This window comes from Tricharina praecox, assembly GCF_024521635.1.
Source record: "Tricharina praecox strain CBS 144465 chromosome Unknown BZA05scaffold_2, whole genome shotgun sequence".
Lineage (NCBI taxonomy): Eukaryota > Fungi > Ascomycota > Pezizomycetes > Pezizales > Pyronemataceae > Tricharina > Tricharina praecox.
Genome location: NW_026250404.1, coordinates 704,106 through 825,530, shown reverse-complemented (window position 1 = coordinate 825,530; position 121,425 = coordinate 704,106). Strand labels below are relative to the sequence as shown.

At 54.0% G+C, this 121,425-nt stretch overlaps 25 protein-coding genes across 25 annotated transcripts; 9 read left to right on the top strand and 16 right to left on the bottom strand.

Moving 5' to 3' along the window:
- Positions 1 to 7,325: 7,325 nt before the first annotated feature.
- On the bottom strand, positions 7,326 to 8,908 carry BZA05DRAFT_384572 (uncharacterized protein). Its single transcript, XM_051482325.1, has 5 exons — positions 8,788 to 8,908; positions 8,261 to 8,645; positions 7,938 to 8,203; positions 7,607 to 7,871; positions 7,326 to 7,504 (listed from the first exon to the last, which is right to left on the bottom strand). The coding sequence occupies exons 1-5, from the start codon at positions 8,888 to 8,890 to the stop codon at positions 7,411 to 7,413; spliced, it is 1,113 nt and encodes a 370-aa protein (XP_051343455.1). The 5' UTR covers positions 8,891 to 8,908; the 3' UTR covers positions 7,326 to 7,410.
- A 9,640-nt stretch (positions 8,909 to 18,548) lies between these two features.
- On the bottom strand, positions 18,549 to 20,594 carry BZA05DRAFT_104146 (uncharacterized protein). The gene is made up of 3 exons (XM_051478501.1): positions 19,744 to 20,594; positions 19,397 to 19,673; positions 18,549 to 19,335 (listed from the first exon to the last, which is right to left on the bottom strand). Exons 1-3 carry the CDS (start codon positions 20,354 to 20,356, stop codon positions 19,002 to 19,004), a joined length of 1,224 nt encoding a protein of 407 aa, XP_051343454.1. The 5' UTR covers positions 20,357 to 20,594; the 3' UTR covers positions 18,549 to 19,001.
- A 3,440-nt stretch (positions 20,595 to 24,034) lies between these two features.
- BZA05DRAFT_104094 (uncharacterized protein) lies at positions 24,035 to 25,874 on the bottom strand. The gene is made up of 3 exons (XM_051478500.1): positions 25,115 to 25,874; positions 24,348 to 24,892; positions 24,035 to 24,276 (listed from the first exon to the last, which is right to left on the bottom strand). The coding sequence occupies exons 1-2, from the start codon at positions 25,628 to 25,630 to the stop codon at positions 24,356 to 24,358; spliced, it is 1,053 nt and encodes a 350-aa protein (XP_051343453.1). The 5' UTR covers positions 25,631 to 25,874; the 3' UTR covers positions 24,035 to 24,276; positions 24,348 to 24,355.
- A 3,335-nt stretch (positions 25,875 to 29,209) lies between these two features.
- Positions 29,210 to 30,321, top strand: BZA05DRAFT_384490 (uncharacterized protein). The gene is made up of 2 exons (XM_051482324.1): positions 29,210 to 29,612; positions 29,678 to 30,321. Exons 1-2 carry the CDS (start codon positions 29,231 to 29,233, stop codon positions 29,944 to 29,946), a joined length of 651 nt encoding a protein of 216 aa, XP_051343452.1. The 5' UTR covers positions 29,210 to 29,230; the 3' UTR covers positions 29,947 to 30,321.
- A 5,149-nt stretch (positions 30,322 to 35,470) lies between these two features.
- Positions 35,471 to 36,933, bottom strand: BZA05DRAFT_103991 (uncharacterized protein). The gene has a single exon (XM_051478499.1). The coding sequence runs from the start codon at positions 36,703 to 36,705 to the stop codon at positions 35,782 to 35,784; it is 924 nt and encodes a 307-aa protein (XP_051343451.1). The 5' UTR covers positions 36,706 to 36,933; the 3' UTR covers positions 35,471 to 35,781.
- Positions 36,715 to 38,395, bottom strand: BZA05DRAFT_441010 (uncharacterized protein; the record flags this gene model as incomplete). The annotated part of the gene is made up of 2 exons (XM_051486636.1): positions 36,715 to 38,101; positions 38,298 to 38,395. 2 exons carry the CDS (start codon positions 38,393 to 38,395, stop codon positions 36,715 to 36,717), a joined length of 1,485 nt encoding a protein of 494 aa, XP_051343450.1.
- A 1,043-nt stretch (positions 38,396 to 39,438) lies between these two features.
- BZA05DRAFT_103959 (uncharacterized protein) lies at positions 39,439 to 39,927 on the bottom strand. Its single transcript, XM_051478498.1, has one exon. The coding sequence runs from the start codon at positions 39,819 to 39,821 to the stop codon at positions 39,576 to 39,578; it is 246 nt and encodes an 81-aa protein (XP_051343449.1). The 5' UTR covers positions 39,822 to 39,927; the 3' UTR covers positions 39,439 to 39,575.
- A 4,435-nt stretch (positions 39,928 to 44,362) lies between these two features.
- BZA05DRAFT_441009 (uncharacterized protein) lies at positions 44,363 to 46,291 on the top strand (the record flags this gene model as incomplete). The annotated part of the gene is made up of 2 exons (XM_051486635.1): positions 44,363 to 44,569; positions 44,639 to 46,291. The coding sequence occupies 2 exons, from the start codon at positions 44,363 to 44,365 to the stop codon at positions 46,289 to 46,291; spliced, it is 1,860 nt and encodes a 619-aa protein (XP_051343448.1).
- Positions 46,292 to 56,909: 10,618 nt separating this feature from the next.
- BZA05DRAFT_456284 (uncharacterized protein) lies at positions 56,910 to 59,305 on the bottom strand (the record flags this gene model as incomplete). Its single annotated transcript, XM_051487553.1, has 4 exons — positions 58,295 to 59,305; positions 58,185 to 58,236; positions 57,957 to 58,131; positions 56,910 to 57,733 (listed from the first exon to the last, which is right to left on the bottom strand). Exons 1-4 carry the CDS (start codon positions 59,068 to 59,070, stop codon positions 56,910 to 56,912), a joined length of 1,827 nt encoding a protein of 608 aa, XP_051343447.1. The 5' UTR covers positions 59,071 to 59,305.
- Positions 59,306 to 62,088: 2,783 nt separating this feature from the next.
- BZA05DRAFT_330968 (uncharacterized protein) lies at positions 62,089 to 62,292 on the bottom strand (the record flags this gene model as incomplete). The annotated part of the gene is made up of 1 exon (XM_051480564.1): positions 62,089 to 62,292. A coding segment is annotated over one exon (204 nt), but the record flags the coding sequence as incomplete, so codon positions are not given.
- Positions 62,293 to 63,172: 880 nt separating this feature from the next.
- Positions 63,173 to 64,310, bottom strand: BZA05DRAFT_103769 (uncharacterized protein). The gene has a single exon (XM_051478497.1). It carries the CDS (start codon positions 64,135 to 64,137, stop codon positions 63,559 to 63,561), a length of 579 nt encoding a protein of 192 aa, XP_051343445.1. The 5' UTR covers positions 64,138 to 64,310; the 3' UTR covers positions 63,173 to 63,558.
- Positions 64,311 to 66,537: 2,227 nt separating this feature from the next.
- BZA05DRAFT_103643 (uncharacterized protein) lies at positions 66,538 to 68,225 on the top strand. The gene is made up of 4 exons (XM_051478495.1): positions 66,538 to 67,215; positions 67,326 to 67,636; positions 67,710 to 67,999; positions 68,062 to 68,225. The coding sequence occupies exons 1-4, from the start codon at positions 66,758 to 66,760 to the stop codon at positions 68,113 to 68,115; spliced, it is 1,113 nt and encodes a 370-aa protein (XP_051343444.1). The 5' UTR covers positions 66,538 to 66,757; the 3' UTR covers positions 68,116 to 68,225.
- Positions 68,226 to 69,212: 987 nt separating this feature from the next.
- BZA05DRAFT_103484 (uncharacterized protein) lies at positions 69,213 to 75,647 on the bottom strand. Its single transcript, XM_051478494.1, has 4 exons — positions 72,785 to 75,647; positions 72,648 to 72,729; positions 71,087 to 72,596; positions 69,213 to 71,003 (listed from the first exon to the last, which is right to left on the bottom strand). The coding sequence occupies exons 1-4, from the start codon at positions 75,229 to 75,231 to the stop codon at positions 69,451 to 69,453; spliced, it is 5,592 nt and encodes a 1,863-aa protein (XP_051343443.1). The 5' UTR covers positions 75,232 to 75,647; the 3' UTR covers positions 69,213 to 69,450.
- A 358-nt stretch (positions 75,648 to 76,005) lies between these two features.
- BZA05DRAFT_384433 (uncharacterized protein) lies at positions 76,006 to 76,756 on the bottom strand. The gene has a single exon (XM_051482323.1). The coding sequence runs from the start codon at positions 76,379 to 76,381 to the stop codon at positions 76,148 to 76,150; it is 234 nt and encodes a 77-aa protein (XP_051343442.1). The 5' UTR covers positions 76,382 to 76,756; the 3' UTR covers positions 76,006 to 76,147.
- A 3,394-nt stretch (positions 76,757 to 80,150) lies between these two features.
- On the bottom strand, positions 80,151 to 81,177 carry BZA05DRAFT_103388 (uncharacterized protein). The gene has a single exon (XM_051478493.1). The coding sequence runs from the start codon at positions 81,046 to 81,048 to the stop codon at positions 80,266 to 80,268; it is 783 nt and encodes a 260-aa protein (XP_051343441.1). The 5' UTR covers positions 81,049 to 81,177; the 3' UTR covers positions 80,151 to 80,265.
- Positions 81,178 to 82,614: 1,437 nt separating this feature from the next.
- On the top strand, positions 82,615 to 85,033 carry BZA05DRAFT_456282 (protein phosphatase PP2A regulatory subunit B; the record flags this gene model as incomplete). Its single annotated transcript, XM_051487552.1, has 6 exons — positions 82,615 to 82,658; positions 82,896 to 82,936; positions 83,035 to 83,132; positions 83,251 to 83,896; positions 83,963 to 84,525; positions 84,581 to 85,033. The coding sequence occupies 6 exons, from the start codon at positions 82,615 to 82,617 to the stop codon at positions 84,602 to 84,604; spliced, it is 1,416 nt and encodes a 471-aa protein (XP_051343440.1). The 3' UTR covers positions 84,605 to 85,033.
- An 89-nt stretch (positions 85,034 to 85,122) lies between these two features.
- On the bottom strand, positions 85,123 to 85,991 carry BZA05DRAFT_384422 (ribosomal protein L21-like protein). The gene has a single exon (XM_051482322.1). The coding sequence runs from the start codon at positions 85,841 to 85,843 to the stop codon at positions 85,253 to 85,255; it is 591 nt and encodes a 196-aa protein (XP_051343439.1). The 5' UTR covers positions 85,844 to 85,991; the 3' UTR covers positions 85,123 to 85,252.
- BZA05DRAFT_384420 (ribosomal protein S8e/ribosomal biogenesis NSA2) lies at positions 85,992 to 87,189 on the top strand. Its single transcript, XM_051482321.1, has 4 exons — positions 85,992 to 86,081; positions 86,134 to 86,180; positions 86,237 to 86,956; positions 87,006 to 87,189. Exons 1-4 carry the CDS (start codon positions 86,079 to 86,081, stop codon positions 87,019 to 87,021), a joined length of 786 nt encoding a protein of 261 aa, XP_051343438.1. The 5' UTR covers positions 85,992 to 86,078; the 3' UTR covers positions 87,022 to 87,189.
- Positions 87,190 to 90,617, bottom strand: BZA05DRAFT_384419 (kinase-like domain-containing protein). Its single transcript, XM_051482320.1, has 2 exons — positions 88,503 to 90,617; positions 87,190 to 88,448 (listed from the first exon to the last, which is right to left on the bottom strand). Exons 1-2 carry the CDS (start codon positions 90,276 to 90,278, stop codon positions 87,633 to 87,635), a joined length of 2,592 nt encoding a protein of 863 aa, XP_051343437.1. The 5' UTR covers positions 90,279 to 90,617; the 3' UTR covers positions 87,190 to 87,632.
- Positions 90,618 to 91,889: 1,272 nt separating this feature from the next.
- Positions 91,890 to 93,060, top strand: BZA05DRAFT_103353 (uncharacterized protein). The gene is made up of 3 exons (XM_051478492.1): positions 91,890 to 92,069; positions 92,153 to 92,852; positions 92,976 to 93,060. Exons 1-2 carry the CDS (start codon positions 92,043 to 92,045, stop codon positions 92,777 to 92,779), a joined length of 654 nt encoding a protein of 217 aa, XP_051343436.1. The 5' UTR covers positions 91,890 to 92,042; the 3' UTR covers positions 92,780 to 92,852; positions 92,976 to 93,060.
- Positions 93,061 to 93,271: 211 nt separating this feature from the next.
- BZA05DRAFT_103323 (uncharacterized protein) lies at positions 93,272 to 97,152 on the top strand. The gene is made up of 2 exons (XM_051478491.1): positions 93,272 to 95,854; positions 95,912 to 97,152. The coding sequence occupies exons 1-2, from the start codon at positions 93,352 to 93,354 to the stop codon at positions 97,087 to 97,089; spliced, it is 3,681 nt and encodes a 1,226-aa protein (XP_051343435.1). The 5' UTR covers positions 93,272 to 93,351; the 3' UTR covers positions 97,090 to 97,152.
- Positions 97,153 to 104,191: 7,039 nt separating this feature from the next.
- Positions 104,192 to 105,700, bottom strand: BZA05DRAFT_415090 (uncharacterized protein; the record flags this gene model as incomplete). The annotated part of the gene is made up of 1 exon (XM_051485290.1): positions 104,192 to 105,700. One exon carries the CDS (start codon positions 105,698 to 105,700, stop codon positions 104,192 to 104,194), a length of 1,509 nt encoding a protein of 502 aa, XP_051343434.1.
- Positions 105,701 to 107,097: 1,397 nt separating this feature from the next.
- BZA05DRAFT_384407 (uncharacterized protein) lies at positions 107,098 to 107,784 on the top strand. Its single transcript, XM_051482319.1, has 2 exons — positions 107,098 to 107,588; positions 107,695 to 107,784. The coding sequence occupies exon 1, from the start codon at positions 107,195 to 107,197 to the stop codon at positions 107,423 to 107,425; it is 231 nt and encodes a 76-aa protein (XP_051343433.1). The 5' UTR covers positions 107,098 to 107,194; the 3' UTR covers positions 107,426 to 107,588; positions 107,695 to 107,784.
- A 4,340-nt stretch (positions 107,785 to 112,124) lies between these two features.
- On the bottom strand, positions 112,125 to 115,207 carry BZA05DRAFT_103119 (uncharacterized protein). Its single transcript, XM_051478490.1, has 5 exons — positions 114,692 to 115,207; positions 114,292 to 114,550; positions 113,140 to 114,213; positions 112,415 to 113,081; positions 112,125 to 112,351 (listed from the first exon to the last, which is right to left on the bottom strand). The coding sequence occupies exons 1-5, from the start codon at positions 114,759 to 114,761 to the stop codon at positions 112,214 to 112,216; spliced, it is 2,208 nt and encodes a 735-aa protein (XP_051343432.1). The 5' UTR covers positions 114,762 to 115,207; the 3' UTR covers positions 112,125 to 112,213.
- Positions 115,208 to 117,001: 1,794 nt separating this feature from the next.
- BZA05DRAFT_103082 (uncharacterized protein) lies at positions 117,002 to 117,804 on the top strand. Its single transcript, XM_051478489.1, has one exon. It carries the CDS (start codon positions 117,045 to 117,047, stop codon positions 117,618 to 117,620), a length of 576 nt encoding a protein of 191 aa, XP_051343431.1. The 5' UTR covers positions 117,002 to 117,044; the 3' UTR covers positions 117,621 to 117,804.
- The last annotated feature ends 3,621 nt before the right edge of the window (positions 117,805 to 121,425 follow it).

The following is a 121,425-nucleotide window of genomic DNA, read 5'->3' as shown; positions in this document are numbered from 1 at the left end:
CCTGGACTAGACCAGACAGATGACTGAGTGGCATTGCGGGGTTGGAAACGTGGAGTCGTGGAACAATGCGCATGGAAGGTGCGACCGAAACGACCGGCGGCTGAGCGCACCTTGGCGTCTTCGCTGCACGGTCAGCCGCCTGGCTCCCGCGCTGTCAGTCCTTAAACCGGCATAAGCTGCTTGCCTGCGCGGTGCTGAGGGGACAACCCACACGCGAGGTATCCGTTGGTGGTGGTGATCGTGTGGGCTGCGGGGATGTACCGTGACGATGAGGGCTAGTAACTAACAGTGGTCCGAATTACTGACGCATGGTGGTTGCGGGTAGTGAGCGAAGTTGCATTACTGTCTATCCAAGAGTTTAGACACACGACGCAAGGCGAAGCAGCTAATTCAAGGGGTTCTAGCTTTTCAGCCTGATGAGTGTTTTGGGTAAGCCGAGTCTATCACAGCCGTTCACTCAGTTGCAATTCTGACCGGGCGTCATTTCAACCATAGGCGAGTAAACTATTGATACGGAGGGGGTGTGTGCCACTGCAAGTCTTTTTTTCGCTGCGAGAATCCGAGTTATTTAAAATGAACGTGTTAATACCTTGATGGGACACACTTCGCGAGTAGGATACCGAGAGGAATCACATGGATGGGGTATTGGAAACATCTTGGAGGTTGCTGTGATCCGCCCTGAGCTTGGAAGAACAATAATCTTGGTTTTTATCGGATTTTGGTGATGGTTCCACCGTGAAGCAACTACCATCGAAACCGAAACTTCCGCTGACCGAGTGACGTAGTCCGGGAAGGGGACGACAAAAATGAAGGATGATAGAGAAGTTGAGGTTCTATTTTGAAGAGCCATCTTGTGGCTCTCCTCTGTTGCTACCTCCACCGTTCGGTGCCACCCGATCTAGCTAGTCCGGCTATCTTCACCATTCGGATCCACTGATCCAACTAGCCCCTCATCCTATCTTATCTGATCCCATATCTATCCTACATTGCTCCTCTCATGGTGGTGGCAGACAACGCCGAGCAGCAGGAGCGATAAGATTCCAAGTTGTCCATGGAGAACTTAATTTACTTACTATGTAGGTGCGCAAACAGGCTCTGAATAGTAGCATTCAGTCTCGATATTCCATTCAGTCTCGATGTTCCATTCAGTCTCGATATTTCCTCTAGTAGATTGCAACCGTTATTCCAGGCCCAATAGCAGCCATGATGTTTTGTCGCTCTCCATACCACTGTCGTTGAATTATTCAGTGGTGCAGTGCCCCATCGAGTGCGTAGCCTTTAACACATAAAATCACTCGTATTGAACAGCGGCCACGCTAGTCTTCATTTGTCGCTGGTCACTCGGATTTGGGGAATTAAAGACCGATACATAGCACAATCCAATAATCTTTGCACGTCTCGCTTGGTTGTTCTCCAATTTCCCCGATGTTGCGTGGCTGGTAGGAATGCGGTGGGCCTGCGCCTTGCAATTTGTCCTGCAATGCCCCGTTTCGGCGGATCTGTGGGGGCCGAGGGCTCGTGCCGAGTGCTGTGTCATACGTGAAGAAGCGAATATGTGCCAAACTCGCGATAATGGGCGCTTCCCAGCGGTTACATCTGCGCTAGAATTCCTGTCCCTTGCGCAAAGTTTTGCAGTGGCGCATCGGTTTGTCATCCTAGAGTAGAATCCTCCAACCTGCTGCTGCAAGTTAGGCTTTAGTGGTAAGGTTTGTATCGACTGCCAATGGGAGTGCAGAAGATGCTTCTGCTGACAAGGGTTTGTTTCCAGAATGGCACCGGCGGACATTCCCTGGCTCATGTGCGTGAAGCAATCGTCCGAACAATATATCGTGCATCTGATCCGACCAGAACCCCGTCGTGCCGTGGGGAGATCCCAGGAAGAGGATTCATGATCTTCGTTTGAATCGATTCTGCTTCGTTTCCCCTTTGAGCTGCGCTCCCGGATGAGCTCGAGCAGGCCAGTTGCGTCGCCTGCTGTGCCGCCTGGTGCTGTGCGCACGATTCCAGGGTTTCCACGAACTGATGCCGGCGGGTTTCTTCCCTGAAGATTTCTTGCCGGCAGCGATGACTTTCCCACGAGGACGTACTCTGGAAGGCATGGCGACCAAGACACCTAGAGTATAGTAGGTATGATCTCTCATGCATACCATAATTCTGGTACCTTACTCAATGACTAGAGGAGATGCACGCGTCGAATCATGAATGAGGGCACTGTATGGACCGTGGACACAGAGAAACGACACACTTGGTATCCCTCGCGACCGATTCCTCATTCCTCACGGCCAATTTCCTCGCGACCATATCGAAACGTCATGCTTATGCGGGGTGACCCGGATCTGGAGAGGTTTGTGGCACCCGCAGGCAACACACCGCCAATTGTGGACGTACTGCAAGTCGCGGCGGATTTCATTCGACAATCCTCCTCTCCCGTCCGGTTCAAAAGTCCTCTAGGCCTTCCACATAGACATCCACCAGCCAATCACTTCTGGGCTTCACTATTGCAAAACACTTCCGGACTGCGGGCAAGCCTCATAACCCAATTCACAGTCTCGTAGATGCCGACTCTGCTTACTCTGCACTGGTGGTCAGAAAACTTTGCAAGAGATGGATCGTCAGCCAGGCGGGGAGGGGATGGAGGGGAGCATGGGGGCGGTAGAGGGCTGATCCATCGCAGAAACCAGGTGTCCTTGTCTCGGAGACACAGCTGCTGACTGGCTGCTGCTGAGCGCCGTGCACAATCAGGAGTCATTGTTTCGGAGATACATCTGCTGCTGACCGTCGTGCACAATCAGGAGTCCCAGACCATCCATCCACCAGCTCCAGCACTTGCCGTATGCGCAGGAACCGACCTCTCCATTGCTGAGGCTGTGAGTGTTCTCCAGGCATCTTCCTTTGAGAACGTGGCTCGGCTGAATTCGGAGGACTCTAGCGGAGGTCAGGATCCCTCAGGTCTTTTGTTATATCAGTTTAATCCACAGAACTCCCCGTCCCCCAACCTCCCCACCACCGAAGCCCCCTAGAGTTCGGGTGTGACTCTGCACCATCGCAAAGCCTTGTGGCAGCATCTTTTACTGCACTTGTGGCACCTTGTGGTACTTGGCCAGAGTTGCAGGTTTACCGCCACGAAACTCGGATTCCTCACCCCTTTCTCTCCGTCCTTCTGCCTTGTTTTGAGCTTCCCAGATGTCTACAACACCCGGTCCTTTCTCGGGAATTTCGTCTTCGTTCACAGCACCCTCGAAGAAAACAGCTCCAGCTATTATCGGCGCTGTTACCGCCGTCAGTTTAGGCTATTTAGCTCACCCTCGATCAGGATCCGAATACGATGAACGACACATCTGCCAAGTGGGTTCTGTGCTCAGTGAAGTGATGACCAGCGTTTCCCGCGTGCTTCTAATTCCATCTGTCGTGGCTATCCGTATCAGAACGGCCCCCCACCCAGAGCAACTGCACACTCGAACTGTTGAGCATTCCACAGCTGCTTCCTCTTTTCCACCCCGCCCGTTCGAGACGCGAGAGCTTTCTGCAGAAACGGGCTCAACAGAAACCCCGAGTTGGCTGTGGAAGGTGATGCCAGCCTTTCCCAGTAACGCGTCTGGTGTGTTGGTCTTCGATGTCACCGGCTCTGGGTTACACCTTTCCTTGTTACTCATGCAGCCTCGGTCAAACATCGCAGCAAGTTACTAAATTCTTGTCATTTCGTCCCGAACAGTCCTAGCAGGTGAGATATCTGGGGCAATCACTGACAGGCGCCTTCAGACCAGCCAGTCCCAGCCGCTGTGTGCTCATGCTCCGACTTCAATACTGTCCGCGTACTCTAGCTCGTGGTCTCGTTAAGTTGCCAGTTTCCTATTCTCCGACATACTCACACCCGCGGCCCTCACGTCGCTAGAACCCTGCTCACCGAGTAATGCCTTCCCAACGTTTCCTGAACGCGTTCCTTCTTTCGGTCGGAGTCGGTAAAGGGCGAAGTTCGCCACAAAGTTTGAGAATCGATGTTTTGCGGTTGGCCGGTGAAGAGAAGGTGTAGAGTCAGTCAATGGGTTATCTCCATGCTGAGTATCTTTAAGGCTAGCCAATGTTGTGAGTAGTTTCAAAGGAGGATAGGCGTGCTTCCCTACAACGTTTTAAGGTTCCACTGACTCTAATTTAGAATCATGATCGGATCTACCCCTCATCCATCGCAATCCGCAGCCCTCCTAGCTGAAGACGAACATCCCACCGTCCTTGCGAGTGAGGACCGTGACGGGTTGGCCTGGAAACCCGCCCGGCGGGAGGGATCATCGAGAAGCCTACCCGTGGGGGCAAAGCCGGAGAGCAACGTCAAATCATGCGAAATCGTTCGAACGGAGCGATGGCTTGCCGACAGTATCAGCAGAGTGAAGGACGTCAACTTCACATACTTTTAGGGAAGGGCCTTAAATTTACTTTTACGGGATTTCGGTCGGAGATATGGTGCATCTACTGATCACGGTTGTTTTTCGACAGAAAATTTGTTCGTGGATAAACAATACCTCGGCATCCGAGCCCGATAAACCTACTCCTCGGAAGACTTATCGTGACCTTGTTGAAAGTACCAGGTACAGGTGTACCTTATCAGATGGCTCCACCGGCGAGCATTCGGCGCTGTCGATTACCCGCGCATCCATCTTCCACGTTGCCGTATCCGCATGACACCACCCTTACATTCGGCCTTTCCATCACCTACAGCATAAGAATCGGACAGTCGCATTCGAGGGTTGTGCACTAGCCAAGAAGTGTGAATGCGACAAACGCCCACCGTCGACCGCGATAATGCAGCTGCCAGTGTCCACGCGAGTTCGGATGCGAAAGATGGTTACCCGCCGTTATTCGTATGGACTTTACAGGCTCTACAAGCTCTTTAACGAGCTATTGTCTATAGGATATGCGTCAAATATGCAATCGCCGGGGTTATCGTCTCAACCAGGCGAAAGGAACGATTTTAGTGGTGTTACTTTATAGAACGAGATATCACCTACCAGGCGTCGGCGAACGAACAGTCCCGTGCTCTGAGTCCCCACAAGACAGCTGTCCCGGATTTGAGAAGACTGGTTGTGGCAGTACGTCCTCGGCCATGGCCGAAGACGCCGGCCTGAGCGGTCTATTTGAATGGCTGGTGAATACACACATCCTCACGTATTCCGCTTCTGATAGCACTCCTCACAAAAAGGCCAATATGGAGATGTATCTTCCGATGTCCCGGTACCTCACAGCGCGCGCACTGACCAAACAATCTTCCGCAGTCCTTGCGGTTCCGATCCGCGCATGCGTTATGGGAGCGGATGAGCAAGCAGCATGCCACATCCCGGCGCGGATTTCTGCCCAAGGCGTTCATTCACCGCTGTGATTGGACGGGAATTGCAGGCGTAGCCGTACCGGTGGAACGGTGTCCAAGCCACTTCTGGGTTCGGTCGTGGCTGGCGATAACCGCTAACGACGTTCGTTCGTTGGCGCCATGTCCTCGCTCGCTCGCCAGAGTTCCCGCGCGCGCTGGCTGGGCTGGGACGACGGAAGCGCATGCGCTGGACTACCAGTCCACTACTATACATACTATACTATACCCGTGCATGCAATTACTATACGCACAATGTGCCGACCTGTGGACTGCGGTCTGAAGCCTGCAGCCTGCGGCCTGCGGCAGGCGGGGCTATATGCGCGAATGTGACTCGTGAGTGCGGTTTTCACGGCTGTGGGGCAGCAGAACAAACACTTGTATGTAGAGTAAGACGGTACGGAGTAGAGTAGACAATTCTTTGCTATAGTACGCAGCGGTAAGTAGAATAGATGCAATACAGCTCTTTTCGCAAGCCCTCACAACGTGCGTGATCCGGAAATCGTGATGTGGCCTTTTCAACCATGGACGCGGAAAATTCTTGCATTGGTAGACATGCCATGTGTGTATGTACGGTATGTACCTAGAGTAGGTAAAGTACCAGGTCAAAAGTTTTTGTACAGGGGCCGTTTTACACCAAAAATGCCCATTTTCAAGTACCTAAAACCCACCCTTCACGTGGCGGAAAAAAATCGAGTCTTTCGTAGAAGCTTTAGAATCGCAAAATGCATCACATATAAGAATTCTGACGGCTTTTGCTCCGGTCTGGTGGCGCATGGTATGGTGTTGTGCACGAGTTGGAGAGTGATTTCAGATTTTGTATGGGGCCCTCATACAAAATTATCGCGATAAAACCAGTTTCAACACCATCTTCTCTCCCATACGGCATTACTCAACCACAACAACTCAGAGTTATGCGCCGATTTCGATTAAGGTTCTCTACCTCGCTTAGGAGACCTTCTCATGGTCCACATATTTTTATACTACCTTATGGTTGCTGTATCTATGGTGGGAAATGACCTGCCTCGGTGAAAGGGAAATATGCCAAGCCACCCTACTTTGCATACAATAATCAGCCTAGAGAGTTGGAAGTCTCGTTGAAGCTTTATTAGTATGTATTCATGATATATGCCAATTATTACTACTTTCTAATCTGTGGTTGTTGTGTTAGAGAGGTAAAGTATCAGGTCAAAAGTCTTTGTACACCTCCACAACAGCGCCACCACACCACAAACATATACCTCTCTAACGTAATAACTCGATTTTTTTCCGCCACGTGAAGGGTGGGTTTTGGTTACTTGAAAATGGGCATTTTTAGTGTAAAACGGCCCCTGTACAAAAACTTTTGACCTAGTACTTTACATAGGCCTCGTGTACCTCTCTTTTTTGCTTGGCAATCCGGCAGGACCAACGCCTAGGAGCTGGAGACGAGGCGAGCGAGTGGGGAGACGAGGCGGGGGGGAGGCGGATGGGGGGAGGGGGGTATCTAGAGTATGTAGAGTAGAGCCAGTAAGAAAGAGCTTGGGAGGGGGGGGGGGGGGGGAGCGGCACGTCAAAAAGCATTGACGCAGAGTACATAGAGTAGAGCAGAGAAGCTACCATACCTTTGCAGGAAAATTATCCGAATGCGTCTAGAGTACGGTATGTACGGTAGAGTATATCTAGTTCGGAATGATCAACCGCCTGCCTCGTCCCCCGTCGGCCCTCGTTCGTGTGTAACCTCGGGAAGAAAAAACGTGGTTGTTTGAGCTTTGCAGCAACTTCACACATCAGGTATATATTTTTTCTCCGAATATTAAACATTACGATGCATCAAGATGTCTTCCCAGTTCTTCCGTACCGACAACTACGCCCCCGCCCCCGCCCGCTCCACTCATGTGCTCGAGAAAAAGAAAACAGATAGACAGACAGACAACCGCAACGACTGCCATTCAATCCCCCCCACTCCCCCGACTCCCTGCGCCCCAAGTCCCCCCAAGTCCCGCGATCGAATCAATGCCGCCATGTAACTATCCCCGCCCCCTCCTTCCCCACGATCGCGACGCTTGCAAGACTACCTAATTGTTATCCCTGCGAGAGGACGCGGCATTGCGCGGGTTTATGGGCTGGATGTTGTAGGCGTGGACCGGTTCGTATACGGTTCCAGGATGACTAAGTTTTGCATACATGTCAGCGGGGGGCGCACTTAACCCGAAGAGACCGTGGGAAGGGAGGGGAGGGGGCAGGGGGTAGGCGGGATCGGGGGGCACCGACATCCAGGGCGAGGGTTCGGAATGGGCCGGATAGCCGGGTGCGTAAGTGACGGGTGGATTTGGATCGCCGTGACTGTGACTGTGAGAGTCGTAGTAAATGACCGGCGGAGGAGCCTCGTGCTGATGATGATGATGGCCGCCGTGCTGCGGGTCGATGGGTACCACCTCCAGCATGGGCGGCTGCGGCGCAGACGGAGAAGCGCTCGGCTGTGGGGTTGGGGAATTCTTTGTCGAGGAGGTGGACGCGGCTGGCGGACGGCCTGCACCTGCTCGTTTAGAACCATGAGTCCCACCGCTTTGAAAAAAACAGAGCGGAGCATGAGCGAACTCACTCAGCTCTTGGTTTGCACAGAGAATCGCAGCGATTGCAGTGTTGATGCCTTCGGTGGTGGTGAGAGAAGGGGTCTGTATCGCTCTCTCAACTTGGTCCAAGTGGTAGTTGATGAGCTCCATCTCGCCCCCTTCCTCCGCAGGATCCCTCCTGCACTGATCCTTGTGGCTGTTTCTTTGTTTCGGGGTTGCGTGCCGTTTCCCGCAGCGCTCACACTTGTACGGCTTCGCAACGAGCCCTTTGCCATGTTCTCTCACAAAATGGTCGCTAGTTTCCGGATATGTCAGCATACAGAATCGGAAGTAACTAGCTCGGTAGACTCACCGAATGTCCGAGGCCTTGGTCAATCGCAACCCACATGTCGTACCATCATCCGTCTTGAACGGACAGTCTATAGGCGGACAGACGGGGACAACCGGTACTTGATTGCCGCGTTTAGTTACTCGAACGTACGATTGTTGCATTTTGGGTGTTGGTGGTTGTGGTGGTGGTTGTGGTGGTTGTGGTGTTGTGTGGTGGTGGTGTTGGTGGTGGTGTTGGTGGTGTTGGTGGTGGTGGTTGTGGTGGGAGGGTCGAGTCTGTCTGTGAGTGTGGCGTTTCTTTAGTAAGTGAACGGCGGCGTATGAGTTGGAATCTTGGTGAGTGCTGGTGATGATAGGCGAAAGGGAGCTCGAAAAAGCCGTCTTATATATGTGAATCGCTAGCAGTTCTGAAGATGGGTGTTAGCTTAGTTTAAAAAAGCAAGCCACAGCACGTAGTGCGGCGATTGTTGTTCGCACGAACGAGCGGCCCTCGGCGGGGGGGAGCACGGTCGGTGGTCAATATGAGGTCCGTGCTGACCTTGCACATACGTGGAGCTTCACAGTTCGCAGGATATAGATGAGGGACAAGGCTGATTGAATTGGTATGGATGAGGCCGGAAAGCGTCCCAAGCCTAACGCGGTGCAATTGCATCCGGGAGGCCTCGAAGGGAGGGGGGTGGGGGGGGGAGGGTGGTGATGGCGTTTGTTGTTGGGCTGTGGGTAGCAAGCGGGCGTGATGGGACGCTTGGCTGTTTCTGCAGCGATTGAGACTTTCGTTCGCACTGCCGAGGGGCCTGGTGGTGCAGGCTGTGGGTGATGATGATGGTGATGGAGGACAGACAGACGTGTCGGCAGTGAAGCGCACCAGACAAGACAAGACAAGGTGACAGGTAGCGGAATGCATCTGCTGTGCGGACCCTGGTTTAGCGGTTTGACATGTACCATCACTGCTCGCCGGGGGTACCGATGGCCGCCTCGGACAGGAGAGTTTTGCGGGGCAAGGGATCGCAACTGCTGCACGCTGGGAAAGCGAGGTACCTGGGAAGTGACATAGGCGATGGGCCCCGCGAGGCGCAGTGTCCGTCACTCACTCACCCGGTCGGTCGGTTGGTCAGTCGGCCAGTCGGCCAGTCGGTCATCGGTCAGTCGGTCGGTCAGTCACTCAGTCGCTCAATCACTTAGTCAGTCCGCAAGGAAAATATGACGCCGGGCCTCGCAGAGAAAGTGCAGGGGTGCTCGCTCGCTGGTGGTGCTGGCCTGTTGACGGTGCGGTGCGGTGCCCCTTCGACGACGGGAAGGCTGGGCTGGGCTGCCTGCTCGCTCTCTTTCTTTCTTTGACTCGACTTCGTGCTGCTTACACGTGTTGAAGGTTGAGAGGCGTGCGTGCGGGTTGGGTGTTGGCCGCAAGCCAAACCCGGCAGAAAGGCTGGTTCGAGCGTGCGGTGAAAGGCCATATCGTGAGAATTCTGGACAACATTTTTTCGTGAAGGAAGGCGGAAGTCAATTGCAAACGGGCAAGGATACTTCGAGACTAGTCCCGGCCTTTAGCTGTCAATTGTGTTATTTTCAGCGAACAAGTGCTTTTTAGCTTTATCATGCGATGTGCTGCGAAGGATGGTGTCGAGTCCGCAACGTCGAGCAGAACCTGTGGCAGTGGCGAACCGAATGCGCCCCAGCGCGGGCACACACCCTTTCGTCCAAAATGCCTGCGGTGTTTCGGGAAGTAAATCATTGTCTGCAAAATGCGGCCAGCGTTTCAAAAGGTTTTAATTCGGTCGTTCGAAGCGCCAGGAGGCACCCTGATAGGATGGTGCGCGTATACTCTACTAGTAGTGGGGAGAACTTCGTCTAGAGTCTGCTCTGGCGACGCAAGGCGTAGGGCTCGCGACGGAAAGAAAGAAAAAACAAGGAAAGAAAGAAAGAAAGAAAGAAAGAACAAAAAAAAGAAAATAAGAAGAAAACCGGAAAAGAACGAAAAAAAGAAAGAAAAAATAAAACAAAAAGAACAAGAAAAGAACAAGAGTTCGCCAAAACAACACCGAAACGCACACAATTAACAGTGCTACCCACCTGGCGGAGAAGCCTGCTGCAGAGAATCAGAGTGGATCCATCGTCGAAGAGAACGGGAAAAAGGAACGACTCACTAACGCGTTGGCGTTGATTCTGGAACCCTGGTAACCACGGACGTACTCGTACATCGCATGAAGATTCATACGATGATCGGTCACACCGCAGCGAGGCTGTGATCAAGAAAGAACTTTCCGGTAACAAGTTAGACAACGCAGAAGAGCGTAGCTAAGGAAGACCTGGCACTTGCCTCTGCACTGTACACCGCAGTACCGGACACAGGGATCGGTGGAAGTATCCTAGCGAGTGATATCACATGATTGACTATCGAGCCCCCGAGTCCAGACAGACCAGACCAGAGAGACACGTCATGAACTCCGGCGGTTTTACCGTCTGCTCGAAATCAGGAAAGTCTCTGGTAAATCGTGGGCCACAGGGGCCAAAATTCCCTCGAATTATGCACTGCGAAAATGATGTGATGCGTACGACGAGTCGTGCTCGCGCTGACGGCCACTGCTGCCAGCACCACCAGGGTCCGCATGGCCACTCCGGAAACGATTGTCGGTGATGGAAGCATTCCAGCAGTTCATGGCACTCTACGCTAGCCCCCGAGAGCTCGTTTTTTTTCTTTGGTGTGGCAGCATTTGGCCTGGCTCGATGTTATGTGTTCCAAACGTGTATTTTTGGTTACCGCTGCATCCGATAGGCCATCAAAGCTGGTCAAACCTTTTGCCGAAGGATTCTCGAAGCGGGGGCCCAGGTAAAGCAGAGGTTTCACATTGCCAATTCTGTGGGAAAAAGAAGCTCGAGGCAAATAATCCCGCGAGACCGCTGGAAGCTGAGTCTCCCTTCCTTGACCACCTACGAACACCTGCTGCGACGCACACGTCAATTGTCGATGTGGTGGTGGTGGTGGAGGAGCTTGGATGCGGGCTCGACGGCGAGACTGGGCGATACTGCCTATCTGAGCCCGTTGGACCTCAAAAGATCAGCTGTTCGACGTGGGAAAGGACGGCATATGCATCCTTTATCCCTCCGTTGATTCGAGGGTTTGCAGTCAGATTTCCCAAGCCACCACCACTACAGCACCAGTTGGCTCGAACAGCTGGCCAATGTGGTAGAACTGATATCGCTGGAGAATGCCAGAAGTCTAACACTTGCAAGGGGGGAGGGGGAGGGGGGGGGAGGGAGTATTGGAAGGGCGTTGGCACCAGCATGAGCCCCAATTCCAGCAAGGTCTCCGTGAAGCCTTTCGAAAGGAAATCATTTTATCCACAATAAAACTCTGCCGGTGATGGGGGTAGCTTGCTGAGATGATTGCCGGAGTCTGTTGTCCAGAGGTCCCGCCATGTCATATTCGACCTGTCACTGTGTGTGCGAAAATCGCCACCACCACCACCTCGCTCTCCACGGTGATGTGGGCGACCGATCGGATCGATGGTCGATTATCTCCGAGTCGATTGAATCGGACTCGACGGAGAGCTCTGAAGCAAGTTCTGCCTTCAAGCTGAGTTGACGCAGCTGCCGACGGAAGAGATGTCGTATCCCCCCGACGAAGCATGAGGCTCCTTCTGGACAGCTATATGTTTGTCCTAACCCGCCACATCGATCGGTTAAGGTGCCTTCGTGGCCACTGCCGGCCTCCACTCCCCAACTATCGCCACATCGTTTTTGTGTATCCTCTGTCGGGACTGCCCTCAGCAGTTCTCACACCAGCCTGGTCGGCGACGAGGGGAGCGAGATGGAAAACTGCACGGTAAGGCTTCTATGGTTTCCTGGCACTCTCCAATTTCGCATACGGATTCTAGAGCCCCGTCGTTCAGCTCGTCGATGAGCTTCGTCGCTTGTGCCGTCTATTCTTGACTTCCTGGTGGTAGCTGACCTCCACGTTTAATGACCATTTGTGTACCACGCTGGCCTACGGTCCTTCTGCCACTCTCGATAAGACTGTCGATACTCGAGCGTCTCCCTCCGGTCGACCAACACATCCGGCTCTTCGCACGAAAGTGCAACACTCCAATTTTTCAACTAAGCGCGGAGGTGCTCCATCTTCAAAGACCCGAAACACACTCTCGAAGATCCACTTCCTTCGCTGGCGACTAAGATCTTAACGGAGACAGATACGGTTAATGTGGCAGGTGCGCGTCGCTCCCTTCCCGCGAGAACCGTCCTCCGCTTACCAGCTTTGTTGGATGTTTTACAAAGGCCCCCATCAGATGATTCAGATCTCCTACCGTTCTCTTGTCTGCACGGAATATCCACCCAGATCTCGAGCCAAGCGACATCGGCCGTCCACATGTCGCCTATCGCCCATCGCACGGTTGGTAGTCTCGTCTCGGCAACTCGGCAGCTGGTGTCTGCCAAACAGACTTACACGTTAAACTTCTCCTCTGGCACTCTTACGGCGGAAGCTCAACATCTGGTGGGTGTTTCCGTCGAAACCTTTGTCGATATGGGGTACTAACATAACATCCATCGTCAGCGAAGCCGACCGTCCCCATCGCACTACGATACCTACACTTTCGTCCGTGCTCGACCACCTCCTCGAGGACGCTCCACACAGGCCTGGCTATGATGGCGTTCTCTGTCCGCCGCCGCCGCCACCACCACCCCCACCAACGACCGTCTACACGATAGTGCTGCTTCTCGCCCCCGCTCGAGGCGAGAGGGTTACCGAACGAACGCCGACGGCCGTTGCAGAACTAGAAGACGGAATGATCCACCTTTTATTGCCAGTTTGAGGTCGGCGCTGGCGGCTACACTAGCGTGTGTTCGACGGCTTGAGTCCGTGCGTCCCCTGGCCCCAAGGCTCGGCGTGGTGCTCAGACGGATGCACCAGCACGGATGAACCACGAAAGGGCGTGCGGGCGGGCGACCAGACCAGACCAGACTTGACCAAATTTGACCAGCGGACCGGTGTTTGACATAAGTACACACTTATGTACTGTTTGTCACACAACTCCTCCTCTTCCTCCAAGTTCGGGTTTCAAGATCGAGCTCGCTCACTGCTAGAGTAGATAGACTCTAGTCCTAGGACTAGCGTGACAGCGTCAGGAAGCGCCTAACTTGTGCCAGCCAGTGGTCTCCTGACTAGTTCGTCGAGCCACCGAGCGAGGGGGAAACTCCTGTTGAAACAAGCTAAAATTTCTCGGGTGTCAGTTTGCACTCACTCGGGTAAAAGAGTGGAACGAAACGTGGCGGAAGTTGTACGGAGGTGACCTTTCAAGAAGTGGAAAAGCGAGGGAGTCGGATGTATGGTATTGTAGCACGAAAACGGTACACTGGAGACGATAGGAAGCTAAATACCGTATGGGTTCTTCAGAGTATATGTACTGTTGTTAGACGGGCTGAAATAGTGGAATAATTTGTGTCGTATTGTGCGTTGATGAGTGATGATGAGTGGTGTCGATATCTGCCTTGAGAACTCTTGGAAGGATACCATACTCTTGGAAGGGATGCGATCATATGTTTCCAACACCAATCTTCCCAGAAACAATGACGGCTGCTCATGTTGGGTGTTGAGTAATTCCAAGCTTGTATGTATATTCGTCAATCCCCACCAGCTGTAGACTGTGCTTTTCCGATAGTATTTTCTTTTTGGGTTGCCCAAGTCGAGTGAGTGTAAATGAATCCAGTCATGGAGTTTGACTCGGCTAGGTGTGTCAGCAACTGGGGTGGAATTCGCTGGGAGCCGAAAGGTTTTGCTCATGTCGGCCCGAGGCGGATGGGTTGGGAAAGTGGGGCGCCGCATCGAACTGTTCGGTACCAGGGCTTTCACCTCGACTAGCCAGGGAAGACAGGAAAAGGAGTGCGTTGGTTCGCCATAGTCTAGACAGGCTGCGTGCGACATAAATCGATGTTCTCTCTCTCTCTCTGCTCTGGGAGCCGAAGGAACTACATACACATATGTGGCGGAGCGAGAGGAAGGAGCGAGATGAGGGCATGTAGGCGGGCGAAAACGAATGTGGCTAGTAGTGGGCATCAACGTTGACGGCCATGGCGGGGTCGTCTGCTTCTTCGTCTTCTGCTTCTCTCTTGACCATCATCTACGGGATCGACGATCAACCTCCATATCTCGTCTTTCTTCTGTGTGTGCTCCCGGTGTGTGCTCCCGGTGTGCTCTCCTCACGATCCCACCTACGGGATCCAGCATGCAGGGACGTTGGCAAAAGACCGTCTGCAAAATATGCTGGAATCGATCCGTCGCCGGCAGGCAGGCAGGAGGCCATACTAGATACGCAGTTTCACGGCGAGACGGGGGAGGGGTGCTAGACTTTCTGTTAAATACCGACCGTCGACGGCTACAGCTGAGGTCTTGGGCAGCATGGATGACTTCTGTCAAAACCAACGGACTCCACCCCTCCTTCCCCGCTCCCGACCACGACGTGGGCTTACTCTACTCTACTCAACCCAGCCCAACGCGCCGATCCGGTACGGTACCTTAATAGATGACCCTGCCGAGAAAAAAATCACAGTAAACAAACGGCCAAACAAACAACCCAACAAACAACCCAATAACCAACCAAACACCACGAACCCTACTCAGATCGAAACAGTTGGATTCTCCGGTCGCTTGCTGGATTAGGGAGATACCTACAACCACTTCCTACAAACTACTGCCCCACTCGTGCGCTCCGGTTATTTGGTTGGTTGGCTCGACGGCGATGGCGATGAGAATGACGATGCTTGTTGGAACTCGAGACTCGGCGGTCAACTACTCTACCTACTCTACCTACATACCAGTACCTATACTCTATTCTAAGCATGTTACGTATGTTGTCAGTATGTAGAGTACGACTGCTGCTGCCAGGGAATGTCACCACCTAGCCAATCAGCTACCGTGAGGAGGGGCAACTTTTATGCCTCTGGGAACGAACGAACACCACGTCCAACGCAGCGTCGCAGCCACAACTCTGGTGCTCCAACTTCTCAGGTTCCAGGCTCGGTTACTTCTCGAAAGAAAGAAAGAAAGAAGACCCCCACCACCATGCCAGCACCATGCCCTCCAACCAACTACGTATACGGTAGTTATACCCAGCAAGCCTAGGTGGGTTGGCGCCTGAAACGCCAGGTCTGGCCGCTGGCCGGTGGCCGGCGGTTCGAGCGGCAAAAAATACGGATTGGTGCGCACTGCGGATGTCAATGTGGAGACTTGGAATCGGTTCCCAAGCGGGGATGGGGGCGGATTTATGGCGGGCCAGGGCCCAGGCTGGCCCCTAACTAAATTTCGGGCGGATCTATGGTGATGTATTCTACAGTACTCGGACGGACGGCTCCCTACTAGGCGATGATGGAGTCACGTAATTCAGATACTGGCATACTGGGTCTGGCATACTGCCGACCGTGTACCTATGCAGCTTTATTCCAGGGATGCTGATAATTGGTCCCCAGCCAACACCTTCCGATCTGCCAGTGGCCCAGTGTGTCGTTTGAGTATGTACTCTCGATGCCCACCCTGGCCGATGGTGCCGAAGTAATCTAGGTAGGGACTCACCTCAGGATCCTGACGCGTTCTGGGGGGGCTGGCCCTGGAAATGTGCGATAGTTAATACAGGGTGCAACGCATCGTATCGTTCACCGGTATTCCTACATACGATACGTTGGGCGCGCTACAAAGGGGAAAAAGTTCCCTTCCATGCTGTTTGTGGTACCGTACGCAGTACGGTAGGGGTGGTACTGGTGGTGGTGGTGAGGGTGGTGGTGGCCGACCGCTTGTTCTGTTTGTAAATTGTCCCCGGCCTGCGACTCTGTGAGATCGCACAATGCAGTTACAGAGTTAGTGCTCGTACTCCCCCCCCACTCCCCCGCGCTCCCACGCCCACTCGGCGAAGAAGTAAGAAGGAAGAAGGTCGACGTGACGTTCGAATGTCCTGGCTGCGATGAATCACGATACGAAAGCTCCGACGTAATCGTGCCTTGTTCCCCTCAGTCAGTCAGTCGCAACGTTGCACACTGCACACACCCTTGCGATGATCCACCGTCACCCGTCCGCCCGCCCGCACCGACGTCGAACGCCCAGTTCAGCCCAGTTTTCAGCCCCATCGCATAGCATAGCATCGCATCGCGCCGTTCGGGGCCAATACCCTTTTGGCTATGAGGTATGCAGTTAGAGTATGCTACCGTAGGGCTTAGTTTTGCGTTAAAGTCAAAGTCAAAGTCAAAGTCTTATGCTGCCCAGTGTTGGCTGTGCTGAGCTGAGCTGAGCGGTGCTGTGCTGAGCTCAGCGGAGCGGAAGGTAGCTAACTCAGTTCTACACAACCTTCGCACGGGTACAAGGGCGCAAGTGCAACACCTTGAAGCCATCCACATCATATCTACCGACGACCGTTGATCGGACTCGAACTGTCACTGCTGGGCGTCGGGAATCGTTACTGCTCTGACTGCTCCGATGCGGGTGGATACGATACTTACTTGGCCAGCCCAACGACTGGATCGGATAACTAATCAGGTAACATGTATGCACCCAACGGGCATCGCCGTCTCCCCTCCTCCACCTCCTCCACCACCTCCTCCTAACTATGTAGCAGCCCTAACAGCCGCATCTACATCTGTATCTTTATCTGTATCTGCATCTGACATAGGTAGTCACGTAAGGGCGGCTCCGCATCCTCCACATCGAAAGTCATCCACCGACTACCACAAGCAGCAGGACGGCTGGTCGATTGGATGGTGTGAGTGAGTCTTCGCCTGCCTGTCTGTCGAAAGGGAAAAAGGGAAAAAGGTGAAAAAAGGTGAAAAAGTGCAAAGGTGCTGACAAACCCCGTTAACTACCTCGATGATCTCTGGCCATACCTCATATGTACCCGTCCCCACCAGCTCCCTGAGGATATACCTGATGTATCACTGCTCCTCGGAAATACCGTCGTGGGGGAAATGGGAGGTGTGTGCTTATGTACTCTACGTGCGAGTGAGGAAAGTACATACCTACATTATATAGTAGTAGCGGGTATCGATTGAGGATCCTTCACAATCTCACAATCTCGCAATCTCACAATCTTGCAGGCACATACATACAAGCATACATTCATATGTCCTTCTCATATATCTCTCATGTAGGTAGACACAAGCCCTACAAGCCCTACAAGCCCTAGAGACTGGCAGCTCGAGCTTCGGCAGCTATCGCTCCGTGCGCCCGCTAGGTAGCTACATAGGTCCGCAAAGTACGTCCGCTACCGACTATTCCAGCCATCCCATCCCTGGACTTGGAAGGCAGCTGGGAACTTGAGATCGAGTCGATTGTGCCCACAGGGCACACAGGGAGGTCGGTCGGTTGGTCGGTCGGTCGGTCGGTTGGGATGGGGGAAAGCCAGGCAGGGAAGCGCAGAGCAGGGGAGGAATTGAGTGCGGAGAAAAGGAAGGTCTGCAGACGGACGATATTCGCCAGCGAAGCATCCGCACTTACATAACTAACGTGAGCTGCGACTCTGAGAGCCGCGAATTACAGACCCAACTACTACAACTTGACTGGAGCGGGTAGGTAGGTAGGAGGTATATAGTAAGGGTCCTCAAAGTGACTGGAGGAGCAGCTGGCTGGACTTTAGCGTCACGCCCCGTATTGGGACAGTCTAACCAAATAAAGCCCATAAACTCTGAGCGACCGGCTGGGGACTGGATGGGAGCTGGCTGGATGGAGTGACGAATCTGGAGCACGCGTTCAGACAATAGTTACCCTCCGTACACACACACATCACCAGCTTTGCCAGGCATCAGATACTTCAACCAGAAATTAGAGCACACCCCCAATACAATCCTCTTCGTACGATTTTTACTCAGAACAAGGTGGGAAAATGCGCAGATTCATCAGGTTGTTGTAATATCGCGAATGGCAGATAGATCTTCTGCGAAAGGGTCTGTATCATACCTAGTTTCTGTCGAAAATTAAGTTGATAATTTGTAATTCTCGTACAGTTGTGTTGATTGTTTGAAGCGCGTATTTTTTCCGTGACACGTGGGGCATGATGTTGGAGGTTTGATAGTATCCGGAACTCAAAAGCTTCTCATATCACCGTAGCAACGCGTGTGCGAGTACTTCATTTTTTGCTCTATCCCTATCACGGCACTCGAGGTTACGTCGGCCAATCACACTGAATTTCCACCACACCTCCGTCCCCGTTTAGGCACGCTAAAGTCCAGCCAGCTGCTTCTCCAGTCACTTTGAGGACCCTTAGTACATCCCCACCTTCCGGTGGTGTTCATCTCGGAGCCGCCGGTCACCGTCACCGGTGTGATCAAAAAAGAAGGAACGGGCACATAGCAGTGGATACCTTGGTTGCTTGTTACCCAATCACCGAACTGAACTGAACGATCAATCTCATCCGTGAAGTCAACGTATTCTTCGTTGGAATAGGAAACAAAAAAACTAGAGATAGACCCCCCAAAAACAATTGACGGTCAAAAACGTTACATACAGAACCTCCATCCCCATCAGATCTGCCCTGTCCTGCTCGAACTGTTCTGCCCTGTGCGAATCATCCAAAACCCAAGAAACTCTTTCCCGAAAAAACCAGATACCAAACCAATACCGGAGCCCAGATACACCAGGAAAACAAAAGTCGAGAAAAACAGAGGATGAACCAAATAAAACCCCAAAACCCTTTACAGATGAACTCCTTCCATATGCCCGAACCAACAAAAAAAAATAAAAAAATCGTACACATCACTCCCGCATCGTTAGTGGACTGACTACGGTGTTGCTGCTATCTTCTCTCCACCGCCATGACCTGCGCATCGCTTCCCTTGTCAAACCGCCACATGTCCGCCATCCTGCTGCGCAGGGCGCTGGCCTCATTCTCGCTCATGCCCTCAGGGACGGGGTGCATGCGGCGCAGGTGATCCTTCAGATTATCGCGGCGGCTAAACTCTTTGCCGTAGCTGCTGCAGTGGTTGTCGAGGCACTTCCAGTAGCAGCCGGGGATCTTGTGGATGGACTTTTCGTGGCGCTCGCGGTCGTTGGGCGTCGCGAAGCCTTCGGTTCGAGAGCAGGACGCGAACCGGCAGTGGTGGATCTTTAGGTGCTTTTGCTGGTGTTTACTGAACAGCGATGTCAGACACAATGTATGTACGTATGCACCAGGGTGCGTGGATTACTCACGTCAATTGCTCCGGGGAGCTCGCCGTAAACCGGCAGCGCGCACTGGCGCACCGGTAACTGCTCTCCTGCAAGTCGTCATGGTATGAGATGGGACTTCGTTCGCCCCACTGCTGCGATTGCCCGACGTACTGCCCAACTACCGCGGGTGGCGGCGGGAGATTCCTTGGAACGGTCGTGGACCAAGGCAGCGGAGGCAGATCGTTGGGCTGATAGGGCTGCGGCGACCGCGGATCCATCCCGTAGGACGAATATACGTATGGGGCGGAGGACGAATGACCTGTCCGATGTTAGTCACATGCATCACCGGCAACCTGCAGGCTTGCGTAGGTGGGGGGGTGTCAACATACCGCTTCTGGAGTGATGGATCTCCCTGGGAGCTTCACGGCCGTAGGTCGGGTCTCCGTAGGGATGGCCGTGGGCCACCGGCGTCAGGTAGTCGCCAGGCATGGGAGTAGAGTGTTGCATGTAGAGTTGGGGCTGGCGATCCAATTCCGTAGTGCTCCCGTTTATCGAGCCCGGCGGCGTCCCTAGACCGTTGGAAGCCATGAGCGCGGGGTATAGCTGGTCTTCGGAAGTAGAGAAGTCGTCCGACAATAGCGGCGATGTATATCGCTGGTACTCGGCGTGCCGCTGGTAATCGCAGGAAGACGGTTCCAGGCCGTCCAGAGAGATTGGCGAAGATGGCCGGACGGGAGTGTTGTGCGAGCAGAGCTGCCAGGCCGAGGGGGACGGGCTTCGAGATCCGAACGAGCTGTGCAGCGGCGTGAGGACGGAGGGATGGGACAGTTGAAAGCTTCGGGCCTGGTGTCTAGACTCGTGCATGTCCAAGGATTGCGGCGAGGACGGCAGGTTCAGTGTATGCAACTGGTACTCTGCGGCTGTTCGGTCAAGCGCATGTTCCAAAGCGTCGGCGGCGGAAGTCTGGTGAAGGTGGATGCTGGAACGGAAGGACGAATCCATGGTCAACAAGAGGGCAGAGAAGCAGATATAAACAGTTTTTATTTTTGCCGGTAGAGAAAGTCGAATTGGTGCCCTGAAACGAAGAGCCTCTTCTCAGCCTCCAAGGGATTCCGCGTTGCTTTTCTAGGACTTCGGCCATGGAGGGGTCTCAGTGTGGACAAATGATTATCGGCAGCGTGATGGGGCTAGTATGGCGCCCTTTCTCCCCACCCTCTCTTGCCTTCCCCTTCCCCTGCCGTGAGGCTCACCCGCAGCTCTGCGCCGCCGAGAATTTCTCATGGAGCCTGCGGCTTGCTTCACGTACAACAAGCACTTTCTTGGGGTTAGCGGTTCAATCTAGGATACCGACCTGCATTCATGCATAGCGTGGTGGGCGGCTTAAAACCATCACGGCTATGTCAGCTAACTAGCCCACAACTGGCCACTGAATGAGAGTTCCGATACGTCGTCCGCTACCTACCGTACTATACTGACTTATGTTGCGGGAGCAGCTCACAGAGTGGCCGTCATTTGTGGAAAGTAGAAGAGCGACCCGCCCAGCCACCGCTCTGATATCAGCGAAATCCCCTCCCCCTCCGGACCACAGCCATTCGGATTCGACGACAGTCAATGCGTCGAGCCACGGCGATCTAGCATCAGTCAGCTCCAGCTTCTGAGTGCATTGGGGGGATGGGGAGGGGGGGTGTCTCGTGCAGAGCAAACCACACCCGGGCGAACCAGCAAGCCGATCCCTGGAGCCGTCATCACGGACGCCTCGGGCGCTGTCTCCGGGGATGGCCAGCTCACGGGCCCATGAAGGAAGGGCTATGTCTTTATGTCTACGAGAAAGTCGCCGAGGGGAGAACATGGGGCATAGCCACAAAAAGAGAGTAAATTTATCAACATTTCCCAGGAAGTTGGGGCAAATTTGTGGAGCTCCGTGCTACACCACGCAACTCCATGGCCACGAACTGTCACCTCCACCGACACCGGCCGTTCCACAGTGCTTACTACCGTGTGTATGTATCAGTGGCATCCACTCCGACTGCTACTACCTCCCTCCATACTAGTCCCACGGCTAAATATGGGGTGGGCCGACCAGTTAAGTTGCGGCTCAGCAGCGCATTGCAGATTGGAATGTTCCTTCCTTCGCAATATGATTTGCATGGCCGGCTCGGAAGCCCCCTGCCACGATAGAGTACGAGACCTACCTAAGCAAGTACAGACTTACCTGTCCGTCCCCCCACGCAAGTATCTAGACCTCACATATGTGTAGTGTGAAGCTAACCAACACGCAGTTTCCAGGGTTTGGGGTTCTTTCTGCCTGCCTGCTGTGGCCCGCCATGCCGCGATGGGGGCCACACGTAGGTATGTGAGTTTTAACCACTCCAGTCGATTCGCGATCGAATAGCCGGTGTGTCGGAGTGGGGTGAGCGGGGCCCGAAATCGGGAAGTCCAAGTTTTTTAGCGACGGTCCGGGCAGATTGGTGGGACAGACCGGCGCTGGCCGTGGATGGGCGGGGGCGGGGGATGTCTCGGCCCTCGTTCAATGCGAATGAACGATCCTGGAATGCGAGCTGCGAGCGATGCAGTCAAACTTTTTGCGGCTCTAATTAACCATGGTGCGGCATGCGGACTGTCCCGACCTCCTTCCGCTTTGGCAACTCTTCCCCGATGCATGCGAGCACCCGCAGAGCCTCGGCGGCTCTCAATCCACTCCCTTCCCTGCAGACGCAGACGCAGACCAACTGAGGCTCTTTTAGACACTATGTGGTATATGTATGATGTATGATGTATGTACAGTCTACAGTCGACAGCCACCCAAGTACAATACATAGAGTAGTGAGGGGGGCGGAGCCCCAGATCGATCATGTTCGTGGAGTGCTCGATAATAATGGAGAGACCACCACCACCACCGCAAACGCTAACTGACTGCTATTCACTCTACTCTACTCTACATACTCTATAATCTGCGATAGTGGGCAGGACTGGCTGGTGCATGGTTAACCGGTTGGCCTGACTCATTCATCTATCTAGGGCTGGCTCCTTGTGGGATGCCCGGGATGCGGACTCGAACGAAGCACACTGCCAATTGGTCCGAGAGCTGCGGTGGAGACACACCTGCGTCGAGAGGGGACGAAGGACGGGGGTATGTAACTGGAACGACTCTGTGAACCACCACCACCACCACTGCCACCACCACCGTCACCACCACTGCCACCACCTATCGCAGGCACTCGGCCAGATGCGAGGAATAATCGGCAGATTGCAGTTATTGGCTCGACTTCGGCACATGAGAAACCTTGCGGGCGACTAGAGAGAGGGAGGGACAACCCCCGTAACTTGTAAGAGACGATGGTAGTCGGCGCATCCTGCTCCTCCTCCTCCTCCCCCTCCTCAAAATAGCTCACGACAGTGCTCACAATGCCCATAGCCGTGCCATGGAAAGTCCCTGTCGGCTGTTCGGAAACTTGGTTCAAATCACGCCTACGACCTACGGACATTATCGCTTACGCGGCCGGAAAGTTTCCGGTGAGTTTCACGGCTGCGATCTTCCATGGGTCGTGTAGGTAACTCTGTACATACCACGGTACATGCTAGTATGTACCCCGCGGACATGCTGAGGACGTAGAGGAGGAGCTTCAATGCGATCCCCGATCGTGGCTATCGATATCGTTTGTCGCGGCGGGCCCGAGTCCCCCCTCCCCTTCCCCCTCCATCCGGCGCGCGTCCACTTGCTTGTTTCCTCGTAGAAAGCTAATCGGCGCGTTAGCATGTGAGACATCGATTATCCGCTGTTCAATCAGGAACGTCCGTTAGATTTTTCGATACCCTCGAGCGACTACTACCGTGCGGCGGGTACCCAACAATGAAATTAAAATCGTCCGTTGCGTCCGCTCCGCTCGGCGAGATCGGTGGTCATTCGAGCCCCATCTGCTCTTGCGCATCAAGTTGCACAGAACTCGTCACGTTTCGTTGCGTGGGAACATGTTTTTTCTCCGTGTGCACCGGTTTCCGCGACCTACAGTACGTACATGTCGTACACACCGACCGGCATGGTTCACCGTGACGGCCGGCAAATGGATCTGCTACTAGTCTACCACTACCACAAGTCTATTATCGAGCTAGCATCGGTGTTCCAGAAGCCCCCCCTCCAAGTACTGTGAACGCCGCTTCTCTGTACTCCTAGAAACCTGCCGGGACTGGGGATTACTGGTATGCAGCGGGTTGACGTGGAGCAATGCCTACGCCGCGATGGCTCTTACGTACGTAAGTAGCCATCGCCCATTCCGCACGTCTGCAACCGCCCCACTTGATGGATGGATGGATGGATGGATGGATGGATGGCTAAATAAGATGATTCCCCATGCTCAGACTGTGTTGATGTACAGATTCGGGGTACCGATCCGCGCGCGTCCAATAACAGTCCCATGGCGATCCTTCCGGTGAAGCGGAGCCACGATCATGGGGCAAAACCCAGGTACCCATATCTAGAGCTGTTCGTCTTTGCTTGCTTTGCATCCACTCGCAGAAGAGAAGTGTTCAGCAATCGTCCGAAACCTAGGTAGCTACTACGGTACCACCTACTCCCCACCCCCTCACTTCATTGGAGTTCCGCCTGCGTTCGTCGCCGGTTGACAGGATTTACGTTGCGTGGTCTCACATACGATATGCGTTTCCGTCCCTTTCGTGGCGGACTCTCCATTCATGCGCGAAAATAATCATGTTTCGTCATGTACATAAAAATAATCAACAGCAAACAAAGCGACACGAAAGAACTTCGGCAGATCGAATCGGTACTCAAAGACACAGGGGCTCTCCACAAGCAAGCAAGAGCAAGTCCAACGCAGGATCTTAATCATCCCAACGTTCACCCCGCTCGAGCTTACGCTGCATGCTTCGGCGTCAAATCCGCTTGTCGTCGCACGCGTCTGGTGCTTCTGGGTGACCTCCGTTAGCCGGTAACGTATCGATCGGGTACGCAGTTTCTGCATCATCAAGGATCACTCACGGCGCGCTTCAGGCGCATGCATCCCCGATGCCGCTACCACACCCCGCCTTCCGAGCAGGCTTTCGGTCGTTCGGGTTGTGCTTGAACTGCACGTGCTTAGGCATCCACTCCGCCGATTCCGACTCTCTGAACCGGCCGGCAAACATCGTGGGCCGGGCCGAAGGATAGCCCGCCTCGGTCGGTTCAAAGAAATCGTCCTCCTCTTCCTGCTCCGATAGCTTTGGGTAGCCGCGTCTCCACCCCTTCGGAAGGGAATCGGTTCGGACCTGAGTGCCGAAATTACCGTCGTGCTCGGCGATACTGTCGATGCCGGTTCCGGATTGTGACGTCTTCTTGCCGCAGCGGCTGCACTGCGACAATGACGGAGGGAATTCGACGAGCCGCTCGGTGCAGGACTTGGCGAGTCCGATCCAGTGCCGGTTCAATTCGAATCGCTTGCTGAATTCCTTCCCGCAGTAGCCGCAGCCGAACCGCTTGCAGGCCGGCGACGCGCTGGCACCGCTGACGCTGGTTGCTACCGTGGCGAGCTCATACTGGCTCGTAATCTGGTGGAGGACCATGGTTAGCGTACTAGTTTCTGCCATCATGTGCCGATAGGCACATATGTAGGTACATAATGTATCATTGACGAGAAACGGTGATCCCTTTACCCGGGATCCATCCCGCCAAGTAAAGGTCCGAATCCCCTCCCCCACCAGCCAGCCGGCAGCCGGCTCACTTGGCGCCAGATGGGTATCTTTTTTCCCCCACGGTCACTCGGTACCCACCTCGCTATATACGGTCTGCGCCGACGACCCGTCGTCGTTGTCATCGTAGTCGGTATCATCCATCGCATCATTCTCACGCAGGAAAATCCCTAGATCCTTGGTGCCCTGAAAACACAGGGCTGGGGCGTTGAGCGCACTTGCCTCAGAATTACCGTGGTCCACGACGCCGCCGTAGTAGTCCAGGACGCTGCGCATGGCGTCGGTATGGGTATGGGTATGGGTCTCTTCGGCTCCGGCTCCGGCTCCGCCGCCGACGCGGTGGTACGCCGACAGGTCCAGCGCCGGCAGCTGCTTCCGGATGTACCCCTCCAGGTACTCGATCTCGTAGCCCTGCAGCTTGTTGCTGTTCCGGCTGTTGAGGTACTGCGTCGCGATCTTGGTCAGCTCCCCGGGAAGCAGCGGGCTCGACGGCTGGATGTAGCCGAGCAGGACCGCAGCCGTGCGCGTCAGCCACTCATTGTCCGGCAGGATGGTCCAGCCTGGCGGCGGCGACGGGGGTGGTCCCGTGGATGCCATGGCTCACGGCGCTAAGGGCTGGCTGGAGGGAGCGAGGGCGAGTGAGAATTGGGAGGGGCCGCCGAAAACTGTGGCTGCTTCAGGATTCAGCATTGCGTTCAACCCGCATCTGAGATGCTCCGTGGGCTTACCCGTGCGGTAATAGACCACGGTAGGCTACGACCGAGCGTGATAATGCAGCGCTGAGAACGCACGGGAGAGAGGGAGCTGCGAGGGCCCGACCCGTGGGGTTAGGGTTGATAGTCGAAGACCGAGTCCGAGAGGTAAACGTTGCACGGTGACAACCACGGACGCGGATATATTGGATAAAAATACGAGCAAACAGCAGTCTTAAGCCGGGCTGAATGCTATGAAGCCCGAGGAGTGTATGAATAGTAGCAGGACGGAAGCAGTGGTCGGTCGGCACAGGAGTGGGTAGCGGACACGGAGAATATTTTTCCAGACATCGATCTTCCCGAAGTAAATACCCCCGAACCAAAAGTTGTGCAAATGCACAACCAGGCTCCGAAAAAGCTCAGCCATGCCGAGTCCGGCTGGGTAGGGTACCAGCATCCCGATCCCCGAGACGGTTCGGTTCGGTGGACGCTGACGACGCCGCGGTGCTCAGACCATCCTTCATCCTACTGCCTGTCCCACAAGGCTCCGGCCCGATGCCGAAAACGTGCACCACTAGTCTGGCTGGAAGGAACCCGAGCAGCGGTGACTCAGCGTGCAACTGTGCAAGTGTGCACTGTGCACTGTGCTCAATCAGGTATCAGGTGCGCTATCGCTTGCATGTGCTCTAGCTACCCTTAGGGGCGAGGGGGCGAATTGAGAACAGGAGTTTGGTTGGTTCGCAATTCGGGCGAATCTTTCATTGTGTGTTGTACATCCAATTCACTACAAAGGAAGTATGCACGGTGTCATCATTGAAGTTGTCAAGAGAAATCGAGTGAGAAATTTTCGAATCGAGCACCTTGTGACGTAGCAAGATGGAGCCAGCTAACTAGCGGTCGAAGGATCCATCATCCATGCTTGCTTGTTGGTTTGCACGCCCACCCGCCCGCGAATAGTTGAACACTCCAGTCTGCGAGGCGAACTTAGTAATATCGTGGAAATCGATGGCCTTCATTAAGGCGACTATCATTCAGCACACTGCACTCCACAGTAAGCCGGCGGAACGTTGAAGCGAAACGTTAAATCCTCCATATGTACTCGCGATGCCTAGGTGCCCGGATGCTAAGTAAGGAAGCAACACAGAGTGCCGTCTGGTGGATGGATGGGAAAGCGAATCGGATTCCTCAAAACTTTTTTCTGTTCAGCCATTGATTGCATGCGACCTATCTAGATCATGGCAATGTCATCTACACGTGCCCCCCGTTTCCACGCCACTGTCCAACCCAACTTTCGTCAGGCGGCCCGATGTGGCTTTCCCTGCCCTCCGCCCTGGCCTTTCGCGAAAGTATGTCTCTTCACTATTCGCACTTGTTCCCGCGCCCTCGTACTTGCCCCCGCGCCCTCGAGTCGGGATTCCGCAAAACATACCGTCGATGTTTTGGAATGACGGTGGAGCCGAGTGCGATCCTATGATTACTCAGGCCTCGGCCTTATCCCAGTCGAGTCGTGTGTCCGAGTGTTTCCTAAGGTCGATCATGTTCTCATCAAGTTCTCCGGTGACCGCGCACACAGCGCATATCGGCTATGCGCGACTGTGCTATACTACAGGACGGTTCGCACCACGCCCATAGAACTCAGCACTGCCCCTACTATATCCACATACATGATATGCAATGCCAGTCGCGGGTTCGCAAACACGGCCGAGGCTCGCGAACAAACGTACGTATGCATTACCAACAAGGTCAAACGATACTCCGGTAGGTGCTTCTGGGGAAGAGTCGAAGGTGTACCGTGTACGGAGGATTAGGAACAGGACGAAACCCCGATTTCGATTCGTGATCCCCCTCCCCCATATATATAGCCGTTTTCTCTCTCCCTTTCTTTCGTCTCCTTTGGTATCGTCTTTTTTTCCGGCCGCTTTCGGCCACTCAGGCAGCTACATCTTACATAAGTAATTAGTCGTGAGTCGTGACCCCCACCCATCTTCTATGTATGGAGTTATGTACAGTATGTACGACGCTGTGGAGCCCGTCATCTTCTCCTCTAAACCAAAAAAGACGAACGCGTAAGAATGCAGAAAAAAAAGGAAGGAACTTGAGCTCACTCCCTTCCTCCCTCCGACAATCTCATTTTTCTTCTACAGAGCACCTCCAGACTCCAGTGACTCACTCCCCGTTCTCTTTCCACTGTACGGTAGAGTACGGAAGTGCGCACGCGGCGTAGTTAATACAGTTCCTTTTCTGTCTGTCAGCAACCGAAGTTCAAGAATTTTGAATGTTCCCAGATTTATCCGGCGTCAACGGTCAACCTGTGGGCCTACATTGTTGCGTTCAAGTTTGCCGTCCGGTAGAATAAGCACTATCAGTTTGGTTACCCAGCAAGTACGTGTAGATCAGACTGGTGAAGATAGTATGTGATGCCCTAAGATAGGACTTGCGAACTCGGACTGTCCGATGCCGGGACATGCTAAAAATTGCCAGCCACAGACTCAGCCACACACACATCGGCCACACCACATCTGCAGTGGCCAGTGATAACATACCATAACTTCCAGAGTCCAGGCTTCACCTGCCGTCCCACCCCACCCTACATGCGCTCCTACAGCGTACTCGCGTTTGTTGCTTGAATCGATTATCAGTCAGATCTCTGGTGCGATTTTTCCCATCGTCCCCCCTCCCCGGGAAAGGAAGAGTCACAGGTGCGCGCACGCGCAGGGCTGTCTTCGGTAGGTATGCGTTGTGGAAGAAGAAAAAGAAGACGAAAACGAAGAAGAAGTCCACTACTAACCACATCCGTTTCTCCCGCCGAAAACGTATGTAACAGGCCTGAACGGTTTAAATTGGATCCTTCATTTACTCCAGCTTGCCTATAATTATTCCACTGATCGATGCGACCAGCAGCCACCACCGAGGCGTATGCTTTTGCGAAGTGAACCCGCATCTGCACATAGTCCACCTAGAGCGGACTCTGGCCAGCCGATGGGCGAAACAACTTGCCTCATATAGCCGGGACAAGGACACTCACCTGTAGTCTGCTCGGTGGTATGCCGTATGTATAGTTGGATGTCATTAGATTCAGAAGCGAGACTAGATCGGACTAGACGCAAAGTGCTTTACTCTACATGCCTAGATGTATGGTAAGAGTTTCCCGTTGGTTCAGACACGTTTGTTTTTTCTTTCCGGAAACAGTTTTCTCCACCACCAGCCACCGCCACTACCGCGACCACTACTGCTACCACTACCATTACTATCACCACCACCACTCCTCCACTAGAGTAGGCTCCAACGTTTCAGATGTGCATATCCCGGAACGCTATCGAGCACTCGCCTCTGGCCAATCCAATCGCTATTCGCAGGTGTTCTGCCGAGCTGACGCAGCCTTGCACTCGCCTGTCTCTGGAAGTGGCGTTTGCGTTTTTTCTTTCCTTTTTTTTCAGATGCTCTCCATACGTAAGAAGCTACCGCGCGAGCCTCACCCGAAATCGGAAATTGGAAGATCCTACGTATGTTATGTACATATTTGGAGTACTTACAGCCAGCTAGCCAGCCAGCCAGCCAGCCAACAGTCCGACGAAATACGATGCGTGAACGGGATATTCATCTACTACATACCTACATACATAGCGTCTCGTGCAGCCATGTCTACGAGCGAGCGGCGTTTATAAAACACTGTCTGTCTGTCTGTCTTCCGTCTCGCCCCGTCCAGTTGATCCAGTCCAGTCTAGTCTCCGCGAATCCGCATACCAACGATCAGAGCCCGACCTACCTACCAAGCTGTCGCTGCCCGCCCGCCCGCTCGTCGAGTTCCATCGCACGGGAACCAGCCAACGTCGACACCACATCGTTCGAACTTCGACTTGCCGAGAAAATCTGTTCCAGGTATGTAGGTGTGTTGCTGTTTTACGTACCGTCGACCGAGTTCCGTCGCTCACGATGATACCTACATAGGTAGCCTCCTCTCGGGCACCGACGATATACACGCTTCAGTACCCTTCACCACCACCACAGCGTACATACCGCTCCGACACCCAGCATGCCAGCCGCAGCCTCCGAGCCACCAAGAAGCCCGAAAACCGCGCAGCGTCTCCGCTATCTCCAAGCATATGTTGCGGCACTGGACCGGGCGGTCTCGACGCCGCGGCCCGCTGCTATCCGAGGTCGTGCCGCCACAGGGAACCAGTCACCCATCGATCCGCTGCGGCGATACGTGGGCCAGAGTGAGAACGAAGACCCGGCGGTGGTACTTGCGAGGAGGGGCTGCTCCTCGGCTGCAAAGGAGGAGGAGGAGGATGATAGCGAGCGCTCGTGATGCTCAATCCTTTGGATCTCTACCACTTTTGTTTTCTTCTGTTTTCTTTTCGTTCTTTTACCCGACGCTTCTATCTCCGTTTTCTTTCCTTTTTTTGCGTGCATGTATGTAGGTCTGGATCGGGTGCATACGGAAAATCGCGGAAGATGGGGGTGCTATTCGGGAGCTGGGATTGCATCGTTCGGCGGGGTTTGCTTTTGCTTTTACTGCTATAGGGGTTGGGGGTTTATTTTGTTTTGTTATTTCGGGGATTTTCTCCTCTCCATACATATTCTAATTCTTCACCGTTCCTATTTTGATCTTTGGTTTTTTTTCCTCCTCCTTCGAGCCGACGACGATCGTTAGGCAACGGCGCGTGAATCCTCCGCTCAAAGCTATTTTTGATTGACGCTGCGTAAGTATGTACATACAAGTCAACCCACCTAACTGTTGACGAACATCCGCCGTCCACTGTCAGAGCGAAACAATGCGCTCGACGCGTCCGCGCCGTCTCGGGAAACAATCCACGCCGAAGGCCCAAGTCCCGAAGCGGGATCATGACCTCGTGCGCACACGCACGCCGCCGGCTCGAATTACGGGTTCTCCGGGAAACAATATCGACATCTCATCTCTCATTATCCTTCGTCATCGGGGGTCTGTCGAGGTACATACTCTAGAGTCTAGTCTCTAGGTTCCATCCATCCATAGTTGCCCTCGCGTAGGATTCGCCAAGTGGATGGGAAGCGAGTGCACGCCATTCCATGCCCTGCCATGCGCCTCTCCCCCGCTTCCGCTTTTTCCCTTTAACCAGAAAGAACTTAAACGCGGTTGGGGCCGCCACGTGGGAACTGGGCAGGGTACGGGAATAAATGCTAATAAACTAGAAGTAGGGTATGTGGCCAGTGCGCTGACCGTTGAAACCTGCGACTACGCCAAATCAGGAGGGGAATGGTTAGTGGGGGATGGGGGGATGGAATGATTTCTATGTATATCCACCTCTTTGAGACCTATACGTACCTTGGATTTTTGGTATGTACCTGATGTATGCAAGTTTGTAACATATGGGATGTAGTACATGTACGGTACTTCAGACCCAATAGTTACATTCTACATATGCAAAGCTTCCCGCAGACTGCAGAGCTGACGCGAGAAGGGGGGCAGGTTACATTCCCACGTGGCGCGATGAGTATCCCGCCGCAGACATTCAGTTGTGTTCTCCTCCCCCTCCCCCCGGGGAATCGCCTCCGCGATGCAACGAGATGGCGGTGAATCTGCTGGGCCCTGGCACAGTGGCACGGCACAGAATACCCTACCGTATGTACGCCTTCGTCGAGTCTGTCTGCAGGCTGCTGCTGACGGGGTGTGGGAAGAAAAGGAAAGGGCCCCATGGGTCCAGGCTTCTATGCTGCGCAACGCGTTCGAGCAGCCTCGCAGAACATGTTCCGTCTTGCATACCAGCCGCTCCTTAAATTTCGTGGCGAGTTCGCCGTCCCCAATTACAGACGCGGCTAGATCGAGCGGTCCGGAGACGAAAGGACACCACTGAGATGCTTGAATTAAGGGGGAAGATGCTACTAAGAGAGTGTTGAGGTGCGTCCGACCGCAATATTTGTTGTATGGAGAGTTTTTTTGTCTTCGTATGTATGATACCGGTATCGTTTTTTTTCTTCTTCGTTTCATGTTCCTTCCTTGCTAACGGCAGACCATGTAAGTCACAGTATGTATGTGCATACACGCAAGGTTCTCCCCACAGCGTCTAGAGTTAGTCCGTTCGAATCTCGCAACGGACCTCCCAATCGGCCATGCCCGTTCGAAGTTCGAACAACTGCGCTTGGCGAGGTTACCTTCCGCTGTATGATCTCCGACTGGTGTGCGCGCACAGTCCCCCTAGTCTAGCGAAAGAGATCTGACAACCCCCGCCCGCTTGCCTCCTAGGGGGTCGGGGCATGCGATTAGAGATTCGATAGCTTGATTCTCCGCGGTCTCATACCCCCTCCCCGTGCTTAGCGTTGTGATCGACGTTTCAACTCATGTAACCATCCTAGAGCCTAGAACGCATCCCTAAACCGGCTGGACTGGTTATGATTTCCGATTTCGGCCCGAAAGTGTTCCTTGTCAGTGTCCGCCGAGTCCACTACTGTGTTCCCTTTCTATAAGGTATGTACCAGTTTCGATTCCGTTGTTCTCGCTATCGGCGCAAGAGATACAGCCGCCCATTGATCCCCTAGCACGCTGTAACTATATGCCTACATGCCCTCGCAGTGAGAGGAGTGAAACTTCTGCCGGCTGGACTATCTTATTCATGTACTATCACTCATGCAAGCGAAGTATTAAACGTCACTCGACTTTGTTCGCCATAGTCGACAGGCTGCATGTGAAATAAACTGAAAACCTCACTCTCTCTCTACCATTATTAACGCATAGGGTTAACGGTTAATCCGATGTCGGCCGACTTAGGCCGACCTAAATAGGTAGCAGGGTAAGGTCTGGTCGGTCTACTTATATCCAGACCGACCAAAGCCTACATAGGTCTGGTCTGGTTAATTTTATCCAGACCGGAAAATCGCAGGTCTGATATGCGCCTTGGAAGACCGACTTGGACCGGTCTGCCGACCGATCTGGTTTATGTAGAACACTGTACCGCAGTGCAATTCCAATTTCCAAGTATCGTTCGTGTGGTGGATCGAAATCTTTGTAACCAGCTGGTTCTAAGGAGTACGGTAGTTACCCGTTTAGAACAGGAAGATCCCCGTTTTTTCGGCGAAACGGTATCATACTACCATGTCGATTGGTGAACGAAAAGCAAAGGACTAAAAGGCTGTCTATTCGCCAACCCCGTCTACATACAGAAGCCGGAAACCCAGAACGCAGCTACTATAGACGGTGCAAATTTTCCCTCCAAAAGCAGCACACAAATTACAATATTCAGTGTCCACCACCTCCATTCCAGTGTTCGACATAGTCCGGTCGGGACTACAGTCCGGACCGGACGGACTGCCAAGATCTGTTCTGGTCCGGCCCTTCGGCAGTATTCTACATAGACCAGTCTCGACCAAATTGGGGTAGGGTCTGGTCGATTCGGGATATATCTCGACCGACCAATCATAGGTCGGGATAAGTCTGGCTAAGAAACAACATTTGACGTCGGAAATGCTCTAACTACCGCCGGAAACTAAGGAAAATTTTGCGGCTGATAGAATTAACAGTTAACCCAACGTCGGCCGACCTAGGCCGACCTTGCTGACAGAGGTCGGGTCGGTCTACTTATATCCCGACCGACCAAAGCCACGGTATGGTCTGCTTAATTTTACCCCGACCGGAAAATCGAAGATCTGGTCGATGTCTTACTCAACCAAGACCGGTCTGGTCTATGTAGAACACTACCCTTCAGACGGACTGCCTAACAGTAGTCCGTCCCGTCCGTGGATTCCGAGGACTGGAGGGGACTGCAGTCGACTGCAGTCCGTCCTGACCTCAAAATCTTTTGGACTAGTCTGTCCGAACACTGCGCCCGGACGGACTGACAAGATACAGCCCAGTTCGGTCCGAGGCCCAGGACGGACGGACCGGACTATGTCGAACACTGCTCCATTCATGATTCCGTACCATTACATGTCATCATTGTACTCTACGGTAGTCGTATCATATCGTGGTCCGCAGCTGACTCCGCCAACCACAGCGGGCAATAACACAAGCTTCCCGCTCCCCACTCCGCCGCTGCGAGGACCGCGGTGTACCCGTTGCCATCCGCGTACCTACCAGGTGCTGTGATTGACCGCCTCGAGCGGGGGGTGCCGAGCACCTCTAGTTATGCCTCTCGAGCGCCGAGCGCCGAGCTTTTCACATCTCGAACGCGTAGCCATCACCATGGAGATATCTACTCTATCCCTTCTCCGGCGGCGAGCGAGCGAGGGCGGAAAGTCGACTCGTGCGAGTGCGAGTGCGAGTGCGGCGTGCCGTGATTCGGTGGCCGAGTGACCGAGTGGCGTGGAGTGGCGGCGCACCAGTGCGCAGCGCAGTAGGTACCAGGCGGGCAAGGTCTTCTCTGATAGGTGCGGCGGGAACAGGTATGTTGGTCACTGGACGGCCGACACCAGGCCTTCCAAGTTCCGTCTCCATAGGCTTGGAAGGTATAATGCGTTGAGGAAGGAAAGCCGAGGGCATGTTGTGCTAGTATGGGGAAATGCCGGTGCTCTGTAGGCTGCAGAAGGCTGTCATGTTATCATGGGTGCGTTGGTTCATGTACATACCTCTTATGTACGAAGAAGGAGGCTTGAAGCCGCTCCAATTGCATGCCGTCAGTGTCAGTCATCGTCAAAAACCTGGAAACCCTCTCCCTCCGTCCGATCAGATATGATACCTATCACGAGCTCGAGAACCACCGGGGGTCTTCTGTGATGCATAGGTGTGATATGGACAGTCCTCCCATTTTTCTTTCTTTCTTTTTCTTCTTTGGCTCCATATCTATGGTTGCCCGATTTGTTGTTTTGTTCCAGCGCTCCGCGTTCACGGTTCGACCAGTTCTGCCCGTGGGCCGTGGCGAATTAAATCCGACTCCCCCGACACCGAAGCCTCGAGAGGAGCGCCCTACCTACTTGCTCTACCCTCCTCTCCAGGACACCTAGAGTATTCCCCGAAACCCGCATTCCAAGTTTTCAACTTGACGCATTTGCTATGGTACCAAAGACGGAGTGATATCTCATGAGTCGCAGCCACGCTGACTGATCACGCCTGCCGCTCACTCTTCAGGTTTACGCCAGGAGATGAAAGGAGCAGCGGACTCCCGAGTCCCGACGTGTGTAACCGGGGCCAGACAATATAATACCTACCGTACGGTACACAGGTATCCAGGGAGCCAGACTGGTAGCCAGCCAGGTAGACCAGCCAGACCAGACAGACCAGCAGGCAGGCAAGCAAGCAGAATTCCCGCATCAAACCGCTCGATACCGAATCGAACCGGCGCGGTGTTCTGCATTCTCAGGATGCTCAGGATGTTCTGCAGGCTCAGCATGCGTGCTCAGCCACCCTCCCTGCACCGCACTGCACCCCGCAAGGCTGAAACGTCAGTCCGACGAATGCTACTACTAGTGCTACTGTAGTTGGTAGCTACTCTACGCCTGCGCCAAGATGGAGTGGGCTTTCCATGCATGCTTCGAAACTCGAATCCTCAAAACTCTAGCTTTTTCTTGTGTGTGCGACGCGCGCATGGCGCTCCGTTTTGTTCTTTCCTTCTTTTTCGTTCGTTCGCTCATGCGCACAAGACTTGGTGGATAAATGAATGAATGGAGGAGAAAGATCGCTCGCTCGATAAAGAGCGAGTACGGTATGTACTCAGGTAGGGCAGTGGTTTGCACCGACGAATCCTCATGCACTGCGACTCTTCGCACCCGTAACTACCGTACTCACATACTTCCATAGGAATGTATGTAGAGTACGTACTGCGGCTTCCATCGAAAATTCTAGAGTAAAGTTTAAACCACCTGCCCGGTCCCGTCCGTTCATTCGTCAAATCACATCCGCCATTTAATCGCCGACCAACATAACGACCAGCCTACCAGTCAGCGAACACCCACCCACCAACCCACCCATGCAACCAAACCAAGCCCAGTGACCCCGCAAACCTCATCGCCAGCCCTAGCAGCAACGTTCTCTTGCTTCAACCCCCGATCACATATATCGACAGCCAGTCCGTGTCTGCTCTAGTCCGGGCGACAGACCTGTTACACAGGCAGAAAAGGTGCATGGGCAGCTACCTACCTACCTACAGGCTACTTATGTGGATGGCTGGCGGAGACTCCTCGCGCAGTGTTTTGATGCTCACGCTCACGCGCGCGAAAAACGATTCGGCGGTTTGCGATTCGATTTGATCGCACAGAATGGCGATGCGAACCACTGATTACATACCTAAGATACATATTTGCTAGGCTTTCGCGGACGGAGATCCGAGTTCCGGTCCAACGGAAGACGATATGAGACGGTACGATACAAGTGCACAATAGGTCGGTAGGTAGGCCAAGAGGTAGGTGGTGCAGTGTGCATTGCAGACCACAAGTTTCTCGTGCCTCAAGTTTGGAATGAATGAACGGACGAACGAATGGACGCACGAGCGAGCGACGAATGGTGATGCATGCGGTGACGGTAGGTATACCGTGCACACCTCTCGCCCCAATTCTGACGGACGAGCGGGAGGGTGGGCGCCGAATCCCGCCGTGGCTGTTGTCACAACACTGGGGGATGATGGACAGATCGGGGAGGTGGAGACGAGACAAGGCTGAAAGGCTGAAAGGCTGAACTTTGACGTTTGTGATGCGATGCGATGCGGGGAAAATTTTCCAAAAGGAACAATCGTACATTGATGATTGGGTGTGCACTCCCCAAAAAAGATCGACCGATGAGTTGGCTGACGATCGAGCCAAGATCAGGCTGGCCGGACCACATGCGCAGCTCAGCCCACTCTCTCCAAGACTCCCACCCCCCAAAATACTCACAAAACATCTGGAAACAAAGCAACTTTTACGTATCCACCCACCGCCACCCACCGCCTTCCTCTTCCCAGAACTCCGAAGAAAAAAAGAAAAGAAAAATAAAGAAGAAAAAACAAACTGTTCGCCCAAAAAGTCCCATCCGAGCCCTAAACGGCACATGGTGTTCTTCCGCTCCAACCACGTTATGTAGATACCATTCATTGACATACCCACAGCCTATTGCGCGACCTTCGGCCACGTCGCACTCGTTCTTGTAGGCGGCATCGGCCGCAGTGGCGTCGCGTCTACGCCCTGCATCAGCCACTCCTTCTCCCTCTTCGCAAGCGCGATGCGCGCCTCGACCGTCTCGTAAAGGTCGTCGAGCTGGCTGCACTTCTCCCAATCCCTCAGCTGCCAGCAGAAGCACCGCGTCACCTGCACCAGCGCCAGCACGTCGCGATCCGACTTCTCCTTCTTTTTCGAATAGGCGTGGCGCACTTCGTCGACCGGCTGGATCTCGCCATTGAACGACTCGAGGCGCGAGACCATGTTGCGCAGGAGGCCCTTCGCATCCGACAGTCGCCGGAGCAGATGCGTCCACTGCGGCAGGGTGAGGTCGTTCTTGTTCGTGATCCGCTCGCGGCCCGCGGTGGCACAGCAGAGCGGCCGTCGCTTCCGGTCTGTCACGGTGTCGAGGATCTTGTGGTGCCGGATGTAGAAGTCGAACGCTGCCTCGACGATGCAGTCCTGCATCTGCAGGAAATACTCGCGTTGCTTCTCGCCTGAGAGCGACTTTTCTTGTAGCGGCTCGAAGCCCCCCGATGAGGTTCGTCGGTGAAGACGGGGACGCGGCTCCGGTGCCTCGCCGGATGTGAGGACTTGTGGCACGTGCCATGATGATTCGCGGTGCGGCCTGCGAGCCTGGTAGGCGGGTGCGTCGAAGAAGGCTGGCTTGGCATTCGGGTCAGTGAATAACGGAGTCGGCTGAACTGACGCTGACTGCACCGATGATAGCCGCGCCGATGTTGTTGGGACGCTACCGGTGTTGCCCCAAGGCTTTGCTTCGCCGGCTTGACCGAGCGGAATCTGGGTCTGCTGTTCGATATAACCGGTCAAAAATCTCCCGTTCGCATCATCCAATGGAAGTGTATCCGCCAAGAAGGCATTCAACGTCGTCATATTGGCCGCGAGGTATCGCGTTACGGCGGCCTTCATATATTCCGGAGGATTATTGCTATCGTGGAGCAGCAGCAGCCTCGTGTTACTTGGCGAGACTCCCTCTTCGAAGGGCAATTTCACCAATGGGCGTTCGAGGTCGACACACGATCCCAACTCCATCGAAAACGCATGTCCAGCCGGTCGATGCAGCATCCACAGCACTTTGATCGCCGTCTCCGCTACGACGATCATGGGGTGCTCGAGCTTGATATGCCTCAATGCATGGTTGGACTGCGAAAAGGCATATTTGCAACTGATGCACACCCAGATGGTGTGCGCCGTGTCTTCGTGAATATATGCCTCTTGGATGCTGGCGAAAGATGACGAAGAGTCATTGCACGCTGTGAAACAGCAGCGTGCTCGGTTCCGACTAGAACGGCAGACGCCCCGAGACCTCCTATGCTCCCTGCGAAGCGGTTAGCTGACCATAGTAGTATGATGTGAGATGGAGAATGGTTAGTGGCAAGTACATACCTCCAGCCTGTACTCTGAGTGAAATGGCATGTGAAGCCACAGTCCGCCCAACTACACCGCAAGGTTTTGGCATATGGGTCAAAAGGAGGTGGAGATTCGCTCAAGAGGTGTTGGCCGGGGCTTCCCACAGGTCCGCGGATATGGTGATGGTGATATTGATGTGGGTGCTGTATCTCCTCCGCCTGGCCAACATCTGCTCTGCTCCCGAAAAGGCCAGCGCGTGCATCTTCGGCAGTAAATGGCTACTCGTATGGATGGATATCGGTTAGAAGGCGAGGCTAACTAACGGAGTGGGATTGCAGAAGGGCCATGTACCACTGCATTGCCCCGTTCCGCTGCGGCAGATGTTGCTGGGACGTCTGATGTGCATATCCATTCGGTTAGCCGGAGGATTCGTTGAAAGTCGCCGGGCATGGCGTACTCTGGGGGAGCAAACCGGACATACCCATCGAAAAAAGCGGCGATTCGATCGGATGTTTCCGAATAATTCTGTATTGTATATGAAAGAAAAGCTACTCGGACAAGGAGACTCTGTCGGAAAGACGGGAGATGGCAAACTTTTAAGAAGGTTTCTCTCTCTCTCGCGGGCCCGTCGTCGTCGTGTAGCACGCGCAAATCGTCGTGCCTAGAACTGGCTGTCGCTAGGCATCTGTGAAAGACGAAGAGCCGCAAAACCCTCGTGCATGATGGAGGGGAAAGCAGCATGGGGTAGCCGAGCCTCCGTACATACATACCGGCGTACCGTACCTGGCTTTTGTGCATGCGCATGTTCTGCTGGAAATGTTGCTTACTCGTACATACACATGCCGCTTGTAGGCAGAAGTGCCGGGTGGAAGAACATGACTGATACCGTAGTGGCGCCGCGCAAACGCACTCGGAAGGCTTCACGGTAACTCAGCTGTGGCGGGAAAGCATCACATGTTGGGCTGTAGTTACGGTAGTCAGTTGGCAACTTGGCATCACCAGCTAGGTAACCGAGCGCTGCGTACCAATGTTCCTCGAGGCCGATGCGAGTTTACGCTGATATGTACAAGATGTGTACATGCCGATTTCCATAAATCCAACGGTGCGCGAGTTCGAGTTCAGCCGCTTGGTCTCACATTTCCCTTCGGATCACGGCTGGGTGGATAGGTAGATAGAGGTTGCGGTTCCCGGCTGAGGAAATCAGCAGCAGCCAGCAGGCGTGAATGTGCCTTTGGAGACTGTCGGCCTCGCACGTTTAGCCGGATCGGCGGTAGGGCAAGTATACCTAGAGGACCTATAGCCAGTAAGCACAGTGCCATCATACGCTTAACTCTACTCCACCTTCCGCTGCTTCCAGAGTAACTACTGATGTAGTTACCTCTCTCTCCACGAGAAGCCCATCGCTCAGCCTGCTCAGCTGTCGTGGCTTGATGTGTCGTGGCTCAATATGCTGTGTGTGTGTGTGTGTGTGTGTGTGTGCGTGCCTTCCACCGGCTCCAGAGTCCGCGGAGCCTTGAACAAACCTTCGCTCGTACATGCCAAAATCCCACATGTGGTTGAGGGTGAAGATATCTATCGCTCGCCGGCGGTCGGTCTGCCTTGTCTCTTCGATGTAACGTTTGTGACGCTTTGGAGGGTGTTGTTCTGCATCTTGGCTGCCACAAGAACACCATAGTGACGATATGCATTCATACCTATTAATCTCCACCAAAGCTGCGCCCTACCTGCCGAGTTACCCAAGTATGTAAGAGTAAGTTCTTATGTAAGTATTCCTTCGAACAAACTATTCCATTCCATTCCATCCCGTCCAGTCGCCGGCCCATCGGAACGAGCACTTCACTCTCACAGCATACTCACAGCATAAAACCGGTTCTCCGTATGTACGCGTTTCTAAGTATTCCGTTGCGTTGCGTTGCGTCGGCCAGTGACGGTGACGGCGACGACGGGGGGATCCGAGCTGAGCGGTGAGAAGGGATCGTTACCTACCGGTATCTACTCTACGTTACGCGAGTGCGAGGTTGTCTTTTCGATTTTCACCGCTCTGCTGGTTCCCGCCCCCCGCGCGGACTTAGGCAGCAATACCCAGGACTTGTTATGTACTCTAGATGTGGGATGATGGGGATGATGCCAGAGCAGAGACGTGCCTGCCAAGCGATCGATGAGCTGGACTGTTACATGCATGCTCTATATACCTACAGTGTTGCTTGCTTAGTTACTGAGTTACACGCCACACCATACATACGCAGGAGCTTGCAAATCATGGTGAACCTGGAAGGGAATCCTCAACCTGAAATGTGAATTCCTTTGCGAGCATGACATCTTGCTGTGTAAGATGCATGTATGTGCCTACGGAAATCCGCAGTAGTTATGTAGAGTAGAGTAGGTACTGAGGTATCCTATCATCTGTACAAGGTAGCAGTGCTTGGCTTTTGTCCCAGCTCAACCCTCAGGACGCCTGAATGCGTACTGCTGCTTCCAGTTCTTTAATCAATTTCGCTGGGCACCGCGCGCAAAGCCACAGGGTGCACGTGGTTTGTGTTTTTTTTTTTTTAATCATTGCCTCCGTGGCGGATGGCTCGGCACGAGTGAGATCATGAGTCCGAAACACTCCACTCCACTCCACTCTGCGATGCAGCCAGTGGCCACTGCCAATGTAAATGTGATGATTTCTTGAGTCTTAACCGCTCCTTGCATATGTCTCTTCCAAGTAGCTCTCCCCGCCTTTGTTGGTACCGTATTTGGCTTGTGCCGAAGTTGTTCTTGAGAGTGGATGAGTAGTGACGACTGGGCTTGCGGTCAGTCGTGATACCAAGTATATGTACATATCTGTAGACTGTTGGGCTGAGGGCTCGGACCCGGGCCGGAGGACTCCTCGAATAGGCCTGTACTCCAGAAACTCCAGAAACTCTAGTGACGCTTCGGTTCGCGGAAGTGGGAGAGCGTGGAGAGGGGGGACTCGGGGGAGTAGGCAGCGCAGGGGGGCACTGTGGAATCTGGATCCGATCCATCCTTCCTTCGTCGAGTCAAGACTGCGCCTGTTGTTGCTGAGATATGAGACAAGACAAGACGGAGGGAGATGCCGTTTTCTTCGGCGATGTTCCGCGGGCAATACCGTGCTATGCATAGGTAAGTTGCGGCCAGCTATGTACTAGTAGATAGGGGGATTTGCCACGAGGTATGTACGGGAGAGGCAACTAGAGTACCGTAGATGCTGGATCGGGCGTGCGTGCGCGCGTGCGTTCCGCCGTCCAAGCAGTCGGTACTCGCTATGGTATACATACCTACGATGTTCTCCACCGTGCCCTTCAAAATTGTCATGCGCTGGAAAAACCTGTGGTTGGAAGGGGATTGTTTACCATGGCAAGCTACCTCCTAATCCTATCAAGGGCTGAGAAGAAGGACCAAGTACTTACTCATAATACCTCGAACTCGCCTGCGTTAAGCCCGCCACTTTGGATAAACATCGCCGAATGTCAGGATCTTGTCTACCGTCTAGGCATGTACCCAAGCCTCTTTCCAGATTATAGATGTACCACATCTGGAATCTGCTCGTTCGGTAAGCTGCCATTCGCCGGAGGATCCAAGCCGGCACCGTAGGCTGTAGCTCGGGGTGACAGGTATGATGCCGTAAACCGTCTCACGATCGTACAAGCTACATACTAGTAAACACATTACCTATCCACGGCCGTGAATACCGTACGCGAGGCCCCTCGTCTCAGAGGCATAACTAAGCCCCCGCTGTATGTACTGGTATGTACTGGTATCAGATACATCTACACTCGCGCTGGCAGAGCGAAGAGGCTAGTTAGACCTAGGTACTAGCTATTATAAACATTGACGCAGATACGCGGAAAAATCCGGCAGGTTTTGGAGTTTGGACGAAGCATCATGAACCTGGCCGTGATCACTCTACTAGAGTCCTTACTCTAGCTCCATGCTTGCTCGCTCGCACATGAGATCTGGATGATCCGGATTCCAGTGGATCATTGTTGACGGGGACGGGGACGTCACGCTCCTTGTCGATGAGCTGGCGATGCTGATCCGACATACCCACTAACTAACCAACTAGACTACCCAGCACTCGAGTATCCATCTTTCTACTCGTGTATGGTAGATAATTTATTTGTTACCGCACGAGCGCTCAGTGGCGCTCACGGCGCGTGTGACAGATAATCCAGGAGGAAAGTCAGGACACTGGTTCGCAGGCGCTCCCTAGGACCTAGGTAACCGTTCGTTCAGGATTCATCCAGGAACGAGCGGTTAGTAGAGTTACATACCGACTACGTACTCCACGTACCTATCATATTGCTTTTGAAGTCGTCGGTTACGGACCTACGGTAACTAATGCGGTCCACAAGAGCGAGGAAGACCGCCGCAGCGGAGGAGACAGTTGCTGTTTTTACTTTACATCATCAGGTGGCCTAGATGAGGGAAGGTAGGTATCGTGATTCGTAACGCTGACAGCAGAGAGGTGGATTGGATACCGTTGGTGCCTACCGGAGCATTCCGGACCATATCTTCGACAACGTCACGTTTCCGTGGGCGGTGAAGGGTCGCTAATCCGGCTGCGCCCAAACACTACTAGTAGAGTACCGTAGCCTCCTGAAAAGCGAATCGGACGGAGGTGGTTGTCTGGTCGGTACTAGTCGTTCGGACATGGCGCATCTGATGAGCGTTGGTTGACAGGGTCGCAGTCCGCGGCCATGGTTTGCATTGTTTCTGCTGCCAGGGTTGTCACATTGTGTGCGTGTGTTGCTCTCGGTCCGACGGATACGCACGCGAGCCGGAAATTCCAGAACGACACTGCCGCCCAGTGCCCGTCTAGAGTAGCACACGGTCCCATCCGGATCCCTAAGTAAGGTTACCAGGTTTTGTTGTTGGTGTTGGTGGTGGAGGGTGAAGCGATCGATCCCTGCGCGAAGCCACCGTCTGCGCCAATCGGGTCGGATCAACTTCGTCATTGGCGAAGGAAGGAACGTTCACCGCACGGCAAGAACGGTGATGATATGGCCTGAGGTGTCCAGCGCACCACCACAGCCATCACCGACACACACTCCCACCGCTCCAGCAAATCCGCGGCGTTCCCCACCACACCCCTCCGCAATCGCCGCTCACCCCCTCCCCTCCCCTCCTCACCCCCCATGACACTTTCGCATCCATGCCCCGAACACTTTACTCCGCTCTCCCCTCGACTCCAGTCAGTCGCGTCGTCGAGAATCGAATGCAGGCCAATATCCTCTCGCCCTGGGGGTGGAGGGCTGTGCACGTTGCTGTATGGCTGCTGCTCAAGATGCTCTACATACGCATGTAGGTGCCATTCCTACTCGGAATAACTACTCTGTATCACCACCGCCAGCAGCAGCACCACCACCACCAGCAACACCACCACCAGCAGCACCACCACCACTGCCCGATGGAGAGACGACGACACTGGAACGAAAGGCCCCTGGAGCAGGTACAGACACCCTCACCTTGACTCACTACTCATCCCTACCGCCCCCTCCCCTCTCCCCCACTGGCAGCAGTCCTGGACTGGTTAGCCAACTAGTTAGCTGGGTACCCCGAGCCAAAGCAGATCTCCCTGCCACAACGTAGTATCTCCTTCGGAGTCTCTTATTGGCTTCCTGCAGCCGGGGTTGGGCGTCTTACAACGTCGTACTCCCCCCAGTACTGCTCTCCCCCCCCAGTCCGCCCCAAAAAGTAGGGCGGACGAAACCTCTCTCGCAGCATAACTCCGACACTATGAACACTCCCGTTCCAATAGCACACCCACTACGGCATAAGACTAGCACCTTTCATCGGAGCGCATCCGTATCCTGGTACGGATAGCCTAACAGGTGGGTGGGATTAAAGAAGGAGCTTTCTTCTTCCTCTGTTTCCTCCCAACGAAACATATCATCCACTTTCGACGGTTAGATACGTATCATAAGAACCAAACATAGTTCCGCTGTTAGTTACCGGCGATCATCTATCGATCCAAGGATGTATGTGCAATACGTGGGAGTCTCTGAGAGCTGAAAATGAATATTACGGCTGACTTCTTCCCTCTTTGCAGCCCCCAAGCTCAGCTCCCCTCCAAAGCAGCACTCGCATCGACAACGCAGCGCGACCTCCGTAAACAATCCCCACCCCCATACTCAATCGTCATCCCCCACCCCCCTCCCTCATCGCCATCTCCCATCGCTTCCTTCAATCCCTGAACCACCCGAGACAAACAGGAATATCAACAATGCATACACCTTCGGAACCGACATTGCGGGCGTTCGCCCGGTATATCAAAGAGAATCCGGACGTGTCGGCGGAACAGGCGATCAAGGTGTTCTTTGCCGATAATGATCGCTCGGAAGAAGATGAAGAAGAAGAAGAGGCACGGACTCTGTTGACTGCAGAAAGCTGCATCGCAACAAGACCGCAACAGATCCCGAAGCACTCGACGGTAAGAGATATCCGTCCGTGTACGAGGCGGGGGAGGTCTGTGTCTAGGCGCATGGCTCACATTCAGTAGATAAGCCCAACCTACGACTTCCTTCCGCCTACACCCGACTCTTTCTCCGATGCGGCACCGCCACCACATCCAGCAGCAAGGCCGTGGTCGCCGGCCCTCGAGAATTATCTTGGCCAGCCCCTGGCAAACGATCCGATATATCTCCCGGAAGAATGCCAACCCTCGGAGGCGAAGATTCGGAGTGCACCCAATATCCAGTATGACGCCTCGTATCTCTGGGAGTCGTCAACGTTCACTCTCGGCTCGACGACAACGGCCACGATGGAACAGCATTTCGATGCTCCTCCCTCTTTCGAGTTGGCCACATTCCTCAACACGGCCACAAGCAGGAACTCAAATGGATCCACCGGAATGACGGGTGCGTTCGATTCGGCATGTTTTGAGACACAACACGGTGAAAATTCCTCGTACGGCGAGCACGACGACATTGCCATCTCCGGAATCGGCCATGGATTCGAGGATTTCGAGTACAGCTCGCCACCCATCGTACTGTCCACTTCTACCAAGCGAAGTGCAGCGGTTTCGGTTCAGGAGCTTCATCAAGCGGAAGCGGAGAAGGCTCTCACCAGCAGTTTGAAGTGTCAGACCAAAGCAGCGAAACGGGTTTCTACCGGACGATCAAAAGACCAAGGTCAGGACCAACCCCCGAGCAACCAACGGACCAAGCCCCAGCAACGGGGCAACTCGCAAACCCGAACAGGCAGTTCAACCTGGGGGAGAGGCGTCTACGTCCGGCCTAGACACCCCCGAGTCCTCTGCCCACTGTGTCCCGACGGACACAACGGATTTCGAGGGGACCATGAATACCGACGCCACTTCGAACGTATTCATGCCCGGAAGAAGAGAGTGTGGGTGGTACGGGATAGATCGGGTAGCGGACTCCTCTCGAGATGCAAGGCGTGTACGACCGACCGACACTACGGCGTCGACTACAACGCCACCGCACATCTCAAAAGGCAGCACTTCAACCCGGAGAAGACACCAGGTGTAGTCGTTCCCGACAACATTCGCGATTGGATCGAGGCTATTGAGGTTGAGGTCGATGGGGAGGCACGGAAAAGAGGAGGAAAGAAGAACAAAGGCCAAGCGGAAAAGGAAAAGGAAAGGCAGTCGCTCGAGAGTTCGGAAAGAGAGGGAGAGGTGGAGCAAGACTCTGCAGAAGGCGAACAGCCGAAATGGGAAGAAGAGGAAGAGGAGGAGGAGGAAGAGGAAGAGGAAGAGGAAGGGTACGAAGTAACGTCGAGCACAGATCAAGGAGGTGTCGCGACCAAGCCTGTTGCGTCATACGTTCAGCAACTTGCCGCTAGTCGCGAGGATAAGCTCAGGAAAGCTAGTCAGCTCTCCACTGAAGCCGTGCTGTCTGGCATTTCCGACAATTGGATGCAATTCGACGAGCACTTTGCGTTTGCAGGAAAGACAGCACGGGGCACCGATGGTACAACCGTCGAGGTCTCTCAACACACAATCAGCCATGCGGCGGTATCTGCTTCTGGCTCGACGATGTTTAACAGCACATCGCCGGATTTATACCCTTTCCACCGGCATCTTCTTCAAGACCACCGACTTCCACATGACTTTTCTGTTGGGGTTGGTGGCAGCACTGTGTCGCCGTCGGATCTTTACATGACTCCACTAAGCGACAGTCCTTTCTAACGCTGAAGGCAGTTGATGTTTTAATGACTTGACGAAAGGAGAGGAAAAGATGAGAATAGTGAAATGACTTCATGACCTCAATGTTCGTTTCTTTTCTCTTCTTTATCTTTGCATTTCTTTGCTTCGATTGCTGTCATGGTTCATCTGGGGAACGGCTTTTACGAATTGGCCTTCCTACACAAAAACACTACCGCCGTCAGGTAGCACCTGCAGAACCTCCCTGAGGTGAGTAACCTGCAGCGGGATGACTGCTTCGGCAGGTTGCTGAGGGTTTCTTTCCACGCAGCTTCACCACGGCAGTCTCGACAAACCATCATCATTGCACATTCACCACTACACAGTGTTCGCAAGCGATTCCGGCCCTGCCTACCGCTTGCCGGCAGCAAAATTCTGTCTCTATTTTCTTTTTCTTGGTTTTCTCTTTTCGATTGATTGAGATCACGGTTTTGGCGGTTGAAAAAAACATTTCACCGGGGCAAACGGGCTCAGCAGAATCAAGAACATCAAGCAACAAAAAATAATCACGGGGCAGCTATCATGCTCGTTCGGCAATGCCATACTACTCTTCAAGGGGTTTTCGACGTTTCTCTCTTTTGCATGCATTTTTGTGTCGACTGTTTGATTTTGTTATCAACAGCCACAACGCATCACGACAGCCATGCCTGCTCAAAAGCGGCTTCATGCTTGGAGCATAGCCAGCGCCAAAGAGAAATATGAGCATCGCTCACAGTTCAATTCGATAACATATTTCGTCGAAGCGAGCTCAGGAAAAGAAGTGACGATGAGGGGTGGGCAGAAGAAGCGATTTAACGTTGGCATCATACGAGCAATGACAATGGGGAGATGAGATGAAGCAGCAAAAAAAAAGCAAAGACCAAGGGGCAAATATGGGAGGAAAGGAGCAAAAATCGTCCACCTTGGCGACTTTTCCCGTGTTTCCTACGAGATGGAGACGCGGAGCAGTGACCGCACTGATGGCAGAGCAAAGACATCACCAAGTTTCATCCCATCGATGGAGAAGTGATGCGAGTTAGGTTCGGAGGGTTCGGGGGGTTCGGGAGCTCGTGTTCGGAGCGTGTTCGATGTTTTTTTTTCGGGCGTGCGTTTCATTCTTTTGTTTTTTTTTTGCAACTCATTTTCACGAACCTTTTTCATTTGGGGATTTTTGACATTTGTTTGATGTTTAGCGATATGTCATGTTGATTCCTGTATGTGTCGGACGAGCCGAGCCGAGTGGCGTGATGTTTTTTTCTTTTCTTTTCTTTTCTTCTTCCCGACGTCGTCGTCGTCGTCGCATTGTGACCTCTCACTAGACTTTATTCAAGCTTACTCTACCTTTTCCCATATCCACTTCCACTTCCACTTCCAATTGCATTTCATCATTTATTGCGTGTTTATTATTGCATGCTCGTTTTCGTTTCGGGCAAATCGGGCTTGGGGGTTTTCGGGGATTGCGCTTCACCATGTACTCTACTCTACTCTACTCTACCTACCGTACTCTATGGTGGGACTTACGGACGGACGGACGATTTTTTTGCTTTTGCTTTTGCGCGGTGGTGTTTCGGGAGTCGCGGGATCACTGACTGGATTTGACATGGTGTGCTGTGCGAACTTCGGGGGAAATCCGGAGCTACTTTTATGGCTTTTTGGCTATTATTATTATAATGATGGGATTTATTTTTCCGTTATGCATATGTGTGATATGATATGATATGATGTGTATAATGCTCCGTTGGCCCAGCTAGAGAGCTTGGAGCGAGCGCTTTGCCGGTTTCAGTAATGAATGGCGACTTATGAGTCGACTCATCCCCATTCCGTCATTTAAATTGAGTGTGTGCTGTGCTGTGTTGTGTTGTGTTGTGTTGTGTGCGTTGTTGGGGGGGGGGGGGGGGGGGGAATCATTTTATTGACGTTATAGACCCAAGTAGATCTTGTGTGTGTTGTCCGCAGTTGTAAGCGAGTTGAGTTGAATTGCGTTGCGTTTCGTAGTGTGGGGATGGGATCATCGATGTTTCCTGCTCTGGGGGCAATTACGGGGTCGGGGGGAAGGTCGGGGTGGTCGGGGTCGGGACACTCGGGGCGGGCGGGGGGCACTCGGAGATTTGAACGACGTAACCCACTACGGTACTACCTTATCTGGTTCCGACGGTTTCGGGTGGATCCCTCGGTAGCGAAAGTGGAGAAACAGGGGTGCGTGCCTGTGTGAAGGACTATGGAGGCACCCGGTGTCACTCGGGATCGTCGAAGGCGAGAGAGGTGAAGTCTAGTTCTACATACATGCATACTGCTGATGCGGTGGGCCGATGGTGCTCGGTATACGACCGTAGAGTGATGTGATCTCCCTCAGAGCCCCGCTCTCGCTGTTCAATACGGTGACAAATGAGCCTCTGGAGACCAATGAACACTAGATCGGGGCGCGGGTGAGAGCAGTGAAGTCTGGTTCTGCTGCTGATGTGATGGGCCGATGGTGCTCGGTATACAACCGTAGAGTGGCGTGATCTCCCTCAGCATCCCGCTCTCGCTCTTCAATACGGTGACAAATGAACCTCTACGGACTAGTGAACAATAACATAAGCACTAACTACAGGTTAACTCATTCCTGACTCCCTCCTGAGACTTGAACATCCAAGCACCTGCTAGTAGTTACCCCCCTGCAACCATGTGCCACTCCTCCGCGATCTATCATCTCACACCGAGCCGCAGGAACAATTCCATGCATGCATCCACACCCGTCCACCTGCATAACCTCCGGAGTCCGCAACGCTCTCACCCATGAACACCTGAGAGCACCTGAGGCCTCCCTCTCATCGGGCTAGGATAGGATAGCACGAGTCCAGCCAGGTGACAGAAGTACTCCTCACCACGCGACCTCATCACATCACATCCTCCCCTGCTGCCGCAGAACCGGTTAGAGTATGCCTAGAAACGCATCAAACACGAATACTGATGCCTCTCTCCACTGCGACCCCACCCCACCTCCCCGTGTCCGGTCTCGTACGTTCTCGCTCCACATACCCGTCATCACCATTATCATCACCATTGCAACCATCACCGCCACCGCCGCCGCCGCCGCTGCTGCTGCTGCTGCTGATATGTATGCTCCCATCTTTCCCGCAGTCTGCAGCGCAACCCGTGGCGACAGGACTGTACAAGACCTGCCAGACATGCGTCGGAGACCCGGAGGGTGCTCCGGGACCGTCAGGATCGTCCCGCAGCCGCATCAAGAACTCGCGCGCCGCGTGCCGTAGCCCCGTAGCCTCGTCCGCGAATCGTAGATTCGTAGGCGAAGCGTGCAGTTCCGATGGCAGGCGGGAATGGCAGGTGGGAATGGCAGGCGGGAATGGCAGGTGGGAATGGCAGGCGGGAATGCGAAGGGAGCAGGCGGCAGCGCGTGGTTGGCTGCTGGCCGCTGGCGTGCATGGGGCTCTACTTAGAGTGTAACTACGAGGGTAGGGGAGGTGAGGGGTTTCGGGGGGGCGCGGGTTTCGGGGGAGGTGAGCTACCGGGGGATGAGTGTACTCTATGTAACCGGCGCTGAGAGGTGGGGGTGGAGGAGGTTTCCGAGCGGATATCGGCACTGGAGGGTGGAGGTGGAGGAGGTTCCCGAGCGGATGTCGGCACGGGAGGGTGCAGATGCAGGCGGAGGCGGTGTCGGTGTTGGAGACTTGGAGTTGCCGAGGGGATGGTGCGGGTTGTGGTGCGGGTTGTGGTGTTGGCGAGAGCGGCGGCAATACCGTAGTACGGTAGGCCGAGGAGAGGTGGTGCGAGGCCGAGGATGCATACCAGTACAACGTATGATACCAGTTCCATATCCAAGTATCCAGCTTGGTTGCATCTGGCTGCCGCAGCTGCTTCTAAGGCCTATTCTCGCTGTACGCTACGCTCGAGCTCGAGAATGCCGTGAAAGTGGTACCTACCACCGTTGTTATTGTTAGACGAAGGTAAATATGTCTGGTCTTGCTAAACATCCTGCAAATATATAAATTCACATCCGATTGAGGCTGGTCCTTCAAGCTTAACACACTGTGCACTCAAAGATGTGGAGTCTTGCGGATACCCATTCAGCCATTCGCAAGCGACGATGCAACTCTCACTAGCGATTAATGTTGGGTTTTCAAGCCTAACACACTGCTCACTCAAAGATGTGGACGAAGTGCTGCTCGGGATGGAATCTTGCGGGTACATACTAGTATTCAGCCATTCGCAAGCAAAGATGGAACTCCCACTGCCCATTGAGGCTGGTCTTCCAAGCCAAACACACTATCCACTCAAAGATGTGGATGAAGTCCGGCTCGGGATGCCCTGCGAGTACCCATCCAGCCATTCACAGGCGGCGATGGAGCCCTCACTACCCATTGAGGCCGGTTTCCATACCCACCACTTCGACCGTAGAAATCAGAATCTCGGGCATTGCAACAGTCGTCTGGCTACTTACCTACGTAGTTCTATGCGAGGCATCATTCCTAAGGACAGTGTCATTCACAGATGACGATGGAGCTCTCACTACCGATTGAGGCAGGTCTTCCAAGCCCAACACACTGCTCACTCAAAGGTGTGGACGAAGCCCTGCTCAAAATGTCTTGCGAGTACCCATTCGGTCATTCACAGGCGACGACAGAGCTTTCACTCGTGGTGCGGAGACTCAAGAAATACTTGGCCAGAACTGAAAACATCTTGTACTGGTTTTGAACGAGTGATCATCCGTGAGTACAAATATCGCGATGTCCTTTTCCACTATTGAATCAGCACTCACACTAGAACCCACAGCAACAAAACAGGTCCGTGGAATCAATACCGCGGCGACTCGAAATCAAAGATACTCTGGAGTATTGACCCGCCATTTCCTTGAGACAATGCACAGTGGATGTTAGAGTCAGTTTACCTCGGTTTTTGCCATAGCAAGTATGTATAAGGTGGAAAACATGCGGTAGTACTGTCGTCTCATGAGGAGATACGTAGTATGAATAGCTATTGGTTATCCATGCATTACAGCGCGCCAGAAAAGCGAGTGATTTTAAGCAAGGCTCAGGTGTGAACAAACCGTCTGGGGGTTGAGCATCCGAGGATGGAGGAGGGACTACCATGATCGCGCGGCTGCTCTCTGTGTGTTACTTTCGTAAGGTCAGATTCAATATTGGGTAACAGTACGTACGTACTAGCAGCCATGGATGGTTACTCCGAGGGCAGTGATGTGCTGGTCTTCGTACATACAGGAAATGAAATATGTAGGAAGTAACAGCCTAACAGGTTCGGATGATTGCGTAGTGAGTGACCAGGCGTTTTTTAGGCTCCCGTTTTTATCGCAAGGCCGCAGGCCCGATAGCCGACTCCACGACACGACGTGCGATAGCCAAGTGACGCAGCCACAGCCTGCAACTCGATGTGCGCAGGAGCACGTGATCAGCGCACATGCTCCGCCGAGGAAGTTTGTGGGCAAGCCAGTCCACAGGAAAATACAAGTAGGCAGCGAAAAGCGGAGGGATCTGGTGATGTAAGAGCGATTCCATTGCGATCGCATGCGATGGACTCGTGCCTCATGTCCCATCACTCGGTCTATTTCTTCGAAGTACTCGGCACTTCCTGCACTACAAGAATGTCGTAAATGTTTGCTTGCGTACAGCACGTCTTCCTCAGAGCACGTATTGTAGAAACTAGAGGGCTTCTACCGTTTGCATACCGAATTCAGTGACCGGGGCATTCTCCTCAGCACGGCATTTCTTCTGTAGGCCTCTTGTCGTTATAGTTTTACTACAGTCTACGAACTACCGGATTAGCATGACAGCGTTTTCTCTGCATTACGTTTTTGTGCGAATAAGGTAGTTCTATGGTAGTTCGTTGGTATTCTGGACAGTGCGTAATATTTTGCTTTCGGAAGAATTGCAGTAGTCCTTCTGGCCTTTTAGTAAGCGTATCTTTACAACACTGCGTATGCTTTTCGATACCGTAGAATTAAGTCTGTAAGGAAACAAATAATTCCAGAGTAAGTCTGTATTCTCTGAGACTGCTGGATTTAAATCTGAGCGGTAGTGCTACTGTAGGTATCACAACACAGATTTCCTCGGATATTGGAAAACTCCGCGAGGAAGCTAGGTGATCGGGGTGATACCCGCAGAAAAATATGACCACATGTACCAGTACGGTAAGGGTCTTTGGATAGAATTCGGTGCCAGAAGATCCCGCTGCTGTGGTGGTTCTTCCGTAGCGATGCTATCCGGTTGAACTCCTGGAAGGGATTCTGGAGGGACTACATCGTTCTCAGGAATTGATGTCTCGCAAGGGACTACATAGCCGGACGGTGGTTAGATTTTGATTTCTACGGTCGAATTTGTGGGCTTGGAAAACTAGCCTCAATCGTTAGTGAGAGCTCGATGGTCGCCTGTGAATGGCTGAATACCCGTAAGATTACACATCTGTGAATGAGCAGTGTGTTGGGCTTGGAAACCGACCCTCAATCGGCAGCGAGAGCTCCATTGTCGCCTGTGAATGGAACTACGTAGCCGGACGACGGTTGCAATGCCAGTGATTCTGATTTCTACGGCCGAATTGGTGGGCTTGGAAAAACTAGGCTCAATGGGCAGTGAGAGCTCCATCATCGCTTAGGAATTGTGGGAACGAGTGTGCTTCTGTGAGTAGTCCACTACCCGTTCGGAGGACCGGTGGTGATTACTTGGAATATCCGGTGCGGTAGCGGGCCCAAGTTTGGTTTATTTCTCTCTCTCTCCCTCTCTCTCCCTCTCTCTCTTGTACTTGTAGCCCCTAGACCCGAACATAACACTTCACTTCTCTCCATATCGATCGTTCCAGTGAATCACCTCCACGAGTCCTTCCAACAGGAATGGCTGGATACTAGTGGATACCCGCAAGTAATTCCGAGCAGGTCTTCATCTACATCCTTGAGTAAACGGTTGCAATGCCCGATATTCTAATTTCTACGGTCGAATTGGTGGGCCTGGAAAACCGGGCTCAATCGGCAGCGAGAGCTCCATCGCCGCCTATGAATGGCTGAACACCCGCAAGACTCCACCCTGAGCAACAGTGTGTTGGGCTTGAAAACCAGCCTCAATGGGCAGTGAGAATCCCATCTTTGCCTATGAATGGCTGAATGGATACCCGCAAGACTCCACATCTTTGGGCGAAGAATGTGTTGGACTTGGAACCCAGCCTCAATCGGTAGTGAGAACTCTATAGTCGCTTGTGAATGGCTGAATAAGTACCCGCAAGACTTGATCCCTAGCAGGGCTTCGTCCACCTTTGAAACTAGCCTCGATTAGCAGTGAGAGCTCCATCGCCACCTGTGAATGGCTGAATACTAGTAAGTACCCGCAAGACTCCATCCCGAGCAAGGCTCCGTCCACATCTTTGAGTGAGTGAACAGTGTATTGCCATTAGGCTCAGCGGCCATTGACTCTTAGGGGTTCGAACACAGGTATATTGGAAAGAGCTTTCTCGCTCTCTTATCGTGCTGTCGAGTACCTACCATGTAACCCACCTCGAGAAGCAGCCTTAGATCCGAGTGATACCCAGCACATCGCGCGCAGAGTCGTCCATCGCGCCTGTTTTTCTTTACTTTTTTTCTTTTTTTTTGTGTCTCAATGCTGCTCCCTGCCAGCCTCAGTGCCTCGTTCGGAATTCGCCAATAGATTATGTAGAACGTATTATATCGAGATCTGCACACACATACGCACGCACTCCTCATCTGTGCAGCAGCAGCAACCCTGAGTGAGTTACATATCAGCCCTGACGCCGATTGCGTGCCCTGAAATAACTTAGATGATGACCTGAAAGATGGAGATGGCAATTCGTACCGCACCGCACCTCAATGCACCACACACCACCGCACACCACCGCACTGCTTCGGTAGTGCTCCTAGCCTCGCGGAGATAGGGAGGGAGGGAGGGGGGGGCCGCTCCTTCGGTGCCACTTTGTCTGCAGAATAGCCCTTCCCCTTCCCCCTTTATCACCCCCTTCCCCAGCTCATAGGATACCATACCTGCAGCCTACCTACCGTAGCTGGCGTGCAGCGGCCAGTCTCGTACGGTGAGCGGAGATCCAAGGGAACAGTACTGCCGGTAGATGATTGCATGGCTATTTGGACAGGCTGGGCTGGGTGGCACTGGTATGTCGGTAGGGTGGCTGGCCGCTGTCCGAGTACCCATGAGACGATCTAGTAGAGGAACTCGGTTTGCAATGCCTACGTAGATCTAGAGTACATACCAGATGTGGCCAGCGGCTAACTGGCTCCGCTGCCTTTAGAAGCTTTGATTATGCTGAAAGCGCCGAAGCAGATGCATAGCCAGGTACCCGGAGACATCCTCCCGTTGCTTCCATTCGTTATGCTCGTGGCAGGAAGCCAACAGAACAAGCCTCCGCCTCCGCTCCCCCGTCCCCAGACCCAGCCGCAGCTTTCTGCATGGCCGCATGGCCGCCGCCGCGTCCAGGGGCAGGCTGACGGGTAGGCAAACACCCTCAAACACCCTCAAGCACCCTGACCCTCGTACCCCCCAATCAACAGCCCCCAAAGTCAAAGTAAACATGCCAGGTCCATGCCAGGTCAATGCCAGGTCAATGCCAGGTCAATGCCAGGTCCATATTCAGGTCCATATTCAGGTCGTGCTCAGGTCTGGCTCAGGGCAATATACTCTACCGTTGATCCTCCATCCTCCCGCTCATCGTCCACTATCCTCTAACCTCCAATCTCCAACCTCCATCCTCCTCCGCATCCTCCATCCCCAAGTGTGGTACAAACGTATGTGCGCTGACGGAATGGGGTGCATAAATTTTTAACTACTCTGGAGTAAACTCTAGACTCTAGAGTAGAGTTGCAGTAGGCCAGTGGCTAGATTCTTAAATCTGCGCGCGCATCGCATGCCGGATGAGGTCATACCACTGCGGTGACAGCTTACAGTTGTAACGCGCGATGTGAGTGGACGACGCCGGCGGGGACAAGGAGACAGGCCAGGGAGTCGAGAGTCGAGAGTCGAGAGTCGAGGTGTTCGAGGTGTTCAGCCTTGCGATGGGGTGCGGCCGAGAATTCGTGTGTATGTATTGTACCTGCTCCCCTGGGCGAGACCGTATGCTGCACTGGGTATCATATGTATTGTACAGCAGGCATGGCAAAGCCAGGCGCAAGCCACACTGCCATAGGTACTGCCATAGGTACTCAGCGACAAGCCACACCCCAGGCGGGTTCGAACTTGCGACCCCCGAGTCCCGACTCCCAACACAGTCCGGTCTGCTCCCTTGAACCTTCGCATATTTCGCTTACGTCTGGGTCTCAGTCTCGGTCTAGGTACTCTGTGTGGAGTAGGCATGCGGTAACGGGTCGCGGTGGTACACACGTACTGTAGGGCAGTGTTTATGATTGTCTGATTGTCTGATTGTCTGATTGTCTGATTGTCTGATTGTCTGATTGTCTGATTGTCTGATTGTATGATTGCATGATTGTATGATTGTATGATCGTTTTCCATTGTTTCCCACCGCCAGCGCAGCTGTCAGGTCAATAGAGTAGCCTAGGATGGATGGGTAGATCCGGTAGATAACCATCGTGGTGCAATCACTGATCAGGTCTTCCAACCCCTACGTACTCTACTTATTATCCGCACCATCCCTGTGCTTTAACTTTGCGCACACGCAGCCAAAGTTCGCAGAGCAGCCAAAAGTTCACAGTGTTCGCAATCGCTAGAGCAAAAGTTCGCAAATTGCATGCATGTATGGAAACCCGGCAAAGTTCGCAATCGTACGGAACAATGTTCGCAAAGTTCGCAAAAATGGCACTGCACTGCACTGCACTGCAAGCCTGCAACACAGGGCGGTGTTTGTTCCACAACCCACCACCTAGGAACGCCTACTCTACCTATCGGTACCGGTCCGTTCGGCAGGAAAGCACAGGCTGCACAGTCACAGCCACAACCATACCTTTAACTAAACCCGCAACTACACCACAACCTTAACAGCAACCACAACCACAACAACAGCCAGCGCATCGGCAGTCCAGGCATGTACTTAGTCCCGCAAACCTTCGTTCGTTCGTTCGTTCGATGATCTCCCGTACCGCACTCTAGGCCGCTAAAATCCGGCAAAATATTCGAGCGTCGTAGCCGATACATACCATATCTAGCGTACTGGTACGCCGGGCACTTGGTGATTTATGCATAGCTGCGCCACCGTGCGCACATACATGACCGACGGCACCAGTTACTGTAGTAGTATTGCACCTTTATTTCACTTCCCAATGCCCATATCGCGCACAAGTAAAGCACCCCGTCTAGAATACATGCCCAAGTACTATCATGAAAAGGAAGCATCGTCATAAAACCACACGTGAGAACATATCATATCATAAAGAAACGCTAAAAGTATCACAACATCAAGCCTAAAGGGTATCAACGCGCAAAAAGACCATCGCTAGAAAAATAAATGAGAAAATGAGAAAATGAGAAAATGAAAAAACATGAAAATAAAAGAAAAAACTCCAGCCGAATATACAAACGCCACCTGCACTTAAGAAGAATAAGAAAAAGAAAAGATAAGTAGGAGTACTTTTACACGCAGCTCTTCCGAATAGAGAGAGAGGGCCGCTGCGGAGGCTGATCCCCCCGTAAACAGAGTAGGTGGAGATCAAAACTTCATGCGGAACCGAACTGGTGGAATCGAGCCATAGCCCTGCGAGTAGACTTCTCCCTGCTGCATACTATCGAATGCGTCCGGTTCCTGGTACTGCTGCTGCTGTTTTTGCTGTTGCTGCTGATGTTGTTGTTGTTGGTGGTGTTGGTGTTGATGCTGGTGTTGCTGGTTCTGTTGCTGCTGGCGCTGATGCTGCTGCTGCTGTTGCTGGCGGGATGGGGGATGGCGAGAGCCCATAGCCAACGCCATGGACGTTCTCCGGCTCTGAGTGGGCGAGGAGCCGCTCATGTCCATTTCCAAGGGGAACATGGAAGGTCTGAAGCCTGCTGGGGTCATTGGGCTGTTCATAGTAGGGTTCATCTCCGAGATGACAATTTCGGGGATATCGAGGGCGTGGAGGGGAAAGCCATGCTGTTGCTGTTGCTGGTGTTGTGCCGAGGACGAGGGCGAAAACATGCCGTCGGTATTAAACGGGTTGTTGTCGTGCGCGGTTGTACCCGCCTCGGGAAATCCCACCATGGGCCCGGACTGGAACGGACTGTTGCACTCGCCCACCATGCCCAGCGACTGCTGGCTGATGTCGTGGTGCGGGCTGAACGGGTTTCGGTCGCCGGGCGGCGTCGGGTAGCCCGACTTCTCGGCTGGCTGGGGGATCCGGAGGATGGGCGCGGGACTCCGCTGAGGTATCTGCGGCCAGTGCTGGCTAGGGAGTGTGACGACGGGAGTGGTGACGACGGGAGTCATGCTCCCCGAGTCGTCAGATCCCGGGCTGTCCGTCTCCGGGGCATCATCTGGGTTGGGGCCGTAAGTCGTCAGGACTGCCACACCGATGTCAGCAAGTCCCAGTTCTCGGTACCCCACCCCAACCATCACCGCGTCTCTTCAATCTCGGGCGATGAAACCAACAGCCGGCGGCTGCAATTCCGGAAAATATTCGCCGAGGACTGTTGTTTTATCTTTTTTTTCTTTTTCTCAACGGTGACGTCTTTTTTTTTGAGGTAGAAATGGTAGTTGGTTACTGACATGTGGATGTGGACTGACAATTCCTGTCATACTCCTCAAAGATGCCGATTATCTCGGGTGTGTTCTTGGCCCGGTCGATCTGGCGGTCTCGGTGCTGCTCGTAGCTGTTGTCGTACTCGTCTCGCTCCGATGGCACGCACTTGACCTTGCGCTGCTGGCAGTGGATCGCCTTGGTCTTCTCCCTACCGAAGCCCTGGGAGACAGTCAGGACAGGAACTCCAACGGAGGGGAATAGGGTCGCCGTACCTCGTTGCAGGTGGGACACTTGAACGGTTTGGTGAATCTCCAGATATGCTCCCTATCGCGCGAATATCAGTCTCTGCATCCGCACGCACTATCATACGGGGGGGGCATACTTCAGCTTCCTCGGATTCGGGAACCTCTTATTGGCACACTCGGTATGGGACGACGGATCTCTAACATTATACGGGCAGCGAAAATCCTTCTCGCCACCAGCCTCTCCGCCCGTATAGAACTTCCCCGACTTATTTGACAGCGCCTGATCATCGTCGTCGGACGCGCGCTTCATGGGCACCAGCGCCGACGACGTGCTATCGCCACCGCCACCACGATACACCTGCAGATCCGGCCGGTCGATGAACGACGGCACAAGGGACGGGCTGGACGGGCTTAAGGACGGCGGCCGGAACGAGCGGACGAGGAGGTCCTTTCTCCCGCCGCCATTACCTCCAGTGCTGCCACCCACGGAGCCCATACCGCCGAGCCCCTCGACTCCCTCCATACCCGTCGAGATCATGCCGAGAAACGAGCCGCCCAGCGTCTTAGCCAGGCCCTCTTCGCACCACTTCTTGAGGATGTGCTGGAGCTCGACGGCCAGGTGCTGGCGGGCCATGCGGACCTCGAAGTCGCTGGGCGGCGGGGACGCGGGCAGCTGCTGCAGCACGGCGTCCAGCACTTGCCCAACGATCTCGCAGTGATACCGGCTCTCGCGGAGGTTGTTGATGCGGATGGTCAGGCCCTTTTCGAACACCAGGGTCTCCAGGTTGTTTGGCAGCCAGGGCGGCCGGGTGTCGGAGATGGACATGTGGTCGAACAGTGGGAGACTATCGTGGACGGAAAGGTCAGAGCTGAATAACGAGGAAGCCATGATAGGTTGGTAGTATGAGAACATACCAAAGGGTGAGTCTAAAAGGAAGTAGATGTGGTGGCGAGAGACGGGACGAGTTTTGTGGTGACCCCGGACGGGATGGGCGGTGGGGCGGGTGGGATGCGGGCTGCACTGCGGGCTACCTGCGGGATCCGGGTTGGCTGCGCGGGAGATCCCCAACGGGCAGATGGAAAGGCTGTTTTCTTTCCGGAAGCACACGAAAAAATCGCAAGCCGCAATAAAGTTCTTGAATCAACAACGGAGTGACTTGGGAATACTAGATCTGGCGTCTCTATCCGGGATGGAAGGGATTAGATCGCGGCTTAGGAGGAAGGGGTGGGGTGGGAATGATAAGGCCTGGCAGACTGAAGAAGGTCACCGTCAAGTTTATATGTCTGGCTGGGTGCCAGCACGCACGCACGGGAATGGCGCCGTATGTCACCGCTGTGCAGTGCAGTGGATGCTGCGCAAAAAGCTTAGAGGTTTTCGGCTCTCACCACCATTCCCATGGATGTATGGGGGGAAGAATGAGCGCGGGCAGCCCTTGCCATGTTGCGGGCAGTCTCGCACACTTCACCTCGTTGGTTGCCTTGGGTCGGAGTCGGAGTCGTAGGTAGTCGGAGTCGGCCCCCCTCCCCCCTCCCCTGCCCTGCCTAGTGAGTTCCGCAAGGCTGTTAACCGCTCCCTCACGCTCTTTCGGTAGGTGACAAAGTTTTTGCATGACTGGCATGATTGACTGACTCTTCTTACTCTTCGTTACAGCCACCGTGAGTATGTAGCTGGCTGGCTGGGGTGTGGGGTGGGCACTGGCCGGACAGGGATGATTTCGTTGTGCGCGCGCAACAAAAATGAGGCGCAGGCAGTGTCCGTCACGGGCGACCCGACCACCAAGCGACTTCGAAAACTCACACGCCAACAACGGCCAGCGGCCAGTCAGAGTGCTGCATCCCCGGCCCATCGCCTATACCTCCCAGGCGACTCCGCTTAGTGGGTACCCGCTGTTCTGCCTGCTTGCCCTGCTTGCTTGCTTGTTTGCCTGTGCAGCTGCTGATCACGCTGCGGTGCGCGACTACCGAGCTAGCTAGCTAGAGCACACAGCTAACCCATGAGCCGAGAGAGTCGAACATTGGTCGAGTCATAGCCATCATACCGTACTCTACATAGCGATGGCTATACGGGATGGGTATGGGAACTAACGGCGGAGCATTCGAGTCAGTCAGTCAATTTGTATGTCTGAGGTTGGGTTCCCCGGTGGGGCTGGGGAATGTATGGGGTATGTCTGTATGTAGCTGAACACGAATGAAGATCGATCGATGAGTGAGTTGGCCGGAATTAGGGAGGAAGGAAGGAAGGAAGACTGTCATGGTATGTGCCGTAGTGGAACGCCCATCTTCACTCGAGTCCATCGGTTAGCAAGCACCTACTCTAGATGGGGACTTCATGTGTTTCAACGCGCGGACTTTCAGCCAGATGCTCACATTCCCCACGTATCCTCAGCCCCGTCGCGCACAGCGAGGCCGAGCACACGACTGGGCATTCACGAGTACACGTGCACAGGCTGACAACTGATCCCTACGTGTGACTACCTCCTTCGCGAGAGTTCAATAAGGCTCAGCCGGGGGGGATGGAGGGTACCTTGGATGTGAAAGTACAGGATGTGGAGAACGAAAGAGATAGGTATGAGGTATGTATGTACATGGGGGGAGGGGGAGGGAGGCATGCAAGGCCGTGTGCATGCGTGAATCATCGCCATCACCCGCCCCAAGAGAACGGTCCAACGCCACCGTTACCCCGCGAGAGTCCCTCCTGGCCGTTCACCCCGGCCCGTGTCCCTCGTTCTCCAGTTCGTTCTAGAGACTTGCAGTATGTGATACAATTCAGGTGACGGAAAGCCAAGCTAAGAAAGAAAAAAGAAAAAAGGGGATAAAGAGAAAAGGGATCCATAATGATCCAAAATGATGACAGCCAACGTAGACACAAAAATTATTTACAACGAAAACCTGCAAGATCAGAACCCCCATGGAAGATGATTCGGTACACACTATCCCAATCGCCCTGCTTTGGATGAAAGTTGTTTTGCTGCAGAATAGAAAAAGAAACTAAAAATAAAACATGATCAGCCATGTGACTACGGATCTATGGGAACGCGTGCTTGAATGACAGACTACCGACCGGAGTACAACATCAATAGCTGGCCCCCAAGAGCGCATGGGCTTCATGATCCTGAATAGCCTTCTTCTGCAGTTTTGCCTCCGTAACAGACTCGGTGTCAGAGCCACAGTCAGATGGGGGTTTGCTGGATTCCGACGGAGATGCCCGTGAGGACGTTTCGAACCCAGGCTTGTTCCCCAGAGTCTCTACTTCCGCTCCCACTTCCGTCTCTGTCTCCGTTTCCGCTTCCGTTGGAACTGGAGTTGGAGCGGGAACGGGAACGGGAACAGGGACAGGAACAGGGGAAAGGCCTTGGATCTCGTCGATGGACGGTAAGGGCTCCTGCTGCGGTTGAGTGTTCTGAGGTGTCGGAGCCGCAAAGGACGACGACGGCGCGAGTTTCCACAGGGGCGCCAGCTTCAAGTTGTCGCGGTTCATGTCTATCCGCTCGACACGGTCGGCAAGGTGCTCGGGACTGTTACTATCGCGTGCCGCCGACTTTCCGCCTCCATCATTGTCTTCCATTCCATCCCCCCGATAGCTTGCCTCTCGGTAGCCGTGCATACGGTCGTCATCGTATGATTGATAGCTATGGGGGGTGTATGCGCTTGGCGTCTCCCGGTAGTCGGTTCCAGCGGTTGATGCCGGAGTTGATTCGTCGAACTGTCCGGGAGTGGGGTAGGGTCCCGAAAGCGGGAGAAGAAGTGTCGATCTAGGAGAAGGCCGAGGTGGCGGTGGCTGGTATGATGAACTCGAACCTGGCGTGGGTGGGAATAGGGAATGAGGCGTCGGAAGCGAGGCCGGGGTTGCGGGGTTCATTGACAGCGGTGAGTGCGAGTGGGACGAAATTGAGGGTGCTGACGACGGCTCGATTGTTTGGATGTCAATTTTGTGTACCGACTTGAGGTGTGCATTGACTTCGCGAGATCGTTTGAACCTTTTCGAGCAGAGATGACAACCGAGAACCTTTTCGGTAGAATGCGTCTTGAGGTGGTCCTTCAACTTGGACAAGAAGGGAAACTTCTTTCCGCACGCGGGGCATACGTGATCCTGAGGGCCGCCCCGCGTGCGTTTTCCGGGCTTCTCGTTCTGCATGGAGCTGGTAGATCGCTTTCGCCTCCCTCGCGAGACCGAATCGGCAGGGCTGAAAGGCGCCTGTGAATCACCCAGAGTCACGGTGTTTTCGGAGGCTGTCTCCGTCTCCGATGACGCAAGGTCGTGGTCTAGCAGGTTCCCGGGCGTCCGTGGGGTGTGGTATGGTTGTAGCGGTCGTTGTTGTTGTTGTTGGTGTTGTTGTTGGTGTTGTTGATGTTGCTGTTGTTCGGTGTATCCCGTGGTTATCCCCAGTGTGACCCAGAGTTGATAGCTATTGTCCGACGCCTGAGGGGTGTTGAAAGGTCGGATCTCGGCGGCATCGACTGCTGGCTCATAGGGTGACTGTTCTTGGTGAATCGGTACCAGGCATTCCAGTATCTTTCTTTTGTCGTGGTGCCACTCCGACGCCGTACGGTGGGGCGGGTCGCCGCGCGATCCGGGCAGGCGGAGCCTTCTGTACACCAGTTGGATGGCCGAGTCCAGCTTGGGGTCGTCGAGGAGCGTGTCGAGGGAGGAAGAGGTTAGGAGGGCGGAGTCCACGCCCAGGGTCACGACGACGTGGTATATGAACTCGAATATCTTCATTTGGATGTCGAGCATCCACCAGTCCGGAGGGCTATCGGGGGGTGCGACAATTGCGCGCGGAGACGACGCCATCATAATATGGCGCTGTGACCTGTCATCGCCATATTGCCGTACCATCAGCGTCACCGTACTCTAGACTTCCCACGACGGACGGTAGGCAGAGTCCAGCAGTCTGCGGGGACAGGAGAGGGGGGGCGGAGGGGGAGGGGGGAGGAGGGGGGAGGGGGGATGGGGGGCGCGCATCAGGAGGGGTTTACCGGCTAAGGCTGATCAGCAACAGTATGCGACGAAGTCGGATACGAGAGGGAGATACGATAGGTTGGGTTTATCGATGTTGCGCCGGACATAGAACCACAGAACACATCCTACCCCTGGAAAAAGCCGCAGAAAGCTTGGGGGATGGGGGATGGGGGGTGGGGGATGGGGGGTGGGGAGCGACAGCACAATAGGGGATCAGACACTGGGGGGAGTGCGGGAGCGTGCGCAGTGTTTTTTCTTGAGGGTACTGCGCGTGTTGGAGAGGTGGGAAGTCGTTTAAGAACGAGAGACTCTGCCGGCCTGACTGTGCGCTCGAACATGACGGATTGTTTGAGCGAGCACGGCGACACTGGGGAGTTTTGGGGCCGGATAACGACAGCCAATCAACGATGGCGGCTACAGAGTACAGCACCCCCCCAATAATCATGCGCGTACGTCACAGATCCCTGCGGAGGGCGGGAGAGGGGAGAAGGCGAGAGTGGCAGTTCTCGAGGCAACCGCCGTCCCGGTGGGCAAAGTAGGTACATGGTTCCCTCCGTACCCGCTGTTTGGCTGCGGAAGTACTGGACATGACGCTTTTTTGATGAGGGACCGGACGACGACACATGTGGGCCGGGGGCAGTGGGAGGCGTGAGGAGAGTGAGATGGCGGAGGGGGGACGGGGAGGGAAGGGAAAGTGGACGGGGTCACGTAGTAGCAACTCTGGTGTGTAAGACGCGTACAGTGAGCACGGTGAAAACAACGGGCCGTTGGTGCATAGTGGATGGAGGGTAATGGTTGTGGTGGTTGTGGTGGTGGGTGGTGGTGGAGGAGAAAGATGAGGAAGTGGTGGTGGTGATGATGATGGTGGGTGGTGGGTGGTGGTAGCGGCGGTGGTGGTGGTAGGGTGGTGGGTGGTGGTAGCGGCGGTGGTGGTGGTAGAGTGGTGGTGGTGGTGGTGGTGATGGAGGTGGTGGTGGTGATGCATGGTGGTGGGTGGTGGTGGTGGCGGCGATGTGACATTACTCCGCCGGACCGGCAGCTGATGGCGATTATTGCTCTATTCGCGCATGGCCAGTGCGAGGTGAAAAACGAAATGCGGAGAGGAGGGGAAGTGAGACTGTGAGGCGTGCGTCAAAGCTCTCGTCGTGCTACCACAGTCCACCACCACCACCCCATGCGGGGCTCTTCACGGAGAATGAGGGGCCTACATCCATACATCCATACATCCCCCACCTACATACGTGCTCATGATCTGCAATAGAGTATCCACATACATTCTCCACCATACACGAGTGCACTGCACACACCACCACCCCTTCGGCTTTTAACTTGATGCGGCTCTGCGTGGCCAATCACAAAATGGCCCCCCCGCCCTCCCCGAGGGCCGGACCAACGACACCACTTGTTTCCCCCCGTCTGTTTGAAGCTCGGAGGCTCTGCTCTGCGATTCCGTGCGATCGTGATCCCCTTTCGACCTTGCCGACATGCAGTACCTAACAGCACCAGCTGGCGAGACCTCGACAGTCGACGATGCCACCCCACGCGTAACTATCGACTTACATACGTGGGTATCCACCCCTCCCACCCCGGCTCATCGTGTTCGTACATACCGCCAGTCCTCACTTCCTTTTTCTGCCTCTTCAGAGCCGCATCCAAGCTCACGATCGCGATAAACCGGAATCCGAATCCCTGAAGAACCCTAGCGCCAGTGACTCTGCTCTGCATACCATACAGACCCACCGATATTGCCTCCGCCATAGGCTTGCGAGGAATTCGGCCCCTGTTGCGCCCTGCCACTGGCTCCCAAGCGGAGACAACCTGGCGTGCCACTTGACAAACGCACTGTTGCTTGCCCTCGAGCTGCGGCCAGCGAATCATGCTTACCGCGGAGCCGCAAAGGCCGGGTAGGCGATCAATCTTTTTTCTGGTCGACACCACCATGTACGCACTCGAGCGGTCTCGCTGCCAATCCTGACGCTGATGCGTTGTTCGATGACCGAGCCTGCCCACAGCGGCCAATAATTGCTGCAGCTGTCTCTCGCAACGGTACGGTAACAGTCGGTCCGGTGGCGAATCAAATTTTCGTCTGGTGCGTGCCGTCGACATCGATGGACATCATCCCAGCCCTCGACTCGAAACTCGGGACGTTTGTTCTGTTAGAGTACCGTCTGGGCCTCAAAAGGCTTAAGAGCCGCACGCCTACGTACCTACGGACCTACGCAGAGTACTCCCACTGTCCGGCCTCTGGACCGTGGCTGTGGCTCGGCGTTCGCCGACAGTCCCGGGCCGTAGCTATCTATGCGTTGCATCAACAGAGAACCACCCGCAGCGCTGATGGCCGTTGCCGCGCGAGACCACGGAGCTCCATTGAGCCACGCTCGCCCCCATCCACCATCGTGGTTTCTTCAGTCTTCCCCCGTTTGGACAGCGAGAGAGCCCGCAAAAATTGACGTCAAAGAATTGCAGATATGTCCGCTCGATTGGGGAAGCTCCAATTACTATAGTCCAGCTCAGCGGCGAACTCACGCCCATGGCCGCCACCCCTGTCCGCCCACCAGCGATACAGATGTGATGCTGCATGAGTGGATTCATGGGCCCGGGAGACAGACATCACGTCAATCGATATCGCACGTTGTGTTGAGGTGCGCAATGAACCCACCCAGGGTCGTGTCGTTCGGACGAGGGATTCGAATCACCGTTGGATGCAGATGGTGTATCCTTACGTATGGACTGCCGCACCCGAAGCTCGGTGCCGGGAGGTGGTGCGCTCCAATATCTGTGAGGGCATCATAGCAAATGTGACATCGATGTCCGACTGGAGTACATCGAGAAAGAGCCGCATTGAACTGCAGGGCCAAACATGGATCTGGAGAGCGCGACAAAAAAAAGAAGAAAAAAAGAAAACACCAAAATCCTCTCAAGATGGCCCCACCAGAAAAGCCAACGTATGTAGAACCTACCAGCCACGCCTCGACATCAGCTGAATGATGTACCCCTTCTGGAGGGTGTGGTGGCATACATCCAAGTGTGGCATCCCTCCGATACAAGGGTACCGACCTTGATAGGTCCGCTTCTAGAAGCACATAATGCACCGGCAAGCAAATTCATACACGAAGGGGGTGAAGCGGCTCAAAAGATACGCGAGGCTTTTGGAAGGGCGACCACTTATGTCTTTCTTCAAGATACGCTGTCGATTTAGAGGTCGGAGTGTTGGTTTTTTTTATAAACCGGCGCTCCTGGAGTCCTTTTCGTCCAGAAACACAACCTGAAGCCAGAACTACATTGATACTCCAGTATCCCACTGTTTACTACTGCCCTACACCAGGCAAACTTTCTTGTCTTTGGATTCATTTGGACTGTATGGCGCAAGGATCCGGCCCTCCTCGACCTGCTCATAATCCACCAACCGGTTCGTTCCCATTCCTCACTATCCTGTCCAAGGCGGCGCCAGCCTCCCCCCTTGATGATGAGCCGCAAGACAGACATTGACTTATAGGATTCACATCCAGCCTTTTGGGAGCATCTCTTTCCAGGAGTGTCGTCAGGGGATCAAACTCACCACAGTGATACTACCCTAAGGACTCGCGCAAGAAGCGCGGAACTCCCGGCGAGACCAACCACGTTCCCGGATACCTCAATAATGACGACACACCACGACTATACGAGCATGAACCACCCTCAATCGTTTGCAACGGAGGAGGAAGAGGACGTACACTTCTACCAGACGTATTCCGACGGCGGTGCGTCTGGCGACGACTACGGGTCCGCCTCACCACCACAGCACTCCCCTACGGAAGACATAGATTTTGGTATTCCTGAAAGCTGTCGGAGTGCTATCCTGCCGGCCACTTTTAACTACTCGCAACACGATAATATCGGCGGCCCTCAGTCGAGTCCCCAAGTGCAACCGCCACACCAGCCATCAACCCAGCTGCCTGCAAATAAACGTCTCAAACCCGGCAGGCCCTTCAATCGTGTCTCGAAGGCCGGTAAACACCACCTCGTCACGCCTGCCGGAGCATGCGCTTTGCTTCGATGTTCATTCACGAAGAACGGCCAGCCGTGTACTAGTGAGGCGTCACTGCCATCAACCATGAGGCAAGTCCACCCTGCCTCCCCCCACCTGCCTCAAGACCACCGACTCTCCCGTCGTCTCCTCCCCTCCTTTCCAACGCGCGGTCTGAATCTAACACGATGGCGTGTAATAGGGAGCATTTGATCGAAGAGCACATGGAATTCTCACCGTTCCAATGCTCCACCTGTAAGCGAATCTTCACGCGTCTCGCGTTGGAAACCCGCCATCTCCAGACAAAGAAGGGCGGCGAAAGGACCTGTCCCAACCAGCCACAGGGTGTAGACGACAACTACCAAGCGCGCTGCAAAGTCAGGGATGCGCTCTGGGGGATCCAGACGCAACAGGATGAGGTCAATGTCGCCGTGGCGTTGATCAAACAGTACAATGGTCAGCTCGAGAGCCGAAAGAGACGTGGCCAGCCACGTGGGGATTCGACCTTAACCGGTACGTCGCTGTTCCTTCCCTTCTTCTTCTTCTTCTTCCTTCCGCCGAGTAGTCTACTAACTATCCCCCGCAGCCTACCAGTCCATCCCACCCGGTTCAGGCACCATCCAGCCCACCATCAGGCACTCGCACTCCTACTCGCAACCGTTGAGCCGCCATCACTCGCACAGTCCCAATCGCAATCCGGCCCGAGGCCCCACATTCCCCGACTTCTCTTCCTTCCACCAGCAACCGCAGTCCCACCAGCCGCACCAGCACCAGCCCCACCAGCACCAAGCCACGAACGAATGGCCGCAGCCCCAGCAGCAGCAGCATCGGGACCTCCCCGTTGGACAGGTCTACCCGCACCAGTTCTTGCCTCCGGTTGGTAGCCACAGCGTGTCCCTCTGCTGGTGACGATTGGTTGCTCATTGCGAGATCACTAGAGCTCCGGCGCGGACACGAGCACGAACAATCTTTACAGAAGAGACTTTCACTGAGGTCAACTACGAGGACGAGGATGCGTTGGTTGCCAGATTGTTTTCCCCGAGTCGTGTCATTCGCTGTTCTGGAGTCATTCGCTGTTCTGGAGTATCTGTCTATCAATCACAACAAAACAACAATACAAAACAAAACAAAACAAAAATCAATGTTGGCAGTGGGAGGAGGGTGTAGGGAAGAGGGGAAGAGAGGATCGTGGCAGACGAAGGTCAAGGCTGGATGAGGGACCTGGAGGAAACTCCCCTCGCGGCGACGAAGACACGATCGATCATGAAGAAACAACGACTACGACTACTACTACGAAGCTCACTAGAGAGCTGGAATTTGACATTGGTATTTGACATTTGGAATTTGGGTCTATTTCTGTTTTTGGGGCGTTATTGGCATGTGTACGGGGCCGGATCAGGGTTGGGATTGGGGTTCATTCATTTACTGGGAGGAGCAATTGCACTGTTTTGTTTTGCGCGGGGAGGCTGAGGGGGGGAGGGGGGAGGGGGAGGGGAGGGGGACTCCCATGCGTATTTCTCCTTCTTCGAATTGTCGTTCTTTATGTCTTGCATGTCTTGTCGTTCTTTACGCCTTGTTTTGTCTCAATCTACCTAGCATTTCTACATCAAGCTTTGCTTTCTTACCTACCTTCATACCTGCTTACATGCTTACCTACATCCAACGTATCGACCACAATCATCCCACTGTGACACGAACTATGACTCGTCCGTCCAAAACCTCAAACTCACCGCGATCTCCGTGATTTCCATGATGCCGATTATAGGTGGGATATCAGCACCCCGCCCCACAGCAGCAGCATCAGCAGTAGGGCTAATCATTGGAAGTTGGTGCCTGATGACAGACCTACAGACCAGAGATGGACATGACTCATCACTCGGTTATTGGGCCCACATGGGGTGGGGGGATGCTGGCCAACAGCACGCAGTTATTTCCTTGGTGCGCTCATGTATCGTCGGGAAGTTCCAGGGGCGGAGATCAGGAACCAGAACCTCCTTGAGCCGTACACCTGGCAGCAGCAGCGTAGGTATGCCGTGTAGTATGTATATCGCCGTATGCGTGGAGTGAATCACGAACGTGAAGGAAACACTTGAAGTAGGATGTAGACGTGTATTCTTTTCAGCACCAGCTACATAGGATATACAGAAACACATTATGAAATTCAACCACACGCCCAAAGTAAAAGGCTCCGTAAATCATGATAGAGTAGAGTAGAGAAAAATAAATATGCAGCACACCGAACACCCCGCCACCCAAAAAACCGTCCCAAAAACAGATAAAAGTAACGCCAAAAATCATACAAACTCCCTCTCATGGTTCACACTAACTCATTTCTTCCCTCCCCTCTTCTTCCTGCCCTTCTTGTTGGGCGCCGAAGTGGAGTTGATCGCCACTGGAATCGAGGACTTCCTTGACAGCGTGGGGGTGCGGCTGCCGGCGGCTTCCGCTTCTTCTTCAGCTTCTTCGGCGATCACTGGCATCGCTGGTGGCATCACTGGTGAGCGTGGTGGAGACCGCGGCGGTGAGGTGGCTGCAGCGGTGGTGGCTGCCTCTACGTCAATGGCCAGGGATGACGTCTCTTCGGCGATGGCCGTGGGTGCTTCAACAGTTGGCTCGGGGGTCGAAATGGCTTCCAGCTCGGCTTCGACTTCCTTGGTGACAGCATCGGAGGCGGCCTCGGGAACAGCCTCGACAGCGGCGGCCTCGGGAGCAACGGTCTCAACAGCCTCAACCTCGGGAGTGATAGCCGGGGAAACGTCGGTTTCGACGGCAACCACTTCGGCCTCTGGGGCGGCAGCCTCCGTGGCGACATCCTCAACGACAGCAGCCTCGGGAGCAACGGGCTCAACAGTCTCGGTATCGACAGCGACAGCCTCAATGATGGCCTCTGGAGCGGTAACCTCGATGGCGGTTTCTTCTACGGCTTCGGCGACTATCGTATCCGGCTCGGAAGAAACGGTCTCGACGGCTTCAGCCTCCGGGGCAGTGACTTCAGGAACGGCAACTTCGGCCTCGGAAACGACAGCCTCGGGGTTAGCGGCCTCAACGACTTCGACCTCCGGAGCGATGGCATCGGTGATTACAGCCTCGGTGAAACTGTCGGGAACGACGGCCTCGACAACTTCGGCCTCGGTGACAACTTCGGCCTCGGGAATAGCGGCTACGGCAGCTTTGACTTCCGGTGCGATGTCCTCGGAAACGACAGCCTCGAAGACAGCCTCAACCTTCGGAGTGGCAGTCTCGAGAGCGACGTCTTCAGCGGCGACCACCTCGATAGTGGCCTTCTCGATAGCAGCAACCTCGGGAGTAATGGCCGCGTTAACTTCGACTTCCGGTGCGATGTCCTCGGAGATGACAGCCTTGGTGTTGCTTTCGGGAATAGCAGCCTCGACGACAACTTCAGGCTCTGGGGCAACATCGACGACAGCTTCAGCCTCGGAACCGACGTCTTCGGCGATGACCTCGGGAACGGTGGCGGTCTCGTCGATAGCAGCGGTCTCGTCGATAGCCTTAGCAATCGTATCTTCCAGAATGGCTTCCCCAGCAGCGACCTCGACCGTGGCGACCTCCTCCTCATCTTCCAAGTCCTTCTTTTCCTCGCTGACTTCCTCCACGATCACCTCCTCGTTCTTCTCCACCTCGGCCTCCTCAGAGACAACGACGATAGGGTCCTCTTTTGGCTCTTCCGTGAGTTCCTGCTCCGTTACCTCGACGTTCATTTCCTCGACGTCATCTTGCTCATCTCGCTTCTCCTGGTCCTCGTCCACTAAAATGTCCATGGGCGCGACTGCCACCTCCTCTTTAACCTCATCCTCTTCCTCAACCATCTCAGCCTCCACTTGCACGCCGCCTTGGCTCTCCTCGACGAGATCATCTTCGTCTTGACACACACGATCAGCATTCATCGCAATCGAGAAAGCACACGCGATGAAAGTAAAAATTAATAATCATGACAATCCTCACCTTCTGAGATGTCAACTCCCCCAATAACACTAGGCACGGGCGCCATCCTCTCGTAGACAGCCGACTCGATCGCTGCCTCGATGGCTGCCATCTCTGCTTCGGTAACCATGCCGTCATCGTCTGTCGCCTGTGGGCCCATCGCGTCATTATCAGCCATGGCTCGCGCGAGCTCTTCCCGTGCTTCACGTTCGAGGTCGGTGGCGGCTGCGGATGCTGCAGCTTCGGCGGCGATAATTCGCGCCTTCTCGGCCTCGACTTTAGCTTCTTCGAAAGCAAGGCGTTCCTTCTCGGCTTCGACCTCGGCTTCGGCCTTTTCGAGAGCAAGGCGTTCCTTCTCGGCCTCGGCCTCGGCTCGGGCGGTCTCTTCGGCAGCGATGCGAACCGCCTCGGCTTCTTCGGCGACAATGCGCGCCTTCTCGGCCTCGGCTTCGGCCTCTTCGGCAGCGACACGGGCAGCTTCAGCTTCCTGGGCGGCTGCTGCTTCGGCTTCGACTTTGGCGGCCTCAACACGAGCCTTCTCGGCTTCGGCTTCGGCTTCGGCGATCGCAGCTTCCTCGGCGGCCTTGACCTCAGCATCGGCCTTCTCCTCGGCCGCCTTCTTGGCGATTTCGACAGCCTTTGCCAACCGTTCGTCCTCCGCCTTTGCCTCCGCCGCTTGGCGCTCTCTGGCAAGTTTCTCCTCTTCAAACTTTACCACCTTCTTCTGTTCCGCCTCTTTCGCCTCGGCAGCTGCAGCCTCTTTCTCTGCGCTCTCCACCTTCAGCTCGTTGAGGACGCCTTGCAACTCTCCCAGCTCATACTTGCGATGCAGAACGGGCAGGCAGTCGGAGTACAAAACCACACCCTTACTAAAGACGCGGCCATCGTCGAGGACGGCGGTTGGGCGGTGCAGCGACGGCAATGTCCCCTCGCGATGGAAGACCGGAATCAACGGGATCACAACCTCCTTGGTACCGGTGCGGGTCTGCAGGTTGGTGAGTGCCGAGTCGGCCGAGTACGGTAGCTTGGTGGCGTATTCATGGGCGGTCCACCAGTCGGCGTCGGTGTCGTCGACACTCATACTGGCCGTGATGATCTCACGCTCCATCCGGGCGTAGCGCCAGGTCTCGACGGCGTACTTGACGATACGGGTGATTCCGGATGTGACGACGTCCATCTTGCTCGGATCCGCAAAGGGCTTGACGTATGAAGCGATCTCTTCGATCACAGCTGCTGCCGCGACTTGCTGGTTCTTCTTCGCGTTGTAGGTGGTGTACCCGGCGAGGAGTGTGTAGTGCCGCCATACGGCTTCCTTGCGTGTGCTCTTCTCCCGTAGCTGGTTGGACATAGCTTGGAACAATGTATCGGCTTTGTCGTAGCGCTTGCCCAAGGAGAAGAGGAAGGGCTGGAAGATGCGGTAGCATAGATATTTGCTGATGGTGTGTTGCACGTATGCTTGCCGCAGGATCGCCGAGGCGTCACTGTTGTTCAGCATCGAGGGAAGGCCAACAGGGAGTTCCGCAAGCACCCGCTGTGTCGGATGTTAGCACCGTCCGGGCAAATTTTATATGGAGGGGCAAACATTTGAAGGTGCAATGGGAAGGCAAGTAAATTCATACGAGATATCAATGATATCTCGTGTGAGCTTTTTGAAGGCATCAATGCTATTCTGCTGTTAGTCGTTCCGCTTGTAGCACTGGGAATCGGGAAACCACTTACTAGTACCCGTCACCTCGGCTCCTGATCTCACCACCCTCTTCTTCTTCGGCAATCTTCTTCAGCGTCTCGATCAGTTTCCGATTGTCCTTCTGCATGGAGTCGAGAGTGTTCTGTAGGTTCTGGATGATCCCATCGAGCCTGGTCCGCTCAGCGGAGAACTCGTTGTTCTTAGTGACGAGATTTTCTTTCTCGGCTTCGAGGCTGGCCTTGATGGTCTCGAGGCTAGAGACCCGCTCTTCGAGCTGATCCCGGAGTGACTCGAGGGCTGCTTTCTCGATTTCGAGCGTCTTCTTGCCGCTTTCGAGGTTCTCCTTGTCGTCCTCGAGGCTCTTCTTCATCTCGGTGAACTCTGTGGCCATCCGGAGTTTTTCCGCTTCCCACTCGGATATCATCCGCTCCTTCTCTTCTGCCCAAGCAGCTTTCGCGAAATCAAAGGTGCCGAGGAGCTCGTCCTTCTCTTCCTGGAAAACCTTCTCGATCTCTTTCTTCTCGATGGCGAAGCTCTCCTCCATAGCCTTCTTCTCCTCGACGAACTTCTGCTCCATACTCTCTTTCTCGTGGATGAATGCGTTCTTCATCTCCTCCTTCTCAATCTCGAATGCAGCTTGCATTTCGTTCTTCTCGCTTTCACGTTGTTCCTCGAGGGTGGTGCGCTCGGTGGAGAACGCCTCCTTCATGGAAATCGTCTCTATGGCATGAGAGTCCTCGAGGCCTTTCTTCACAGCCGCAAGCTCATCAGAAAATGCGTTCATTTTCGCGTCGAATTCATCCAGGAGGGTCTTCTTCTCGGCGGCGAATGCAGCCTCGATCTCGAGTTTCTCGGCCTGGAGCTGTTCCTGCAGGGCATCTTTCTCCTCTCCGAACTGGAGGTTGAGTTCCGTGACGATCTTGCCGTGGGTTGCTTCGAGCTCCTCCAGTTTTGTCTTGTGGGCTCCTTCGATGGAAGAAAGTTCCTGGTCGTGGGCGGTGACGAGTTCGGTCTTTTGAAGTTCGTGGCTTGCCTCCTGCTCTTGCAGCAGAACGAGATGGGCAACTTCCTTCTCTTCGATGGCTTTTGCGTGGGTGATGTCCTTCGCTTCGACCAGGGAGAAATGACTCTCTGCAGTCTCTTTCAGGGCCACTTCATGAAGCCCATCCCGGTCCGTGAGGCATCGTTCATGTTTCTCCTGCATCTCCCTGACCGTGACTTCATGGGCCTCCGCCGCCTCTTTCTTCCACTCCTCGAAACCCTCGTTAAGTCGTTGCCTCTCGACCTCAACTCGTTCCTCGAGATCCAGCCGCTCCTTCTCCATGACATCTGCAGCTTCCTTCAACAGTTTAATCTCCCGCTCCATATCGAAAATCCGGTTGCGGAGCGTGTTGATCTCAGCGGTATGGACGCCGGACAGGTGCTCCATACTCTTCTTGAGCTGTTCTAGCTGCTTCTCCTTTCCGAGAAGCTCCTTGAGCTGAATATCCTGCTCCTCGATGATGCGTCCGTAGTGATCCAGCTCCGCCGTGACGGCCCGGTGACGATCACACAGCTGGTGTAGGGAGGGTATCGACAGAGAAAGCGACGAAAGTGCGCCACCAGCACGCGCAATGATAGCAGCAAGGTTCTCATGCGGATCGCCGCCAAAACCGCCCATGCCCATGGGAGGCGACAACGGACCGGCACCGAACTCTGGGCCGGCGTCGTCCATCATCCCATATCCCCCATTACCGTACTGCGCATGTCCGCGGTGATCGATTCGCTCCAAATCCATTTCGCCGCCCAAATCGGATGGAGACCGGCCGCCGCCGAAGCCGCTCATCCGTCGGCCGTATCCTGAGCTGCCGCCGCCATAGCCGGGACGTGTAGGCGCAAAGTTGGATACGGGGGGAGAACTGTTGCTGTGTATCCGTTGGTGGTATAGCGGTCTCCGCGTGTATTGTGGCTGTTGGCCTTGGCCTGGATGTGGCGCCTGTTGTGGATGTGGCGAGTATTGTTGGGGTGCTGGGTAGTGGCCATTGAATTCTGGGGCCACTCGTTCGACTCTATGGACACCTCTCGATGAGCCGTACGAAGGTGCAGGGGCGTACTCTCTCGGCGAGCCATTTGAGTACGGAGGGGTTGGAGGGAAATATGCCGTATGGTGCCGCACTGCCCCACTGCCGGAGGAGGAGCCTGGGGGGGATTTCGACGAAGACCTGGAGTTGCCGGAGTCTTCTCTGGGCTCGTCCGAGAACTCCTCTTCTTCCGTTGGCCGTGAGACCAATGCGCTCGAACTCGACATTGGAGAATGTGATCCAAGTGGAGCAGCCATATTGCTATTGCTCATGCCACTGGATTCTCTGGGCGAAGAGCGCCGGTGAACACGGACTTCGGGACTCGCCGAAGCTGTTCTCGTTGGAGGAGTGGGAGCTCTAGGCGGTGCAGCTTGAGAGTCAGCTTCTCTTGATGCGCGGGTCACAGATCTACCGATCATGTGGAACTCGTAATTGCAGTCTTAAGAAAAATGAATCAATAAAACGAAAACGGAAAAACAAGCACGCTGGAATCTTCGGGGGAGTACACACAATAGAGATGTGCGTACTCGGGCCCCTTCAATTCGCTTGCACGACTGTCAGTCTACCATCACGAACTGAACGCGAGTGATGCGAGATGGGGCATTGTGTCGTGTGCGTGCTTAACCAGGACGGGCTGGGGAAATCCGTGTGAGACAAAGTAGGGCGGTAAACTAACCTCTTCTCGATTATAGGATCGCACCACGGGGACTAGCAGATACAACGGGCTTCAGTGGAAGCTATTGGAAATGATTGGGTATATCGTTCGCCCACTATAAAAACAATATTAGAGGGTTTACGAGCGAACGAGTCGTTTCCGCGGCTGTAGAATAGACTTCGAATCGGGAGAAGACAATAACAACATGCAGCAAGCTGTGCAGTATGGATATGAGATGCGGGGTGGGGGGAGACAACGACCGATCGATCGGAGGGACGTGTTGTGGTGGGAATGGATGGGCCTTTAAGCAAAGGGCTTTCGATTATGCAAGCACGGTATGGTTTGGCCCATGAGAATCAGATGAAGCCGCGAGACGCGTTTCAAAGTGGCAACAAGGGTATACAGTGGGTAGGGTGAGGAAGGACGCCGGGTGGACGCCGTGAGGACGCCGGCCGGACCAGAAGTGTAGGGATGGAAGAGAGCTCTGCAGAGTGCATGCCACTACCGCCGCCACCACCACCACCCCCCTCCTCCACGTCCACCGCTGACAATGATTGTTTAACGGAAGGCCGGAACCAGAACTAAACTCACCACCAATGCAGGATCAATCAAACAAGCTGCGGCGTTTCGGACCAACCCTTGATAGCCGCGAGAATAGGATGTCGTCCAGTAATCTATGGCTATTGCTTGCAGGCCCAATCGATATTTGTATCGGGGAGAGCAGATGGCGAGCGGTGGGAGGACAGAACGGGTTCGGTGGGTGGGTGGAGGGGGGTGTCCGGGGAAGTCGAGCGTGGGTGAGAATGTAGATCGGAAAGAAGAAGAAGAAGGAAAAAAAAGAAAGACGAGGCCGTCCTACAGTGTTGTATAAAAACGATGGCAGCAATAGCTAATAACCTAGGGGCTGGGGTCATTTCGCACGAACAACGGACGTGATGCAGAAGCAAGGCTGCGGTAACCCATGATGGCTCACGGTTGACGTCGGTCCATCTTACACGCTGAGGTCTTCCAACGGCTTCCACGGGGCCCTGGTGCCTGGTGCCATAAAGGCAGGGCGAACCTCTCTTACACACACATCACGGCAGCAGGCTCCCGTAATCGTGAAGTACGTACAACCATCTCAAGTACATAACAGGAGGGAGCAACGTGTCCGCCAACCAGACCCCGCCTGGCAAGTCCAGCAAGTGCAGTCGGAAGCAAAAGTAGAGTAGAGTAGAGTAGGGTAGAGTAGGGTAGAGTAGGTCCGTGGCTCAATCTGGCGGCGGCGCGGTGAAGACGCAAAGATTGTGCAAGAGGGCAAAAGTCTGCTGTGTTGTCACGGTTAGCTCTATGCATTATAACTGCAATGCGGCCTTGGCTGCATACACGCACCACAAACGCTCACTAGACGGATAAATAGCCATCGACAGCCACTTCCGCACTTCGGAGTCATTGCCCATGAGCAAGGTGGTACTACCATCAATGCCGAGATATACTCCGGAGTGGAAGAGTTCAGGAGCCCGCGATCGTGGTGGTGGGTGGTGGGTGGTGGTGGTGGCCATCCTGGACAATGGTGGCAGTAGTTGGTAGTAATGGTGGTACAACGGAGATCATCACGCCTTCCCCTAGTTGGCCTTTCTTAGCTGTTGTTCGGTGATCATGTTTTCTCCGGTATGACGGCCGCGTTGTTGTACAAACCGGTGGCTAAGTTTGTGCGGTCGGTACGTAGTGTCAGTAGAGCACACACTTTGTACATGATGTACTACCGTAGTATGTAGAGTACCGTAGGAGAGTGGCTGGTGCGGTCGAAGGAACATGGGCCTCTGCCGCCCCCGCCCCATCAGCGGAAGAAAACCGGGAGCCGTTGATCTGTCCAGGGACACCCATGGCGAAGGGAAGGCCAGGTAGTTGCCTCTTGTTCCACTCTACCAATTGCATGGCGGCGGCATCATTCGGTCTTGCCATGGTAAAGGAGCTGAGCAGTTACATAGTAGATGCCCAACTGCCCCACGAGCGAGAAGAAACGGACACATACCGTACCCACCTAGTACCAACCTTGCGGACGAAAGCCGCCTGAACCGTGCCGCATCATGTGCTGTTTTCCTTCCGCCCTTGCCCGTTGGCTGCATGAGGGAGCCCGACTATCGATTAGGGGTACAACGAGCACAGCGTGATGGGAACCTGCCCGCCCCATAACCAAGCAGCACAACTAAGCAGCACAACCCTTGCCCTCCTCACCTCACCTCACCTCACTTCGATCCACCCGCCGCCCCCCGTAACCAGCAACCGCCCGCCGAAAACACAGAGAGAAAAACCAGAGAGAAAGAGAAAAGCAAACAAAACCAATCCTTCACCCGGCCAGTCTGCCCTGCTGCACCTCATGCTATGCGAGGGAAGGTTTTCCCCATGATACTCATTCATCGGCAATGCCCGTCCGGGGGCGGCGCCAGCCCAGGCCCACCCCGCACCTTAGATACCCTATATCTCCACTCTACATCTTCACTCTACATACTTCACTCTACATACTTCACTCTACTCTACTCCACTTTGAAAATTTTCGTTATCAAGATGCAAAAGTGGTTCGCCAATCACTATACTCTCGTTTCCTCTCGGGTGCTTTCCAATTGGCCGCTGCAGGGCGCCGTTTATACACTCCGCGTGCTGACTTCTGTTCGCGCCGTACTTTACTTATGCATGCGGGACGTCGGGCACTCTACTCGTTATCGGTATCAAAATCAATATCGCGGGGTTACTCAGCCGTAGTGCTCCTGCATCTGCTTCTGCACACCCTCCCTACCTCCTCCCGCGCGCTGAGAGGGTGGGGAGTATCTCCGTACTTCTTACCCACATACGTGCGCGGTCGAAAAGTCAAAAAGTCAAATCGGCGGTGATGACGTCCGTTCGTCTCTCTTGCCCGCGTCGACGTCGACGTCTTGCCTCTGGATCTACCTACCCCGCCCCGCTGTCAACGGAATCGTATTACATATCATACCCACCTCCCCGCCCCCGCCTTGAGCTCTCCACCCCACCCCGCGTGGTCGAGTGCAGATTGACACATGCTAGGCAGTGCGGACTGGGGAGTCGGGACTGCACGTATGGTTGGCGTGGCGGGGGCGGGGCGGCTCGATCGCCGAATGCGTCGAGACTTCGCCTCCGCCTTCTTCTTCGTCTTCTTCCCGCCTCCTTCTCTTCCTGCTCCTCCGCGTATAGGGAGGGTTCACATCGCGGTCGAGGGATTGGCGTCAGTGACCTCTACCCAGAGCCTCGCTCAATCCCATCTCCAGAAGCCCCAAAACCGACCATGATAATTTCGACTGCTCAGGACCACGACGGGATCAAAACCGCCGCAGACGTCTGCAAAGGAATCGGTACCTTTCTCCTGTAAATTACAAGTGCAGACGCGTGTTGCACGTGGCCTCCGTGCACTGTAACTACACTACACTACTCGTACCGCACCTACATGGCAGAGCGTCGCAGGATGTCGGATGTCGATACGGATATCGATGGCAGGTTCATCTACCTGTGTACGCACATCACCGTCCAGTACGGTGTGTACAATACATACTAAATTCCTGACAACCAGCCCCCATGCCTCCGGCCGGACACAGTCGAAGAAAAAACCGGATGTGTATGTAAAAGAGTCATTATGCAGCGATCCCATCTCTCCAGTCGGCTCCAGTCGGCCAAGCACAGCAGCAGAAAGCAGAAAGCAGGAAGCGGAAATGCGTGAATTTGTGGATTGGACAGAGCTTAAAGTCTGTACATAAGACGTAAAGTTTGTAAGAGCCCATAATGTTGAATGCACAGCTCCTCATCCTTTGCCTTTGCCTTTGCTATTGCCAGCGAGCGAGCGGTCAGTAAAAAAAATCCCCAGGAAAAAGATCCCCCAGAAAAAGAAAAGAAACTCAAAAAGAAAACCGAAAGCAAAAGCGAAGTGAAGCGATCCCAACAATCAACAATTGCAGACCCGACTGCAGGTATGTAGAAGTATGCGGCATGTAGGTAGCCGATTGTGCAATCGTGCAATCGGTCGTCGTTATCGCTGAGTGGGCTGCTGCTTCTGCTCGTGGGAAAAAATTCCAGAGGGGTGAGGGGCATTAATTACGAACACGACTGGGTTATCGATATCGATACGAAGTACACTGCAAAAGCGAGAAGAGAAGAGCACATCGAATGTCCTGCTATCGTATAGGTAGGGTGCTTTAGGTGAGCAGATGGAAACGTGAGGCGAGCGAGAGGGAGAGAAACGTTTGAACATCTCCCACATCGCCACCTCACATCGCCCACATCACCGACATCACCGCATCGATAGCGATGCTATGGCACATATGGTATCTAGAAAACGTTGAAACAAAAGGTTTCTCGTGGAATCAGGCCCACGACTGCATGTTGAGGCCGATGATACAGGGGAAACAAGTTTTTGTTTTGGCCGTTCTGTCTGTCGGTCTTTTTTGTTTTTTGTTTTCTGTTTTGTTGTTTGTTTTGCGAGTGATTCATAGTGAATAAACAAGATATAGCGTGCATGTGGGACACCCGTCTACTTCACCGAGAGGAAAGATGGCATGTGGCAGACATGATACATCGTCTCGGCTCAGCGGTTCTTCTTCTACTATGGGTGCTGAGAGTCCATGTTCCTTCGAGACACCTAGACAGGTGGATGGGAGAGCTTCGGCTGACTACTACCGTCACTTCTGCAGAAGCGTCTCAACCTCCGCCAACCCAGTCCCGTCGCTCCACCGTATTTCGGGGAGCTACGGTATGTAGGATGTACTCGCCGAGAAAAATTCTCTTGAACGCCGAAATCGCACCCGCACATTCCCTACAGCTTTGCCCTCAACTGCCCCCAGATCTGCTTCAACCTCTCAACCGCCCTCCCATCCTCTTCCTCCTTCCCCTTCCCCTCATCAACCTCTATTTCTTTCTTTGCATCTCTCAACACGTCAAGTAGATCGCCCCACACACTGTCGGTATAATTACTCCACTCCGGCCGCGTAACAAGGAATTCGACAGGATCTTGACACTCCACGAATGCCGCCACGACTGGGTGTCTGATGTCCACTGTCTCGAGGAGGTCGTCGGTGTAGATCTCGGAGGTGGACAACGGGAAGGAGAGGAGCGCCACCACATCCGCTCCGTCGTCCGGTTGGGGATGGTATTGTGGTTGCGGATGTGCCGCCGACCTCGACCCCGAAGTGTGGAACGCACCACCACCCTCGCTGCCGCCGCCGCCCGCGGCGAAATACCTATAGTCCTCCTCCGCTGCCGCAAACGCCATGTGCGCATCCGATCCCGAGCCGCGGAGATCGCCGTAGCCCTGTCCGTTATAGCTCCGGTCGTCGATCCGCCCAGGACCGGGACCGGCAACTGTCTCGGACCACGACGAACTTGAACCCGCGACTGCGCGGGACGACGAGCCACCGTGCGATTTCGACGACGATGCCGAGTCGAGTGCGGAGGCGACGGATGATGGTGGTGCCCGCGTTATGGAGCTCAGTAGCCCGGCGGCTGAGCTTGTGACGGCGGAGAGTATGCTCTTTTCTTCGTCGTCGAGCTGTGGTTGCGGTTGCTTGGACTTGGACTTGGAATTTGACGCGTCCGACATGGTGCGTGTGTCCGTGTGTCTGTGTGTCTGTGTGTCTGTGGGTGTGCGCGTGGTGTCAGGTTGAGGTAGTGCTGGTGAGCATGAGCATAGCTGTGTGGTTTGAATATGTATGAGTGCTGTGTTGGGTTCTTCGGGAGAGAGGAATGGCCGAGCGTTGCCGCCTCGCCTCGCCTGACTGGGTTGGACACGTGCTTCCCGGCCCAGCTTCAAACGCAATTCGGAAGCAACAGAAACAGCTGTGACGGTAAGCGTGCACCATCCGTTTCCTCCTCCTTGCTCCTCGCGCTAGGCGCGTAAAAGGACCTACGATTTTGCCGCCTGCGCGCGTGGGTGTTTGAGTTGGAGACAAAAATATCATACGTCATGACGAGAATAGTCCGTCCTGATCATTCTAGCGGACACATATCCCGATTAACTAACGAACTCAGCGGGAGCCTCTGCTCTACCACAACTGCCGGTCAGATCGAAGTGTAATGACGATAGGGTAGTGTCTCCGTGGATGGGTGGACCGCATGACGGCCACGGTCAAGTGGTCAACACTCCCTCTAACCAGCATCAAACACAACAGCCGAAGCCATTGGTTGCTCCACCGCCATTCCCCAACAGACCATAGGTATCTTGCAAGCTCCGTTGTTTCGATGAGTTTAGCGTGATGTCCCAGAGTCGCTTCGAGTGGGACTTCAAAGCTTGTGGTTATAGATCTCTCTCCCCAGCGGCAGCGGCTGAAGGGGTACATCTCGTATGTACCTGGGCCGTTACGTTATTACCGGTGTATTGCGTGCAGTAAAGATGTATTGAGCACACTAGAGCAAAGTGCATCGTGGTGAAGTATCTCTGCAGTGTAAATCCTCAGCCTCCTCTCGCTCTCGATATCCATTTATCGCGGTCTTCGGTATTGGAGAGAACGAACGAGCCTCCCATAGAAAGGTGTTTACCTAGAGCAACGCACCTAACCACGAGGTTTCGTGCTGTTGTGGTGTTGTGCTTCGATCGCGCGCTCACCCCGTCCAGCTAGCTCTTCTGAACTACCCACTTCTTTGTGCCACCCCCTCCCACCGCCCCAAACACCCTTCCACTGCTGCTACCACCGCCAACCACATCACCATCCACGCAACACATCCCGCATTGCTTCTCCATCAAACAACATCAACCTCAAAGCTATCATCCCACACACCGCAAATACTTCCCTAATACCTCCTACCCTCCGACCCGACATTTTTGTTTCAAGCAATCTTGCACCCTGTCTGTCTGCCCGCCCGCCCTATCCATCCACCCGCCCCGCACACCCCGCACATCTACCACCACCCCCCCTCCAACACACCACCCCCCTCCCCAACAGCGACCGCTCGATATCGTTGCATCTAGACAACTGTCGATTCCCTATCACCCCACCCACTTTCAACAGCGCAGGCCAGCACTGCCAACCAAAACCTCCCTCGCCCGTGAAACTCCGTCGTTCCTCCTCGCTGCGTTCCTGCTGGTTGCTATCATCATCACCGCAACGCTCACATCCACTTCCGAATCCGCATCCATCTCCAGCGCTACTCCAAATTTCCAGCAGCAACCATGGTCGACGGCGAAACTGCGTCGCCCACCTGGAAATTCACACAGTACGTTGCCATCTCCCCTCCTTCTTCCTTCCTCCCTCATGGAGGCTCTTTGAGTCTCGATCTCCCCGCATGTATGGATGCTATTTTGGGTTTGGTGGCTGCCGGGATTGGAGAGGAGCGGACCCCCCCCCCCCCCCACTTGGCAACCCACTTCCACCGCCTCCGTCATCCCCGACGAGACCGCTCGTCGCTGCTTCTTTTGCATTGAATAATCAGCTGAGCTTGATTGAACTACAGGTGCTTCGGTGATAAGGGTGATGTAGAAGACATCACAGAAGGTACGTGATGAACGATGGAAGGAGAAAGAGACTCGGGAAATCTGTGGGAAGCAGCATCCTGCTTCAATAGTGGTAAACTGACGGACCATGTCTCACAGCTGACATCATATCGACGGTCGAGTTTGACCACACCGGAAATTACCTGGCGACGGGAGATAAGGGTGGACGTGTTGTTTTGTTCGAGCGCAATGAAACAGTAAGTGGACACCAGTCATACCTCACGACCCGGCGGTGCATTGGGTTAGATATCAAAATTCGATATCCGGAGAGAGCGGACAGGCGGCTGACCGACGACCTATCTACAAAATCCATAGAAGAAAACCTGCGAGTACAAATTCCACACCGAGTTCCAATCGCACGAGCCAGAATTCGATTACCTGAAGTCATTGGAGATCGAGGAGAAGATCAACAAGATCAAATGGTGCAAGCGACAAAACGCCTCGCATTTCCTTCTCTCCACGAACGACAAGACGATCAAGCTATGGAAAGTGTTTGAGAAGTCGCTCAAGGTTGTGGCCGAGAACAACCTATCGCACGATGGAGCTACACCGGGCATGGGAGGACTACGGCATCCACAGCAGCCACCTCCGCAGTTCACCAGTCCATCCTCGCTCAGACTGCCCCGTCTTACCCACCACGATACAGTTGTTGCTGCGGTTCCTAGGAGGACCTATGCCAATGCTCATGCATACCATATCAACAGCATATCTGTGAACTCGGACGGAGAGACCTTTATTTCTAGCGACGACCTCAGAATCAACTTGTGGAACCTGAACATTCAGGACCAGAGCTTCAACATTGTCGACATCAAGCCAGCCAACATGGAGGAGCTTACGGAAGTCATCACGGCCGCCGAGTTCCATCCCCAGAGCTGCAATTGGTTCATGTATGCCAGTAGCAAGGGCACAATCAAGCTTGCAGACATGAGAGAGAGCGCCTTGTGTGATCAGCACGCCAAGCGTATGTATAGATGATCTGATTGTCGCGCACCTATAAGACCGTAGACTGACAAAATGAAATGAATAGTGTTCGAGCAGGAGGAAGACCCATCCTCAAGGTCATTCTTCTCCGAGATTATCTCGTCTATCTCGGACGTGCGGTTCTCCTACGACGGTCGCTACATCCTGTCGCGCGATTACCTTACAGTCAAAATCTGGGATATCAACATGGAGAACAAGCCTATCAAGACGATCCCCGTGCACGAGCACCTCCGGCCACGCCTCTGTGACACATACGAGAATGACTCGATCTTCGACAAGTTCGAGGTTGTGTTCTCTGGTGATGGACAGAACGTTATGACTGGGTCCTACAACAACAACTTTATGATCTACCCCTCGGAACCCGACAAGGAGATCGAAGTCGTTTTGCAGGCGGACAAGAGCGCTTTCAAGGCCAAAAAGGTAGGTGTGCCAACGCCCATCAACGGCAGGAAGCAGCAGGGCAGTAGGGCTGGATCGCCCGCGGCTGGAGGACCTGGTGCGCGCATGCGGAAGGAGACGGACGCGGACCAGATTGATTTCAATAAGAAAATATTGCATATGAGCTGGCATCCCTTCGAAGATTCTATTGCCATTGCAGCGACGAATAATGTGAGTCCCTTCCCCTTAAGCTATTGTCTCGATTAGTGCTAATTTTCCGGTATAGCTGTTTGTGTTTTCTGCATTGTAGATTGAAAGTCTCGGAACAGCATTTCAATGTGGCATGGGGTTTCTGTCTTCTGTCTTTCTCTCTCTCTTTCTCTCTCGTCTCGCGCGTTACAGACCATTTTTCTAGTAGTATTCCAGGACAGTTGCGGGGTGGGGATACGTTGTATTCGCTTTTTGCTTCCAGGGTTTGCGTGGATGGTGGCGGTTGAATCCTTTTGGTGGGAAGGGATTGGGTTCCTTGTCTGTCTGTCTTGTTCTGGAGTGGATTATTGTCTGTTTCTTGTTCTCATGAATGTGGAATTGAAATACACGCTCTTCGTGCCGTCGAATTGATTGATTATTGATGGGTGTTTATTTTTTAGCTCGGATGGTTGAGAGTACCTGTGTCAATTAATGATGATGACGTTGCGAGACGGAGCGGGATCCTGCGGATGAATCAAATGGATGGACAACTGATAAGTTGCGGTTGACCCTCGTGCTGTAATCGTCGGTGGTGTTGGATGTAGTGAATGAGAGAAGGCGGGCAAGTATGCGGGCATATCGTGTCACTCGCCGACGATCTTTGATGTCTTCCCATTGTCTCCGTCGGAACTCAATGGTAATATACAAGCAGTCAGACGTATTCCCCATACCCCAGCCCGTCTAGTATGATACATTGCCCGATCTCTCCCTAAGCCTCCTCCTCTCCACCCAGAACCTCCAGCTCCTTGATCCTCAACACCGTGTACGGATGTTTGCTCTTAACCGTCTTGATCTTCCTCTGTCTACGCTTTGTCTTCTTTTTGACCCTCATGGGCTCCCTAGTCTCCTCCACGACCGCCGCGCGGCACGAAAACAGCTTCTCGTCGATCCACGGACTGCCCTTGAGCGTGTAGTCCCTCGAGCCGAGGATGCTCGCGTGCGTCAGCCGCAGCGTCTGCCCCGGAATGATGTTCTTCAGCCGGAACGGAAGCGTGATCGTGTCGCCCAACGTGACCAGGAACGGGAACGAGTGGATGTGGATGGTGATGTAGTGCTGCGGCTGCGCGCGCAGCAGCGGGAGGAGCCGGAGTGTCTCCGCCTTCGACGACGGCGGCGACGCGGACGGAGGTGGGGGGGTTGCGGTCGTAGTTGCGGTGCTGGTGGTGGTAGCCGGTGCGGGGGCGAGGTCGGGCACCGCCGTGCTGGTGCTGAAGGGGGCGGCGACGGCGGGCCAGAGCGGCGATAGCACGCGACGACCGGCGGCTGCGAGGAGTGTGGGCCGTAGTATTCGCTGGAGCATTGTGTGTCGTGACGAGGCGTGGTGGGGGTGGGGAGTCTCCTACATAGGCTGGCTCGTGTGTGTGGTGGTGGGTGGGTGAGGTTCAATCCGTTAGTTCGCTAGTGCGCCAAGACACGAAGAACCCAAAACTTTCGTGTAAAAGTGGTTTCGTTAGAAGCCTCATCCACTGTCTGTCTGCCCGCCACTAAACACTACCCTCCTCACATCAACCCCTTCCCCACTACACTCGCTCATCATGGTATGCTGCCCGAAAGGCGAAGGAGGAGGAGAGATGCTGACCTCCATCACAGCCTCAGAACGAGTACATCGAGCGCTGGACGCAGCAGCACGGTCGCCGGTAACATCACCCCGCACCATCATACATTCGTAGCAACCACTAACCCCACCTTGTAGTCTCGACCACGAGGAGCGCAAGCGCAAGAAGACCGCGCGTGAAGCCCACAAGCAGTCGAAGGATGCGCAGAAACTGCACGGTCTGCGGGCGAAGCTGTACGCCAAGAAGCGGCACGCCGAGAAGATCCAGCTGCGGAAGACGCTCAAGGCGCACGAGCAGAAGTCGATCAAGTCCTCTGCACCCTCAGAGCCCTCTTCGCAGCCGCTGCCCGCCTACTTGCTCGACCGTGAGCAGCCAAACACCGCAAAGGCGCTCAGTACCGCGATCAAGCAGAAGCGACAGGAGAAGGCGGCAAAGTTCTCGGTGCCCCTGCCAAGGGTGAAGGGAATCGCCGAGGATGAGATGTTCAAGGTGGTCAAGACTGGTGCGAAGACGAAGCAGAAGGGGTGGAAGAGGATGATCACCAAGCCGACGTTCGTCGGACCGGATTTCACCAGACGGCCAGTCAAGTACGAGCGCTTCATTCGGCCCATGGGAATGCGTTACAAGAAGGCGAATGTCACTCACCCTGAGTTGGGCGTGACCGTTCAGCTGCCGATTTTGAGCGTTAAGAAGAACCCTCAGAGCCCGATGTACACCGCGCTTGGTGTGCTCACGAAGGGTACTATCATCGAGGTGAACGTCAGCGAGTTGGGAATGGTCACGGCTGGTGGAAAGGTCGTCTGGGGAAGGTGGGCGCAGATTACGAATAATACCGAGAACGATGGTTGCGTCAATGCGTGAGTCTTTCTTCTCCCTCTTCTCCCATCCAGACTAATCGGCGAATAGGGTCTTGCTCGTTTGATATCTCTTCGATTTCCGTTTTCAGCACTTGTTCGTTCGTTTTGCTCAGCTGGCACTGTCCGTTCACTTGACGGGCTATATAAAAATAAAACGCTGGAGTTTGTGGGTTTTGTTTTTTGTTTTCATCTATAGTTCATTGCAAAGAAAGACATGTTTCCATATCATATTACGTGCCATCATCAAAACTCGAGAAGAAACTCTCACAATCATTCATTCCCATTCATTCCCGCCATAATCCATCCCCCATATAATGATAAATACCGCTAAAAAAGAAGAAAGGAAACCACAGCAACCCGCGTTAGTGTCGGGCGCATATCCAGTGTTGAGTTGGTATTTGGTCTGAAAAGTGAAGGGTAAAAAGCCGAGACCACGAAAAAAACGGCAAAATCGGTCTCCAAAGACGAATACAAAGTGAGTATGTTGGCCAGAAAAAGAAAAACACCCAAAAAGCAGCCCTCACGCCAAAAGCACCAGTCCCCCCAAAAAGATATAACAACGAAGTAGTAAGGAAAGGAAAGGGAAAGTAGAAGGATCCCATAATAAACAAAGAGGGAGAAGAAGAGAAACATTGGGTATCACCACGTGCATCAACAAAATCCAAAAAAAGTACCACTACCGATATCCGGGCCGTTGTGTATCCATCCTCCGTTCTAGCTTGGCAAACACATCTTTCGCCCAAGTTTGGAGTGTGTACGTGCTGGGTTTCCCGTTTGCTTCGACCGTGTCGGCAGCATTCTCTAACAGCTGCAGCAGCATATCCTCGGTGATCTCAACAACGCCGGGTTTGCTGTCAGGATTCAGGAAAGGATCTTCGGCGCTGAGTAATTGCCGGATTGTCGGACGCTTTTCCTTGTCTCTTTCGAGGCAACCCTTGATCGTATTGATGAGGGAGCGAGGGACCTTGACGCCGCCAATACCGGTGGAGGGGTAGTCGATAGGATGATTAGGATCTGGGATAGCCGCGATTTTTTGGTACATCGACGTCAGGTGGTAGAATGGGGTGCGGCCGTATGTCATCTGGTAGAGGATGCAGCCGAGGGACCAGACATCGCTGGGAGCACCGAGCTTCATGAGACGGGGTTGGCCGACCGAGGCCATTGGCTTTCCGGAGGAGGCATTGATGTCGACGATTGCTTCGGGGCTCATGTAGTTTAGGGTACCGACTTGGCTTTCGCGGTGGACATTGACGGTGTCATCTTGAATCGCGTTGGCGATGCCAAAGTCGATCAACTTCAGCTTGCCACGGACGAGGAGGAAGTTGGCGGGTTTGAGATCGGAGTGGATAACGTTATATTGATGGACAATGTCAACGCATTGAAGCATCTCACGCCAGTAATATCGGACGAAACTGACGTCAAGCTGGGAATCCTCGTTACCATGGCGCAATGTGAGGATATTGGCAAAGTCGGTCTCGCCGCATTCCATAAGCTATAGTTATACAGTTAGCGTGGCTTAAAAATAAGATGCATTGGGCCAATTTACCATCGTCAAGGTTTGTTTCTCCTCGTTCATCTCAAAATCGTACAACCGGATCACCCGTTCCTCACCACTCAACCTCTTCAACAAATCGATTTCTCCTTTGTATCCCAAGATTGCAGCTGGGCCGTCCTGCTCGTGGAAAGTAACCTTTTTCATAGCAAACATCTTGTGGTTCTCGGCCATAACCTTATACACTTTACAGGAACCTCCTTTGCCGATAGCATCTAGTCGGCGATATGGCTTGCCATTGATCGTCACTGTGGACCTGTTTCGCCGTGTGTTCTGCGACGTTTTCGTGGCCGCAGCTCCAGCTGTAGCTGTGACAGCCTCTAGCATCGACATCTTTGGTGGCGGCGGCGGGGGAGCCTGGCGGACGGGCCGCAACGGGGTGTTGCTAGTCTTTGCTGCCAATGCCCGCTTCTCCGGGGGCGGTGATGCCGGCGCCAGTGGTTCCATCTTAGGAGGCAGTACAGATGGAGCTTGGAATACAGGCGGCGGCGGCTTCTCCAGGGTGTTATCCAGTCGCTTGTACGAAGACGCAGCTACAGCAGGTCGACGAAACGCTGGCGGTGGCATATTCTCTTTGTCCGACTTTGTTTGAGGTGCAAGCGCAGGAGCAGGAGTAGTGGCAATAGTGGCAGCAGCTCTCGACATTGCCGACACGGGCGAAGCTGAGCCAGCATTATCAGCCGAGTGGCCAATGTCGACCTCCGGTGATGCCGAGTGGTAGACGTTCATCTGATATTGGCCCGAGAGACTCTCCGGTGATGCTCTCCGAGGGCGTCTCGAGATAGTGGGTATCGGCTCAGGGTCATAGCTCGTTTCTTTTTCCCCGCCGGAAGTAGGGGAAGCGGAACCCATTCGTGAATGGGACATAACTCCATTGTTCGATTCACGGCCTCCTACTTCCTCCGGCGAGCTTGAGTTCCTCTCAGGAATACCCTCATTGTCCCTTCTCTCTTCGTCCACATCCGAGGGGTCGCTCTCTCTCCTAGGTCCCCGCCTAGGAGCTCCACCAACAGGTCCAAGCAACCCCCTTCCTGCTCTCTTCCATCGCATAGCAGATGCGGTTGTCGAGGGTGGGAGTCCACCAACAGTTCCAGGCCCCGGGCGAACGGCAGTAGCGTACCCATTGGGGTGATGTCGAGTCTCTGGCTGATCTTCATGTGCTGCTATGTCGCCAGCAGATCCAGGTCCTTCCGCCCTTGAGTACTGCCCACTACTGTATGCCCGTCGACTATACCGAGGAACTGCCGCCGGCGTGACGAATTCCTGTCCAGTTGGCCGATCAGGACTGCCGTCTCGCGATGTGCCGAAGCGCCGTGACGAGCCCTGCGACGAACCCGTACGAGTTGCAGAGCCGGAGCGTTCCTCGGGGTCGGGGGATTGACTCCATGTTATTCTCTTACGAGAAATTGAGTAGCGAGATAATGGCGACCGGCGAAGTCCTTCGTCTGCCTTTTCCTGCTTTTCTTTCTCATATTCTTCTTCCTTCTTTGTCTCCGATAATCCCGGTTCCGGGAATTCGTCCAGAAGCATCCGAGCCAGAGCACTCAATTGGGGAGCCTTACCCTCGTCATCAGAGTCGTCAAACTTATCGTACGATGTAGTGAGAGGATTTCGGGCAGGAGGAGGAGGAAATGGAGGGTCGGGCGCAGTGTAAGAGAGCGGCGACCCACGACGTGAACGCGTTGCGGCGAGAGGACTCGAGCGTCGCTGGCGAGTGGATCGATAGAGGCCAGCAAGAGGCGATTGATTAGATGTAATTTCGGATTCCATTGTGTATGTGGGCGTTGTATGGGTGCTGTGTAGGTTGGGTGTTTTTGTCGGTTCGCTGTCTTTGATGTCGATCGACCACCGGGAGGGGTTTGTTGGCTATTATTTCTGCTTCGAAGAGTGCATGTGTCGGTGAGTGAATGTGTCCGCTACGGTAATTACTATGGTCTGTGCATGGACAAGCACAGATATTCCGGGGTATCGGAGGTGGTGGTGGTGGTGGCTGCGGTGGTGGTGGTATGTTAGTGAGGATTAGGTAGTCGATATGGTGGTGGTGGTGGTGGTTGTTGTCGAGGTTGTCGTTTTTTGCTTGTGTTTACGAAGAAGACAACAACAACAGCGATGGGGGAGGGATGAGGGCGAGGAGTTGGGCCATTTCCCGACTACTTGTTTACAGCAACGGAGGCGTTGCCAGGGCAACCGCGATTGCTTTCGCGCTATCGGCCCCACGGGACACCACGAGCATCAACACGGGGATACTTTACGCACAGAATCAATATGGAGAATTTCCTGGCTCACGACTTTGCAATGCTTCTCTATTTTGTGGCTGTCATTCCAAGCTGGTCCACTCTCCTTCTCACTCCCCTCCAAAAAATATTTTCCTATATCTAACAGCTACGGACAGATTTGGCAAGCTTGTGTCGAATCTAGAACAATTACTCGGAAACTGAAAGCCGAGCTCGAAGAGAAGTGCTATCACCTGGACACGTCGCTGTGGAGAGCTGAGACGGAGTCAGCACGCGCATTCTCAATGCCCACCATGACTCTAGTGGAGAGTGCGTAATGCGTGAATTGCCTGCAACAATCTTGAGTCTCGATCAACTTTAGTGTCATCATCCCTATGAGGATGTTCGTTTTCTTACTAGAAAACCCGCGGTGCAACATGCCATAACCGGCGCCCACTTCGGCTTCCGTCTTGGAGAGAGTATCCACCGGAGAAGAAGGGCATGCGCAGCCCTTCCTCATGATTTGTGAGCACGGCGAGTGATCGACCGTGGCTTTTGGTCAACGTTCAAACTCGTTCGAAAGCCCCTCAAAGAAGAAACTCCCACAACCACACATACTCCACTCTTCTTCATTGCCACCGTCATCTAGAAAGCTTACCTGTTATGGTTAACAGCACTGCCTCCTTGATAGGCGCACTCGGCCAGTTCTCCAGACGAGGCGCCACCCTTATCCATTCACCCTCTCACACGGACCGGCAAGTGCTACACACTCGCACTCTATGCATCACACGATTGGAGATTGGCCATGGTCGCTTAGGCATCCTGATCCTGTCACCTTACTGGGCTTACTTCCTCTACGTAGAACATTTCCCACATGCGCTACTCCCGGTGGACCGAGGGACTGACGAGAGTGGACGATGGACTTGCATAGGTATGCTACTCCGGAATTCGTTCTTAAGTTTTGGTTCCGAGTTAGGTAAAATCGACGAGCCGCGCTGTCCTTTGGCTTCATAGACTCCAGGCAACTGGCGACGATGGTCCAGTCCAAAGTTGAAACATGCGAACGGAACGGCACGGTGACTGTGGGGACTTCGTCCACCGGTAACGACTACGGTAGCATCTACTAGTTACTAGCAGTAGCTCGTGGGTAAATAACCAAGAACCGCCTTACAAAAAGAGATCCATGGAAAGCGAGGGTATCCAGAAAGTTAGGACTTCATACGAGGAACCAGGGCAGGAATAGGGATCCGGGGAGTGGCAGAGTCAAAACTCCGCAGACTGCAGAGAACTCTGCCCTGCGAGAACGACGGACCTTCGTATCATGTGTCGCGACAAGGCTCTACAGAAGGTTGTTTCTCTCTGTCTCCCTTAATACTCCCCTTCGCGTGCGGAAATCAGCAGTTAATAGTTCTAGAAATGGCAATATCGCAGACGTGTCGTCGTTACTCATCACTGGTCGCTCTGTGTGGCAGGCAATATGGGGAAAGAATCAGCCCCTCCCCTCATCCATCTCAGGTCCCGCATTCGGCCCTGTCTACGGCGACCGAAACCCCCTCCCACTCTCCACCACCAACTGCCAAAAATACCCACGGGGCGCATCGAGCTCTCAGAGATCCCGGGGAAGTCAGCAATACTACCCATCATCACTCCTTGGCTTCTTTCCCACAGTTGATCTTGCCATCAACCTGTCGGTCCCTATCGCACGATCGCTATCGCCGCCCTCAGAACTCCCCCTCCCTTCACCAGCAGTCCGAACTCCAGAACGACTGTCATAAAGTGACGACTCAATCGACGCCGCTTCGTCATCCGTTCTTTCCTCACACCTCCAAGTGCTACTCGTGCCCCACCGGCTTCTGCATCGTTCGGCAAGTGATTACACAAACTGCGCGCCTGTACCTCTCGAGGACCTGTTATTTGACTGCGCCCTTGCACCCGCTATTCCGCCTCGCCTTCCTTTCGTCTTCCGTCGTCCCCTGCCATCGCGCATCAAAACATCCCAGAACCGCAGTCACCGTCTGCACAACAAGTTCTAGTAAAGTCTACATTCCACAGTCTTAGAAAGGCGCGACTGCAGAATCAAGCGAGGCGCTCGGAGAATTGAACGTTGCCAGAAGGCTACTAGAAGGCATTGGTAGCCCACCATCACCACCACCACCCAAAAGCAACCGCACCGCCCCAATCATCGCCCGCCGCTAAACATACCACAAGGCATACCCGCGCATTACTGACATCTTCATATCTACTATCTGCCCAGCCGAGGGAGAACGGTTGGAGCTTCTCTTCTGCTACAGCTGAGAGACGTTGTTGGAATGAGAGTGTTGAACGAACATCCGGGAAGAATATTATCGACACATTATTGAGAAGGGAACGAATAACGAGAATATTTACAAAATATTTCTTGCTTCGCGCCACTTGCACGGATACATCCCGCGCGGGAGGCGTTTACTGGGCCAACCGATCGTTGGTACGTGGTCGCTTTCTTGCTCCTACGACCGTGAACTCGGTCGTTAGGGTGTCCAGGGTCCCTATAGGTTCATACCACCACGCGAAAGGTTGCGCGGCCTTCCGGTGACTATGCTGATGGTGTATCTGGACAGCGGAAGCAAATAATTTGAGCGTATCGTTACGACATGGGATCTATCCACACGCCAAATAGCAATACTTCCCTAGCGACTTCACCGGCACCGATCAACAAAATCTCACGAGGAAAGATGGCGAACAACATGCACCAGTTTGCATGTTCCCCGAACCGGAATGACCCACGGCGTATCTTCGAATTTGACGGATCTTTGTTCCTTCTAGACGGAAATGCGTCGACTCCTGTGTCGCAACCGTTAAGACCCGCTCTTCCCAGCATGGCATCTCACGCGCGATCCCCGTCGGCGCCTTACAGTACAGGTTCGCCAGGCGCAGCCGCTACTCCGGATTCGCACAACAGCTACGACTCGAGCTATCTTGACCCGCGAGGGTCTTCCTCACCTTCGGCCCATGAGATAGGGATCAGTGGCAATACGACACCTGGGTTTGAGACCTTGGAGGACCTGCCGGATCTTGGGATTAACATACCTGAGCTCGAAGATGAGCGGTTTGGTCTGCCGCCGAACTCGGCTGGTTCGAACGGATATCCACCGAGTCCTCGCCTGACGGCCTCACCTCACCCAGGTGCGGCACAGCTCTCCCCGGAGGTGACCATCTCCAGGTTCTCGGATTGTGGTAGCCCAATCATCAAAATCGAGCATTCGACACCAGACTACCATCCTAGCCCTTACGTTCAGCAACACAGTAATTCGTCCACTACCTCAGACCTAGCCGAAGGCAACGGGACGATCCGGCGCGGCGAAGATGGGAGCTGGCACGGCGGTCTGGATCCATCTACCAGAGGCAGCGAATACCTCCCGTTTTCGCTAAAAGAACAAGAGTTTGAAGCGATGAAGCAAGCCAAGAATGCTGATGTAGAGGAGTGGTTGCGGAGATCCGCCGAACAATTACCGCGCCAGCCCATCAGCGGTGGACTTGTGGCGCCAAAGGAAGGTCGGAGGCGCTCGCGAAGTGTGTCAGACTTCCGCTTAAGCCAAGCGTTCGAGGATGGCAAACCCATGGGCCAAATACAGAATGGCACCGAGACGGCTAACGCGGTTGTCATTGATGATGAAGACGACGACGATTCCTCGGTCGCGTCGGTTGATTCCACGTGGCAGGATGGATCCCTCGACGATGAACCGCCGCCAAATGTCAAAAAGGAGCTATCCCGCAAACCAGAAGATGTCGATATGGACGAGGCTGACGAAATCGATGATGAGGAACGACTACAGAGGGAACGGGAAACTGACCCCTCATTGCTGCCCAAACCCAAACAGTTCTTCTCATCGCATCCCTGGAATGACATCGCGGCACCGGTCACTCGAGGCGCTACCATGGCCCATCGAAACCAACCTGGAACTGCGAATATGGCCATCATGAAATTTCAGAGATACGCCGAAAACATCGAGACCGCCTCCAGGGTGGCAACGGCGGGAAGCAACATGACCAAAGGTCGGCGAAACAGTGCCGGAGATGCGGACAAGGTGCTTCCCGGTCCATTGAAGAGATTGAGTTTCGGCAGAGACAAGAGCAAGAATCCAGGCACTCCTACGAGGCGGCCAAGCATCTGGGGTGGCTTGAGGTCCGGCTTGAAGAGGGGTCTTAGCAATGCTGGAGATAAGGATAAGGATAAAGAGAAAGACGGGGAAAACTCCTCCTCGTCCCCCACTTCCCCCACGGATAAAAACAATGCCAAGTTGCAGTCACCTCCTGATGGGCGGAAACGGGGCCGCTCGTTCTCTTCTCTCAGTGGGCCTTCTAAAGCATTTTCGCAAGGAATTCTCGGTCCCACATTCGGTCAGCCTAGTGGTTTACAAGTCCAGACTTCCAACATTGGCAGTGCATTCGCACAGATGGCTTCGCCACTCATGGCCGCGGGAGCTGGTGCGAATAAGCCAAGTACTGCCAGTCCACCACCGCTTAGCGGTGTAATCGCCCGCGTGAGGAGGAGGCGGAGCAGGAGTGAGCTGCAACGGAAACACATCTTTGGCGTGGTCACTAGTCTAATAGGCCCGGCACTACCATCTGCTTCCACTTCAGCTTCGACACCACCGGACCAGGAAATCACACCGGGGCGGATCTCGAAGAAATTTACATTCGGCGAGGACTCACAGCAGCGGGGTGTAGAGCAAGTAAAGAAGTTCCTGTCGCCTGTCGACGCACAGAATAATCGGAACGGCGACGACGAGGATGGCACGGATGATGGCGATATCTCGCCGCAGACCGCCCGGACACCTGGTGGTACAAAGGCTGCTCTGCCGAAACACGAAATCATCCCGACGTTGGATGGATTTGCCCAGAATGTTAGGACGCTGGCGCCTGGGCTGAGTCAGAAGCTCGTCGATCGTATTGCTCATGAGCAGTGCAAGAGGTTCAAGAAGTTGGTAGATCATCGCCATAAGCATCTTGTGGCGTTGAAGGCAAATGGTCATTGTAGCAACAATGCGAAGTGTCGAAAGGTTTTTGGTGCCGTCGGCGTGGGTAGTGATGGTGTTGTTGGTGTCATTGGGCATAAACGTGGGAATAGCAACAGCTTTGATGCCGATGACCATGGTATCCATTTCCCACCTTCATTCTCCTGACAGGGCAATAGATTGACGAATTGTGCAGGCTTTGATTCCTCCGATGAGAATGACGGCGCATCACCCGGTGATGGCAACGTTGCAGCTGCGCAATTCCCACCGGGAGTGCCGACGCCTCCTGTCTCTCGTCTGCCTGCAGAGTTTGAGTGTCCTATCTGCTTCAAGACTAAAAAGTTCAACAAGCCCTCGGACTGGACCAAGCATGTGCATGAAGATGTCCAACCCTTCACTTGCACATTCCCGGAATGTACCGAGCCCAAGTCGTTCAAACGGAAAGCCGACTGGGTACGACACGAGAACGAGCGGCACAGACACCTGGAATGGTGGACTTGCAACCAACCAGACTGCAATCACACGTGCTATCGCAAAGACAACTTTGTCCAGCACCTGGTGCGAGAACACAAGATGCCGGAACCCAAAGTCAAGACGCAAAAGAAGAACAGCAAGGATGCATCTAGGTCCGAGCTTGACAGAGTGTGGCAGATTGTCGATGCGTGTCACCAGGAAACATCCGATCTCCCCACGTCGGAGAAGTGCCGCTTCTGTGGAAGTACCTGCTCAACTTGGAAGAAGCTTACGGTACACTTGGCACGTCATATGGAGGCCATCAGTCTTCCCGTCCTCGACTTGATCAAGGATGATGCCGTGGTTCCGGTGACTAGAGGACCCAGACGACACATTCCCGCCCATAATCCGGTGCCACGACAAGCAGCTCCGTCGCCGCAACGACAACAGCAACAACCGATACCGCCACCGGTATCAAGCATGGAAATCGACACATACTCGATCCCCGCTCCAGCCCCGCTGCAAGTGCCAACCTACAACCTTACACCGCCGCAACCGTCGCCGCACCAGCGCTCGAGGTCGGTACCGGCATTCGATTACATGCAGCCGGAATCAATGCAACCCACATATAGCGGCTTCCAGTACGACCAGCAGCAGCAACAGCAGCAGCAGCAGCAACAGCAGCAGCAGCAGTCACAACAGCCATACCATCATAAGTCGCCACAGCCACAACAAGTGTACTCACAACAGACCGGCTTCGACGGCGGAGGCGGCGGATACCAATACTATCCTACACAGCAGGGCTACAATGGGTTCGTACACACAACCACCCCGTTGTCACAGAGTGTTAGTCCGATGATTGGGGCCATGACGTATTATCCCGAGACAGAGATCGCGGACCAGTATATTTATCCGCGGTAGTTATGAGGAGTTAGGATTGGGAGTGAGAGTAAGTGTTGGGAGTTTTTTTCGGGCAGGATCTTCTGGGGGTTTGCGAGTTATTTCTTCTCTGCTTGGTTATATAACGTTATGATTGTGCTGCGTTTCTATGGATGGATGGGTTGGTTTCGTTTCGTGGCTGGCCAGGAGTGTTTTGGATAATGAGAATTCAATAGATAATCCATTTTACTTACATAGTACCAAGTACTTGCAGTGGGGGGGGGGGGGGGGGGGGGGGGGTCTGAACTTCTTTCCCTTATAAGAGCAAGCGGGGGATATGGATATCGATAATTCGGGCTCAACTCATTGTTTCGACCCTAGTGTTGAAGGTCTCTTTCGGATTACAACTCTGTTATCACGATATTTTTTCTCGAGGAGAGTAAACGAGAGAAAGATAACACCAGATTATTGCAGCATACGGCCTATCAAGAGTACTCTAGACCATGGCGACAAGGTAGGTACCTAATAGGTAGTGGTCGGACATTATGGATTATGGCATCGTGTCATATCTACACGACCGGCCAATTTCCAGCATGGTAGGGTATGGAGAGGTATGATATGATACGGTATGGTATGGTACGGTATGGTATGGTACGGTATGGTATGGTACGGTATGGTATGGTACGGTACGGGTATGGGATGGGATGGGATTGTACTGGTAGATATGGGATGGTATCATGTATGGTACGCGTGGCCGCTCCATTTCACGCGAGCCCCTTATTTTTTCCAAAGAATCTGGAGAAAGTGCTATGGGATGTACCATGTAGGTATTATGCGAACGTTTCGTGGGGCGAAGGAAGCAGTATGTACTCGAGTACATACACCGTGGTTAGTTACTGCGAGGCCATCGAGAGGATGTTTGTGGGCATTGGGCACTGGGAAGGCATTCGTCTTGTTTTGTCTGTCGTCCGTCACGAACTGGCGAGCTGAAGCCTCAAGCTGGGATTTTTGACTTTGCGGCCAGGCGTGGAGGATGAGGATAAGGAAGCTTCAAGCGCTTCAAATAATCTCCACCTAAACGCTCGGTCGGTGGCAACGCTGATATTCATTCCGGAAGTCGTTCATGATCATTTTCGGAACTCCCGCCCGGGTGATGTTCCGATACCTACCGTACCTCGTCAACTTTAAGGTCAATGGCAATTCCGAGCCCGAGCCCCCTCATGTCTGATGTACATACATTCATTTAAACATCGGAATCTCGGACGGACCGGAGTCATGCTCGTTTCGGGACCGGTTGGCTGACAGAAGCTTTTGCACCGGAAGGGCTGCTACATAGAAGTTGGGGAGGAAGTGGACGGAGAGGAGCCTATTCAATCTGACCAACAGACACGGGAAACTTAAAAGAGCAGAATGAGGGTGGGCAGAGGTTCAGAGAACACAGCCGCAGCACCCATACAGTAGCAAAAAGTGGGGAGCGAATGATGCCGAAGGTCTCTAGTAGGTATTACTACCGCTCGGATATAAATCCAGCAGTGCCATAGAATACAGATTTACTCTGGTATTTTTATCAATCCGTCTCCTCCCATATCAATCCATATCCTCCCATATCAATCCAAAATAACCCATATCAATCCAAAATAACCCATATCAATCCGTATCCTCCCATTTCCTCCCTTATCCTCCCATATCCTCCTTTATCCTCCCATATCCGCCTCTGCAAGATTACTTCAGTGGTAGAAGTAATCACCCTTTCAACTTCCAGCGAGGTTCACAAACTATATGGCTAGCGGACATCTTTCCAGCGAGGTTCACCGTTCATGTGATTTATTCGCCCAGATCTCGCCAGAAAGGTCCTCGAATATTTGAGCATTCCCGCCATGAGAGCAGATCCGGAACGAGTTTTTAGCGGGGCTAAAACCACACTCTCTCATCGTCGCTGAAGCATGCGTGACGACGCACTGAACAGTGAAGGCCCTACAAGGTCTCAAAAGGTAGCAACAAGATGGTCTTGTAGCTGCTATTTACAAAGGGCGATATCAAGGAGATGGAGACTATTCTCAATACACTGTGCGAGGAGGGTCTGCAATAGCTGTACTATACCTAGACGTGTACAAGAAGTTCATTACGTATTTCAAAGATTTTTCATTCAAAGTACCTGTCCCTACAGAATTGAGAAGTATCAGGCAGTGCCTACACTACGTAAAATAGCTAGGATTGCATTCGCTCACCGAAATGTTTTGCAACGCGAGGAAATTTACAGATAAAGTAGCGAACCAGCCGACTTATAACGATTGAACGAGTGATCTTTTTTATTTTGTTTTTTGTTTTATCATGCAACCCGCAAGAGTAAACGAGTGATAAAAGGAGCTCCGAGAAATCAATCACGTCATGTGTCGAGTGATCGGCAATGAGTACCACTCATCATCAACCACTCGCCGCATGCATCCCCTGGGCTCTCGCTGGGCAGCCAAGCTTTTTTTTGGGACATTTGTGTTCTCTTCCAAGTTCCAGTGAAGCACTTCTCCATCGCAGCCGCGTTGACGCAAGATTACAGCCTCGCGCGGAACACGTGTTTGACTGCCCGCCAGAGTGGTGCATACGAGCTCACTCGGCGTGATGTCAGAGACCTCGAATCGTCGGGCTGTTTCGGCCCCAGACCCCAGATCCGTTGGCAGTGCATATCAGACGAAATTCAGGTCGCGAGCAAGCTTGTTCTTACCGGCTCATGACGTACGAACGACCCATACAAATATATGCATCTCGAAAACCATTCGCTGCCCACCGCCCCGCAAACAAGTGATGCCGTGGTTCGAAACAATCGTGTCTTTGTGGGGTTCTCGTTACTCCACCTCCACCTCCACGATGCAGGGGGGGGGCGGGGGCTTCCAGGCTCACCTCACCGGTGGTGTATAGGTTGGTAGGTAGGTAGATTCCCGGACTAACTAGGGCAAATACGTCCCTTGACGTATATATAACGCGTGATAGACTTCGGACAACGTAGACATCTCGAAGTCTGGCCACGAGTCAACTGTCATGCGGTGGTTCAAAACAAGAAATTTTGCTTAGAGGTTTTTCCAGATCCACTGGACGATGCTGTCGTTAACAAGCCTCGGACTGACACAAACGTGTCCTTTGACACATAACGCTCGATAACTCTAGATACCTGCCATGCCGTCATTGACGGGGGGTTGTATGGCAGCCCGGTTCTTGCTTGCTCGCTAGCGGCAATCCCGAGCCGGACGAACTTTTGTTTGTTTGTACTTGTGGGGAGAAGGGGAGACGGCACATTAACGTTTCGTACGTACTGTGCCAACACTCTCGCCGAGGCCGTCAATCGTACAACGCCACACCATCGGCGTTTCCTGAGCTGCTTTGCCTGGTCGTGCTGTCGTGGTACTGTGAGGGGATTCGTACTGCGCACACTGTGAAGATTATAGTGCACCGACTTCAATTCCTACGATGATGGTAGGAAGTTTCGATCGGCGTGGTGGTAGAGGGAGGTTGTTTGTCCGGGGGTTCGAAGTGAAGTGAATAAGCACATAGTAGTTAATGGGCAATCGGGCAATCGGCGTAGGCAACTGTACAGGATGACTGCCACTGTAGAACTACTGCATGTAATGTGCACAGTTCTCAATGCACGGTGCACAGTAACTAGCCCCTGCTGCAGGTTTTGCCTTGCGTACATACGTCTCCTTCGGAAACGGTAGTGTTGCAGTATGTATGAGCACGAGCAATCCCGGAAATTGTGCTCAGCACGCCAGTCAGCAGTGCAGTACTTACGCCTTTCAACAGACCCCATCGTCTGGGTTCCGTGGCTAGTGGCTGAGGAGTACGTACAGAGATGAAGCACATATCCACGCAGGGGGTCTGTTTCCGTGCCAGTAGCATGGTCGAACCATACGGACCATACAGTCCGTCCAGGGGAGTGAGTGCGCACCACCAGCTGGGAAAGTCCGATCAGTCCCCTCAACCGATTGAAACGGCCAGAACGCTAGCTCTGACGACGTCCCCGTGGAGTCCGGTTGGAGCCCCTATCAACACGGCGGGATGGCCGAGTGAGGATGTGTGCAAATGTGCGGCGCCACCCAATCGCGGCAACAATGACCACAACGGTCGCCCCCGTGATGTCGCTCTGCATCTAGGAAACCCCCAGATATAAATGATGTCGGACTGAAGGGATAGCAGTGAACCTTAATCGGATGTCCGGTCTTGCAGTGAACCCTGGCGTTGTTCCTCTCATGGCTAGAGGAGTATTCCTAATCCTGCACTGGCGTGCGCAATAGTGCGGATGGCCGGCTACTCTATATATTAGGTAGATAGACAGTCTGTTCCAATCCCGGCCCCACCCTTTGGCTGGTTACATACCCGAACGGGCCAATTCAAGGCTGGCAACGACACAATATACCCTAGCTTCCTAGCTTCCCGGAGCCTTGCGGCTTGAACCTATCAACTTCCGCACCACCAGCAACGTCTTAGATCTTCCCAACCGATGGAGTGGCGTATATAAATGGAACCATCATTGCCTACCGACCGACCGATTACCGCATCCGTCTCCCAACAGCCTCGTTAATACCTAGTAAGGTCTGATGCCCATTGCCCACCCATCCCCCCAATCCGCAAACACAGCAACCCTTCCCATCCCCATCCCCCCCTCCATCCCAATCCACATATCCACCAGCCCACCCCCCAATCCGCATCTATAGCAGCCCTCCCCATCCCCCATCCCCACCCCATCCCCCCGCCAATCCACATATCCACCAGCCCTCCCCCCTCCACGACTGGAGGTCCAATCGGTAGCTTTACTACCGTACTCTACCGTACCGTACCATACTCTAGCATGTACATAGGATCCAGCCACGGGTTCGTCGGTTATCAGCTACTATCCAGCTCATCCCATGCAGTCGGCAACCTCCCTTCCCCAACCGATCCGACAATCCATGGCACCCACGGACCAGCGATCCCTTCACACCGTGAGCGGCATCAGGTATGTAGCCAGGTAGCAGCTTCGCATGTGCAGCCAACAGCGTTGAAGCCTCACCCCACCATACCACACCACACCACAGCCTCGCCGCCGGTACGGAGCCAATACTCCCCCCCCCCCTCCCCCCCGTCCCTCCACTTTTATACCCACTCGTACACCAATACTACTAGTACTGACACCCCCCCCCATCCCATCCTGTTGGGTGGGCGTGGGGAAGGGAGGAAGGGACGGAGCGAGCGAGCGAGCGAGTGCACGTGCGCCGGTGATATCTGGTGCGAATGAGATTGCTACTCTAGTCCGCCCAATATTCAGGTTCCACACATATCTGTGTACCTGGTACCACCCACGCATCCACCCAGCCACGCACGCTATGACGGATATCGCTGGTACCTAGATGTATACCGGTAGATAGATGGATGGATGGATACCTGATAGACGGGTCAGTGGGCGGATAGATGGATAGATAGATGTGATGTGCATATGTATTATAAAATGCATACCGTAGGTGGGACATCCACGGATGTCTCGTACCTACAATGTACCGCGTGTAACCTCACATCTCGAGAGGTGGGTCGCCGGGATGAGCTCCGTCGACGTGCACACTGCCCATCCCCACCCCCCTCCACACCCCTTGTATGTAGCATATGTACAAAAGACGTCTCTTCACGCTTATTACTACCTCAGTATTAGTACCCCCCTAACTCCCCTGACTCCCCTGACACGCTCACGCTCATTACTCTAACTGCCAGAGTAGCTATTGCAGTGTGCGCATTCGAGTAGCGTGCGTCTGCATTGCCGTACATACAGGATACAGGAAACCTCCGTACTACCAGTCTAACTACCACCAACTGTACTCGTCAGCCAATCAATCCGCCCCGACTCCAGTCTCCGAACAGATTCACCGCACCGCACACTGTACGGTGCGCACCTTCGTTCGAACGTGAATGACTCCTTCCCAAAGGCCACAGCTATCCCTTTGTCGATAGTATAATCTTGGCCGGCCGTCCACGAATGGGCCTCGCGGCGCAAGCTCTCTCGGCCCCGGCCGTTGACGTACGGTAGCTAGTGTGGAGTAGGTACGTCACATGTTTGGTGTTTGGTGCGCACATTAATGTGCCCACGATGTGCCCACTGCCCTCATAATGTGCGGATGGAAAATTGGTTTGTATGTAATTCGAGACAGGACAGGACAGAATTCCATTGCCAGTACGGAAAAAATAAGCAGAAACCCCTCCCACCGTCCCACCGTCCCATGAATTCCCCCCTTCACACGAGTCCCCCGCCCCGTCCACCCGCAAAATAGTCCCAATGACTCCCCTTATGATAGTCCCAATATCCCATAATACCCAATATCCCCAACATCCCCCCTCCATCCAAGATACCATTGGATCAGCAATCCCTGTGTTCCCCTCTCGTTCCCATATCCCTTTTACCCCCACAAAGAAAAGAAAAAACTCCTCCAAATCCCAACTTGAAAGAATATGCAAAAAACCACCAGCTGAAAAAGAAGAAAAAAGCATTAAATCGCGAAAATAGAAGCAGCAAACAGAGATGTTCGGCCGTTAAATCGAATCAAAAACTCAAAACCCAAGCAATACGGATGACAAGAGAATAATGTAAAAAAAAACGAGAAAAAATCATTCCAGCAACCCCCTTCCCCCCATCCCCCATCCCCCCTCCCCACTGTCCGTCCATCCGTGTTGTAGTTACCGTCGAGCCGTGATCATGATCGTAAAATAAAACAAAATAGTTGACAAATGAAATGGACGCCTCGGTTCCGTGAGTTTCGTAGCCGTAACTACCATGTATCCCAAATATGGGCGTGACAAAGGAAAAGAAAAGTGAGGGTGGAAAAGAAAAAAGTGTAAATCCTGTAACTTCGCTCGATCATGATATCCGCCTGCCAGCCATCTGGGCCGGTTTGCCCTTTCCGCTGTCTGTCGTGACTTTCAAGCCCCTTGTTGAAATCCCTCGTGTCCGTTCGTCCTTCGTTCCTCGTCCCTGCTGGAATGAATCGCCCGCCCAACCGTCGTCGTCTAATTGTGTTGTCCGGTCCTTCCTGACGTTGGGGGCCCTGTAACTAAGCGGCATCGTGTCCACCAGCCTATCCCATCCCATCCCCGCCAATCCACCCGAACCTCATGGCATGCAAAGTTTCCCTTCCTAACAACTTCCCATCACCGCGTCCTTGCCGACCTTTCCAAGCGTGTAGGCGCCATCGGACCCGCGGACGACGATCCTCTCCCTAACGGCCCAATCGATCAGGCCCTGATCGGGAGTCCAGCACCCAGGGTTGACGTTCTCGGTCGTGGCGGCAGCGTTCTCGTAGTGGCGACCGACGTGCTCCATTCTGTCGTCCCAGCTTCCGGGACCCACGAACCGCTTCGCGCAGAAGCCGCAAAGGCTGCTCAGCGGAAGCTCCCGCTTGACGTTGCAGCAGCGATCCTGGATGACTGGGATCTCCTTGGTGACGAACTCGTTCATCTGCGGAGACGCCTGGTTTCGCGTGATGTCGTTGGTCGTTTTGTGCTGACTGTCGGGCCCGTGCATCCGCTTCAGATGCTGGCCGAAGAGATCCTTCCGGTTGAAGGTGGAGGGCATCTTTTTGCTGCTTCGGTCGCCGCAGGGCACCATATCGCAGATCCACACTTTGTCCTGAATGTGCTGCGACGAGACGTGACGCTTCCACTCGTTCTTGGTGGCGAAGTCCTTTCTGCAGCCCGCAAAGTAAAACACACAATGGAAAGGACGTCTTTCCCGGCCCTTGTTGTTGTCGTCGCCGCCAAGGTCTGTACGGCGGCCGGTTCTTCGCTGGCGGTGAGGCTCGCCAGGAGTCTTCCGTCGCTTGTTGCTTGCAGCGGGCCCGGTGAGAAGCATGCCAGGAATGTGTCGGCTTCTGCGCGCCTGCATCTCCTCGAAATCGTTTTCCGGGCTCCTCTTTCGCTTGATGCTCGCAAGAAGCCCGGCCGAAGGCAAGCCGTCATGAGGGTATCGGCTATTGCGCGACTGAGACTCCCCGTAACCACCGTACGTTGGAGGCGCTTGTTGCACTTCCATTAGCGCCGGCGGCATCCGCCCCTCGCCGTCCTGCCAAGAACAGAGCTCGCCATAGGTCGGTGTAGGAGAGTAGGTCGACTGCTGCTCGTAGCCATCCTCGTCCCCGCTTGTCGCGCCAGCGCAGTAGCGGTTGACCTGGGCAGGTCCGACGAAACCCTGAGGGCACCCGTGGGCGCTCTGGTCCGCGCCGGACTGGGCCGATCTCGGGCGGTGTAGGCTTGGTGAATTTTGCTTGCCGGGGCTCTCGTGGTACGTTGAGAATTCGGTTGGGGCCGTGTACGGCGTACCCGTGGTGCACGTGAAGATGCTCTCGCTGATGATACTCTCAGTGTCAGGGTGTTGTTGCTGAATGCCGTCGCTGGCTGCGTAGCTCCGAGCGGCGTGACCACCCCCACGGGAACGATTCATGTGCGCCGGGGAGAGATGAGCGCCATCTTGCACGGGGTTCCACGGGCCATTTTGGTCCCACCTGGTGGGCCCAAATTGATTTCTGGCAGTATCCAGGACCAGGTCATCGTAGGTTTGACGCGACGTTGTGAACAAAGGAGAGGTCGGGAAGCGACTGGGACGAGAACCAGAGCCGAGGAGTGGCGACAAGGTTGCAGTCGAGGTCATGATGGGGTATTGATAGGTCAACGGTGATATCTGGGGAGATTCCGAATATCTCTGGCCTTCTGCGGGCATGCGCTGATGGGGAGATGAAGTAGCCATGATTTTTATCTACGAGCGTTCGAATGTTAGTGAGACGGACTTCACAATCCAGCGTCAATGGGAGGGGAGGAGATGATAAGATTAAGACATTGTGGGCACGTCCGCCCTGGGCTGCGGGGGCTATAGGTTACTGCGTGGGGCGGACTGAGACCGGACAACAGGACTGTGTGTGCATCTACGTAACATATTCCCCAAAGGGGCATACTCATGCAATGGTGCGCAAGGTAGAGTATGGTGAGAGTAGAGTACACACACGATATCAAGTAAATCACTGACCGGCACACAGTCTGCAGCAGCTCGCAGCCCATATCCCGTAGCCAAATGGCATAATAAAAACACAGAACAACGAAAACAGGAAACAGAGAGAGAGAGGATAATCATACAAGATGGGACGATTATGAGCCTCGTCGACGTGGTTAGTGCAAAGCTCCAAAGGCTTTGTTTTGAGCGTGAGGTGGTGTTGGAAAACAAAAAGGATCGGAGGCAGATCCACTGAGACCGAAGAGCAGGCTGCTGGGTGAATGGGTAGTCTTCAACAAACTACCGTTGGGTGGAGAGTTTTTTTGGCTGGGGAATTCTGGAGATATTCCCGGTAACACGACCGATGACAAGGCTGTAGGAGGATAGGCTGCTGTCGATACACACACACGCGGTTAGCTCTCTGGCTCTGCTCTACTCTACTCTGCTCTGCTCGAGTTCGCAAGCATCGAGAAAAGATGGCGAAGAACAACAGCGCCAACCAACCAACCAGCCGGGCACTTACGAAACACGATTCGACGGGGCCAGATGAGCGAGGGGAGACGAAGTACTATTCGTGCAAGAAAGAAGGAGTCGACTTCGAGAAGCGGCAGCGAGGAGTACTTCAGGCCCTTTCGATATGGGGGAGTTCGTAAATCGACTGAGCTAGCTAGCTTCTGCGCGCCGGAGGATCGGCGACTGTGCGCGTGGGGACTTGGGTGTGCAGCGGTAAGGAGGGGAGGGTGTACGGACAGCGGCGACTGCTGGGGCTGGGGGGGGGTCTGGGGATATATCGAAGGACGCAGAACGGAACAGGCAGGGTGTACAGAAAGAAAAAGTAAGTAGTAGTAGTAGTAGTAGTAGTAGTAGTTAGATGCTTGAGTTCACGATTCAAAAGAACAGGGAGCTGCTATTTCAGTGGGGTTGCAAACTCGAAAGATGTGCGGCTAGGTAGAGGGCCATGTCCTCTTGCGATGCCGTATCGTGTCCAGGGCCAAAAGTGAGCACAGTGTGTCTGCGCACTCAACACTGCCTCAATGCTCTGGCTAGTCCACATACACACACACACACACACACACACACACACCTGTAGACACCATCACCACCACCACCAATGACCGAAACTCCACAGCAATCATATTGAACCATCTTTGTACCAAAATGTGCCCTCTCCCGCGCTATGCTCTCGGCTCTTTTTTTTTTTTGCTTTTCTGCTTTTCTGAGGCTCTCAATATCAGCCACTGCTCCAGCACGACAGCACACACAAGGAGGAGGATCCCGGTAGTACATTCGCACAACTTCAGTCCCAGGGCAACAATCTCATCGCTGCCCCCACCCTTGGGACGGAGAACGTCCACGAAGCAGCAGTATCGGCAGAGCCCTGTGCTGTAGAGCCCGTGTTGCCATCATCACCGAGGGTGCAGAGCCGCATGGTGATCATCCGTCGGCCTACATCGATCCATCTGCTCCACCGCACTAGGGAGGTACTTGCTTGGGTACATGACGGTGGGCGCCGCGTCCGATACGCACCACAGGCTCTGGTTTCCACGATGATGTACGCCTGCAGCACATTCATTGGGTGGGTACTCTAGCTCTCCCAGGAACCAAAAAGCTGATCAAGACCTCGAGCATGTCTCGACTGGCATTATGCCAGGAGGTAGGGACTCACAGCTGCAGTTGGTATGTACAGTTACATACTCCGTGAATCGGGAAGCCAATGGATGCGCAGCAGTAGCTCAAGACCGAATTCGATGATGATTCAAGGGAGCTACGCAGCTGCGTACCATCGGATGGTGCTGGAGGGTGAAGGCACACGAAACGTCGAAACCCTGCCAGCTGCAGCACCAGAACCCCGAAAGCCTCGATTTTCTGGGCTCATATTCGTCCAGGGCTCATTAAACAGCCAACCGAACCTCGACTGAACTCAATCCACACAGTGATTGATTGAGGTACTGTTGAAAAAAATTACTACAGACCAAGTAGTTACGTCAACTTCAATCTCCGCCGGGAGAATTGCCGGCGCCGATTCCACGACACGACACATCAACAGCCGCGAATCCGACGACTGTTCGCACAGGATCCGTGGGAGCTCAGAGAGACAACTTCGTCGAGGGTCGGACCGGAGCACTGGAAACGGTGTCAGTTCGGTCAGTCCTGCCGAAAACATTCAACATTCCAGACTGCGCACGATTTGCCAATGCAGGGTGCAGCTGCTGCCTAGAGGACGGTACATAAGTGAGTACAATGTACGGTGCTCATGCGAGTCAAGGCGGGTGTTGACTCTTGAGACGATAGAATCCCTTGAATTCGAAACATGCGGCTAACTCTGGGGCAGAGAGCACTGTCGGATTCGGGGTCAACATGCGCAAACGTCCCATCAATCATCTCGCTGTCACCCTATTGAATGCGTAGATCTTCACGATGTAGTACATACATATAGATTGTGGCAACTGATTGGTTGAAGCGTGGTGTGCATATCGAGCCAAGACGACAGCACGCAAACACCCAATGTTCGACGATGGCGGGGCAGTGCAACCTTCCGTGGTTACAAGTGCAAATACAAGTTTTCCGCACGAGAGAGGAGCGCGAGAGCAGGAAAGAGAGAGTGTGAGAGGGAGAGGGAGTCCCAGCCACAGAGAGGCTGCATGTGTGTGTATGTGTGTATGTGTGTATGTGTGTATGTGTGTATGTGTGTGTGTGTGAAGATGTAGAGTAACTAGAACAGATCAGAGTGGAGTAGGGACTTGCTTACAGTGGCTTCTTTGGGATGTGCTTTTGAATGCATCGACAGCTCATTCGCCTGATCGGCTGACCGAGAGGTGTTGTAGAATGTTCCTTGAACCTTCCTTTGGGTCTTTCCGACGAAGGTAGCCTGAATTCGAACGTGTCCGGCGGGATCTCTGAAGAATTCGTGTCTACATCCTCCCCCCTGCGTGGTTACGTCTGGAGACTGGACGTCCGGTGGGATGAGAGTTGACGTTGACGCCGGGCTCGTCGACCTCACCTTGCACAACCTACCACCCTGACACTGTCGTCGCCGCATCACACCTCCGCCTGCAAAATAATACTTCCATCCAAACCAAGGGAGAAAAACAAGAAATCCTCACACGAAACGCATCACCTCCCATCCCCTCCCATCCCACCAGCCAGCTCTCCTCCTCCTTTGTCAACAGTAGAACCCAAATAAATTAAAGTACCAAAAAAACAAGAGAGAGAGAGAAAACTCTGCAGGCGAGCAGCCAACGAAACAGCCAGAAGTATCCTCTTCTCATCGCCTCGCTTCTCCGTAGAGCTGTAGAGCATTAGAGTAGAATGAAGAGTCCCTAGCTGTCGCAATTGGGGTAATCCGTTCCGCACAAGCACACACAATTCGCACAGTTCGGCAGTTTCTCGCGCTGTGCTGCGCTGCGTCCCCCCTCCACCCCTTCACCCCCCTCCACCACCACTACCACTACCACTACCACTACCCCTCCCCCCCCCATGGGGAAACATTGTTGTGTTGTAAATCCGCCCGCATCGGCAGGCCGAAAGTGAGCCCGGATGAACAGCCACTTGGTCGTCGTCCTCTCTGTACTGTTCTGTTCCTGTCTGTTCCGGTGTTCCGGGAGAGAGAACGTTTGCTCTGTAGGTTAAGTAGAGTATGGTACCTGGTTACCAGCCACACACACTCACTCACAACACAAGGTAGGCCACTGGGCGACTGAGCCAGCCAGCGGCCAGCCCCAGACTCCGGACTCCAGAATCCCCCACCTTTCGCAAGCAAGCAAAAAAATTATTCTTCAGCACAACTTGATGACGCTCACTCAATCACCGCCCACCGCCCACTGCCCACTATACAACCTGCCAGCCGACCAGCCGGCCAGCGAAGCCAGCTGGCATAATCACCAGCACCACCACCGGCCGGCCGGCCGGCTCCCAAAACGACCATACTACCCCCCCCCCCCCCCTCCCCACCCCCGATTTCCACCACACCCACGGGCCTTATTAACGAATATCAACGATTATCAATGACAAAGTCAACAGCAAACGCCGTATTCTCCACCGGTAATCCACGTTTATCCTCGGGTTCCTCAGGTGTCTGTCACGGCCACGGCCACGGCGACGGTCAGCGACGCAATGCACATGTAGTGGAGCGGGAGGCTGTTTCTGGTTGCTGGTTGCTGGTTGCTGGCAGGTACGCACTCTACATACTCTATGTAACAGCAGACCGATATACATCACAGACGACAGACGGCAGGCACACGGACAGATGGACACACAGACGACGGACAGATGGACACACAGACGACGGACAGATGGACACACAGACGACGGACAGATAGACCGACAGTGCAGTCAGCGCACGCACGCATGCACGCAGTCAGCGCAGAATCGATAACTACCACACCGCCGCACATCACAGCATCGCAAGCTCAGTCCGCCTAACTGCGCGTTGTCAATCTCTGCACGCGCGAGCAGCGCATGCAGATGGGCAGGTATGTAGGTAGGCAGACTCGCGGGCACCCAGGCGAGCGGGAAATCGGGCGGGCACGCTGGTGGAAACGTTGGCGGGCGGCGGCGCTGGCGGCGGCTGCGGGATCTTGTCACTCGGCGAGACGAGACGAGACGAGATGGGGCGAGACCGGGACGAGACCGGGACGCGCCCAGTCCCGCCACACCACGCCGAGCCCCGCCGAGCCCCACTAGTTCATCTCGTTGTACGGGAGCGCGGAAAGAGAAAAAAAAAGCAGAAGAAAAAGAAAAGAAAGAAAGAAAAAGAACGTAAGAAAGAAAGAGGAAAAAAACACACCCTTTCTCGAGCCTCTCCCCCGAATCGTACCGTAGAGCCCTTTCGCCAGCGTGTCGAAAATAATACCCACGAGTCCACGACGGCCCGCCTCCTAGTGGTCCCTCCGTGGCCCCCGGTGGCCGCCCGCCCTCCCTCCCTCCCAGCACCACGGTCCCGTCATCGATCGCCTACATACATACCAACTGGCATACTTGCATACATGAATTGGGTGTCTGTAAGCACCTATGTAACTGTGTAGAAAAATGTAATACGTATCGTATATGTATCCTGTCGAGCCTTGTATGTAAGTCGTAACAAGCCATAGGCAGCCTGACGATACTCGCTGGCCGAGTAACCACATCCCAAGTACCATAAGTACAATGCAAGTACCATACATACGGTGTGTAGATACATACATACGTTGTGAAGATACATACGTCCGGAGCCCCGTCTCACCCTCCCCCCTCACCCGCCAGAGCCTACTGACCGCCGCACAATGGCCACGACAACCCGCACACAGACAGACAGACACAGCACACAGACATAGCACGCAGACACCGCACCGCTCGAGAAACATCAAATCTGCGAGTGCTCAGTGCGAGGCGTGAGCTCCATTCCGTGATGGCCACATGTAAAAATTCGAAAATAAATTAAACCGCTGTTGATGAATAGCGCGCTACAATGTGCACAGTGCTCGAGCAAGTACTCTACTTGAACATACTGTGCAAGGCTGCGATATTCTCCGCGTCATACCAAGCCATAGTACAAGGCTGAGACGCCAGCGCGCGGTAAGGCTGCGCCTAGCGCCACATTGAAATATTTTTTCAGGTAGATACATCAACCATCACCCGTCGCGCACCAGATCTCGAGAAAAAATTTCGAGTCAAGGAAATCAATCAAGAGAGGCGCATCATAACACATCATTCGTTCATCCACCGCTCATCGATGACATCCACTCAAATCCCAGTAACCCAACTATCCTCACTACCCCCTCCAGTTCCCCCATCCATTCCATGCTAAATCGCCCGCAGATACAATTCCAAAAACAAAACAAAAAGACAAAAATCCACCTTCCCAAACAAAGTGAAGCCCTCAAAAACAGGTAGGTAACTGCAAAAGGAGATCGGCAAACATATATGCGTGTAAGTATCAGCGCCCCATATACAGTGATTGACGGACCAGCCCAAGACATATCTTCGCAACAGACATCAAACATATTAAGACAAATAGACATTCGTCGTACACAAGTGCAGAACAGAAAGAAAAAAAGTATACCACCCCCATTCAACGGTCATCGATTCATAAAGAAAGAAATAATCCCCAAATAACCTCCCAACACCTTCAACTCCCAAAAACTCATGCTCGCAAGGAAACTGCATCTTGTCGCACTGGCGTTGTCTCTGCTACAACCGTTATAGGGCTCGGTCGAGCACAGCGTCAAGTATTTGCTGCTTGCATCCCGAACATCGCTGATGCTCGCATCCCAGACAGCTCGGGTGCAAGTCCACCAAGAAAGGGTGCGGCACGTTCCGTGATCGTACGCATTGGCACTGCTAACATGTCAGCGTCTTACTCCGGAGGGGAAGCCAACTCGCGTGAGGGAAATGACTTACGCAATACCACGCCAACTTTTTGCTGTGTGCGCCCGTGTTGTCGATATGCGAACTCGACTGGGTCGCATGCATCGTCGGCTCTTCTTGATCCGGGTGGTTGCCCACCCACGAGTGGATGATCGAGGCATGGGCGAGCTGGTGCAAGGGAGAATCCGGTGGTTCGGGCGAGTCGTCATCCTCCGAGTCTGAAACACTCGGGCAATCGATGGCATCTTCGTCCTGGTATACGTAGTTCCGGATGCTCATCCCGTTCTCAAAGTGGCTTCCGAGGTGGTCAAACCTCTCGTCCCATCCAGTGAGTCCCAGGTTCTTAAGACGGATTGTCCTCCCTTGTTTCCCGGCATCGTTGACGCAGAAGCCGCACCAGAAGATGTGGTGGTCGCTGCCGCCAATATACGACTTCTCCGACCAAGCTTTGATCTCCACCTCGGTCTTGATGTTGTGCAGACTGGATTTCAGGTGGTTGATGAAGTTCTCCTTCCGGAAATGCATGGCCGAGCACACGTCCTCAGGTCCGTAAGGAGGCACGGGATGGCTGCACTTCCAACTCTCCAGCCTATGATGCTGGCTGTTTTCGTGCCGCTTCCAATCGTTCTTGGATCCAAACTGCTTGAGGCAGAATCGAGCCGTGCACCCATACGGTCTGGTGTGACGCTTGCGGTGCTTTCTGGAGAAGCATTAGTTACGATTCCAACTCTCATCGCAATGTCGCCGAAGGAGCCTACCTCAACTCGCAGTTCCTAGCAAACGTGCTCTTGCAACCTGGATGTCCACAGCGGAACGCCTTCTCAGGTGGTCCACTTAGGACGGCGCGAACAGCAGCGACCGGGGGGTTGGCAGGCGGCCGATTGACCGGTTGTGGTTGTGGAAGATGCTGATATGGGGCGCATGAAGGATGAGGCGTAGATGGTCCCGGTGTTGCCCGGAAGTCCTGGGCAACGGTAGGTCCGATTCCTGGGGGGGCTTCCCTTGGTGGAGAGGCAACCGTCTCCGGAGGAGAAATCATGCTACCCGAGGTATCCGGTCCGGATCCTCTTCCATTATTATTATTCCTCCCTGGGATCCCGTTCTTTTGTCCACCATCCCCACTGGGTAGGCCGAAATAAGGAGGATCCTCCGTTTGGCTCTGTCGGACGAACCGACCGAGTGTCTCACTGTTATTGACAGGCCATTCCTCCAAAGCCTTGGGATTCAATGGTGATATCACATTCTGCTGCTGGTATTTTGATGGGATATCCACACCGCCAACATGCTGATATACATGGACATGTTGTTGTTGCTGCTCAACAATTCTCGCATCCTCGGCTGCAAGTACGTCGTACTGTGCCTGGAGTACGTCGAACTGGGATCTCATCTCCATTATCCGGACCTGGATTTCCGCCATGCATTTCCTTCGGGCAATGGTATCCTCCTCGCGCTCATATGGAATGACCGGTGTCCATTGCCGGTTATGTTCCTGTTGGGTTGGGGACATGGGCTCCTGGTTGTGCACACCCGGAGACATTGGCAATACGTTCATTAAAGGTCCTGGGGCAGGCGGGCTAGTGATTTCCATGTCTGACCGGTCCATATCCATAGCGCTATCCGAGCTTTCCTCTTCCGATGGTCCATAATACGCTGGTCTTGGACGGTGGAGATTGCCGTTGTCGACTCTCGTTATCACCCACTGTAATTTTTTCGATTTCCGGGAGAACGAAACCGACTTGCGACTACGGACAGAGGTATTGGTCTCCGATGCTGACCCTCGGTCCGTCCCCACATCCTCAGGATTGACTTCAACTCGGCATTCCGATTCGGCCCTTTATACACAAACCGGAAGGTCTCAAATCAGTCGCCCGTCCCGGAAAACGAGGTAAAAGTAAAACATGAAGACTTACTGCTTAAGGAAATTATTCATGCTCGTAGGTTCATTGGTGCCATGAAGCTTCTTCAAGTGATTTCGGAAGTTATCGAGTCTGAAATATATCTTGTTCCGATCGCGACAATGATCGTAGATGCAGTTAAATCCTGTCGCTGGTCCCTTGGTGCCCTTATGAACCGAGTTCTCATGGCGCTTGAGGTCATTAGGAGACGTAAAGCCGGAATTCGCTCGCTCACATCCCTTTTCCTTGCATTTGAACGGTTTGGTGTGCTTTGCTTGATGTTTTCTTTAGCGAGCAGCGAAGACATTCGGATGAATTAGCCTGACATCCCAAAGAAAAGAGAGGAAACTCCACGAAAAACAGGGCAATAGATGTGTCCATCCTTGAGAGGAAGGGTGGGGGGACTTGTGCATACCGTAGGAGGGAGTCGCAAGTAAAACTTTCTTTACAGGTATCGCAGATAATCTTCGGGCCTCCAGTGACATAGGCTCTTTTTTCCCCACTCACGGGAGCGGCTTTCTCGGGTTCGGGTGTATTGTTATTCAATACCCCCTGAATCCCCGCCGTATTAACACCGGGAGGTCCCATTGGAGATGTAGGAGGTGCATAACGTCCATTGGATTCAAAATTCGCGGTAGCATTTCTACTGGAAGAACACCAAACGTCATGGTCGCCTCCTGTGCGCTGAAGCTTCTGCGGCGGACCTTCGTCATTCAAAAGATTGCTGAGGGACATGTGGTTTGGGCGGTTCGGAGTACGTTGGCGAAGGGATGCTGATGGCATTCCAGTCTGACGAGGAGACCCCGAAGCTACTCCGGTGGAAGCAGCCATGATGCTGATGATGCTGATGATGAGGAGGATGAGGTTTTGAGCTTCGCACCAAGAGAATCAGAGGCAGTCCTCTTTAATCTCGTGGAAGTCCGCAGCGATGGATCCCGATAGCCTTGCTTTGCGAACCAAGCCACCGACACAACCCGCCGGCTGCTGTGAACAATTTCGGAGACCGGCTGACGAAAATGCAAGAAAGCGACAGCCGTGAATTCTGCGGCGGAAGTGAAGATGTTGTTTGGACCGTGCCTGGATTCCGGGAGGCCACTGGACTGAGCGCGGGTAACCGGACGGTGGTTGGTGTGTAGTCGTTCGCAAGCAAGAAGGTGGCAGAAAACCGCTCGCTCTTGTCTACGCACGGGCAACTTTTTTCCCCGCCCCTCTCTCCACAAGCCGTCGCGACCTATTTGAGTGGGAGCTGACCAGTATGCACACCAGACACAAGGCTTTCCCGAGTTGGGCCGACGCAGAAAAAGGGTGTCCTGGAATCGGGGCTCCCGTTGGCTGGCGTTGGAATAGCGATGTGACACGACGGATGGGGTTGTCACGTCACCCGGTCAGCCTCGACGAATTCGTAGCGGATTCTCTTGCTGCCTCAACAGGGCGGTTCCGGTTCGTCTCGTTCGCGCCGCGCTGAAACGGTTTTCCGGACAGCGATGACAACCTGCGCGGGATGGGGGGGAGGGGGGAGCGACGGAGGAGGGTGGGGTGGCGATGGGTTCGGGTGGGTTCCAAGAGGGAGCAGCGAATGCGCGGAGGCCAATCAAACAAACAGGAGCGGAGGTGTTCAGGATGAGCGCACGGAGCGCATTCGTGATGCGAGGGGGGGAGGGGAGGGGGAGGGGGGAACAATCGGAGCTGGGAATACCAGGCTCTTGGGTAAGTTGCACTGCAGAGCGGAGCGGTGTGTAGTGGTGGCCTTCTTTCGTCCGGGACGGGCAGTGAGAGCGGAGGGATGCGTTGGACATGAACACACGGAAGGCGCGAGAGGAAGGAATGAATGGAAAGCACAAGCGCGGAGCAACACGAAAGCTGAGTGGGTTTAGTCGACACGGGGCGGGTGATAGGAGAATGGGGGGAAGAGGGGTTGAGGACGGGGGGGTGGGAGGGTGGGATGGGAGGGGGAATGGGGGGGGGGGGGGTTGTGTGAATAGCTAGAGATAGGCGATCGAGGGCGGTTGCTGAGATCGATAATTTGGGGCGAGCGCTTTTGGTGGGGGGGCAGAAATGAGGCAGCAAACAGGGGGCCGATTCCGAGAAGGCAGAAGTTAGGTCGCACTTGCGGTGCGGGCTGCATCGTTCTGTGCACTTTCCGGCAAATCTTGTCTGGCGTCCATCTCCATGCGACGGACGGCGGCCAGCGTGCTGGCTACACAACTGGCGGACCACCACCACCACCTCCACCACCTCCACCACCTCCACCACCTCCACCACCTCCACCACCTCCACCACCTCCACCACCTCCACCTCCAGCAGCACCACCTAACCAACACCACTGCTCTACCACCACCAGCGCGCTCGAGGCCACTATGGCCACCAATAATTAACTTTGGTGCACTCTACGCGCAACGACAAACCACCGCCGCTCACTGGCTACCGTTGCCCCGACAGCTCCCCTCGCGCAGATATAGCGAGAAGCGCATGGGGGGGGGGGGGACTTTATCCATGGGCCTAGAGAACGGCAGGTACTACTAGCACCCTTACTCTAGGCGTCCACTATCTACGACCCCATGGCCGGCCAGGGCCTGGCCGAGAAGATCTTTGTACTCTGATCTGATTTTTTATTTCGATTTATTTATTTATTTTCGTCAGTTTTCTCGACCTGCCTATTCTTCCGTGGCCGCCGTCCAGCAGAACAGTTGAACAGGTCGGGCAGGGTGGGGGGGGCAGGTCACACAGCCGGCCAACTTCCCTTGCAACATCTTGCAGCCCTCAAGATTATGCGCCGGATGGGGCTTAGCCGAGCCCGTGGTTCTTTCCCAACAGCGCCAGAGCTAAGCATGGTGGTGGTGGTGGTGGTGGAAGTGGAGGTGGTGGTCGTGATGGTGGTGGTGGTGCTGCTGCTACTGGGGCACAGCACAAGAGGCGCTCCGCAACGACAAAAAAACAACTTCGGACGAGCGACGCCTGCCAGGGATCACGGTCAAAGCACCACGCAAAAACACCTATCAGAGGAGGTTAGTGGCTGGTTGGCTGACTGCCAAAAGCAAAAGCGGCTCGCACATGTCTTTGTCTCGCTCGTCGCTCGTCGCTCGCTGTCGCCACGTACAGAACAACCCTATCCGACATACCGTACCGTACCAGCTGATTCACCCGCCTGCCCTCCGCTCCCGTTCCCGCTCCCGAAACGCCATGGCGAGACGTTAGGCCGTGTTCGTTCCGTTCCCCTTCTCTCTCCAACACGCATCGAAGTGTACATACATGGAAATCGCGGGAGCGAAAGAAAGAAGAAGAAAAAAAAACAGGAGAGAGAGAGAGAGAGAGAGAGAGAGAGAGAGAGAGAGAGAGATACATAGAGCTCCGGGAGGAGGCAGTGAACGATCTGCCGCTCGACTGCGGTCTCCTCGCACGAAAAGGTTGCCTACTGCTGCTGCTGCTGCTCCGCTAAAGCGGAGTAGGTAACGATTGGAGATGTGCCTGGCAACAAGCAGCTAGAGCAGAGCAGAACATACCGTAGCTGCCTGCGGGCGTGCGTGCGTGGATGGATGCCTTCGCGTTGTTCGCCAGGCAGTGCATTGGCAAACAGTAGGGTTTCATCTCATGGATGTACTATGATACGACTGTACATGACTTGGGCTAATCTCGACGCATGATCGCGGGCAATCACCACTGCAAATGACCATCACCACCACTCTGGATCTGTTTATCTGCATCAGCCTGCGGAATGCGACGTACCTACTTTCCTTGCGTAGAGTGGGTGCACTTGTTTATCCTCTCCTTTTTCTTCTTTTCTTTTTGCTTTTGTCCATGGTTTCCCAGCTGATAGCATTTGCCATGCCGGCATCTAATAGGTTCTCACTCGAACTTGAGATTCTCTCAGGGGTCTATGGTCGGAAACCTCAATACAACCGCAGTGGCCAGTGTGGACGGGCGGGCTTGACCTCTCTCAGTCGCAAGCTAGAGGCTTGGATTAATCAAGCCCGTGGCGATCGTCGTTGGATGTCGGATGCTCGCGCGGGTGCTTACGGTTTGGAGGGGGCGGGGGAAGGATGTGTACCTAGGTATGTCTTATTTTTTTGCGGTATCCGCGCAAACGTTCCGAGCTGATGGAGTACCTTCAGCCGGCGGAGATAGGATGTATGTATCGATCCCGCGGCCACTCGTATCCATCCATCCATCTCGTCACATAAAATGCTCGGTCGGTTCGCCAGGCAGCTGGCAAACACCGATGCCCTTCGCCAGCAATCGCAGCATGCCGCAAGATGTGATATGCGTTGGGGCCCGCCCCACTAGTTGACAGAGTACCGTACAGCTGCAGCCGGTGTTCGGGGAGGGGGGCAGGTACTTAGTGTACGAAGGTACGTAGGTACTCTATGTATGCGAAACCCATCGTGGGCCCACCGTCTTGACTTCCCGCCTTTATTGCTGTCTGTCCTGTCCTGTCTGCCCGTCCGACCATCCGACCGGCCATCCGACCGGCCATCCGACCGTCTGTCCGCGCCCGTGGGCGAACGCACCGTATGTACGTAATCGTCCAGCGAGCAATGAGGATCCCGGGTGCCATGCCACAGAGAGCAGACTCACAGAGAGCACTGCAGGAGGGAGGAAGGTAGGGAGCGAAGGAGCGAAAAGGAAGGAAGCCGGCGTCTGTGGAATGTCATTCCCGCAGCTTCCTCTCTCCCCTCCCTAAAGGTTGCGAATCGTCCTACGGCACTTAGCTGTGATCTGCTGTGTTTTCCATGTGTGATGTGTGTGTGTGCGATGTATGTACAAACGAACATGGGGCGGCGGCTTTGGAATTCGGAACCGCGCGAGGGAATGCATCCAGCATCCAGCATCCAGCAGCAGCAGCAGCAGCAGCAAGCAAGCATGGATAGATCCCACATCGTCCCATGACCGATGTTACATACATGCCCACATACATACCTTCCTACGTACATACGTACATACGTACATACTTCATATCATACTGTACATACTTCATACCTACATACATACTCCATACATACACACATACATGCCCACGGGATACATCTACGGTACTGCAAGCCTCTATCACAAAATCTCTCCGGAAAATGATGCCCCTCCCCACCCCCAATGAACGGAACCGAACGCCCACAGGAGGAAATTACGGCGGGCTACCAATGTACCTACATACCGGCACTTCATGAGTACACACATATCTGCCTACATACACACACATACATACACACCTGCCTACCCACCTACCCACTGACATACCCACCTACATACATTTACATGATGTTATTATTATCCCCATGAAAATATCCGGTCATATCAAGTATCAAGTTATCAAGTTATCAACCCGGGGTTCCCTGCGGCCCTGCCTGCGCGGTGCACAGTGCAGTGCAGGTAGGAATTCGAGGCCGCGTTGCAGGAGTTGCAGGAATTCTGAATAGAGGTGCTCCTGCTTGCTTACTTGCAAGTTGTGCGGGAAGCACCGTCTAGAAGAAGTCAAGTCAAGTCAAGTCAAGTCAAGTTCCCTTCTTCTTCTTCTTTCGCTTTTCTGGCCTTTCTTTTCTTTTCTTTTCTAGTCTTTTTTACTTTTGTCTAGCATATACTACTATTAGTATAGTACGCTAGATTACAGTGGTTAGTACAGTGGTTAGTACAGTACGTACTACTATAAACGTACTAAACGTGCTCAATCTGCCTAAGTTTGGGCGTGCAGCTCGCTCGCTCGCTCAGTCGCAGGCAGGCAGGCAAGCGGACAAGCAGGCAGGCAAGCGGACAAGCAGGCAGGCAAGCGGACAAGCAGGCAGGCAGGCAAGAAAGCAGGTAGGCAGGCAAGCAAGCGGGCAGGCAGGCAAAGCAGGCAGAAGCAATATTGATATTGACAACGCGGGTCTGAATCCCTACATATGAGACCTCCCCCTTGCTGCCGGCAAGTAACGAGTTCGGGTTCAGGTTCGGGTTCGGGCCAACACCACGAAGACGAGTGGATTGACGCCTGGACTGGACGCCTGGACTGGATTGACGGGCGGCTGGGGCGCGCGCGTTGGAATCGACAATCTGCTCTAGTGCGCTCACTAGCGTCTGATCTAGCCGCTGATTATGGCGTAGGTAAACGAGCGAGCAAGCTCCCGATATAATTATCATTCACATGTAGCATCCACATGTATCTAGAGTAGATATACCTGGCACCAGTACATATCCGAGCATCTGAGCGCGCGAAGGGGCGAAGGGGAAATCCAGATGTAGGTAAAATAGCGGAATAAGCCGGCCGATATCTAGGCGGGAAGCGGGGAAGGGGGGGGGGGGGGGGGGGGTGGTCCAGGTACATACTTGACCGCTTTCGAGGTAGGTACTCTAGGGAGCGTGGGGGGTTGAGCAGTAACCACGAGCGAGTGGATTTGTCTGAAGCGCAAGAGGATCAGATCGGGGGGTGATGGGGGGATCGGGGAATGGTGGAGTGGAGATGGACGCCCGCCAAATGGGCTTTTCCTCGCTCGCGTATGTACCGGTATGTAGAGATCGTTTGAAGGCCTGGTGCGGATAACCAAGGGGTGGTATGTACCTACCTCTATCATGTATACAGTTAAGGCCCAGTGCGGGGTTGACGGTGACGGTGACAAGTACCGTCCCTACATAGAGTATCTACCAAGTATCTACCAAGTATCTACCAAGTATGCATCTAGAGTAGAGTAAAGTATGCAGTCAGACCGCTATTCTATGTAGACCGTGGTGTTGCAAAATCAGGCGTTTTGAGTGAGCGATTTCCGACTTCCGCCAAAGGGAGCGGAAGGGAAGGAAGGGAAGGAATTTAGAATCTCTGAACGGCACGGAACGGGCAGGGCAGAAAGGCGTGAATGCGAACCACACCGACGAACGTCGAACGCCCGCTGCCTCCCTGCGGCCTGCCTGCTTGCTTGCCTGCTTGCGAACCAAGGCAGGCAGGCAGGCAGGCAGGCAGGCAGGCAGGCAGGCAGGCAGGCAGGCAGGCAGGAAAGCAAGCACGGCTGATTGACACGTTCTGGGGCTTAATCGGTCTGACCGGTCGGCCGGTCCACATTGAAAGAAAGCCTCCAACCAACCAACCAACCAGCTAACCAGCTAACCAACCAGCCAACCGCAGGTGCATCGGTGTCGTTTTTATTTATTTTTATTTATTTTTATTTATTTTTATTTATTTCCATTTTT

What these genes read in the sequence shown, in the direction of transcription:
- BZA05DRAFT_384572 (XM_051482325.1), bottom strand. Translation starts at nt 8,890, where the DNA reads ATGCAATTGCACCGCGTTAGGCTTGGGACGCTTTCCGGCCTCATCCAT. An exon ending in TGCGAACTGTGAAGCTCCAC is followed by an intron (nt 8,646 to 8,787) that starts GTATGTGCAAGG and finishes ACCCATCTTCAG; the next exon opens with AACTGCTAGCGATTCACATA. An exon ending in CTGTGCAAACCAAGAGCTGA is followed by an intron (nt 7,872 to 7,937) that starts GTGAGTTCGCTC and finishes CTAAACGAGCAG; the next exon opens with GTGCAGGCCGTCCGCCAGCC.
- BZA05DRAFT_104146 (XM_051478501.1), bottom strand. Translation starts at nt 20,356, where the DNA reads ATGGATTCGTCCTTCCGTTCCAGCATCCACCTTCACCAGACTTCCGCC. An exon ending in GATCCATCACTCCAGAAGCG is followed by an intron (nt 19,674 to 19,743) that starts GTATGTTGACAC and finishes AACATCGGACAG; the next exon opens with GTCATTCGTCCTCCGCCCCA. An exon ending in AGCTCCCCGGAGCAATTGAC is followed by an intron (nt 19,336 to 19,396) that starts GTGAGTAATCCA and finishes ATCGCTGTTCAG; the next exon opens with TAAACACCAGCAAAAGCACC.
- BZA05DRAFT_104094 (XM_051478500.1), bottom strand. Translation starts at nt 25,630, where the DNA reads ATGGCATCCACGGGACCACCCCCGTCGCCGCCGCCAGGCTGGACCATC. An exon ending in CGCAGACCGTATATAGCGAG is followed by an intron (nt 24,893 to 25,114) that starts GTGGGTACCGAG and finishes GTCCTCCACCAG; the next exon opens with ATTACGAGCCAGTATGAGCT.
- BZA05DRAFT_384490 (XM_051482324.1), top strand. Translation starts at nt 29,231, where the DNA reads ATGTTATGTACATATTTGGAGTACTTACAGCCAGCTAGCCAGCCAGCC. An exon ending in AATCTGTTCCAGGTATGTAG is followed by an intron (nt 29,613 to 29,677) that starts GTGTGTTGCTGT and finishes CTACATAGGTAG; the next exon opens with CCTCCTCTCGGGCACCGACG.
- BZA05DRAFT_103991 (XM_051478499.1), bottom strand. Translation starts at nt 36,705, where the DNA reads ATGTCAATGAATGGTATCTACATAACGTGGTTGGAGCGGAAGAACACC.
- BZA05DRAFT_103959 (XM_051478498.1), bottom strand. Translation starts at nt 39,821, where the DNA reads ATGCATATCGTCACTATGGTGTTCTTGTGGCAGCCAAGATGCAGAACA.
- BZA05DRAFT_103769 (XM_051478497.1), bottom strand. Translation starts at nt 64,137, where the DNA reads ATGTCACATCGCCGCCACCACCACCACCCACCACCATGCATCACCACC.
- BZA05DRAFT_103643 (XM_051478495.1), top strand. Translation starts at nt 66,758, where the DNA reads ATGACGACACACCACGACTATACGAGCATGAACCACCCTCAATCGTTT. An exon ending in TCACTGCCATCAACCATGAG is followed by an intron (nt 67,216 to 67,325) that starts GCAAGTCCACCC and finishes GGCGTGTAATAG; the next exon opens with GGAGCATTTGATCGAAGAGC. An exon ending in CGCACCAGTTCTTGCCTCCG is followed by an intron (nt 68,000 to 68,061) that starts GTTGGTAGCCAC and finishes CGAGATCACTAG; the next exon opens with AGCTCCGGCGCGGACACGAG.
- BZA05DRAFT_103484 (XM_051478494.1), bottom strand. Translation starts at nt 75,231, where the DNA reads ATGATCGGTAGATCTGTGACCCGCGCATCAAGAGAAGCTGACTCTCAA. An exon ending in TTCCCATTGCACCTTCAAAT is followed by an intron (nt 72,597 to 72,647) that starts GTTTGCCCCTCC and finishes CATCCGACACAG; the next exon opens with CGGGTGCTTGCGGAACTCCC. An exon ending in GGGAGTTGACATCTCAGAAG is followed by an intron (nt 71,004 to 71,086) that starts GTGAGGATTGTC and finishes GTGTGTGTCAAG; the next exon opens with ACGAAGATGATCTCGTCGAG.
- BZA05DRAFT_384433 (XM_051482323.1), bottom strand. Translation starts at nt 76,381, where the DNA reads ATGACCCCAGCCCCTAGGTTATTAGCTATTGCTGCCATCGTTTTTATA.
- BZA05DRAFT_103388 (XM_051478493.1), bottom strand. Translation starts at nt 81,048, where the DNA reads ATGTCGGACGCGTCAAATTCCAAGTCCAAGTCCAAGCAACCGCAACCA.
- BZA05DRAFT_384422 (XM_051482322.1), bottom strand. Translation starts at nt 85,843, where the DNA reads ATGCTCCAGCGAATACTACGGCCCACACTCCTCGCAGCCGCCGGTCGT.
- BZA05DRAFT_384420 (XM_051482321.1), top strand. An exon ending in ACGCAGCAGCACGGTCGCCG is followed by an intron (nt 86,181 to 86,236) that starts GTAACATCACCC and finishes CCCACCTTGTAG; the next exon opens with TCTCGACCACGAGGAGCGCA.
- BZA05DRAFT_384419 (XM_051482320.1), bottom strand. Translation starts at nt 90,278, where the DNA reads ATGGAATCCGAAATTACATCTAATCAATCGCCTCTTGCTGGCCTCTAT. An exon ending in AGAAACAAACCTTGACGATG is followed by an intron (nt 88,449 to 88,502) that starts GTAAATTGGCCC and finishes GTATAACTATAG; the next exon opens with CTTATGGAATGCGGCGAGAC.
- BZA05DRAFT_103353 (XM_051478492.1), top strand. Translation starts at nt 92,043, where the DNA reads ATGTGTCGCGACAAGGCTCTACAGAAG. An exon ending in GCGACAAGGCTCTACAGAAG is followed by an intron (nt 92,070 to 92,152) that starts GTTGTTTCTCTC and finishes GCAATATCGCAG; the next exon opens with ACGTGTCGTCGTTACTCATC.
- BZA05DRAFT_103323 (XM_051478491.1), top strand. Translation starts at nt 93,352, where the DNA reads ATGGGATCTATCCACACGCCAAATAGCAATACTTCCCTAGCGACTTCA. An exon ending in CTTTGATGCCGATGACCATG is followed by an intron (nt 95,855 to 95,911) that starts GTATCCATTTCC and finishes CGAATTGTGCAG; the next exon opens with GCTTTGATTCCTCCGATGAG.
- BZA05DRAFT_384407 (XM_051482319.1), top strand. Translation starts at nt 107,195, where the DNA reads ATGTGCCCTCTCCCGCGCTATGCTCTCGGCTCTTTTTTTTTTTTGCTT.
- BZA05DRAFT_103119 (XM_051478490.1), bottom strand. Translation starts at nt 114,761, where the DNA reads ATGTCACTGGAGGCCCGAAGATTATCTGCGATACCTGTAAAGAAAGTT. An exon ending in ATGAATAATTTCCTTAAGCA is followed by an intron (nt 114,214 to 114,291) that starts GTAAGTCTTCAT and finishes TTGTGTATAAAG; the next exon opens with GGCCGAATCGGAATGCCGAG. An exon ending in AAAAGTTGGCGTGGTATTGC is followed by an intron (nt 112,352 to 112,414) that starts GTAAGTCATTTC and finishes ACATGTTAGCAG; the next exon opens with TGCCAATGCGTACGATCACG.
- BZA05DRAFT_103082 (XM_051478489.1), top strand. Translation starts at nt 117,045, where the DNA reads ATGCGCCGGATGGGGCTTAGCCGAGCCCGTGGTTCTTTCCCAACAGCG.